General features: G+C 36.2%; 21 protein-coding genes across 22 annotated transcripts in view; 11 read left to right on the top strand and 10 right to left on the bottom strand.

Moving 5' to 3' along the window:
* ano5a (anoctamin 5a) overlaps positions 1–29,090 on the bottom strand; it is a 59,907-nt gene extending 30,817 nt beyond the window's left edge. The window contains exons 1-7 of the mRNA XM_056451397.1: positions 28,869–29,090; positions 20,679–20,740; positions 15,240–15,362; positions 12,368–12,409; positions 3,141–3,248; positions 749–817; positions 169–453 (exon numbers count right to left, since the gene is read on the bottom strand). Of these exons, the coding sequence (XP_056307372.1) occupies positions 169–453; positions 749–817; positions 3,141–3,248; positions 12,368–12,409; positions 15,240–15,362; positions 20,679–20,740; positions 28,869–28,941 (762 nt within the window). The 5' untranslated portion in view covers positions 28,942–29,090. The remainder of the gene's footprint in view (positions 1–168; positions 454–748; positions 818–3,140; positions 3,249–12,367; positions 12,410–15,239; positions 15,363–20,678; positions 20,741–28,868) is intronic.
* A 7,125-nt stretch (positions 29,091–36,215) lies between these two features.
* Positions 36,216–63,406, top strand: LOC130219788 (anoctamin-9). The gene is made up of 24 exons (XM_056452263.1): positions 36,216–36,431; positions 39,420–39,494; positions 40,053–40,175; positions 41,493–41,635; positions 42,614–42,663; positions 43,784–43,851; positions 46,237–46,316; positions 46,846–46,980; positions 47,786–47,879; positions 48,242–48,302; positions 48,380–48,462; positions 52,830–52,934; positions 54,839–55,006; positions 55,847–55,883; positions 55,979–56,090; positions 56,681–56,738; positions 56,835–56,932; positions 57,670–57,866; positions 59,165–59,317; positions 60,281–60,428; positions 60,509–60,631; positions 61,048–61,141; positions 61,233–61,345; positions 62,899–63,406. Exons 1-24 carry the CDS (start codon positions 36,402–36,404, stop codon positions 62,999–63,001), a joined length of 2,451 nt encoding a protein of 816 aa, XP_056308238.1. The 5' UTR covers positions 36,216–36,401; the 3' UTR covers positions 63,002–63,406.
* A 581-nt stretch (positions 63,407–63,987) lies between these two features.
* On the bottom strand, positions 63,988–64,387 carry ano9a (anoctamin 9a). Its single transcript, XM_056451847.1, has one exon. It carries the CDS (start codon positions 64,384–64,386, stop codon positions 64,012–64,014), a length of 375 nt encoding a protein of 124 aa, XP_056307822.1. The 5' UTR covers position 64,387; the 3' UTR covers positions 63,988–64,011.
* Positions 64,388–65,248: 861 nt separating this feature from the next.
* On the bottom strand, positions 65,249–94,300 carry LOC130219134 (uncharacterized). The gene is made up of 3 exons (XM_056451417.1): positions 93,998–94,300; positions 89,890–90,269; positions 65,249–65,621 (listed from the first exon to the last, which is right to left on the bottom strand). Exons 1-3 carry the CDS (start codon positions 94,288–94,290, stop codon positions 65,308–65,310), a joined length of 987 nt encoding a protein of 328 aa, XP_056307392.1. The 5' UTR covers positions 94,291–94,300; the 3' UTR covers positions 65,249–65,307.
* On the top strand, positions 66,676–67,630 carry zgc:153405 (uncharacterized protein LOC751661 homolog). The gene is given in 3 exon segments (XM_056451401.1): positions 66,676–66,728; positions 66,763–66,834; positions 66,870–67,630. Coding segments are annotated over 3 exon segments (729 nt in total). The 3' UTR covers positions 67,474–67,630.
* LOC130219120 (histone H2A-like) lies at positions 69,395–69,920 on the top strand. Its single transcript, XM_056451405.1, has one exon. It carries the CDS (start codon positions 69,427–69,429, stop codon positions 69,865–69,867), a length of 441 nt encoding a protein of 146 aa, XP_056307380.1. The 5' UTR covers positions 69,395–69,426; the 3' UTR covers positions 69,868–69,920.
* On the top strand, positions 70,248–71,501 carry zgc:113984 (uncharacterized protein LOC573997 homolog). The gene has a single exon (XM_056451402.1). It carries the CDS (start codon positions 70,503–70,505, stop codon positions 71,136–71,138), a length of 636 nt encoding a protein of 211 aa, XP_056307377.1. The 5' UTR covers positions 70,248–70,502; the 3' UTR covers positions 71,139–71,501.
* Positions 74,533–75,098, top strand: LOC130219126 (histone H2B 1/2-like). The gene has a single exon (XM_056451412.1). It carries the CDS (start codon positions 74,596–74,598, stop codon positions 74,968–74,970), a length of 375 nt encoding a protein of 124 aa, XP_056307387.1. The 5' UTR covers positions 74,533–74,595; the 3' UTR covers positions 74,971–75,098.
* LOC130219121 (histone H2A-like) lies at positions 76,867–77,410 on the top strand. Its single transcript, XM_056451406.1, has one exon. It carries the CDS (start codon positions 76,879–76,881, stop codon positions 77,263–77,265), a length of 387 nt encoding a protein of 128 aa, XP_056307381.1. The 5' UTR covers positions 76,867–76,878; the 3' UTR covers positions 77,266–77,410.
* LOC130219428 (neurofilament heavy polypeptide-like) lies at positions 78,098–85,022 on the top strand. Its single transcript, XM_056451836.1, is given in 7 exon segments — positions 78,098–78,412; positions 79,638–80,237; positions 81,139–81,419; positions 82,747–83,089; positions 84,054–84,056; positions 84,679–84,797; positions 84,800–85,022. Coding segments are annotated over 7 exon segments (1,857 nt in total). The 5' UTR covers positions 78,098–78,104; the 3' UTR covers positions 85,003–85,022.
* On the top strand, positions 79,609–80,422 carry LOC130219117 (histone H1-like). Its single transcript, XM_056451403.1, has one exon. The coding sequence runs from the start codon at positions 79,642–79,644 to the stop codon at positions 80,239–80,241; it is 600 nt and encodes a 199-aa protein (XP_056307378.1). The 5' UTR covers positions 79,609–79,641; the 3' UTR covers positions 80,242–80,422.
* Positions 81,027–81,441, top strand: LOC130219122 (histone H2A-like). The gene has a single exon (XM_056451407.1). It carries the CDS (start codon positions 81,041–81,043, stop codon positions 81,425–81,427), a length of 387 nt encoding a protein of 128 aa, XP_056307382.1. The 5' UTR covers positions 81,027–81,040; the 3' UTR covers positions 81,428–81,441.
* On the top strand, positions 85,846–86,272 carry LOC130219133 (histone H2B 1/2-like). Its single transcript, XM_056451416.1, has one exon. It carries the CDS (start codon positions 85,867–85,869, stop codon positions 86,239–86,241), a length of 375 nt encoding a protein of 124 aa, XP_056307391.1. The 5' UTR covers positions 85,846–85,866; the 3' UTR covers positions 86,242–86,272.
* Positions 91,031–91,519, bottom strand: LOC130219124 (histone H2A-like). The gene has a single exon (XM_056451410.1). The coding sequence runs from the start codon at positions 91,437–91,439 to the stop codon at positions 91,053–91,055; it is 387 nt and encodes a 128-aa protein (XP_056307385.1). The 5' UTR covers positions 91,440–91,519; the 3' UTR covers positions 91,031–91,052.
* On the bottom strand, positions 92,320–92,781 carry LOC130219129 (histone H2B 1/2-like). The gene has a single exon (XM_056451415.1). It carries the CDS (start codon positions 92,742–92,744, stop codon positions 92,370–92,372), a length of 375 nt encoding a protein of 124 aa, XP_056307390.1. The 5' UTR covers positions 92,745–92,781; the 3' UTR covers positions 92,320–92,369.
* Positions 94,301–98,683: 4,383 nt separating the features above from the next.
* Positions 98,684–99,188, bottom strand: LOC130219123 (histone H2A-like). The gene has a single exon (XM_056451409.1). The coding sequence runs from the start codon at positions 99,178–99,180 to the stop codon at positions 98,794–98,796; it is 387 nt and encodes a 128-aa protein (XP_056307384.1). The 5' UTR covers positions 99,181–99,188; the 3' UTR covers positions 98,684–98,793.
* A 731-nt stretch (positions 99,189–99,919) lies between these two features.
* On the bottom strand, positions 99,920–100,598 carry LOC130219118 (histone H1-like). Its single transcript, XM_056451404.1, has one exon. It carries the CDS (start codon positions 100,561–100,563, stop codon positions 99,964–99,966), a length of 600 nt encoding a protein of 199 aa, XP_056307379.1. The 5' UTR covers positions 100,564–100,598; the 3' UTR covers positions 99,920–99,963.
* A 1,781-nt stretch (positions 100,599–102,379) lies between these two features.
* LOC130219128 (histone H2B 1/2) lies at positions 102,380–102,788 on the bottom strand. Its single transcript, XM_056451414.1, has one exon. It carries the CDS (start codon positions 102,776–102,778, stop codon positions 102,404–102,406), a length of 375 nt encoding a protein of 124 aa, XP_056307389.1. The 5' UTR covers positions 102,779–102,788; the 3' UTR covers positions 102,380–102,403.
* A 3,756-nt stretch (positions 102,789–106,544) lies between these two features.
* On the bottom strand, positions 106,545–106,962 carry LOC130219125 (histone H2A-like). The gene has a single exon (XM_056451411.1). The coding sequence runs from the start codon at positions 106,953–106,955 to the stop codon at positions 106,569–106,571; it is 387 nt and encodes a 128-aa protein (XP_056307386.1). The 5' UTR covers positions 106,956–106,962; the 3' UTR covers positions 106,545–106,568.
* A 1,368-nt stretch (positions 106,963–108,330) lies between these two features.
* On the bottom strand, positions 108,331–108,765 carry LOC130219127 (histone H2B 1/2). Its single transcript, XM_056451413.1, has one exon. The coding sequence runs from the start codon at positions 108,755–108,757 to the stop codon at positions 108,383–108,385; it is 375 nt and encodes a 124-aa protein (XP_056307388.1). The 5' UTR covers positions 108,758–108,765; the 3' UTR covers positions 108,331–108,382.
* A 2,067-nt stretch (positions 108,766–110,832) lies between these two features.
* The window catches only part of ankrd27 (ankyrin repeat domain 27 (VPS9 domain)), a 37,170-nt gene continuing 4,707 nt past the window's right edge, over positions 110,833–143,295 (top strand). The window contains exons 1-25 of one of the 2 annotated variants that reach the window (XM_056451399.1): positions 110,833–110,959; positions 118,264–118,386; positions 120,253–120,363; positions 120,451–120,607; positions 121,803–121,957; positions 122,477–122,536; positions 122,613–122,666; positions 123,006–123,071; positions 123,673–123,749; positions 124,330–124,457; positions 126,771–126,852; positions 126,933–127,065; positions 129,849–129,929; positions 130,464–130,588; positions 131,182–131,264; positions 132,595–132,710; positions 133,720–133,812; positions 135,535–135,732; positions 137,463–137,522; positions 138,613–138,732; positions 140,451–140,495; positions 140,610–140,729; positions 140,970–141,167; positions 141,778–141,897; positions 143,205–143,295. The exon at positions 143,205–143,295 is cut by the window's right edge and continues 83 nt beyond it. In XM_056451399.1, coding sequence (XP_056307374.1) covers positions 118,285–118,386; positions 120,253–120,363; positions 120,451–120,607; positions 121,803–121,957; positions 122,477–122,536; positions 122,613–122,666; positions 123,006–123,071; positions 123,673–123,749; positions 124,330–124,457; positions 126,771–126,852; positions 126,933–127,065; positions 129,849–129,929; positions 130,464–130,588; positions 131,182–131,264; positions 132,595–132,710; positions 133,720–133,812; positions 135,535–135,732; positions 137,463–137,522; positions 138,613–138,732; positions 140,451–140,495; positions 140,610–140,729; positions 140,970–141,167; positions 141,778–141,897; positions 143,205–143,295 — 2,575 coding nt within the window. In that variant the 5' untranslated portion in view covers positions 110,833–110,959; positions 118,264–118,284. The remainder of the gene's footprint in view (positions 110,960–118,263; positions 118,387–120,252; positions 120,364–120,450; positions 120,608–121,802; positions 121,958–122,476; positions 122,537–122,612; positions 122,667–123,005; positions 123,072–123,672; positions 123,750–124,329; positions 124,458–126,770; positions 126,853–126,932; positions 127,066–129,848; positions 129,930–130,463; positions 130,589–131,181; positions 131,265–132,594; positions 132,711–133,719; positions 133,813–135,534; positions 135,733–137,462; positions 137,523–138,612; positions 138,733–140,450; positions 140,496–140,609; positions 140,730–140,969; positions 141,168–141,777; positions 141,898–143,204) is intronic. The other variant, XM_056451400.1, reaches the window with a different exon arrangement.

Here is a 143,295-nt window from a genome sequence, read left to right as displayed (position 1 = left end):
GAAAATAAATGAGTTATTAGAGATGAGTTATTAAAACTATTATGATTATAAATGTGTTGAGAAAATCTGCTCTCTATTAAACAGAAATTGGGGAAAAATATACAGGGGGTGAATAATTCAGGAGGGCTAATATTTCTTCAACAGAGTCTTAAAATAATCGTTTCTTACAATCCTGTTGCGCGTGGATGCAGGAAAGAAGGTTTCCTTATCATCAATGAGGAAGAAGTCGATCTTGCTCTTGTCGAACGTGGAGGTGAAGTAGTCGGGCTCTGGATTCATCACATGGTCGGGCAGGCGGAAGGGCGTGAAGAGCCAGCCCATGGGCACCTCTTTATTTTCTGGAATATCGTTGGCTTTGAAAGGCACTTTGATTTTCAGGACGTCGGCATATGTCGCCAGCACCTCCCATGGAACGTGGATCTTCAAGAAGTACGTCTTTCCATCTTCAGACTCCTGAAGAGACATGTAAGGAGAAGCATGCTAACAACATGCTGGGAACATGCAAATTCGTGACATAAACCTTTTACTAGTGTTTACTAGTGTCTCACCACTAAATAATAATTAAAACCATTAAATTAAACTAAATTCTTGAATACAAAGCATCTTCTTTTTTAGTGGTAGCCCATTTCGGATGCAGTAAACTGTAAATATTTATCTACAGCTTGTGAATTAATGTATTTATGTCAGTAGGAACCAATGAAAGGGATTTTTCCGGCATACAGTATGTGATTTCACACATTTAACTCACAGATTTGTCCTCGGTCTCCACCTCCAGTCCGGCTTTCTGTAAGTTAGCCTCAAACACCTTCCTTCGGTCCTGCAAGAAAGATTAACAACAAGTCTAAAAGTCACTGATTTGTGCTTTACAAAAGGGTTTTGTTGATAAGATTGAGCTCCTGCCCAGCCCTGGTAAAGCACATACTCTGTGAATAACAGGAACGTGGAAGTACTCCCACCTCTGACACACAAACACTCCGGTGTGAGACTTCACGAAGTTTGCATAACACACAGGGTTGTCAGGGGTGACTGTGAACATCTTGGGGCCACTGCTGAAAGTGTTTATGATTATTTGTAGGCCCTGATATAGTTCAGAAACTGGTGTAACGCATGATTTCAAACATAAAGTGGTTCATTTGCTTGCTAAAAGTAAACCTGGTTCACTCAGGCTGGTAAACAGCTTTACGACCGATTCACAAGGGGCGTCAGCATCAATGCTTTCCATTCACTTTGAATGGGTGATGTCAAGCGTTGCTGAACTGAACTGTGGATCCGTCGGCGATGCTTCAGTGGCGTTGCTCACTGCAGGAGTTGTGGATTTCTCAACTTTTCACGTGCCAATAGAAGTGTCAATCAGATCGCTTTATGCGAATACGAACCCAGGCTCATTCTGAAAATGTACCCCTGTATATATTTCTGGAGAGCGCCAAATACGTCCCAGGAGCTACGCTTTTTGCAGTTTCTGTTTACGCGAATCCACCAGAGGGCACTGTGTACACTTTTTCAGATGTCAGATTTCTCTTGCGACTGCCATTCGTGCCTGCTGTTCTCATGTAAATCCACCAGAAGCTGCAGTGGACTGACTTACTGACCGATTCTTCAACCCACCCCCTTCCCTAAACCCAACCTGCAGTGTTTTGAAAAGCAGTCCAGAAAAAGAAAAGCCCACTGATTTTTACCACATTTTTTAGATTTTACCACATTCTCACCCTGTTATTTACTTGTTTATTTTATTTTTTAGCTTTTGATTTTGTCCGACCTGCTTTCTAGAACCGTTCTTCGCCAGACTCCAACCCCGTCGTCGCGGTCAGCTCTTCTCTGCGTCTCAAGTCTGCCGACATTTGTAGCAAGCCACTGGACAAACTGATGACAGCAGGTAAGCCGTCCATACAGACGAAAGCTGTCAGCTGCTAACGCGAAAAGGTCATACCGCCCTGTATCGTTCATTTTAAAGACGAAATGCAGCCTCTAGCTACATAATTCGCGATCTTCAGAATTGTATAGGGCTACGTTTTCAGAACGAGCTTATGTTGGCAAATACCCCAGCTCAGACAGTAGCCAGTTGCGGTCTTATTTAATTAGTTGACACTGCTATGACGATTGCATCAACACCAACTTCAGACACGCCCTCAGTCAATCGTTGATGCTGAAGCCCCGTGTGAATCGTACGTTAGGAATCTTATTGGTCAGTTGTGATGTAATTGGTGGGTATGGCTCAAAGGCTCCACCCTCTTTGATGTGGAGAACTTCTGTTTTTTTCTTCTGTTCTTCCACACATACATAGACCCAACCCAGGCTCATACTGAGAACGTAGTCCCGGGGACGTTTCTGGAGACCGCGAAATACGTCCCGGGAGGTACGTATTTTTGCAGTTTTTGTTTTCGCGAATCCGCGAGTGGCCGCTGTGCGCGCTTTTTCCCGCGCCGTTCTTGCGTAAACCCGCTGGAGGCCGCTGTCGAATGACCTTCCTGTCTGCCTGGATGACAGAATGATTGACCTTGCGACCGGCCAATTGGCTGACCCACCCTCCTCCGTCCCTAAACCCAACCAACGACGATTCATAAAAGCCGTCCAGAAAAAGAAAAGCCCTCGTCTGATTTTTACCATGTTTTCGGATTTTGACCACATTCTCACCCTGTGACGAACTTGTTCGCTTCATTTTTTGGATTTTGTTTTCTTACCTGATTTCTGGAACCGCTCTTCCCCGGACTCGAACCCGGTCGTCGTCGTCGTCGTGGTCAGCCCCTCTCTGCGCCTCGAGGCCGCCAGAGTACACAAAGAGCTAACCGGACAAAGTGGTTGCAGCGGGAAAGCCCTCCACATGGAGGCGAGCGGCCGGCTGACCGAAGGGAACGGCGTCACACCGCTCCGCAGCATTCGCTTAAAAAAATGAAATGCAGCCGTACGTACCCCCGGCTACATATTTCGCGGTCTCCAGAAACGTCCCCGGAACTACATTCTCAGAATGAGCCTGGGTTGCATAGACCACATGGAAAGGAGTGAGCCGTTGTTTTGTAGAGTGGCACTTCACTTTACATGTTGAGTGTTTGTTTAGGTAAATAATTTGTTTTCCTAAAATTGCCTCTTAGCTCACACAATTAAGCCTAATAATATCATATGAATACACAGCAGAGGTGACAAACCTGTTTCTTTTCTCCATCCTTGTCGTCGATGTAAGACAGGACGAAATCTATCCTCCGTACACCATCCCTGAAGTACACGGAGTCCTTACTCTGCTGCTGCTTATCCACCTGCACACACACAAATACATCACTTTTAACAACATCAAGCTTTAATACAAAGTACAGAAGCTTTACGTTGTTGTTTTTTATGTACTATTGGATCACATATTAAAACTGATCCTTATCCAACAATTAAATGACCCTTTAAATATAACCAATGTAAGATCTTGCTAATATTTAATGAGGGTTTCCAGTATTAGGTGCGTTATTTAACATGACAGTTGCACAGCAGCCTCAACTCTTCAAACCAATTCATAACAGCGAAATTCCCAATAAAAACACAAGCATCCTCAAGACACAAAGGCTTCACGTACACACAGAATATTTCAAAACAAGCTGCATGCTAAAGAAAATCCAGACTCGAGTTTGGGTCACATTTGAAATTAGGTGAGGAAGAAATCCAGTCACTTAATGCAGAATTTCGTGGTCAGAGTTTTAGCATGTCAACAAACAGAAAGATGCAACCCAGGCTCATTATTGATACGTACCCCTGTAAACATTTCTGGAGATCGTGAAATACATCCCAGGAGCTACGTTTTTTTGGAGTTTTTGTTTTCGTGAATCCACCAGAGACCGCTCTGTACGCTTTTTCAGATCTCAATTTTTTTCTCACAAGTGCCTGCTGTTCTTGCGAAAATCCACCAGAGGCCACTGCTGACTGACTGACCGACCGATAATCCCAATCACCCCCTTCCCTAAACCTAACCGACAGTGTTCAGATCTTACCACATTCTCACCCTGTTATTTTAGTTGTTTATTTTATTTTTTTGCCTAACACAGATTTCTTTACAATTCAAAACATCTATGGATATCTGTTCTGCTGGAGATACCGTTGTCCTAAAAACAACAAAAAAGTAAATAAAAATCGTACATGCCTTAGGAACGGTATAGCAGAAAATTTCGACGGTATTAAAACCTTGACTTTTCCAAACCGCGGTACACCTTGAATACGGTCATCGTCCCATGCCTAGTTTAGACTTCATATCACTGATGAGAAGATGGCGGATGTCTACTGTATAATGACTGAAATCACCAGATGACCTTAAACAATCACTAATTGCACTACAGAATGTTACGTTTTCACACACATGCACAAATTTTATACATCAACCTTTCACAGCGTAATACTCATTGTTTACTACTCTCGAGTGCTCTTAAAAGAGTTACTTGTACTCATACTTTGAGTAATATTTGCAACAGATCTTTTTACTCTACTTGCGCTACAGTTTTGTGTAAGTAATGGTACTTTTACCAGAGTACGATTTTTCAGTACTCTATGTGAAGTTTATATATAACCTAATTTTGAGAGGATCACATGCTTATGAATTTTCTCAGCTCGCCCACATCAGCTCACGATTGATTATCCAATCAGATGACTCCTAGCTCACTATAAATAACCAGAGTTTTCTTATCTTAATATCTTTGTCTTAAAGAATCCCCCCCTCTCCTTTCCAGATGAGCGCCATGGTGGCCCAGTGATTAGCACTGTTGCCTCACAGCAAGAATATCTCTGGTTAAAGTCCCTATCCGGTTATTATTTCTGTGCAGAGTTTGCTCGTTCTCCCCATGCTCGCGTGGGTTTTCCGGTTTCCTCCCACAGTCCAAAAACACACAATCTAAGTAAATTGAACATACCAAACTGATATCATAGCCAAGCTTTTAGTGAGTACACCTCTCCTCAGCCATCCATATCTGTCATAAGTCAGAAATAAGCCGGGGGGAGTTCATCGAGATCTACCTGAGCTCAAACTCCCCTCTCGCCCTGCAAGCAGGAGGGAGCCCCGAGCTCGAGGATTTCATAAGCTCAGGGCACTCTCCCGGGGCAGCATGCCTAACAAGCTTTATAATCATCAGCTAAGTGTGAACTCTTGAAACACCCCTGATCATTTATAAGTTGATACATATAGAACCTATAAGTTCTCTTAGACTTTACACACCTGAAGCTTGCCTATAGCACTTATTCACTGTTGCTCTTATAGTAAATTGTGTTCACCTCCTGTACATTCAAGTACATTTTTTGAATTAAGCTCATTTTTACTTCAGTGCGTACTTTTGAAACACCCTGTGTTCACGTTGCATGGCAGCACTGACCACACCAACCCTGGATTGGACAAACTCCAACCTAAGACTGAAACAACTGCAGGCTGTGCTCTGGGCCAGGAAAACAGAGCTGCTCCAGGCCTGTCATCCTGCAGCTGTTCTCTAACACAACTAAAAATAACTTACATGCACAAACAAATGCAGCCACAAAGTCAGCCGAGGGCGTAAAACACCTCTACATTCTCTCACGGCCACTTGCAGGGATGTGACCAAAACCCAGCAACATTTCCCTGAGGTTAACACTGCCCATTTCCCTACGCCGTTCGCTAACAAAACAAAGCCTCCATCAATCTGCAGCACGAACTCAACATCCATTAGTAAATGCGATCACCGATGACCATCCAATGGTCAGTTCCCTAGAGACTCTCGTCCTGCTGACGGAGAATGGAGAGGAAGAAAAAAATGGAGAAAAGAGTAACGTGTTACCTCCAGTCCATTTATCAAGTGCTGCATCATTCCTGGGAGTCTCCAGAGGCGGAGAACACCTCTGCTTCCGCAGCCCAGCGAATACGCAGGCAAACATACACACAGGCACACACTCTCTAAAGCAGCCCTCCTTTAAAACACACACACACACACACACTCAGTCAATAATACAGCGGAAAGAGAGAGAGCAGGGGCTCATAGAGATGACATCATCATGCCAGCAGGGCGGACACCATCCTTCTAATGTAATCCCAATGTCAAACGAGATCCTTCAGATTACTGAGTAGGTCCCATGGTGTGTTAAAGTGTCCTAATATTGTGCTGGAGTCTCCTATACTATATTTAAATGTCAGAAAACGTTGTGATTCGATCAGAATTTGCATTTAATGTTTGAATCATTTTGCATTGATTTCGATATGATTCGTTTGAATCAGTTCAGAGCTTCAGGTCTGGAAACCCCATTCCCTTCCTTAAGCCAGCTCTGCTCTGATTGGTCAGCTGGCTAAGACTGTTTTGATTGGTCTTTCTGTATGTTTTTTCTTTTTGGAACCAAATGCCCAATGTGTTCGAATGTAGTGGGAGGCGGGATTATGCAAATTAACTACTTTGAGTTGACGTAGATCAGTAGATTCAAATTCGAAAATATAACGACTTGTTATATTGATTCAGAGATGCCTCTTTTGACTCTTTTGAGAGACGTCATTATTTATCGTTAATTTTTTTTGGCAGACTGTTTACATTGAATGAAAGCTACGTTACAAGCTGCAAATAAGATATTTGTCTAAAACCCACACATTTCTTATGTATTCGACAGCAATTTAACTCAATATGCTTGTGACTAGGGCTGAATAATATATCATTTCAAGATCAACGTCAACAATAGTTCAACAACGCCATTTGCACTGCGCTCTTGCACTACTTTCTGTATTAGTTTGGCGGGTTGATCTATTAGAAAGCGCAATATAAAAAATTGTGATCCGCAATTGTAATGTATGCATTCTGGAAACAATTCTTGTATTGATTATGGTAATGTTGCATTATGTACGCTCACCGGCCACTTTATTAGGTACACCTTACTAGTACCGAGTTGGACCCATTTTGCCTTCAGAACTGCCTTAAGATTCAACAAGGTACTGGAAATATTCCTCAGAGATTGAAATCTATGATGTGAATCTCCCGTTCCACCACATCCCAAAGGTGCTCTATTGGATTGAGACCTGGTGACTGTGGAAGCATGCTTGGTTGCACCTCTGAAAGGATCTAGTGGACTCAGACACGGCGCAGAATGAATATATACCCTGTTTTTTTGCCTTCCTAAAGCACATAAACACAGCTACTCTCTCAATAAAATCCATGTTAGCCATTTAGCAATGAAGCAAGAGTCACCAGGCAGACAGAATCCCCACTCATGATGCGAATCCGCATCTACTGTGAAGTGTATTTGATGCGCAAATTACGCCAGTAAACTCAAAGTGTTCTTGCGTCTGTTTACATGCAGATATCACGATTTATTCGCGCATTCTGCATCTGATGTGAACACAGCATTAGACTAACAAGAAAATATTAAGTTCTGGATTTACCTACAGGACGTTTTTAAAGTAGTGACCTCAAATACATTGAAATATGGATGGCTGCTATGTAGTTGTTAGGGTGATTTGGATAGCTGCTATGTTATCACTAGGCCAGTGGGAAGTTGTCAGGCTATTAAAACTGAAAACATTTCATTCATCTTTGTCCAGTTATTTGCAATGGCAGAAAACAATGTCCTGTGAGCAATAAATATTTGCACATCATTGCTCTCTCTCTCTGCTGTCATTTGCATGTCAAATATAAAACCCATTTAAAGATCGTGACATTTTCAAGAGGACTAACCTCGGCATCACGATAGCATGTAAATAATAAGGCTTGTGTATGATATTCCCTTTTTCACATCTGTCTTGTATTTTTCCCATCTGCTTCATATTTTTGTGGAAATCTGATTTTAAAAAGATACTGCTAAAAATGTGTTTACTTTTATTCATAAAGATCACATTAAATTGTTCATTAAAGTAATGTATAACGTAAAAACTATTGTTTAAGTGAAGTTTCATCAACTAATTTGGAGAGGAGCACGTGATATGATTGAGCACGTCTGGCCGCTCATCTGTAATCAGTAATAATCCAATCAGAGTGATCCTAGTTTACTATAAATGGATCGTTTTCTTCCTACTGTTCTATCTTCGTTTGGAAGAATCCCCCCTTCCACCCCATCTCCTCCTTTTCCTCCCTTTTCTAAAGGGGGAGCTCTCGTGACCTACCTGATCTCGGATCTCCTGATATGCTTATCGACCGGGCGGGAGCCCTGGGCTCAAATATCTCCGAGCTCAGGGTTCTCTCCCGGGACCGCATGCCAAACCTGCTTTATACGCCGAGCATATCTAAGTGGGAACTCTTGAAATGCTTTTAATTTAGACTTTTGTTCGTCAAAATAAATCCTAAAAAAGTCAAATCACAAAACTATGAGACAAGAAAACTAAATTCAACACTGTTAATGGTAAGAATCATGAGGATTTTGTGATAATAATAATCTAATAAATAATATATGGAGAAATAAGTTTGTAAAATGACAGAAAATCTAGTGGTAGGTTTTTGTAGCGTAAAATACAACACCAACTCCAGACAATATATCATGTTTAACTATTAAACATTTTCATAAAAGTCACTTTTTCTAGTTGTTGGAGGAAAGATCAAGCTTCAAAAGCATAAATAGGGAACAATAAAAACCCGAATCACAAAATACAGCTAATAAACTGATATTTTCAGCTCATAAAATCTTTGGGATGATATTGTGGTTATAAAATGTATGTAATTCACATATTTTCATATATAACCAATAGCTACTGCTAAATAATGGCTGTTTTCAAACAGGTTTCCGCCTTTAACACATCAGATGGAACTGTTTTATTGCTGTTTATTTATGTAATTTTCCACTTTTTCATACATAATTCTGTGCGAAATATAATCTTATCATAATAATTAAGTACTCAAACTGTTTTATTTGCTATTTATTTATGCGATTTTCTACTTTTTCGTGCATAATTTTGAGTGAAATGTAATCTTATAATCATTAGAGTCTTATAAACTTTTATTTGCTATTTATTTACGCAATTTTCAACTTATTCGTACATAATTATGTCAATCATTCATTCATTAATTTTCTTTTCGGCTTAGTCCCTTTATTAATCTGGGGTTGCCACAGCGGAATGAACCGCCAACTTATCCAGGACATGTTTCAGGCAGCGGATGCCCTTCCAGCCACAACCCATCACTGGGAAACATCCATACACACTCATTCACACTACGGACAATTTAGCCTACCCAATTCACCTGTACCGCATGTCTTTGGACTGCGGGGGAAACCGGAGCACCCGGAGAAAACCCACGCGAACGCAGGGAGAACAGGCAAACTCCACACAGAAACGCCAACTGACTCAGCCGAGGCTCAAACCAGTGACCTTCTTGCTGTGAGGCGACAGCACTACCAACTGCGTCACACATAATTCACTATTTATTTATGCGATTTTCTACTTTTATGTACATAATTCTGTGTGAAATGCAATCTTATAATCATTAAAGTCTTATTAACTGTTTTATTCGCTATTTATTTATGTGGTTTTCTATATTTCCTTGTTTTTATATTTGAATATATATTTGGGTGAACTGTTCCTTTAAGAGTGCTTCAGCCAGATCCATTTCCAAGCAAACCTCGCCTGGCACACAGAAATAATCTGAGCAAACACAGGTCTAAATGAGCATCCTACAGTCTCTTTACTGTAAGCAGGAGCGCGTTTGTCCTGGCAGTGTTTTCTCTACTCTCTCATCTCCTGTAATTACAAGCTGGAGGTCGCACGTATGAACGCATTATATATAATAATAACCATACGCTCCTGCGCTGACATATAGAGTAAGTACATATGCGGTGGAGTAAATCAGGGTGGGATGAAGTGAGCTGCAAAGACACTAAAAACAGCATCTGAGACATGTAATTACGTAACATGACACAATTAGAGAGTCCTGCACTATAAAAAACACAGCTAATGAACATGACCATGCTTTTATGTTTAAAGACATGCTATCATATAGGAAGAGAACTGCAGGCACTTTAACCAACAACGTATATACACTGTTTGGAATCAGTAAGATTTTTTTCATGCTTTAAAATAAGTTTATTCTGCTCACAGAGGCATTTTCTCATCAAAAATACAGCAAATGTTTATTTTTTTATGCAAATTTCTACTTTTTTGCATCAAATTTCGACTTTTTTTGTGCACAATTATGTGCGAAATGTAATTATGGTAATTATTAAATACTTAAACTGGTTTATTCACTATTTATTTATGCAAATTTCTACTTTTTTTGCATCAAATATCATCTATTTTGTACATAATTATGTGCGAAATGTAATTATGGTAATTATTAAATACTTAAACTGGTTTATTCACTATTTATTTATGCAAATTTCTAGTTTTTTTGCATCAAATATCATCTATTTTGTACATAATTATGTGCGAAATGTAATTATGGTAATTATTAAATACTTAAACTGGTTTATTCACTATTTATTTATGTAAATTTTGACTTTTTTGCATCAAATATCATCTATTTTGTACATAATTATGTGCGAAATGTAATTATGGTAATTATTAAATACTTAAACTGGTTTATTCACTATTTATTTATGCAAATTTCTACGTTTTTTGCATCAAATATCATCTATTTTGTACATAATTATGTGCGAAATGTAATTATGGTAATTATTAAATACTTAAACTGCTTTATTCACTATTTATTTATGCAAATTTCTACTTTTTTGCATCAAAAATCATCTATTTTGTACATAATTATGTGCGAAATGTAATTATGGTAATTATTAAATACTTAAACTGGTTTATTCACTATTTATTTATGCAAATTTCTACTTTTTTTGCATCAAATATCATCTATTTTGTACATAATTATGTGCGAAATGTAATTATGGTAATTATTAAATACTTAAACTGGTTTATTCACTATTTATTTATGCAAATTTCTAGTTTTTTTGCATCAAATATCATCTATTTTGTACATAATTATGTGCGAAATGTAATTATGGTAATTATTAAATACTTAAACTGGTTTATTCACTATTTATTTATGTAAATTTTGACTTTTTTGCATCAAATATCATCTATTTTGTACATAATTATGTGCGAAATGTAATTATGGTAATTATTAAATACTTAAACTGGTTTATTCACTATTTATTTATGCAAATTTCTACGTTTTTTGCATCAAATATCATCTATTTTGTACATAATTATGTGCGAAATGTAATTATGGTAATTATTAAATACTTAAACTGCTTTATTCACTATTTATTTATGCAAATTTCTACTTTTTTGCATCAAAAATCATCTATTTTGTACATAATTATGTGCGAAATGTAATTATGGTAATTATTAAATACTTAAACTGCTTTATTCACTATTTATTTATGCAAATTTCTACTTTTTTGCATCAAATATCATCTATTTTGTACATATTTAAGTGCGAAATGTAATTATGGTAATTATTAAATACTTACTTATATACTTAAATACTTAATTATTGAACATAATTATGTGTGAAATGTAATTCTCACAACCATCAAATTCTTAAACAGCTTTATTCACTATTTATTTTTGCAGATTTCTACTTTTTTTGTACATAATTAAGCGTGAAATTGACCCTTTTAAACAGGCTTCCATCTCTTTAATACTTTATGGATTTTTCGCAGAATTATTTATGTAATTTTCCACTTTGTTGTAGCTAATTATGTATAAAATGTGTGTATTATAATTGTTTTAAGTTAATAGCTTTAAACAAAAACAGCTCATTGTTCAGGAATTCGCATACATGGAAAAAAATAACAGTTTTTTTTCCACTTTTTCATTTATGACACTAAATATATGCTAATTAGTGTAATTATAACCATTACTGTACTTTTTAATGGTCTTTACAGTTGTGAATTGCATTGTGGGACTACTTTTGATGACTTTTATTGACATTTTAGTATTTTGTAATAACATATTGTATAAGGAATAACTCAAATTAAGTTTTGGTACCGTAATTCATAAGATCAACCTAATATATAAGTTCAAACTATTTTTATACCTATAATTATAATCAGATCAAGGTCTTATAATGCAATTCAAGAGCATAAATAAATGGTGGGGAAAACATGAATCACAATAAATGAAAAGTTTATACTCATAGATTAGCATGAAAACAGCAGATCATTCAGATATTACGCAATGATAGTTACGTGATGTATAATAATTAAAGTTAGTGATTTAAACACACCTCTAATCCCACCAGTGTTAGCAAAACTAACAGTAAACACACTTAGCAAACACTTCTGTCCTTTCACAGTCCAACACAAGCTCCCAACCTTAGTATTATACACACCCACAAGTCACGTTGCCCAATGTGTTTCCATGCATTTCATGTTGTTCAATCCAACGCACTCGTCTAACAAGATCATATTCAAGATGCTCAAGGCAAGCACGGAGTTCACAAACTCAGCCCTTTTTACCGTGTCGTACCCTGGAGCGATACTTCAGAAATAAAGCTCTCTTTCTCCAGATCTGTGGATGAATTCAGTGGTGTTGTGAGGTTAATGAAGGAAACAATGGACAAGCACACGTCTGTTCACAAGACACAATACATAAACACAATAAAAGTCCATCTGTTGCATAATTAAGCTGGATTACCTTTGTGATATACGATCTGATAAAACATGCTATCAGCAATATTACTTCAGATAATCTGTGCATTAAGTTACAAAGGAACAGATATATTTGCATGATGTCTTTGGTTTTACAAGTCAGTAAACACACGGACGAGTAAACGCCCAGTGCTGTGAGCGCCTAAAAAACCCAGCACATGCAAACAATGAAAAGCACAGTGTTAATCACTGCAAACTGAGGAAAATATTTTATTAAATAATTAAAATAAATCATATTAAAAAATTGACCTTACGTTTTCCACATGATCAACTAGAAGTCAAGTTATTATTAACTGTTGCTCTTACAACAGGGATCGACAACAAGACTTTTGTCAGGTTGTGTATACAGATTAGCTATGATTAGTTTACATAAAAAGGTGAGTAAACTTGACGTGAAATTATTAATCGCTTTTTATAATGTGATAAAAATAACTCCTTCATTAATGCATTACATTAATTAGATGTCAATGTTTATATTCACTGAACATGCACACTTCATTACATTGAACATGCAACTATCACAATCTAATTTTGCACTTTTGCACTATTTTTCCCATTTTTAATGCATTTCTTCCAAATTGTTCCTATTTTTAATGCATTTCTTCCAAATTGTTCCCATTTTTAATGCATTTCTTCCAAATTGTTCCTATTTTTAATGCATTTCTTCCAAATTGTTCCTATTTTTAATGCATTTCTTCCAAATTGTTCCTATTTTTAATGCATTTCTTCTCAAATTGTTCCCATTTTAATGCATTTCTTCCAAATTGTTCCTATTTTTAATGCATTTCTTCCAAATTGTTCCTATTTTTAATGCATTTCTTCCAAATTGTTCCAATTTTTAATGCATTTCTTCCAAATTGTTCCTATTTTTAATGCATTTCTTCCAAATTGTTCCTATTTTTAATGCATTTCTTCCAAATTGTTCCTATTTTTAATGCATTTCTTCTCAAATTGTTCCAATTTTTAATGCATTTCTTCCAAATTGTTCCTATTTTTAATGCATTTCTTCCAAATTGTTCCTATTTTTAATGCATTTCTTCCAAATTGTTCCTATTTTTAATGCATTTCTTCTCAAATTGTTCCCATTTTAATGCATTTCTTCCAAATTGTTCCTATTTTTAATGCATTTCTTCCAAATTGTTCCTATTTTTAATGCATTTCTTCCAAATTGTTCCTATTTTTAATGCATTTCTTCCAAATTGTTCCTATTTTTAATGCATTTCTTCCAAATTGTTCCTATTTTTAATGCATTTCTTCCAAATTGTTCCAATTTTTAATGCATTTCTTCCAAATTGTTCCCATTTTTAATGCATTTCTTCCAAATTGTTCCTATTTTTAACGCATTTCTTCCAAATTGTTCCCATTTTTAATGCATTTCTTCCAAATTGTTCCAATTTTTAACGCATTTCTTCCAAATTGTTCCTATTTTTAATGCATTTCTTCCAAATTGTTCCCATTTTTAATGCATTTCTTCCAAATTGTTCCCATTTTTAATGCATTTCTTCCAAATTGTTCCCATTTTTAATGCATTTCTTCCAAACTGTTCCTATTTTTAATGCATTTCTTCCAAATTGTTCCAATTTTTAACGCATTTCTTCCAAATTGTTCCCATTTTTAACGCATTTCTTCCAAATTGTTCCCATTTTTAATGCATTTCTTCCAAATTGTTCCCATTTTTAATGCATTTCTTCCAAATTGTTCCAATTTTTAATGCATTTCTTCCAAATTGTTCCTATTTTTAACGCATTTCTTGCAAATTGTTCCTATTTTTAATGCATTTCTTCCAAATTGTTCCCATTTTTAATGCATTTCTTCCAAATTGTTCCCATTTTTAATGCATTTCTTCCAAATTGTTCCTATTTTTAATGCATTTCTTCCAAATTGTTCCCATTTTTAATGCATTTCTTCCAAATTGTTCCTATTTTTAACGCATTTCTTCCAAATTGTTCCCATTTTTAATGCATTTCTTCCAAATTGTTCCTATTTTTAACGCATTTCTTCCAAATTGTTCCCATTTTTAATGCATTTCTTCCAAATTGTTCCCATTTTTAATGCATTTCTTCCAAATTGTTCCCATTTTTAACGCATTTCTTCCAAATTGTTCCTATTTTTAACGCATTTCTTCCAAATTGTTCCCATTTTTAACGCATTTCTTCCAAATTGTTCCCATTTTTAACGCATTTCTTCCAAATTGTTCCTATTTTTAACGCATTTCTTCCAAATTGTTCCTATTTTTAACGCATTTCTTCCAAATTGTTCCCATTTTAATGCATTTCTTCCAAATTTAACTGTAATGAAATAGTTTTTTGACAGAAGTGTTATTATAGTATTGTGGTTTTATTTGTGTTTTATTTTCCCATTTTCATGGGAAATGTAAAAATAACATTTACTTTGTCATTTATATTATTTTTGGTGTTTTTCATGTGCATTTCAGTACATTAAGTTAAACAGTAGATATTATTTTACTTTATTTTATTTCACATTAATCGTTTTTAAAAGAATAGAAATATATTAATTAGCTATAAAAATCCTACTTTTTAAAAAAATGCATTTTTATTAATATTTATAACAACCTATTGCAATCCATAAAAAAAAAGATTAACAATTTGAAACAAAAATGTGTTTTCATGCTTCGGTTCCTTTAAGACACATTCCAAACTCACAGAGAGCACAAACACACTCCTTCTTACCCCTTCAAAGCTGCTGATGTGCACAGTGTTTTCTCTCTCACACTCCTCACACACAACCACCGAAGAGCGACTCGAGCACGCAGACACTGTGCTTGTGCACTCAGACACAACACTCAACCTGGACTACACGGACAGAAGAGAGATGCCTGCGATCATTGAGGAGCAGAGCGCTAATATTTATTTGTATTTAAAAGCAAAGTATGCAATTTTCACCACTAGAGGGCGCATATTCACAACAAACAAAGGTGCAGTTTGATGATGTAGTGAGTGAGTGTGGAATCATGGGAGTTGTAGTCTTGCATCTTTGCACTGACTTCATATGTAAATCACTCGTGCTTCACGTCTGGTGTGAACTCACCAAAATAAAACCAACGCATTTTCACGGCAATTCCTAACTTTTTGATTTAATGACTAATATGAACTTGTATGATCTCATTCGTACATTTTAGTACCATTTGCTCATCCCCTAATGAGGGGTAAAGTTAGGGGTGGGGTTTTGGGACATTTTATTTATAAAATCGTACATTTTTATACAAACGTAATCGTATGAATTCCTTCGAATTAGCCACTTTTCATTTTCACCAGTAGATAGCGCTTATTCACAATCATGGGAGTTTTAGTCTTCATTACGCAGTATGTCGACTATTACATCTTTGCCTTGACCTAACATGTAAATCATTCGCACTTCATCTGCGTCAGGTGTGAATGCACTATAATAAAACCAAAGAAATCTCACGGCAATTGATAGTTTTTTTTATTTAGCGGCTAATATTCATGTGTACGACCTCATTCGTATATTTTAGTACGATTTGCTCATCCCACAATGAGAGGCAAGGTAAGGGGTGGGGTTTTGGGACACACCTCCTTTTTTAAAATATTAAACTTTTATACAAATGTAATACACTTTTCTGAAAATTCACATCATTTAAAGGCACAGTATGTCATTTTCACACTAGAGGGCGCATATTCACAACAAACAAAGGCACGGTTTGATGACGATGACACTGTGGAATCATGGGAGTTGTAGTCTTGCAACTTTGCATTGACTTAACATGTAAATCCCCCGCGCTTAATCCGCATCTGCGTCAATGCATCATAATAAAACCAACACAATCTCATGGGAATTCATAGCTTTTTGATTTAATGACTAATATTAATTTGTATGATCTCAGTTTTACATTTTAGCATGATATACTCATCCTACAATGAGAGGTAGGGTTAGGGGTGGGGTTCTGGGACACGCCTCATTTTTAAATCATACATTTTCATACAAATTAGCCACTTTTCTTACAATACGTATAATTTAAAGGCACAGTATGTCATTTTGACCACTAGAGGGCACGTATTCACAACAAACGAAGGCAAATATTAATGACGATGAGAATGTGGAATCATGGGAGTTGTAGTCTTAATTACGCAGGATGTCTATGGCATTTTTGCATTGACTTAACATGTAAATCCCTCACACTTTATCCACGTTTGTTAAGGCACCATAATAAAACCAACGCAGTTCTATGACAATTTGTAAATTTCGATTTAGTAGTTAATATAAATTTGTATGATCTCATTGTTATATTTTAGTACGATTTGCTCATCCCTCAAATGAGAGGTAGGATTAGGGGTGGGGTTTTGAGACACGCCTCATTTTTAATATTGAACATTTTTATACGAATGTAATCGTATGTATTCCTTCAAATTAGCCAGTTTTCTAACAATACGTATCATTTAAAGACAGAAAATGTAATTTTTACCACTAGAGGGCACATATTCACAACAAACAAAGGCGCAGTTTGATGATGGTGTGACTGAGCGTGGAATCATGGGAGTTGTAGTCTTCATTACGTAGGATGTCCATTGCATCTTTGCATTGACTTAACATGTAAATCCCTTGCGCTTCATCCAAGTCTGGTGTTAAGGCACCATAATAAAACGCAATCTTATGGCAATTTATAACTTTTTGAGTTAGTAGCTAATATTAATTTGAATGATCTCATTCCTACATTTTGGTAAGCTTTGCTCATCCCACAATGAGAGGTAGGGTTAGGGGGTGGGCTTTTGGGACAGACCTACTTGCAAAAATGGTACATTTTCATACGAATAATATCATCGATATATATAATATCAATATATAATAACTTCGAAGTTATGTAAAATCTTTCCTTGTGAGATCGGGATGAATATAAACATGCAACATTTTTAAAGCGTCTTTGCTGTTTCCCTGTTTTCTATAAAACCAAACAGAAAATTGATGATGTGTGATGACAATAGCATGAACACACAGCAGACTTTTCTATTTAACAACATAAAATCTCACTAGTTAAAATGGCTTATTACTGTGGATTTCTTCCAGACAATCTTCCAAACATTTGAGGTAATGTAAGTACATTAGTCTGCAAAATATTAAACACTGTTCTGGTGGTTTCTGGATGTTTTAATAAAACAATCGTACATATTGTGCCTTTAAAAAACTGAAAGGCGTCAAAGACCATTAAACCATTAAACAAACAAAAGGCTATGGAAAGTGTAGAGAAGGGCGGTGGAAAGATAACAGCCAATGTGACCTTCAGTCTTTCTTGATGATTATTTTATCAGTGCAGAGATTTGAGGGAGAACTGGGGTGTGTGATATTTATAGTAGACGATAATATTGACATTACTTAGCTAAAAAATGAAGAAAAAACGCATTTTGAGATTTCGGACGCATTGTTTGAGTGATGAGAGCTATTAAAGATGTTAGAATGAGCTTATAATTCAGGTTATGAAAGCAAAAAAATATCCCAAATGGGTTTGTGTCTTTATATATTTATAAGGCGTTATAGTTTAGTAACATCACAAACAGTTGTTTTTACAAATATCATATATGGTACAAATAATATCTGATCCTGATATTAAACTAGTTCAGATGCCAATGAAAATAATTAAGGTCAGAGCAAAACATTTGTGCATCTCAGAGCAACACTTCAGTGTTTTATTCCTGAATTAATCTATTTTTAAACAAATCATCTAAGCCAAGATTCAATGATCCATTCATAAATACTGTTAGTTGCTTTGTTTCTGAAATGAATCTGCCATTTTAAATGAATCATTTGTTTGAATGAATCATTTGTTCAAACGATTCAATAAATCACTTATTAAAACACTTATTTTACACCTACAGAGAGTTGCTGAAGAACTACTGAGAGATTTCAGCAGCTGTCTGGTCTTTCACTGCCTTTCTACACTTCCTTTCTTCATGTGTTTAATACTTGTCCCTGCATCATTTCATTTTAATAGGCATAACTTCGTTCCTAAAATTGCCACCTGTTGGCAATTTTAATCCCATATTTGCTCAGGTTTAAATTAAACCAAATATTTCTCAATTATCATTATCATAAATATATTTAATTAGTTAATTAATTAATTAATATCCAATTTTGTTTGTCAATACCGCACATCCCTATGGAGAATTGTTATTACTTATGAACATTTATTGTTGCTCTCTAATGTTGTGTAAACTTGTATGATTATATATTTTCTGTACAACACAAATAGAGATATTGTGGAGAATGTTCATGCTGCTCTTTTCCATTCAATGAAACTGAACAGAAACTGGGGGTCTCTTAAGGCCTAAAGAATTACTAAAAAAAAAGCACCATAACAGTATGACAACTGTACTCTGTTTGACTCCTATTCCAAATCTTCAATATTTTACTATGGCACACATCTGTATCATAACTTTAAATATTGCTATAATACATAATCTTGCCAATTATTGCCAACATAAAGATAAATACAAGGCTTTTTCCAGTGATTCTTTTATTATGTATTATAGAAGTATCGGATCGGGTTTCAGTATCGGTAGATACTTAAAATGGAATGACTCGAACTTGAGGCCAAAACAACGTGATTGGGGCATCCCTACAATACACCACAGTTTACTGTAGTAAAAACTAAAGTATACTACCATGTTTATTAGTTTATCAGTTAACTATAGTCAATATTACAGTAATGTGCTGTAGCATTCATTAACATGGTGTTGTAAATAATATAATATACATGCAAAGTATAATACACTTTACTATAGTGTTTATAACTACACTATAGTATTTACTATAAATAACTATAGTATTTTTTCATGTGACAATCTTCCCATTTGTCATTAACTCATAAACTAAGTTGTAATGGTCACTTATTAGATATATTAATATCACAACGGTCAAATCTGACGCAGTATACAGCGGAGAAAATAAGTATTGAACACCTACAGAGGGTTGCTGAAGAGCTACTATGAGATTTCAGCTGCTGTCTGGGCATTCCATGCCTTTCCACACCTCCCTTTCTTCATGTGTTCAATACTTTTCCCGGCGTCATTTCATTATACTATGCTTTACTTCATTTGTAAACTAATTAGATTTGTTTTCATATATGGATTTCTTTGGGTGTTACCAACATCCAGGAGAAATTTCAAGTCAACGGCACCTTTAGAAAGATGTTTTCTGAGAAAAATGGTTCAATACTTGTTTTTCCCACTGTATACCATGCCGAGACTGAATATTAAATACATACTTTTAAGATACTGTTAATTTTTGAGTCCTAGTCCTCATTCACATTCAGGATGAGCATACTGCAGAACTTCATCCGAGATCAAAACAAGCAAATTATGACAGAGTTTTCATTTTGATTGAATTATTCCATCAAAAACCCTGCATGCTAGTTTCTCCAAAGGCTGTTTTGCTCGCAAAATGAGCTGTAAACCAAAACAAAAGATACTTGAGAGACTCTGGAGAGCATATTTTTCATATGCAAACTAGTGTACATGGATGTGTGTGGCGAAAGGAGCGCAGATTTGAATGAATGTGTCATGATGGAGGAACACCTGTCCGCTGATGTGAGTTATTAAAGTACACGAGGAAGATCTCATGAACATAAACATCTCCTATTAATGCAACGTCCCGTGACAAAACACCATTTGTTAAACGCAGATGTTTGAATACCACTCTATTGATTGTCTATTTATCTATTTGTCTCAACAAAAAAAGCTGTATAATTACTTTAAATGGATTCCAATTTCAAATAATGAATGCTCTGAAATATAATTAGATTTTAAACAATGCTAGCGTGCTGTTGTGATCGGTTTCCAGGGTCGCATTGTTTGTTAGTTGCTGTTTGGTTACTAGAGTGCTTCTTTACCGACTCAAATCTCAAGTCTCTAACCTAAATCTGTTGCATTGAATGAGACAATTACACAATAAAGGAAAAAAGGGATTTCCCTGCTGCAATGTATGTGTTTCGGATGCTTCTTAACAAGCTTAAGCACCCACTGAATATAAGACTATCCTGGTATTTGTTGCTAAATAGAAATGAAAGCAAAACTAACCAGCGTAAATCAGCCAGCATGGAAATTCAATGACTACACTAACCCTAATAGCAAATGATTCAGTGTAGAAACTTAAGTTTTTACCTCAGCATTTCCAAGTTGAAACGTCTCCTTATCTGAATTGGAATGGAAGCCATTGTTGTCTTCTGAAATGAATAAAAAACAACATTAAAAACATTTAAATTATTAACATTATCTTCAACATCTGAAGATGTTAAAATGACTTTAGAAAAAATGTCTTCCTCCAAAAATGAAATCAGTGTCATTTTCTTTGAGATAACATGAACTCTTTGTTATTTTGTTACACTTTTAAGGTGCAAAAATTGGTGAAGGTCATAGAAGAAAAGGTTTTTTTTAGAAATCAGAACATTAACAGTGTAATACATTAGAATATGTCCTGTTTAATTTCTTCTGTGAGCAATTATAACTAATGATTTACAGTTAATAGAGGGATATTAAGGTATATATAGAACAAGAATCATTTAATAGCATATCAAAAAGATGACAAATTTAGGAATCACAGGCCAGCCCTGAATACTGATGAATTGTTTTTAATTCTTTTAAATAATATAATAGTCTGAGGACAGTTTGAAACATTATATATATATATATATATATATATATATATATATATATATATATATATATATATATATATATATATATATACATATATATATATATATACATATACATATATATATATATATATATATATATATATATATATATATATATATATATATATATATATATATATATATATATATATATATACAGTATATACAGTTGAAGTCAGAATTATTAGCCCCCCTGTTTACCCAATTTCTGTTTAGCTGAGAGCAGATTTTTTTCAGCACATTTCTAATCATAATAGTTTTAATAACTCATCTCTAATAACTGATTTATTTTCTCTTTGCCATGATGACAGTAAATAATATTAGACTAGATATTCTTCAAGACACTTCTATACAGCTTAAAGTGACATTTAAAGGCTTAACTAGGTTAATTAGGTTAACTAGGCAGGTTAGGGTAATTAGGCAAGTTATTGCATAATAATGGTTCGTTCCGTAGACTATCGAAAAAAATTATAATTTGACCATAAATAATAATTTTGACCGTAAAATTGTTTTTAAAAAACTGAAAACTGCTTTTATTCTAGCCGAAATGAAACAAATCAGACTTTCTCCAGAAGAAAAAATATTATCAGAAATACTGTGAAAATTTCCTTGCTCTGTTAAACATCATTTGAAAAATATTTAAAAAGAAAAACAAAATCAAAGGTGGGCTAATAATTCTGCCTTCAACGATATATATATATATAAAATATATAAACCAACCCACACACCGTGGATGTGGATGAGATGTTAAGCCGAGGTCCTGACACTCTGTGGTCATTAATAATCCCATGACACTTCTGGTAAAGAGTATGTGTGTAACCCCGGTGTCCTGGACAAACTCCCTCCATCTATCCTTACTGATCATGGCCTCCCAATCATCTCCATCCACTGAATTGGCTCTATTGCTGTCTCTCCACTCCCCCAATAGCTAGTGCGTGGTAAGCGCACTGGCGCCGTCATCCTATGGCTGCCGTCGCATCATCCAAGTGGATGCTGCACATGGGTGATGGTGTGGAGAGACCCACTTCATGATTGAGCTTTGAGTGTATGGCCGTACACGATAAAATGCGCTATATAAACACGCACATTACATTATATTACATTACACACACACGCATATATGTACAAATATATATATATTATATATATATTGTACCTTGCGTAATGTATTTAGTGTAATCATATGTAACTACAACAGTTAGTAGCAAGTAAGAAACTAGGGCTGCAAAATAAATTAAAATAATTATCGTTAGTGAGATAATAGTAAATGCTAGGATTGCGCGATATTGGAAAAATCTGATATTGCGATATTTGGTTTTGTTGTGATATATATTGCGATATGAATAAAATTTCACCAGATGACTTGAATATCTCTATTTGTAAGGATTTCATTCATTTAGATCGAGTGGGATGATGAAGTCTTCTATGCGGCAGATCAAATTTAATACATTTAAAAGCATATAAACACGACAGAGCAAAAATAAAAGTTAAATAAACTGTTCAAGCAGTATTTAAACACAGAAATTAAACAATCAAATGTATAGCAACACGTTCATTAATGCATAGATAATTAAAAAATAACTAATGTTTAATAATATCTTTATCTTTTAATCTTTAATAAATACTATATTCCTCCAATATAAATATTGCGGATACACACATTGCAATAACGATGCTTAAACGATATATAATTCAGCACATGCAATATCTGTATCCCTGATAGGTGGGATGAATGAATGGGTATTTGTGTGTGTGCATAGATTGTTTATCCAAATCTAACCAATCAGATAGGGTCATACTATCTTTATGCCCGCCTCCCTAGTAGTTGCTGTTCTGCTATTGGCTGGAGTGGCCCAAATGTGAACCTAGAGTTGATAATAAACACTAATGGCGAAAAAAAAGAAAAGAAATGTAAATAATTATCTGAATATCTGCCCACATTTAGAGTCTAAATGTTTGCTGCATTATTTGTTAGTTATTTAACCTGAATTAGATTTAATTAAATCTGAAATATTTAATTGACTTGTTTATTTGAGTATTATCATTACATGTGTACTGTTTGTGTACTGTTGGTGTGCCTTCGGAAACAGGGTTGGGAAACACCGCTCTAGGGAAATCATATATCACAAGAAATATGCTCAACGCAACACTCAACATCGCATATTTTTTTCCAACATTGTGCAAATCTATAAGAAAAAACATTGTATTTTGTGCGACTTCTGTTGTGTTGAATAATCTGTGTTACATCTTGTAGTAAACATGGCTTTCGATCACAATTGCTGACCGCATACTGACACACACTGCAAAAACAGCTAAATACGGTTGAAATCCTAGAAGGTTTCTCATCAGAACTGGCTAAATTTACTTCAGGCCAGGCTCATGTTTAAGTTGGGTTCTCCATAAACCACGGTTAACTCCCTACCAGAGGAGAAGCACGGTAATAGCATGCTTGACTTTCTAAATCCAGACATCTAAGTGGATATTTGAGCAACCTTTAAGAATCTTTTATGAAGAATCTTCTCACAGTTTCATTTGCAATAAAACCCCAAAATATGCACCATACATTATTTAGAATTTATATTTTTATTTGACGTACAAGACTAGCACACAGCGTCTTCAAATATTATCACATGTATGAAAAAGTAAGGCTTAAATATAAGCATCATAATAGATCTATTAGACTTCATATAATCTGATATAGAGAGAAAATAACACTCAAGTTATACTCCGTGAAAAAAATAAGCAAAACATACACTATTTTGTGCACTTGCAGATATTTATTGACCAAAAACAGTATATAACTCTGATATCTTGTAACAGGGAACGATTTAAATGTATATCGGTTAGTTCAGGAATACAATATATGAGACATTAATTCTAAAATCTAGTTAACATGATACCGTACATAATAATCAAATTAATTAAGTCATTTCAGTCTAGTAATGCCGAGTTCAGACTGATGATTTTAGCACCGATTTTAACTCACCAACAGGTTTTCAGAAATCACTGACAAATGCCTGAAATCACAGGCAAATCGGTGCTCAAGTAACAATCACACAGTGTGAACTATCAAAGATGCAATCTGAGAGAATCGCAGATGAGTCGCCAATGCTTGTGAGATATTTGGTGTGCTAAATATCTGGAGCTGTCGCAGATTCAAAATCATGCCATGTTAAATGAGTTTCGACTGAAAAAAAACATCAGCGATCAGCTGCAGCCAATGAGAGAGCAGCATCCACTAGTATGGGTACCTACAGGTCAGCAGGAAGTTAGGGGAGAAGTCAATTCTCATTTTTAGTTTATTTAAACCCAACAAATGGAGGAAAAACTAGTGTAAATTTGGCAGGAGCACTCGTGTCTGACCCGTGAGCGAAATCACAACCGGGTCAAGAAGGAAAAGAGTTGAGGATAAATGGCTAATTCCCTTCAAACCCAGGTGAGCAAAGATGTCCATTTTCTACCCAATTAAAGGCTTCTTTCTCATTATGTAGTTATTAACACAAGACATACTACGTGTTTTTGGTTGTGAGACGTAGTTCAGATGGCGGATTCTTCCTATTTTAATGTCATGCAGTGTGAAACCTCCTGTCGCTGATCCATCTTCCAGTGTAAACACAGCAGCGACAAAATACACCTGGAGGAAACCCACGCCAACAAGAGGAGAACATGCAAACTCCACAAAAAACACTAACTGACCCAGCCGGGACGCATTGACCCTCTTGCTGTAAGGCGAAAGTGCTAACCAATGAGCACTTTATTCAATATTTTGAAATATGTGTTACATATATGACATATTTGTGAAGTCCAAACATGAAATTGTATATCATATGTAATTTGCATATACAACACTACCATGTATCAGATATATATCACTATAGGAATCATTTACACTTTAGTAATACCTGTATATAATTTAATTACAAAAGACATGAGGGAAAATGAAGGATGGCTTTTTTCATGTGGGTGGACTAATCTATTCACAGGAAGGCAGCTGATCACTGAACCCATAAACTCATGTAATAATAGTGTGCGTTATCATTTTCACATGAACTGTCTCTGCTGTTTTTAAAGATAACATTTTATAACTGTTCATAACTGTGCTGCTATGTTTCCATCTACAATTGTGAATAAGTGTGCAGAATAAAAAGAAAGAGAGGTGACCCTTTTTACAAGATCTAAAATAAGTATTTGATGTGGTTTTGGTGGAGTTTTGGTGAGCTTGTGCTCTTTTTAAAAGAGGGCGGAGCTACAAATGCCTGTGTGTCAGCATAGTGGCAGATTCAAAAACAAAACTGATGTCCTATGCTAATGAGAGATGGTCACTAGTGGGCGGGGGTTTCCCCCTTTGATGACATCATACAAAGGGAGATTGTCAATCAAAGTGTTTCTGCAGACACAGTTTCTGTTTTTATTATAAAAAATTATAATAATTGATAAATTTTTACAATTAAAGGCATTTCACATTCACACACTGTTGCCACACACCTCTCATAACAAGGATTTTTGCGTTAAATTTACTCAGCCTCAAGTGAGTTAACATGAGTTTCTTTTTTTCCTGTTGAACAAAAAAGAAGATATTTTGAAGAATGTTGGGAACTGGTAGCTATAACATCCATAGTAGGAAAAAAATACTAGTCAATGGTATCCGGTTTCCAACATACTTGAAAATATTGACTTTTGAGGTCAGCAGAAAGTCAAATTTAGTATAACTATTTGAGATAATTTATATAATTATTATATTCACAATCAATTACGCATAAGATGTTTATTTATTTATTTTTTAAATAAATATAAATGTACAGATATACAGCTGCAATTTAAAAACTTTATTTTTAAAACAAGAGATAGAGTAGGTCTGGGCTGATAAATGATATTATATCCAATCGAGATAAAATCTGTGTCAATGATAAGCTCTGGACTTTTATACTCTAAAGTGATCGAAGAGCCAATCACACAGCAGAAATGTGCAACAAATTAAATCTTAAAGTGTGTTGATATTACAGATGCACTGAATTTTCAGCACTGAAAGTTTATTGACCGAAAATATGTTATGCCATTTAATGGACCCTCTAATTTTTGTAGCATCAGTTATTGTGGGTTACCCTTTTAAAGCTGGAAGCATTAACAACTTATATTGAAAACTATATTGTTATCACTTAATATGGAAAATAGTTATCGAGATAGCATTTTTGCCCAGCCCTAAGATAGAGCTTTAAAAATAAATACATTTAAGCTTTGATTTTTGAATGCCGATTCACATTATCAACAATAATTATCAACTTTACCTTGCTCTTGCTATAAATTCTTCGTATTTTTAAAAACCTTTTTCTCTTCACCTGTGAATTGCGCTGAATAACTCAACCATAGTATTTTTATGCTTCGAGACATGTGATTGGCTGTTTGCTACTGATGTCCTACCTTCATTTGCATGCATGAACTCAAGATCAAAGCCAGAGTTAACAGTGAAAGTTGATGATCAATGTCATGGTATGCCAACAAAGCAACTTTGTTTGGTTTTGTCAACTCAAAACTAATCCTGTAATCCTGAGTTTGTTTAGCCACAGTCGTGGAACAGGCCAGTGGTCTCTCTGAACCCTGTTCTGATTGGCCTGATGGACCATATTAAATGCCTCCCCCTTCATCTTAACCCAGACATGCTCAATAATGTTTAAGTCTGGTGACTGGGCTGGCCAATCCTGGAGCACCTTGACCTTTTTTGCTTTCAGGAACTTTCACGTGGAGGCTGAAGTATGAGGAGCGCTATCCTGCTGAAGGATTTGCCCTCTCCTTTGGTTTGTAACGTAATGGGCAGCACGAATGTCTTGATAGCTATCTTTATGCTTTGAGGCATGTGATTGGCTGTTTGCTACTGATGTCCCGCCTTCATTTGCATACATGAACTGAGGATCAAAGCCAGAGTTGACAGAGAAACTTGATGATCAATGTCATGGTATGCCAACAAATCCACTTTGTTTGGTTTTGACAACTCAAAACTAAGCCTGTAATCCTGAGTTTGTTTAGCCACAGTCGTGGAACAGACCAGCGATCTCTTTAAAGCCTGTACTGATTGACCACTTTATTGATAATACTCAAAATAAAACACTCATGAGTAACCATATGTGAATTTTAGCACTTGAAATAAAACTTCAAAGTCTTACCTACAATGTTTGAGTCAATGAACACCTAAACTAGCCTAATGCAAATAGTAACAGGGTACTTTAAAAGCTACACATTTATCATCACCACTGTAATGAAACTGTGCCAACTTTAAATACAGCAGAGTGTAAACCTGGAAGTGATGCGCGAGCACAGGAAACTGTGAGCACATGCCACATATACTGTGGTTAGTAACGCGCACGCAAAACAAAAAAATAGATACACAAACTACAATAACAAAATGGCATTAGCAATAGTTACAAAGTTGAAGGTAAAGGCTTTTACGATTTAACTGGCAGTGAATTAGTCTGGTTTCTAGAGTGTTAACTAAAGACAAAGTTGAACGCATAGATGTGTTTATAGAGCCCGTTATCAGCTTATCTGGGAACTCCTCGAATGCTGCGGACAAGTGAAGACAAAGTCAGCAACATTCAGACAGGTCTGACACGTGCAGACATATGCGTTGGGTCTTTGCATTAGTAGTACGAGAAGTATTTACTATCAGTTATTGTATGATTTTAACCCACAGAGCTCTGTTTAATGTAATTTGCATATGAAGGAGTGTTTTTAATCATACTGAGGACTATCTATCAGTGATGTAGTTACAAGTGTAATGAGTTAAAGCAGAAAACGCTCTGTTGACGACAACTGACTGACTATGACAAGGAGAATGGAAAGTATGTGACCATTTTAAGGGGACAGCTCACCTAAAAATGAACATTTCCTCACACTAATGTGGATCTAAACTTCTATGATTTATCTATTCTTCTGTTAAACACAAAACTATATATTCTGTCATTCGCTGACATCCATAGAAAGAACAACCAAATACAATTGAGCCCTTTAAGGTAAAACTTGATCAAGTGTTCAACACAAAATTAATAAAAACTCATAAAACTTAAACATATTTGTCATTATACATTAGCGTCCACCTATTTTATCTGTATTAACTCATATATTTGAAATAAACACTTCTAAAATCATACTTAAAATGATTTGACGTATAATAATACACCTATTTCCAGTTGTTAGTCTATTTTTGTAATTGTGAAATATACATTTGTTTGAATTATACACCATTTCCCCCAGGTCTAGCTTACTGTTGTTAGTTAAAAGCTAGCTTATGTCAATGTTTATTATCAACTTTTCCGTTGCTACAATACTGTAGATACAATTAGCTACAGAATTAAACGCCAATGAGAGACTTTTCCAAACGAACCAACACACATTACAAGCTAGTAATGAATACAGCTACGTTAAAATTGGCATTAACAGTGAACTAGCTAAATAACAAGACGTTATCGCGCATAATTAGGACGGAACGGATATGCGCATTTGTAAAATCCCCTCCTCATGACATTAACTCTTCAAAGACACTTTTGAAATAAGTCAAATAAATAATGAAAACATATCCAACTGCAATATAAAGCACAAAACTGAGCATTCGTGGGTGTTTACCTTGTGTGGAAATGTGTAAAGGCGTGTTTGGGACACTCACCGCCGCTGGACCAAGCAGTTCGGCTCATTTCTATAAGCGTCTCATCACTCGACTTTTGCGATCCGCGATTCATTTTCTGTCCTGAAGTGAACTAATTTGTTGTAGTTGTATGAAAAGTGAAAGATCTTTCCGGAGCCCACGCCCCGTGATCTGATCTCCAGTGCCCGAGGACTGACCGCTTACTTCACGCTCTGCGGATCAGATTTGCCCACTCGGGTTGGTCTTGGGTCTCCGTTGCTGCTTTACGATCCCTACTATGGCAAAAAGCTCTGTGTTTAATATTCATGAGGAACCGCTTCGCTATTGGACTGTTGTGATGTGACGTCAACGCGGTCTAATGAATATACAAAACAACTCTTTTGAATTGGAAAACTGCAAAGCTACGCGAGTGTAACTGTTTAATATTCATGAGCTCGTCCTTCCTCGTACTTGGGTTCGTAAATTCGCTGTGTACTCTTGCTTTAAAGGCGAGGGATATGAAATGACCGCAATTTTGTCGGCAAAACTACAAAGAGATGCCCATTATAATTATTAAACATCGGTTGGCAATGTTGTTTAATTAGCTTTAATATAATTTATATTCATTCATTCATTCATTCATTCATTCATTCATTCATTTTCCTAAATCCCTTATTTATTACACTTATTGCCACAGCGGAATGAACTCCCAACTTATCAAGCATATGTTTTATGCAGCAGATGCCCTTCCAGCCGCAACCCACTACTGGAAAACACCCATTTACACTCACATTTACACTCACTCATACAATATACAGCCAGTTTAGTTAATTAATTCCCCTATAGCGCATGTGTTTGGACTGTGGGGGAAACCGGAGCACGCAGAGGAGACCCCCGCCAACATGGGGAGAACATGCAAACTCCACACAGAAATGCCGACTGGCTCGAGGGTCGAGGCTTGAACCTGCGACCTTCTTGCTGTGAGGCATTGTGCTGACCTCTGCCCTATTTATGTTTATATTTACATTTATATACATTTAATTGATATATTAGACATAATTTAATAAAATTAGCATACATATTTGTATATAATTTACATAAATTAATATATTAAACAATTTCTATATATTTCAAAATAAATATATATAAGTTTTTTGATGTCTAGTACAGCTACGTAGCAATGCTAGCATAAATTATCTGAAAAAATTAAGTTGTTCTTGTTAAAAATACATAATCACGTCTACTTCCAGTTTAATACCGCAGTTCATACCGCAAATCTACTGGTTCATGTTGTAATTGAAGAAAAATTCATTGGCATCTTGCAAATATGGCAATATATTCGTGTTTTAATTCCCGGTGTTGGGTTGCAGCTGGAAGGGCATCAGCTGCGTAAAACAAATGCTGGATAAGTTGGCGGTTCATTCCGCTGTGGCGACCCCTGATGAATAAAGGGACTAAGCTGAAATGAATATTCATATATTGAATATAAAACAGTCGCTGTATCATTTTACTAAAGTCATCTAAAATTTAAATATATGTACACTATCAGGGGCAGCACAGTGGCGCAGTGGGTATCGCTCTCGTCTCACAGCAAGAAGGTTGCTGGTTCGAGTCTCGGGTGGGTCAGTTGGCATTTCTGTGTGTAGATTGCATGTTCTCTCCATGTTGGCATGGGTTTCCTCCGGGTGCTCCGGTTTCCGCTATAGGGGAATTGGGTAAGCTAAATTGTCCATAGTGTATGTGTGTGAATGAGTGTGTATGGGTTTACTGGATAAGTAGGCGGTTCATTCCGAATCCTGATTAAATAGGGACTAAGCTGAAAAAAGTAAATAAATGAATGAATGAATGAATGTACACAATCATTCAGACGTTTTTTCTCTTATGAGCAAACATGACAAGGTTTCAAAGACAAATTAATCATATAACTAAACCCTTAAATCAGGAAAGCAATATCCATAAAATCACTGGATAATGTCAATGTTAATTTTGAATTCTCTTTTTATTTATTTTGTGAGTTCACGTTGAATGTTATCTGATTTTTCTCATGGTTATTGACACCTTGATAACATACAGCAGTAAAATCCATGTTTATAGCTGATAAGACTCTAATTCACATTGATTTTAACTCCTGATCTGTCTCTTTATGTGAAGCACAAACATGAAATTATATAAGGAATTTATTGTGGAATAAATCTGGGTAACATCTCAAATTATGTGAAGATTATAAACTGCAAAGATCCCGCAGTTCCTAATGCTCATTTGCTATCATCAGCAATGTGGGAGTTGCTGAAGATGAACAGTGATAAACATCTTTCCCGTCCTGCACCTTGAAGGACACAAACATGGAATGTGCTCAAAGTCATTTAAAGATCACTGCTAAAGAGTAGTAGTCAACAACAATACTTGTTACACAGTATTTTAAATAAAAGTGTTATTGAAGGCTGAATTAACCAGATTTACAATCAAATTTTCAAATTTAACATATAACTATATTATCTATATATTTACATATATACCTCACGCCTCTTTTTAAAAATGTTCATTAATAATATGTATATATATATATATATATATATATATATATATATATATATATATATATATATATATATATATATATATATATATATATATATATATATATATATATATAATAAAAAATAGGCAAAAGTCTGTCATAAATAAATATAGTCTGTCATAAGTACTGTCAATAGGGAAATTTATTTGAAATACAATTTGGTTCCTGTTTCATTTCTGTATTATGAAATAAACATACTATTTATTTTGAATAATTTATGTTGGCACATCATTATTTAAATAAAATATAAAATAAAATAAAAAAATAATTTTAAAAAATAATAAAATAATAAATAAAATAAAATAAAATAAAATAAAATAAAATAAAATAAAATAAAATAAAATAAAATAAAATAAAATAAAATAAAATAAAATAAAATAAAATAAAATAAAAATTAAATAAAATTAAATAAAATTAAATAGAATTAAATTATCACAATATTTTGTTAATTTATTTATATAGTTATATATATATATATATATATATATATATATATATATATATATATATATATATATATATATATATATATATATATATATATATATATATATATATATATATATATATATATATATATATATATATGTATATATATGACAGCAGAAATTGTGCAGTGCTCATCAACAAAGCTGTCGGCAGATTTTGGAAACACATGGCATGTGTTTAAGACAGAGAGATGATGATGAAATGCAAACTGACTCTCTTCATTTGACAGTCAAATCATTAAAGTGACAGTAAAACTCATATTTACTCACTATTTACTGTCCATCAACTATCAAGTGGTTCCAAACTTTATGAGTTTCTTTCTTTTGTTAAACACAAAGGAACGTATCCAGAAAAATGCTTTAAAAAGCAACCATTGACTTCAATAGTATATATATATATATTTACTATGGATATCAATGACTGCTTTCCTCCCAACATTCTTCAGAATATCTTCTTTTGTGGAGAAAGAAAGAAAGAAAGAATGATGAAGATGATGAATAAATGAATGAATGAAAGAAAGGATGAATGAATGAAGCAAGGAAGGAAGGAAGGAAGTAAGGGAGGAAGGAAGGAAGGAATGAAGGGGTGGAAGGAAGGAAGCAAGGGAGGAAGGAAGGAAGCAAGCAAGGAAGGAAGGAAGGAAGCAAGCAAGGAAGGAAGGAAGGAAGCAAGGAAGGAAGGAAGGAAGCAAGGAAGGAAGGAAGCAAGCAAGGAAGGAAGGAAGGAAGGAAGGATGGATGGATGGATGAGGAAAGAAAAAAAATTAAATGAATGGAAGGAAGGAATAAAGAAAGAAAGAAATAAAGAAAGAATGATGAAGATGATGAATAAATTAATGAAAGAAAGGATGAATGAATGACTGAATGAATGAATGAATGGAAGGAATGAAGGAAGGATGGATGGATGGATGGATGGATGAAAGAAAGAAAGAAAGAAAGAAAGAAAGAAAGAAAGAAAGAAAGAAAGAAAGAAAGAAAGAAAGAAAGAAAGAAAGAATGAATGAATGAATAAAGGATGGATGGATGGATGGAAAAAAAGAAAGAAAGAAAGAAAGAATGAATGAATGGACAGACGGATGGATGGATGGATGGACGGATGGAAGAAAGAAAGAATGAATGAATGAATGAATGAATGAATGGAAGAAAGAAATAAAGAGTACAACAAGACCTTTCAACCTTAAAGAGAGAGAAAGAGAAGAAAAAACTCTTTAAAGACGCAGTGCGCTGGTTTGAGGAGTGAAACTAGAGGAGCCTGAGCAGCCAAATATAGACTCGTCCTCTCTCCTTTTCTCCAGCAACACACATGTATAGTTGAGTCAGGGTGTGGCGGTGGGACAGAAACACAGCCGCTTATTTCCAAAAGCCAAATGCCACATGGGAAGGTGGTAGAATCCATCTTTCTGGACCACAGTAATAACAGGACAAGAGCGGGTGGTGCTTAATATGCTTCATGAGATTACAGAGGACATGTGTCTTTGAGCTCACACACAGAGACGGCTGTAACTTACAGCTGAGAGAGGGGGAATGCAGAAGCGGAAAAGATCAGAGCGTCTTTCTAGAAATGGGAAAGAAAGTGGAAATGGGATTGGGAAGTTGTGAGGTGGGTTTTTATCCTCCTTTCGTACTTCTTAAGAGAATTTTTGTGCATCAGATGCAAAAAAGTTACATTTTCAGTAAAAATCTTTCACTTGAATACAATATAGGTGCTGTGTTTATATTGTGTCAGTGTAAAACCAAAATTGGTTTGTGCACTGTGGAGAAAATGAGAATGAGAAAGAATAAAAGGAAGAATAAAACAGAAAAAAGGAGACAAACAAAAAGTAAATCAATAAATATTATAAAAACAGATTGAACAAATAATTAAATAAAATTTATATAAAACAAAATGGAAAAACTAATTTATAGACAAACAAATAATAGATTGACATATAAGAAAGAACAAAATATAAATAAAGAAAGAAAGAATGAATGAATAAAGAAAGAAAAAGAAAAAATAATAAAGTATAATAAAGAAAATAAAATAATAAAGAATTAATAAAAGGCAGGATGGATGAATGGATGAATGGATGGATGGATGGATGGAAGAAAGAAAGAAAGAAAGAAAGAAAGAAAGAAAGAAAGAAAGAAAGAAAGAAAGAAAGAAAGAAAGAAAGAAAGAAAGAAAGAAAGAAAGAAAGAAAGAAAGAAAGAAAGAAAGAAAGAAAGAAAGAAAGAAGCAATGAGAATGAATGAATGAATGAATGAATGAAAACAGACAAAGGTATGAATAAATGAGATTAGATTAGATTAGATTAGATTATATTAGATTAGAATAGAATAGACAAACAGAAAGGAAGGAAGTAAGGAAGGAAGGAAGTAAGGAAGGAAGTAAGGAAGGAAGGAAGGAAGGAAGGAAGGAAGGAAGGAAGGAAGGAAGGAAGGAAGGAAGGAAGGAAGGATTGATGTATTGATGGATGGATGGATAAATAGAAGAACGAAAGAATTAAATAAATAAAGAAAAAAGGAAGGAAAGAAAGAAAGAAAGAAAGAAAGAAAGAAAGAAAGAAAGAAAGAAAGAAAGAAAGAAAGAAAGAAAGAAAGAAAGAAAGAAAGAAAGAAAGAAAAATGAACGAACGACTAATCAAGAAGGTAAATAAATGTACAGTCATAAAAAAGCTGATTAAACAAAACAAACAAGACAAAAACTACAGATAAAGAAAGAAAAAAGAAAGAATGAATAAAAACAACGAGTGACAAAACAATGAATGAGTTGATGTGGGTTATATCTATAGAGGCAGACAGAAAACAACAACAACAAATGTTTCTTTTTGATTATATCTCCCACGTTTTTTTCCTATGTGGATGTCTGTGGCTGCATTTTCCTTTGTATTTTACATAAACAAGAATCTAATGTAAGTTTGGAGCCACCTGTGTGAAGGATGAGGAAATGTTCAGTTTTGGGTGTAGTAACTCTTTTAGCTGCAGCGGCTGTTTACAGTAATAAAAACAGCGCTCGTGCTGCCATCTAGTGGCCATACAATGGAATTCAGTTTAACCCATGTTTATGCTAGTGTGGGTATTTTTTCTGTCAAAGGAAATTCACAAGCCACCAAGCCACACACTATTATCTACATACAACTTTCTCAGTTAACTTTTTTGAACTGTTATTGACAATAAACTAGGCAATATGATAATATACATTTAACTAAAAATAAATAAAAGAAAGGAAAGGACACAAACAAATAATAAAGAAAGAAATATGATACAAAACTATACATACACATAAAAAGTGAGCAATTCACTAAAAGAAGGAAAGGAGACAAACAAATAAACAAACAGTAAATAAATAAATATGATAAAAATTACTGAATGGATAACTAAAGGAAAATGGCATACACACAAAAATGGAAAAGTGAACAATCAAACAAACTACACAAAACAAACTACACAAACAAACAAACAAACAAACAAACAAATAAATAAATAAATTTGACATACAGACAAGAATAAACATGACCAATTCACTAAAAGGAGACAACCAACCAAACAAACAAACAAACAAACAAACAAACAAACAAACAAATAAATAAATAAATGAATAAATAAATTAATTTGACATACAGAAAAGAATAAACATGACCAATTCACTCAAAGGAGACAAAAAAAAAAAAAACAAGCAAACAAACAAACAAACAAACAAACAAACAAACCGTAAATAAATAAATATGAATAAAATTACTGAATGGATAACTAAATGAAAATGGCATACACACAAAAATGGAAAAGTAAACAATCAAACAAACTACACAAACAAACAAACAAACAAATAAATAAATTAAATAAATGAATGAATAAATAAATAAATAAATAAATAATAAATTTGACATACAGACAAGAATAAACATCACCAATTCACTAAAAGGAGACAAAAAAACAAACAAACAAACAAACAAATAAATTAAATGAATAAATAAATAAACAAATAAATAAATAAATAAATAAATAAATTTGACATACAGACAAGAATAAACATGACCAATTCACTAAAAGGAGACAACCAACCAACCAACCAACCAACCAACCAAACAAACAAACAAACAAACAAACAAACAAACAAACAAACAAACAAACAAACAAACAAACAAACAAACAAACAAATAAAAACAAACAAACAAACAAACAAACAAACAAACAGTAAATAAATAACTATGAATAAAAAGACTGAATGAATAACTGATTAAAAATGACACACACAAAAATGGGAAAAGTAAACAAACTAAATGTGCCGGTGACGTCACGAGTCGAGTCGCTCGTCGCCGTCGCTACTAACCAGACAGCATTCCTGAGCGTCATTGTCAAGAGAAGCCAACAACACGCGTCAGGTTCCTTCCAGAAGCGCGGAAGTTTGCGGGACTTTCGGACGGTTTTCGGGTTACTCATTGGTTCGTAATGGCCAGTGATTAAAGCTTTCTCACAGCCGACTGGTGTCAAAACAGCACCGCTGTCACATCTGGACTGAAGCTACTCACGATGAACCGAAAAATGGGTCACCGGAGGCAGGTGAGGTGAACTTTAACCGCTATACCGGTCACTTGTTGGTTTGTGTAGTGATGCTAACCGACAGCTATTTCTCTAATAGCCGGGAAATACTGACAACTGAGAGCCAAACAGACAATTTTAGCAAATACATACAATAAGCACGCAGAATAAACCAGCACTAATACTGTACTTTATACTGTACCTGCCTCATGACGCGTTCGTGTATTTGTTGTTCCGTGAATCTTGATAACATTCATTCAGAAGATGTTGATTTGATTTGCTTTGCTTTGTCAAAAGGTTTTGCTAATGTTTCCATTACGTTCTAAAAACGTTACATCTGACTCGTTCTCTATAATGCTATAATTGTTCTGTATAATGCTTTTAATATAATTTATTGTTATTCTTTTTATCAAGCACTTACATTTTTATTTTAACTTCACTCCCCTTTTAAAGTATTCTTCTAAAATAGGGGTGCCCAAACCTTTTCTTATGAAGGGCTAAAAACTTGATTAAGGCTAGTGGGCTGAAGGTAAATATATATATATAGTTGCCAGGCATGGGCTGGTGTAAGATTCTGACGGTATGATAACCTTGAATAAAACAACTACGGTTTCATGGTGTTGTGATTACTGCTCTAAAATATATTCTTTTAAAATGTCTTGGTAAAAAAGCATCAACTTTCCCCCCCCTGAACACAAAATATTTTATTTTGAGAAACATTTATTGATATTTTATCATGTCAGGCTAAATAATGAAAGTGAATCCTTGACTTCTGCTGTCTTCATTAGTTTCAAAAGCACTGATTTCTTTACTATTTAAAACAGCATCTTTGGATATCTTTTCTGCTGAAAGATACTGTCATCCTAAAAAAATGAACAAAACAAAAAAACGTAAATAAAAAATCATACATATACCATAGGAACGCTATAGCAGAAAATGTTAGCGGTTTTAAAACCTTGACCTTTCCAAACTGCGGTATACCTTGAAAACGCTTATCGTCCTATAGTTTCCATGGGTAATTTAATTCATTTAATAATATTTAAAAATGACTAGAAATCATTGCTTTATATTAACTAATACAGTATTTATTTACATGTTATAAAAACAAAAATTCTAATTTATAACAGAATATAGTTTTCGCTTGCCGATGTCTTCTGCATAGTCCTCAATCCATCAGTATTTACAATTGAAAAAACTCTGATTCATTTACAGCATTTAATTGAAACATTTAAAGTCAGTTTGCTTATTGTGCAGCTCAGCAATTAAAACAAACAAATTTCCTCAAATTAAAAATGATAATCTATGTGTTAAAGACGCTCGGCCCAACCCTCTTCATCATCCTCCTCTCAGATGGAATGGTGGGCCAAATCAAAGCTTCCAATGGGCCAACTTTGGCCCGCGGGCTCTAGTTTGGGCATCTCTGTTCTAAGCATAAGTATAATAAACTACACTTCAGTAACCAAATAGCTGAGGTAAATGACAATTTTTGAAGGAAAGTGGTTCAGTATATGACAATCAAACAAAAGACAACAATAGCAGCTTTAGCAAGGGAAGTAAGAACTACAGTAGGCTACTGTAAAGCAATTGCGATTGACACTGAAATAAAAAAAAATACTAATAATTTAAAACAATGGATTATATCTATTAAAATAGCATGTCTTTAAATTATTGTTGCATAAACACAAATCGCCAACCTGATTTCACCAAGCAGGACATGCTCCTGGATTAACATCTGTGTTGATCCTGGAGCAACATTCCAATCAGCCAATCAGAATGAAGGGATATGCTTACTGTTTATGTTAAGTTTAGGCTTATGATTCGTCTTATGCACTTCTACAACTGTGCACTTCTACTTCAACTGTGTAACTGTGTATATATAATTAACTAAATCATGCTCTACACAAACTAACATTACAGAAAAATTGGACCCCCTCCCCCCAATCGGCAATGTATAATTCGCAACTTGCCGATAACAAATGAACAGAGCTTCTAGTTCTGTTGTTGGACTCAACAATGTGCAAGAAATTCGACAGACCAAGGTCTACCTAACACATTTCAGGAAGGATATAATCAATGTTTTAGGCTTATCAAAGAAATTTGCATCACAGTGTTACTGAAGACAACCTTGACAGAATGTTTAGAGAACATCCCCTGGCATAAGTAAAACATTGTGCAACGCTGAGTTATATATTTAGTTTGATAAAAGCTGTAAGGGAAGTAACTGAAATATGAAACTGTCTACAGTGTCATGGCTCAGTTGTCTGTGAGAAACTGTCACTTGATTCAAGTTAAACCGTGGAGAAGAGGTATCTGTAAACATGGTATCTGCGAAACAACCTGCGTTTGAGTCATGGCAAGAAACACAAACCCTTCTATTGTCTTCTCTTACCTATCAAAACATGTGCTATTGTTGAAATACTTCTGCTTCTGCTGGGTGGAACGTTTACGCTGTTGTGAGATCTATTTAAAGGTGGCTTTAAAGAAAAAATAACTAATTATCTAGAATCAGATTGCATCAAAGTATGTGAAATGCCTTCTAAACATGGGCATTAAAAATGCAGAAACAACGTAACCCTCATGACTTGATAACTCTTGAGTCAGCACAATGGTATTTCTGGTATTCCCAGATGCACTCTCAGAATTAAATGAAGCATTGCTTGTTGCACAATGAACCACAAATCGGTCAGTAGTGTGAAAGTAGAACTCTGTGGTAAATCAGAACTTCCAAAACTTTCCCAAATGGTTGCATTTTTTATTTTTGTGCATATGCAAGCATGCTATTATGCTGGTTATTATAGCACAAACACAAGGTCACAACTTTCTAACTCTTCAGAAGTGGCTCTGAAGTATGTGGTTTGACAAAAATAAATAAATAAGTAAATAAATAGCTTGAACTAATGTGAACTTGACCCAAAAACTACAAATGTATTTGTTATTTACTCCCCTTAAGTGGTTTCAATACATTACTGGTATTAACTGTTCTGAACTGTTTTTATTGTGTTGTTTTAGGGGAGCATTGACCTTTTAGAAACCATCGGAATTGTAAATGAGAATGGCATTGAAAACCTATCTATGGTTCCAGTGGTAAGACCTTTCACATCTAACAATGAGAACGAAATTATGTCAGTGCAACTAATAGATCGATTGTACATCAAATGTGGGTTTCAAAGCGAGACTCTGGTAGAAATATAAAGTCTAAGTCAAAATTAAAGCCTCCTCAAATATTTCGCAAATGATGTTTAACAGAGCAAAGAATTTGTCACAGTATTTCCTATAATATTTGTTCTTCTGGAAAAAGTCTTATTTGTTTTATTTCAGCTAAAATAAAAGCAGTTTTTAATTTTTTAAACACCATTTTAAGGGCAATATTATAAGCCCCCTTGAGCAATGTTTTTTTTCTCTCGATTGTCTACAGAACAAACCATCATTATATACAACGACTTGCCTAATTACCCTAACTTGCCTAATTAATTAAGCCTTTAAATTGCACTTTAGTCTTTTTGACTCAGCTAATGTTTAAATTGTTTACAAACCCAAATGAAATTGGTCCATGTATGAATTCACTGTATATACATGAGGAAAGATTTAGTTTTAGTAATAATAATACTAATTCATATTATTGTTCTTTCTTTTGGATGTCAGCACCCTTCTTTGACCTACGATTATGTTCTTGTGGCAAAAACCTCAGATGACGAGAACAGTCACAGCACAATAAAACGTAATGCTTTCATTCAAGCTTTGAAACAGAGGCAATTGTCTGTAAAGGTAAGGCACATTTTTTTATTGGTATGTTCTGAGTAGCTTTAAGGCGTTTCATATAAACTTGACTTAAAGAGGTTGTGAACTAAGAATTCACAGTTCCCTTAACCTTTTGACATTTAACAGATCAGGGTACAGTAATACATCCTGTAAGTTTTAGAGCTCAAAATTGTGTGTCAGCCTGTCAAAACCACAGGTTCTGGAATGTTCTAAGATACAGCGGGGAAAATACAGATTCAACAAGTCACCATTTTTCTCAGAAAACATATTTCTAAAGGTGCCGTTGACTTGGAATGGATGTTAATAACAACCAAAGAAATCCAATAATGCAAAGAAAACAAATCTAATTAGTTTAGAAATTAAGTTATGCATAATAAAATGAAAGGACACAGGGAAAAGGTATTGAACACATGAAGAAAGGTGTAGAAAGACAGTGAAAGCCCAGACAGCAGCTGAAATCTCTTAGTAGCTCTAAAGCAACCCTCTGCCCTTTGTCATTGGAAATTAAGATCAACTGCTTCGGTCCAACATCTACATTAGCAAATGCTTTCAGAGAAAGAAAATCAAGCTGTAAGAATGGCCCAGCCAATCACCTGACTCAAATCCAACTGAAAACACAAAATAAAGCTCAGATTTGTTAGATGAGACCGACAGAACCATCAAGATTTTGACTCTTTGTTGATTTTTTTTGTTTTGTTTTATTTTTATGTTTGTATTGTTTGGGTTTTTACCAAAATCTGCTTTAATTTCATGTCAACAGCTTCTTTAGAAATATTATATCCAGGAAAAAACATGACATGTTAAGTACTTATTTTCCCCACTGTGTGATGTAATGGTGTGGATAAGCCCTGCCCACACAAAATCAACATCCACCTGTACTTCACTGCTCATTTAGTCCTGTTAATATGCAAACCTGTCAGCCAATCAAAACAGTGGGCATTTACTTCTGAGTCTACAATTGGCCACGCCCATTTAAACAGTGTTCTGATAGGGGTCAAACAGAAAATAGCAACTTCTAAATCATGATGTCTCTTGATGTGGAAATCTTGATAACATTATAATTTAACCTCAGAGAACAGTACAAAAGGGGTAGTTTGGATTCCCCTTTAAGGGAATATTCCCCTTTTTATTATATGAAAGTGTAACTAATAGTTGCTTCCTATAAAATTGAGTTGTGATAGTCAGATGATAGTGATATTTTATCATTAAGAAATATTTAATGGCTGTACTGTATTGTTTGAAGAACGCAACTAGCATTGAATCCCCCGACTAATGTGTGGTTTATTGTTCATAGTTGGTGAGTTATGTTTTTTCTTTTTGCAGAAATATACAAACAGTGATGAAAAGATGTTTTATTGCATCAGAGCAGCAGATTCAATTTTTGAGACGTACCGGTATCTCTTAAAAGTGTCTGACGCCTGTAACTGGAGCTGTGAACAGAAGGGTACTGTACCACAATCGACCAGGTAACACATTCACAGCAATACACACAAACAAAAAATAAATAATCATTACATTTAGTACAAAAATAAACAATCGTTACGTTCCTATTTAAATGCATCACAAAACTCCCAAACAAATGAGGAGACTTCTAAATTAATTCCAATTAATAACTTACTAATCTAATCCTAGTACAAAATACCTGTCACGATCACCAGCGATCTAACATTTACACACTCCTTGCTGAGTCTTGTTTCCGTTTAGAGCATCACGTAAGCGTTATCCTTGCCTTACCTTCCCATGTTTTTGACCTTTGCTTTGTTTTACTCTTTACTTCATTTTGCTGCCTGACCTGACTATTTGCCTGCTTTTGTTTACGCTCTTGGATCTCCTGTGTGCTGCTGTTTGCCTGTTTTGACTGTTGCCTGCCTGACTATTCCTTGTAATAAACTGCACGTGGATCCTCAACTCCGTTGTACCCTAATTCATTAAAGTACCATTATAATAACATTAAATATTCTGTGCGAAATAGAAAACAGTAAAAAGGGGTAAAACAAATAACATTTTATAATGTAAAATATATTGTAGAAAAACAACTATTTAACAGAATTTATGTAAATTAGTAATTTCTTTGTTTCTTTTCATTGATTATTATTAATAATCTAGTATGATAATCTGAATTTCCTTTCACTTGAGTCTGTGTGATAGTTCAAGCATAATATATTTTTATTAGAATAATCCCGTCATTTATTTTGCCTTTAATCTTTGCACATGCTTTTCTCCTGAAGTTAATATGCAAAATTGTGTATATTACCTATGAGTTACGTATGTATGTAGAAGGATATATCTTGTATTTACTGTTCCAGTTCCAGATATTATGTTAGAGTTTAATATAGATACATTTTTTAATAATGTAACACATCATAATTGGGTCATAAGAAAGGAGGGCACAGATAAAAAAACAAGCTTTGTAACAGTCTGTGATGATTGTGACTCTGTTTCAGGATACGTGTGGTTGATTTTATAGTTCATCACACAAGCATTGACACACAAGGTGGGTGACTTTAATCTTTAAGTTAAATTATATTACATCAGTGTATTTGTAGTATTGATTTAAATATGTAGAATCCAATGGGTGAGTTAAAACTTCATCATTAAAACTATATCTAAATTATTTTTAGAACGACATCTTCTCATCCGTAATCAGCAATAATCCAATCAGATCTATTCAAGCCTATTATAAATGGACTGATTTTACCCTACTGCCTCATCTTCGTTTTGGAAGAATCCCCCCTTCCACCCCATCTCCTCCTTTTCCTCTTTCTAAGGGAAGCTCTCGAGAACTACCTGATCTCAGACCCGCTTTAATGCTTATTGACCAGGCGGGAGCCCTGGGCTCAATTATCTCTGATGCCAGGGATCTCTCCTGGGACAGCATGCCAAACCTGCTATTAACCTAAGTGTGAACGCTTGAAACTCTTTTAGTTGTTTAGATTTAAGCCATGTATATGATGTAAAGTAAATGTATACTCAAGAAAAGTTATGTTACAAAATCTTTTAAATACCTGTGTTTGATTTCTGACTGTTTCGTATGCATCTATGTGAACTTTTTAGTAGGTATAGTGATATAATTATTCAGCAAAATATGTTTGTATAATGGGGTGGCACAGCGGCTCACTGGTTAGCACTGTTGCCTCACAGCAAGAAGGTCGCTGGTTCGAGTTTTTCCTGGGTCAGTTGGCATTTCTGTTTGGAGTTTGCATGTTCTCCAAGTGTTGGTGTGGGTTTCCTCCGGGTGCTCCGGTTTCCCCCACAGTCCAAACACATGCGCTATAGGGGAAACGAATAGACTGAATTGGCCGTATTGTATGAATATGTGTGTGAATGTGAGAGTGTGTGGGTGTTTCCCAGTAATGGGTTGCAGCTGGAAGGGCATAGCTGCGTAAAACATATGCTGGAATATTTGTCGGTTCATTCCACTGTGGTGACCCATGAAACTCTTGAAATTTATGTACAGTATTTAATGCAAGTAGATTATAAGTATCTGCAATTAAATGACCTTAAAATGTACAGTAATCCCTTACTTTTCTTTTTCAGCAGATAAGTAATTTAAATATGGTAACTAGTATCACCCAACACTGCATAATGTCTCTCTCGCTTTACCTCTCTCTCAGGTGTTCCAGAATATCTCCCTGATCTGATAAAAAAAGATGTTTTTGAGACGTACTTCTGCTTACACGAGGTGAGATTTTATCAGATTTCCTCGTCCTCACAGCATTTTGCTCACCTGTCATGCGGAGTTCACATGGCAGGTTAACTTAATGCTAATTTCTTGATAAGGAAGTATATCAAAGTGTGACAATTCTGTGCATATCGAAATTGATCACATTTATCCTGCTTAAAAATCCAGTATAAACCAATATGAATTACACATGAACTAAAATAATCGGCTACATAGTGATATACAGTGCATCCGAAAAGTATTGATAGGTCTTCTCTTTTTCAACATGTGTTTATGTTACAGCCTTATTCCAAAATAGATTAAATTTATGAATTTCCTCAACATTCTACACATAATCCCCCATAATGACAATGTGAGAAAAGAGTTTTTGAAATTGTTGCAAATTTATTACAAATCAACAAGCTGTAAAGTCACATGTACATCAGTATTCACAGCCTTTGGCCTAAAGCTCTAAATTGAGCTCAGTTACATTCTGTTTCCTCTGATCAATCTTGAGATGTTTCAGCAGCTTCACTGGAGTTCACCTGTGGTCAATTCAGCTGATTGGACATGATTTGAAAAGGCATACACCTGTCTAAGGTCCCAGGGTTGACAGTGCATGTCAAAGCACAAACCAAGCATGAAGACAAAGGAACTGTCTGTAGACCTTTGAGACTGGATTGTCTCGAGGCACAAGGCTGGGGAAGGTTACAGAAACATTTCTGCTGCTCTGAAAGTTCCAATGAGCACAGCGGCCTCCATCATCCACAAGTGGAAGATGTTTGAACCACCAGAACTTTTCCTAGAGCTGGCCGGCCATCTAAGCTGAGTGATCAGGGGAGAAGGGCCTTAGTCAGGGAGGTGATCAATAACCCAATGGTCTCTCTGTCTGAGCTCCAGCGTTCTTCTGTGGAGAGAGGAGAACCTTACAGAAGGACAACCATCTGTGCAGCAATCCACCAATCAGACCTGTGTGGTAGAGTGGCCAGACTGAAGCCACTCCCCGCCTGGAATTTGCCAAAAGGCATCTGAAGAACTCTCAGACCATCAGAAACGAAACTCTCTGCTCTGATGAGACTAAAATTTAACTCTTTGGAGTGAATGCCAGGCGTTACGTTTGGAGAAAAGCAGGCAGCGCTCATCACCAGGCTAATACCATCCCTACAGTGAAGCATGGTGGTGGCAGCATCATGCTGTGGGGATGTGTTTCAGCAGCAGGAACTGGAAGACTAGTCAGGATAGAGGGAAAGATGAATGCAGCGATGTACAGAGACATCCTGAATGAAAACCTGCTTCAGAGTGCTCTTGACCTCAGACTGGGGCGACGCTTCATCTTCCAGCAGGGCAATGACCCAAAGCACACCGCCAAATATCAATGGAGTGGCTTCACAACAACTCAGTGAAAGTCATTGAGTGGCCCAGCCAGAGCCCAGACCTAAATCCTATTGAACATCTCTGTAGAGATCTGAAAATGGCTGTACACCGTCGCTTCCCATCCAACCTGATGGAGCTTGAGAGGTACTGCAAAGAGGAATGGGCAAAAATTCCCAAAGACAGGTGTGCCAAGCTTGAGGCATCATATTCAAAAAGACTAGAGGCTGTAATCGCTGCCAAAGGTGCATCAACATAGCATTGAGCAAAGGCTGTGAATTCTGATGTACATGTGACTTTACAGCTTTTTTTTATTTTTAATAAATTTGCAACAATTTCATTTTGGGGGATTGTGTGTAGAATGTTGAGGAAATACATGAATTTAATCCATTTTTGAATAAGGCTGTAACATAAACAAATGTTTATGAATATTTTTCAGATGCACTGTATACAAGGTTCAACCTTTATATCCCATAGTCAGGGTTGATTGTGTTCATGTAGTGTAGAATATTGATATATACAGACACACAACTTGTATTGTCATGTGACTAATATGTTTTAGTTATGATTATTCTATCAACATTGTCTGAAGCTTTGAATAAAGTAAAAAAGGTGAAATATTTCCTATATTTCAAAAGATCTGTATTCTGTACATAAGTCAGTTAAAACAAGGTTGTCAAAACAAAAGCATATACATATTCAATGCAGAAGTGAGCTGTTTTCCTGCAATTGTTTTGGGACTTCTGATTCATTTGCCTATGGCAGAGAGTGAATCTGCACCTCATTCAGTTTGTCTGATGTTTTTCTTTACAGGTTTTAAGAAGAAGGCCAATAGTTTCACTAAACTAAATTCACACCATCAGTATTTTTTTTCTCTGTCTGAAATGATGCAGTTTGATTTAACACTGCTCATGCTGCATGCTTGTTTTAATTATGATTAAAATACAGTGATTGCCATTGATTTAAATGAAAAGAGCTTAGGGATTTAGTAGTCAATTCACCTTTAGTAAGTCTTTCGTCTCTTTTAAATTCTAGAAAAGGGAGCAGAAAGAACTGAAGAAGAGCTGGGCTCGATGGTCTGCAACTTTTCGAGGGCAACCCATAACTAACGTCAGGTTCTCTTTCTTATTATTTTTTAGTTAAACCTGTCTCCATTTTATTATACACTGTAAAAATATACATAAATAAGCAGTTTTCTGTATTTTGTGGCTCATGCTTTTATTTTTCCTCATTTATTTATGTCTTTGAATTGCATTATGAGACCTTGATCTTTCTTCTGACAACTTTTAACCTTGAAAAGTGTGGAAAAAGTCACTTTTATTGACATTTTAATAGTTTGCGGTGCTATATTGTCTCGGTTGGTGTTGTATATTACGCTATAAAAACCTTGTAATAAACAGCCAGTACATTTTCTGTTATTTTATATATTTATCAATTTCTTATACACTATTATATACTATTTAAAATTACTAAAATGTCGCTAAAAGTCACTTTGTTAAACTGCAGAGTTGAATTTTCCGCATCAAAAGTCGACAGAGCACTTAAAAACTTAAGAACTGTAAATAAACTCAAAGCACAAAATATAGAAAGTGTTAATTAACTAAAAGACAGTTTCTTTGTGATTCATTTATTGTCTGTTATCAGAAACTACCTTGGCGAGAAGGTGGCTCTTTATTTTCTGTGGTTGGGTTGGTACACATTTCTCCTGATTCCTGCTTCTGTAATCGGGATCATCGTGTTCCTGTATGGCCTGGCCTTCTACAGCACAAGTCCTCTCATGTGAGTAGCCTCATAATCAGAAATGTCAGGCAGCACGTTGACACGGACAACAATATTCAGTTTGAAACCATCTGAATTGACCACGTGAATAGATTTTTGATTACCATAAGTCATATCAAATTAAATAATATAAATTAAAGGTGCCATATTTGAGCTGATACAATATTTTATAGTTTTCTGATCCCTAAATAGAATGTATGTAGCTTAGGTAAGTCTGGCATTTCTTCACGTGTCCTTTTACAACACAGAGAAGTGCCCAGGGAATCAAATGGTCTGTTTTTACCTTATTTGGAAGGGTCATGAATATTAATGAGCTCCTGAAGCTCATGTCAGGCATGTTGTACTCTAAAATATACACATAAAACATCATACCTCAGTTTTGAAAATAGAGAATGTCAAGTTAGCTTGAAGCCAGCAAGCTGTGAAAGAAACTTGCAATGAAATATAGGCTGAATTATGATTCTGTCCAACATAATAGACCGACGGAGATGTATTTAGAGTTGTATTCTGTGGATTTAACAAGTATGAAAATAAAGAGTGTAATTAATATTAACACAGATTGTCGTTGTATCATCACACCATACAAATGAAATTAAAACTTCATCATAAGAGCAGAAAAAGACACATAAACAAGCGTTAACTACATTGTAATTAATGCTTGAAATGCAAATTTCACAATGTAAACTTACAAAAGATAGCTAATCGGTATATGGCTACTCTTTTTGTTTTCAACTGTGTAAGTAATATAAAAATCCTGAAACAAAATCAGCTGATGTGTGTGTGTGTGTGTTGTGTGTGCATGCAGACAGGAGGTGTGCAATTCCAACATAACCATGTGCCCTTTGTGCAATAATAAATGCAAAGTCTGGAATCTTTCTGACACCTGCATGTACGCAAAGGTAACGCACTTTTATATTTCAGTCAAACCCTTTCCATTCCACATGTCACTGGAGGCTCTTTACTGACATCAAGGCTTCAAAACAAACTAACATGTAAACACAAACACACAAGAATGTTTGTCTTACGTCATTTTGAACATTCTGGAACAAGTGGGGACATTTGAGAAATGCTGAAAGTCTTACTAAAACGTAAAAGAGCAAAACATATCAAGAACGTTCTGCACAGATCACTCTGAGCAGCTGTCATATTCATTTTAGCCGCATAATATTTGTTTATAACCTTTAGGGAGGCTTGCCAGAACATTTGTTGTTTGCTTGGGTTTAAATAGGATAATACTGAAATTATTTTGTGCTGGTCACAGGTGAGCCTCCTGTTTGACAATGCAGGAACAGTGGCATTCGCTATGTTCATGGCCGTGTGGGGTAAGTTCTGCATCAATAACTTGCTTTAATTTGGATTGAGTTAATGTTATGACGAATATCATTGTCTTCATCTTCAGCCACGGTGTTTCTGGAGTTCTGGAAACGCCACAGATCATCTTTCGTTTGTGCCTGGAAGGTGTATGACTGGTGTGAGGAAGAGGTACGACCAGATATTTTCAATTCATCTTCATTTCTAGAGCGCTTTCACAATGTAGATTGTGTCAAAGCAGCTTCACATAGAAGATTGAAACCGTGTCAGTCCAGTTTTCAGAGTTGAAGTTCAGTTCAGTTCAGTGTGGTTTAATTTTCACTGCTGAAAGTCCAAACATTGAAGAGCAAATCCATCCATGCGCAGTCGGTTGCTCTAACAAGGAGACTTCTGTCGCTAGAGCCTCTTTAGAGGTCAGATGAGTGAGGTTTACCTGCATAGCACTTCACTTGCTGGTCTCTGTTGAACTCACCACCCTAAACCTCACGCCCATCCCGGACGAGCCCCCACATGTAACCCAGCGATCCTACTTCAGCCAACCCTGTTTGAGCTGGGATCGAACCGGCGATTCTGTGTATGGGAGATGGTTGCTCTTGAAATACATTGTAAGATAACCTTAAAATAATGTGCTGTCATCATGGCAAAAACTAAATAAATTATTATTAGAAATTAGTTAATAAAACTATTATGTTTAATATTTAGTTGCAAAGCATTTGATAAAGTGTTAACATAAAATTATTTTGTCTTCAAATGTATATCTCTACATAATTAAAATCATAGTTGAGGAAGGAATTGTTTGTATTTTTCAAAGTTTCTAATCAAAACTTTATTTATTTGGTGAAAAAGCACATTAAAAACGGCAACATGTAGATTCAAAACATTAAAAAAGCTCAATTTTAGCTTCAATTTTATTTAATATGTCTGCCAATTCTTAGACAGATTATATCTGACAATTAAGATCTTACTCCCTCACAGTTTGGACGTTGTTCATTGCAATTATGAGTTTATATTTTACAGTTTATAGTTTAGAATTGTGAGAAAAAGGTAAAATTTGTGAGACAAAAAACGTGTAAAACTGCTCAATATGTTCTCCAAAGGTGGCTCAGTGGATTCAGAGACTTAAACAGGTTTATATAATGGAACAAATGTCTTCAAATGAAGACTGATATTTTTCTGAAGAGGTGGAAAAGTATTATGACATATTTAGAAGTTGCTTAACCTACTGTCACCGTAATTTGATGTAACTACAATGCAACACAATGTAACTTGATGTACAAGTGTATCCCCCGTAAAGTTATTATGATGGCAATACCTTTTATTTATTTATTTATTCTTTATTTTTTTACTATTTAAATGTTTAATTTATTATTATTATTTAATTTTTTTATTATAATTTTTATTATTGTTTTTTATTTATTTATTTTATGTATCACCTCATGTGTAAGGGGTTAAATTGTTGGGGAAGGGGATGTTCTGTAAAAAAAAATATATTGAAAAAATCTTAAATAAAAAGTAAAAAAAAAAAACTGCTTAATATAAACTAAATAAAGTAAGAACTTTGTGAGACTAAAACTCCGAGATACAAAAACACATTTGTGGGATGGCACGGTGGCGCAATGGTTAGCACTGTCATCTCACAGCAAGAATGTAGCTGGTTCGTGTCCTCCAGTTGGCATTTCTGTGTGGAGTTTGCATGTTCTCCCAGTGTTGGCGTGGGTTTCCTCCGGGTGCTCCTGTTTCAGTCCAAACACATGCACTATAGAAGAATTGATTAACTAAATTGGCCATAGTGTGTGTGTGTGTGTGTGTGTGTGTGTGTGTGTGTGTGTGTGAATGCGAGGGGTGTTTCCCAGTACTGCTTGCAGCTGGAAGGGCATCCGCGGTGTAAAACATATGCTGGAATAGTTGGTGGTTCATTCTGCTGTGCTGACCTCTGATGATCGAGCGACTATGCTGAAGGAAAATGAATGAATTAATGAACGTCTCATTTTTGCTTGTGACTGATTCACACACATCTTAGTTTACCACAATAAGCTATTACAGCTCCTCTAATGACGGCTTTAAATGCAGCTGTGAATTCTCTGCATACCCAAACCAAATGTGAGAATGAGAACCATTGATATTAACATTCCTATAAACCCCATTGTAATCTGAAGCGGAACATCAGACTTACACAAGATGTTAAATGAAGAAGCAGCACTTTTTTATTGTCGGAAGTGCCAGTTTGTTCGCTGGATTGCAAAGTTTATAGATCAATTGAATATAGCGCGTTGATTGTTTGATTGTAGCGCATTCGTATAGCTTTCATGACTAAGATGAGCTGTAAGCATAAAAACGAGCCAGATCTAGATTATAGATTCTCGGTTTCATGTTACCCAACCAAGGCAAAGTGAAAGTATATTGAAATGTATGTATGTATATATGTTTGTATGAATGCATTTATTTATTTATTTATTTATTTATTTATTTATTTATTTATTTATTTATTTATTTATTTATTTATCTGTATTTGTTTGTATTTATTTATTATATTTATATATTTATTTATTATTTATTTATTTATTTATTGTTTTTATGTATTTATGTATTTATTTATTTATTATTTTTATTCATTATTTTATTTATTTATTTATTTATTTGTATTTATTTATTAATTATATTTATATATTTATTATTATTTATTTATTTATTGTTTTTATTTATTTATTTATTATTTTAATTCATTATTTTAATCCATTTTTTAAAATAATTTTTATTCATTATTTTAATTAATTTATTTATTTATTTTATTTTTTTTATAATTTTTATTCATTATTTTAATTATTTATTTTTTATTTTTTATTTCTTAATTCATTAATTATTTTTTGATTATTGCAATTGTCTTAACATGTCGCAGATACATTTGCCAACATGCTTGAACAAAGTAACCAAAGAGAAATGTTTTGATGAATATTTCTGATTATTGATGCTTAATAACCAGAGAGACACACTATTAAAAATAAAGAAGAGTATTTCTCCATTTATAAATAAGCCAGGGGCATGGAAAATAGGCCAGTGAAATTTATTTCAGTGTACTATTATTATTATTATTATTATTATTATTATTATTATTATTATTATTATTATTATTATTATTTAATCGTTTCGATCAAATCTTCTATTATTTCTATATCTTTAAAATATGACAGGAAGGGTTGCCAGATAGTGTACCATTTTTAAGTATAAATGCAAATGATAAATCTATTTTTTTCTATTTAAATAGATAAGTTATTAAACAAAAGGCAAGTTCATTTGACTGTGAACATGACAAGAAAACGTGCAGGGTCGAGGCTAAATAATGCAAGTAGGGGACACGGTCCAGTATCTAATTAATAAAATAAATGTGGAAATTTGTCTGAAAATTGTAGCCTAAATAAAGAGTTTAATACTGGACAAAGACTGAAAGTATGAAAAAGGATGTCAACTGGAGTTAATGTTTGCCTTTGTCTAATATTCTCAATATTCTGCAATAACTTGAATTGTTTCCCAGTACTATGTTGAGGCTGGAAGGGCATCCACTACGCAAAACATATGCTGGAATAGTCATTCCGCTGTGGTGACCCCTTATAAATAAGGGACTAAGCCGGAGGAAAATGAATCAATAACTTGAATTGTATAACGAAAAAATGACAAGGCATGTGGATATTTTGTATTTCATAAATGCATGTGGAAAGACACTGCCACCTAATGGTCAATCCCTATAACTTGACCAGCCCTACTTTTAAATTATATGTGGTTTCTTTGACTTCTCTTATAAATTACATTACATAGCCCAGTGTTTCCCAACCCTGTTCCTGAAGGCACACCAACAGTCCACATTTTCAACCTCTCCCTAATCAAACACACCTGAATCATCTTATCATAACATCAGAAGAGACTCCAGAACCTGAAGTTAATGGGTCAGATAACGGAGACATCCAAAATATGTACTGTTGGTGTGCCTCCAGGAACAGGGTTGGGAAACACTGACATAGCCAATTAAATAGCTGACTAATAATATTGAAGAACTGTAAAAATAAATGCTTTGGGGTTTAGTATAATCTAGGGCTGCACAGTATTGGGATTCATTCACTTTCCTTCGGCTTAGTCTCTTTATTCAACAGGGGTCGCCACAGCGGAATGAACCGCCAACTTATCCAGCATATGTTTTACACAGCGGATGCCCTTCCAGCTGCAACCCAGTACTGGGAAACATCCATACACACCCATTCACACACTAACACTACGACCAATTTAGTTCATCAGTTCTCCAATAGCGCATGCATTTAGACTGTGGGGGAAAACGGAGCACCCGAAGCAAACCCACGCCAAGACGGAGAGAACATGCAAACTCCACATAGAAATGATAAACTTTCAACCTAACCTTTCCCATCATGTGTTCTTAAATGTAATGTCATTTTTACATATTGTATTATTTGCAGCAGCTTTCTTGTGCAGGTCACTCTGCAGCTTTTTTGAAGAGATGAATTATAACGTGCAGTTGTGTTTGTGTCGTGCAGGAGGAGTTGATCATGGAGATTGTAAACAATGCAGCTTGTCAACCAAAGATGCACAGACACTCCTATCTGCGCTCCACTATAGTTCTGGCCTTAGTGACACTTATGGTAAGAAACCAATATTGACTTTACCAGCGATCATTTACTTCATATAGCCTATAAAATCCTTAGCCCTCCAGTGAAATTTCAATTATTTAAAATATATTTATAATATGTATAATAATAAGTTTCTATTTAACAGAATAAGGATTTATTTCCTCTGACAGCATTCTATTTTCATGGAAAAAGTATATATATACATTAGTATATATTAGTATATGTGCGGGGGCTCCTGAAAGAATAAAGTTACCTTATAACCAAGCACACCATTGTTTTTCTTGTAAAATTCCCAATAAGTTTGATGTGTCACATGACCCTCTTCCTATTGAAAAAAGCTAAAGTTGGATCCAAGATGGCCGACTTCAAAGTGGCCACATGGTCACCACCCATCTTGAAAAGTTTGCCCCCTCACATATACTAATGTAATTAATTCTATACTAATTTTTCCAACTTGAGCGATTTATTTGCGCCACCTCATTCACACGTATCACAGCGCAGTATGTCTATTCGTGTCTTTGCATTGACTTACCATGTAAATCACTCACGCTTAATGCTTCATCCACGTCTGGTGTAACGCAGCATTAGTGTCCCACCAGTGACGATATACAGCCATATCGCACTGCTAGGAGTGTATATACTCATGTATATATATAAAAAAAGTCAAAAAAGTCTCAAAAACTCTTTTTAAGAGGAACTATTTTCTTCCGCCATTCATTAACATCTGCTCAGCAGAAACCATTGCTACTTCACATATATCTCTTCAAAGCTATACTTGAATGATTCTCTAGCGTAATGTCTTAAATGAAGACAAAACAGCTGATTTTGCCCACATTTTCAGATTATAAGGCTGAACAGCATAAAAAGACATCAGTCTACAGAGATTTCCCAGTATTTCTTTGCTGCAATCAGGAGATCACAATAATAAATCCTGAAAAAGCAAATACTAGCAGATTACTATGGTATAAATACAGCTGTACAACACACAAAAGAGAGAGATCGACTTAGAATGTCACTTACCTGATTTATGACGATTTGTTCAGCTGTAGTTTCAATTATGCTGAGTTTTTCCTCCTCTAAGGACTTATTATGCGGTCTCTGTCGCCATCTTGTGGCGGAACATCAAGCGTCTTTACTCTGCTCAGTATGACAGGCTAATGGCTGGCAACTCGCTGAATCTCAGAAATTATAAATATTTAAAATAGGCACTCTCCTTATAAATAAACTACAAAGTAGCTATCTAAACAACTACACTCTCACCTAAAAAAAAGCCTCAGAAGTGCATTATGTTGTCCAACAGCTGCAATATCTGTCAAACCGTAGTCCTCTGCCTGCCACTCATGTGGGCGGAGTAATACACAAGTGTGAGGAGGCTGCATGAGTGCTGATATTGCTTTAATATCTCATGGCTATCAGCCAATCAGATTCGAGAACCAGACAGAACTGTTGTATGAATAGTATTATCTCCTTAAGATTAGGATAATCTTCTCCTCAATAGTCTACAGGACATACTTTTGTTCTCCATAACTTGTGTAGTTAACCTAACTTGACATGCTAACCTAATTAACCTAGTTAAGCCTTTAAATTGCATGTTTAGATGAAGGCTACAGTAGTATTTTGCTAAATAACTAGTCAAATATTTATGGATAAGTTGGCGGTTCATTCCGCTGTGGCGACCCCGGATTAATAAAGTGACTAAGCCGAAAAGAAAATGAATGAATGAACTAGTAAAATATGATGTACTGTCATCAAGGCAAGGACAAAATTAATCAATTATTAGAAATTAGTTATTAAAACTATTGTGTGTAAATGTGACTTGTTAAAAACACTTCTATCTTGGAAAGTAGTTGAAATTTAATGTATTTTAATGTATGCATAGCTAATGGCTTTGTTGGTGTGTGTGTGTGTATTTTCAGTTGCTGATCATCATCGGTTTGACTCATGCCCTGGTCGTGTTTCGAGTCATTGCTACTGTCCTGCTGGCTGAAAAAAGCCAATGGCAGCTCATTGGTGACAATTCCCAGACAGTGGCCCTGATGCTCGGGGCTGTGCTTCACTACATCACCATCACCGTCATGACTCGGGTAAAAGCTCCAGGAACATCACACCTTATTTTTAAACACCCCAAGAAATGACTTAACAAGACACAGTTGTGCTTTCTGTTTTCGTGACAGGATGTTTGAAAGGTACCATAACACCGGTAATCTTTTACCGTTATTTGCTAATTAATTATTAACCATTATTAACCATTATTTGCTAATTAATAATCAGCGTCAACTAAAATGGACACTTTTAAAGGGGATTTAAATATCTCTCCAGTGTAAATGTAATTATTTCCCAATTAATGTTTACCAGAGCTGCTGAGGTCAATATTATTCATGACATGCCTAATTAACCTAGTTAAGGCTTGAAATTGCACTTAGTATCCTGCAAAAAGCTAATAATATTGTCTTCAACAGTATGGGTCCTTTTTTTTGCCAATTTCTTCACAGTATTTTCACAAACAAATGCGCTATAAGGGACTTGATGGCCATAAATTGGCCGTAGTGTATTATATTATTAAGTAAATTTGAGTGTGTGTGTGAATGTAAGAGTGAATGGGGGCTTCCTAGTACTGGGTTGCAACTGCAAGGGCATTCGCTCTGTAAAACATATGCTGGAATAGTTGGTGGTTCATTCCGCTGTGGCCACCTCTGATAAATCAAGGACTAAGCTGATAGAAAATGAGGGAATGAATGAATGAGTGATCCAAAAGTACAAGTACATGCCATGGCGAAAAAAAACCCCATGGGACAGGATGGCGAAACTAAAATAATAGACATAAACACAACCAAAAACACAGGATACGGTTGGTTGCAATGCATTAAACTGTTGCTTTCGTCAAATCATTGCAGTAGATGTAACCTTGTAATTATTTAACGCAGGTGAATTGTATGGTAGCCATGAAGCTGAGTGAAATAGGTCAGTGGCTTTTATTATCAGACATTTTTAATGGAAAATATGTTAATTTCTGATAAATAACACTGCTGAAGACTGTATTGTTATTTTGTTTGCAGAGAACAAGCACTCACATGCTGCCGTCGAAAGGAGCTTCACAGTGAAAATGTTCATATTTCAGTTCTTTACCATGTTCTCCTCTCTCATATACACAGCATTCTTTTTGGGAAGGTAGCCAATTTAATTTAATTTAATATTTAATTTTAATTTAATTTAATTTAATTTAATTTAATTTAATTTAATTTAATTTAATTTAATTTAATTTAATTTAATTTAATTTAATTTAATTTAATTTAATTTTTAATTTTAATTTTATTTAATTCTAAAATGTATTTTATTTTATTTTATTTTATTTTATTTTATTTTATTTTATTTTATTTTATTTTATTTATTTTATTTTATTTTATTTTATTTTATTTTATTATATTACATTATATTATATTATATTATATTATATTTATTTTATATTATTTTATTTTATTTTATTTTATTTTATTATTTTTATTATATTATATTATATTACATTATATTATATTATATTATATTATATTTATTTTATTTTATTTTATTTTATTTTATTTTATTTTATTTTATTTTATTATTTTTATTTTATTATATTATATTTATTTTATTTTATTTTATTTTGTTATTTTTATTATATTATATTATATTATATTATATTATATTATATTATATTATATTATATTATATTATATTATATTATATTATATTATATTATATTATATTATATTATATTATAGGATTAATGGTCACCCTGGAGGATATGTGAAGATATCTGGCATTTGGAGACTAGAAGAAGTGAGAGCGTTATATTTTTCCTACAGTGTGCTATAAATAAATCCTCCATTTCAGCTATACTCATGTTTATTCGATATCGCATCCTTTTCATTTCAGTGTCACCCAAGCGGATGTCTGACAGACTTGTTCATTCAGATGTCTATTATCATGGTACTCAAACAAACCTTCAACAATATCTTTGAATATTCTGGTCCGTAAGTAGAACTTTCTCATTTCCTTTGTGTAGTCGGCGTTTTTCATTAATTATTACTGGGTTTTGGGATAGATCCATATTTTATGAAATACTCAAACATTGACAAAATAGTTTAATTAAAACTGGCATCTACTTATCTGCGATTCTGCTGTTCTTGATTGTTGGTGTCATCTTGTGACTGAATAATAATAATAATAAGTAGGTTAGTGTAGGCTGCATCCAGCCATTTGTCTAAAATATAATTACAACTCTTAATAACAAAAGTAATGTTTAATAAAGGTGGCATAGTGACTCAGTGGTTAGCATTGTTGCCTCACAGTAAGAAGATCACTGGTTCGAGTCACATCTGGGCCAGTCGGCATTTCAGTATGGAGTTTGCATGTTCTCCCCGTGTTGGTGTGTGTTTCCTCCGGGTGCTCCGGCAGCTCCCACAGTCCAAACACATGCACTATAGGGGAATTGAATGAACTGAATTGGCTATAGTGTATGAGTGTGTGTGTTAATGTGTGTATATGGGTGTTTCCCAGTACTGGGTTGTGGCTGGTAGGGCATCCACTGTGTAAAACATATGCCGGAATATTTGGCGGTTCATTCCACTGTGGTGACCCCTGATAAACAAGAGGAATGAATGAATGAATGTTTAATAATGCCCGACTGATCTTAATGTGCTACAAACAGTAGAGTTAAGAAGCCAGAATCATGAACAGATAGCTAACTCTGTGTCCTCTCTCTCTTCAGCTGGTTTAGACGGTGGTTAAACAGAAAGAAGAACCAAAAGCTGATGAGACGATGTTTGAAGTGCTATAAGAAAGAGTGCATGAACGCCATGGAGGCATCTGAACTTTGTGACAACTGCAAACTCGAGGACCTGCACAGAAACTACAGCCTGATTCAAACCGACCGCTTCAGCCTCTTTAATGAGTTCTTGGAAATGGGTAAGGATCTTGAAAACCTTCTCAGATGCTGCAATAGACAGTTTGCTGAAGAAATGACTATTACTATTTGTTATGGATGATTGAAAATAGGTGGCAGGGTGGCTCAGTGGGTAGCGCTGCTGACTCACAGCAAGAAGGTCGCTAGTTCGAGTCCCAACTAGGCCAGTTGGCATTTCTATGTGGAATTTGCATGTTCTCCCCGTGTTGGTGTGGGTTTCCTCTGGGTGCTCTGGTTTCCCTCACAGAGAGGAATTGATGAACTAAATTGGCCGTATTATATGTGTATGTGTAAATGCCAGAGTGTATGGGTGTTTCCCAGTTCTGGGTTGCGGCTGGAAGGTCATCCGCTGCGTAAAACATATGTCGGAATAGTTGGCGGTTCATTGCTGTGGCGACCCCTGATGAATAAGGGACTACGCCAAAGGAAAATGAATGAATGATTATGAATAGTGAAGGCGATATTGGGTGGTCCTTGAGGTATGGGATAAACCTCACAGTGTCAGAAACCATTGGTTTAAGGGTTTGGTCTCTCTAAACCAGGGGTGTCCAAACTCGGTCCTGGAGGGCCGGTGTCCTGCAGATTTTAGCTCCAACTTGCCTCAACACACCTGCACGGATGTTTCTAGAAAGTTTAGTAAGTGCTTGATTAGCTAGCCCAGGTGTGTCTGATTGGGGTTGGAACTAAACTTTCAGGACACCGGCCCTCCAGGACCGAGCTTGGACATGCCTGCTCTAAACCTTTCAGAGAGTATACGCTTCTCTGATTGGTCAGGTGGCCCAGTCTTTTGTGATTGGTCAAAACCAAATGCTCATTACCATATCTGAATTTCAGCTCTTCCTCAACAATTGTAAACAGAGCGATGTGAACAGTAACGATTAATAACACACATAAAATAACACACCATTAGGGGAAGTGCAAAACGTGTCATCTCATTACATATACTGCTACTATAAATTGAAATTTAAGTCAAAGTATTAATAGGAGACGTGAAATAATTAATTTCCTTAATTAAACTAGAGGCAATTCAATCATAGCTGAATGTTAAAACAGCTACCATACCACTATTGATCAATATGTGGCTCTCTTTAGATTCTCGGAAGCTCTAGAAATTTAAAATGTAAGATAGGAAATACGTTGGGACCGTTGTTTTTGTTTACATCAATTTGTGCAACAAGAATAAAATGACTGACAAGTTGATCTGGGTTGATTTTAGACTCGCTGCTTTCTGCAGAAAAAACTTAGATCCTTGACATTTTGCACAGATGTCTGATCTTTTTGGTCTTTTTGGCCTCCGCAGTGATCCAGTTCAGTTTCACCACTATCTTCGTAGCTGCATTTCCTTTGGCCCCGTTGCTGGCTCTTCTGAACAACATCATTGAGATCCGTCTGGATGCCATTAAGATGGTCAGCCTCGAACGCAGGCTAGTGCCAACAAAGGCCAATGACATTGGTGAGGGAATAAGGGATGATTATGGGGTTATTAATTACGGTATATTTTTATTGAAACTGTTTTTTTACTCTACTATTGTGTAGTTTTAACCAAAGCACATTTCAGACTTTGTATTATGATTAAAAACGAATGAATGTGTAGAAAATTGGCATCCGATGACCCCTTTAAAGAACTCACTGTGTATAAAAGCAAATAATCCAAAGTCTTGTTTTGAACGGCACATTTCTGTCCATATTATCCTTTAAAGAAACACGTCACCATTTTTCTCAGAAAACATATTTCTAAAGGTGCTGTTGACTGTTCAGTGGATGTTGGTAACAACCAAAGAAATCCAATAATGCAAAGCAAACAAAACTATTTGGTTTACAAATGAAGTTCTGTGTAATAAAAGGAAATGGCAAAGGGAAGAAGTATTGAACACATGAAGAAAGGGAGGTGAAGTTCGGCAGTGAACGCCCAGACAGCAGCTGAAATCTCTCAGTAGTTCTTCAGCAACCCTTTCCCCTTCCTCAGTGTAAATGAACATCAGCTGCTTTTGTCCAACATCTACATTAGCAGGAGGATGAAGATGAAACCAGGGTGGACATTTTAGGAAGACACTGATCCAAAACACAGCCATGGAAGCTCTCAGATGCTTTCAGAGAAAGAAAATCAAGCTGTAGAATGGCCCAGCCAATCACCTGATCCGAATCCAAATGAAAATACAAAATAAAGCTCAGATTTGATAGATGAGATCCACAGAACCATTAAGATTTTTACATTGTATTATTCATTTAATTTTATTTTTGTTTGGGTTCTTACTAAAATGTCAACAGCTCCTTCAGAAATGTTATTCTCAGGAAAAAAACATTTCCCCCACTGTATATAGTCAGTGATACAGCATCACAAATGTATTTACAAGTATAGAGGGTGGAAAAATGGCCTGGGAAGCTGTATAATATGACCTGTTTTCCTTTATTTCAGGTGTTTGGACGGATGTGCTGGAGGCCATTAGTGTGCTTGCGGTCATTGCTAATGGACTGGTCATTGGTATATCCTCTGATTTCATCCCCCGTCTGGTTTACCAGTACTACTACGGGCCTTGTGCCAGTGGCAATCCTGCTGGTGTGGAGTGAGTTCGATATTTCACATCTGCGCAATTACATGCTTGCAGAACCACACGAGAGTCAAACACGTTTGTTTATTTCTCAGTTGTATGGTTGGATACATCAACAACACTCTGTCCGTCGCTAATGTGAGTGACCAGAGAGTCAGCGAAGACTTCAAACCGAATCAGCTGATCTCCGACAGTGGCGAAATTGTGACACATTGCAGGTAATATTATTGTTAATCAATCAGACATCTTCAGAGCTGCAATGTAACTCATTTGGAAGATAGAGACTCTTGGAAAACTGATGCTATTACCTTTCAGAGCTTTCATATATTTTAGACTGGTCACACTTTATTTAGATGGTCCATTTGTTGAATTTAAGCTACATTGCATCTACATGCCAACTAATTCTCATTAGGTTATACGTAGACTGTTAGGGTTGGGGTTAGGGTTAGTGTAATGTACTTGCAAAGTTTCTTATAGTCAGTTAAATGTCTGTTTAGTAGCAGTATCAACAGATATTAAGCAGACAGTCTACTAATTCTCAAATGGACCATCAAAATGAAATGTTACCTTCAGATGGTTGTGGTCAGAATGACTCTTTCCTGTGTATTACGTGTGTCTCCTGTTTTCCGTTCAGGTATCGAGACTACAGAAGTAGTGAAGACTTCAGTTTAACCAATCAGTTTTGGGTCATTCTGGCATCGCGGCTAGTCTTCATCATTTTATTTGAGGTAAACTGAGGCAGGAATGAAAACACGATTCACAAAATACGGCAGCTAAACCATATACTCACCCACTGTCTTGATCTGTTTCTTTAATCAGCATGTAGTGGTGATGTTTAAATGTGTAACAAGCTGGTTTGTCCCAAACTCACCCCTGGATGTGACAAATGAAAGACTTTATGACAAACTCAAGAGACTGAAGGAAGAATTGAGGTCAGTAACAAAATCACATATGAGCTGCTCGTGCAAATACAAGATTCATGAAGTCTGAAAGGTAACAGTCCCAAATCTGAAGAGATAGTCTTAAAATAAGAATCCACCACTTTTTAAAATCCCTCATTCAAACACAAAAGATGCATCTAAAAATATTTTAAGATGTAACTTGAACCTGACGTCATAATCATGACTAGTCATCTCCCAAAGATGCAGTATAAGATCAACCCCCAGTGGTTGAACTTGGTATTGCAGTTCAAATTCAAAACACGTTTTCACCTGGCCCCTTCTCTGATGGTTCCACGCAACTACAGGTTGCCAGATTGACAATACCAACAGTAGCGAGCGTGCCTGGCTATTGAGCCTACGCCATAACTTTAAATTTAGCTAAATTTATGCTAGTCTGGAACTCTTACCACTTCACTGAGGGTGCTTTCACACCTAGACTTTTGTTTTGGAACCTGCCCCAGATAGAGCGGTTCGTTTGGCATATGTGAATCCAGCAATCGCGCTCGGATCCGCGTGAAAACAGTCACTCCGAGATTCGCCTGAATGAGGAGGTCTTGGCTTGATTGAAACGAACATCAGAGCAGATCGATTGTAGCGAGAAAGCAAAACGATCCGAACCAGGCTATATCACAGTGTATTATGGTTGTGTAATAGGCATATATACGGCTATATGAAGAGAGAATTTTAAGTAGGGCGGGATGTCATTCCTACCGGTAAATATGCGTTTCATGCCAAATACGAAAGTGAACGCATGTTAACTAATAACGAGAGCTGTTTATCCGTTATTTCTCTTTATAATGTAAAGCCTATAATGCATAAGCCAACTGCTATGAGAAAGTCTTACCTCTGATTAATATTTGGCTACTCGCACGTGACTTGTTTTAGCTCTTTTGGTCCGTTTAGAAACTTTGATGTGTGAAAGCGAAAAATAAGCATTGTAACATTTTTATTCCCTGTTTCGGAAACAAAAGAATCGATCCACAGGTGTGAAAGCACCCTGAATCTCTTCAAGCCTCAATTCTACGACGTGGGGTTTAAACCTCAGTTTGCTTAACTGTTTCTTTGCTGAAGCTGTTCCAATACATAAAAAATGACCACTAGGTGTCACTATAGAGAGGGGTTTCGAAACGTTTCGAAGCTTTCACACATTTGCTTCCACTGTTTCAGTGTTTCATGAAGAATCGCTTTTCCCACCACTAGTTTTCGGCCAATCACAACATACTGGATAGCTGGCCAACCAGAGTACAATGCACGTTTCAAAACTAAAAAAGGCGGAGCAGAGACAAGCTAAAATAATGTACATTATATGGAAAACAGTGAGTTTTTAAACTTAAATCATGTATTAGACTCGAAAAGACTGAAAGACTTGTGCTTTACACATTATTTTTAGCAACGTCATATCACCCTCTTCAATAAGGCTGTGTTTACAGTCCAATAGTCTTATTACTACTGAGAACAATCTTAGAGTTTTCTGTAGTTTATTGCACTGATGATGTTCACATGACTCTGTATTGAATTAGATGCATCTCTTTCTGTCTTTGTAGGGATCAGAGAACACAACAGGACACTTTTTCCAAATTAAATGAGAACGGCAATTCAAGGAAACCATCGAAACGAAATAAATCGAAAAAGCAAAACAGCATGTGAGCCAACAGTTTTAAAGCCTAATCTCTTTACTCTGGATTTATTTGTGGATAATTTGTTTGTACATTATTATCTACTAAGAGTTTATGATGTGAAAAATTGCAGATTAGAGTATTTGACTCGATAAAAGTAAATATATAACATCATTTAATATTGTGTCAAGGTTTGGGGTTGCTCCAGAAACAACATAATGACCCCTGAGTTTTAATGTTTATATATGGAAATTTGAAGTGTTTTTTGTTGCACAAGTGGTATGTATTTTAAAAATATGTTCAGTATGAGAATGGAGTTGTTACATTTTATAAGATGCATGTGTGGAAGAAACATTCATATTTGTCATGAATACAAGATGAAGTTTTGGAACATTATTTTTGAATAAACTCGGAAACTTGAATATTGTAAATCATTTCCACAAACTTAATTAATCATTGCATTATCTTTGTATGGCTTTAACTTTCAAATATGATACGTTTTCCTCATTTCAACTGTTGATTAAATTAAAACTATACACGTGTTTTTGTGTTTACACAGTGTAATGTAAGCCTACTAACATTGAAATTAAATCTCACCACACAAAATGTTAACAATGTGCCAAAGCAAAGATAGTATCGATGCTTTAGGTATTTAAATCATGCAAAGAATCAGTTTAGATGCTATGAGGGCGCGATAAAAATATAGTGTCAATTTTGAGTGTTTATTTAGACGTTTCTCTTGTGGGACTTCAATATTAAATAGCTAAATTCTGCCTTTACTGATATATAAAAAAGAAAAAAAATATATGATACCAAAATATTACTATATTACAAAGTTGAAAAGGTCCTGCGACTGCCTGTGCCTTAAGTTTTCCAGACCTGCATATTTCCTTTTAGACTTTAGTTTCCAGTAGAAAGGTTACTTATAAGTGTCTAACTAATTTAAAAAAATAATAATAAATAATAATTAGAAACTCTTATTTTGAAAACATGGGTGGCTCTTAAAAGAGCCTTTGGGGTAGCTGAAGGGAATTCAGCGCTTTACTTGGAGCTGGTGTACTTGGTGACGGCCTTTGTGCCCTCAGACACGGCGTGTTTGGCCAGCTCTCCGGGCAGCAGCAGACGCACGGCGGTCTGGATCTCTCTGGAAGTGATGGTGGAGCGCTTGTTGTAGTGAGCGAGACGAGACGCCTCACCGGCGATGCGCTCGAAGATGTCGTTGACGAACGAGTTCATGATGCCCATCGCCTTGGAGGAGATCCCGGTGTCAGGGTGGACCTGCTTCAGCACTTTGTACACGTAGATAGCATAGCTCTCCTTCCTGGTCCTCTTGCGCTTCTTTCCTCCTTTTCCGGCGGTCTTGGTGACCGCTTTCTTGGAGCCCTTCTTGGGCGCAGCTTTTGCTGGTTCAGGCATGTTGAAGATTTCAGAGTGTGAAACCGAATGGCGCTGTTTGAACGTACGGGGTATTTATCGAAAGCTCGTGCGAAGCCAGAGGACTGAATTGTCATTCTATTGGGTGCTTTCGCTCAATGAAGAAGAGCTCATTGGTCACCAAGTGGGCCGTTAGATAAACTTCTCGCCAATCGCAGGCTCGTAAATTTGAATATTTTTCGCCCATCCCCCAGAGATCTCCCGCACTGTTTCATTGTCCAACTTTCCCGCCGTACTCCAAAAGCTTGATTCGTCATATTATACCTCTCGGTTAATTATGGTTTCTACACAATGTTAAAAATAGTTTCTCAAATTTACAGTCGAATGACCAAAATGTAGAATATCTGAAAGCAATGTTTAAAATTCACTAACACACAAAACAGTACGGTTGACAAGCAATGTTTCATTTACATTAAAGATTATTTAATCTGAGTTGTACTTTATTTCATATCTATCGATAGTGAACGAACGTAATTTGCTGAGCTGCTTTAATTGAAATGTAGTTTGCATAAGCTGTACTTTGTCAAGTTGCATTTATCTATTAGCTAAATCGTTTAATCACATAAATAGTTCATTGAGGGTGAAATATTGGGCTGGAGTGCTTCCATAAACTAACAAATAACCCTATAACAGCTATAAAGCTCATAATCTACATTATGCTAATATAGTTTCAATGTGTCATACTCTGGGCACGCAGTGGTACAAAAACGAGGAAGTGAATTATTCACATTTGATTATGTCAGGGATAAGTATGATAGGGAAAATAGATACTTTACACAACTTCTCTTAATATAAGACAAGGCATTAATGAATATAACACAGCGAACAAGAAAATGTGCTCTTTATGAAAGTGTGGGTGGCTCTTAAAAGAGCCGTTGGGTTTTCAGGGTGGAGCGCAGACGTTTAACCGCCGAATCCGTACAGAGTGCGTCCCTGTCTCTTCAGCGCGTACACAACATCCATGGCGGTCACGGTCTTTCTCTTGGCGTGCTCGGTGTAAGTGACAGCATCACGGATGACGTTCTCCAGAAACACCTTTAACACTCCGCGAGTCTCCTCGTAGATCAGGCCAGAGATACGCTTCACACCGCCACGGCGAGCGAGACGACGGATAGCGGGTTTGGTGATTCCCTGGATGTTATCACGGAGAACTTTACGGTGACGCTTAGCGCCTCCTTTTCCGAGTCCTTTGCCGCCTTTGCCTCTTCCTGACATGGTTTCGTCAAATTCAATTTAACAAGTGAATGCCAGATACTGCGAGTGACAGTTTACAATCGTTTACAGGACCTAGTTGAAACACTGGTAGGAGGTGTAACGCAACGAGTACAAGACGCGCCGAGGGGGCGGAGTTTGGAATTCGACCGGACGTTTGTGATTGTTTATTAACCTTGTCATACTCTGACCAATAGGCGGTGAGCACGCGCTGTTAAATACCGATGCCTTTTAAAATAAACATAATTTTAAGATAAATAAAGTTCTTTTTCAAAGAATGAACTAATTCCATTTGCACGATGTATATAAACACACAATGAATTTGTCTTTATGACAGAATCTTACACAAATGTTAAAGAAATGTGAGCTGTTTGTTCCAATTAGTGGAATCTTTATTGTGTGCCTTCAAAGCACGTATGGAGAGCATCATAACCTGTGTCTAAAATGCAATGTTTTTTTTTATTTACAAAACTCTGCAGACACTCAAACACAAAGCGGGAGCCAGGCCTTAACATATACAAATGTGTAGCCAGTGATGCTATTATTGTTTGGTACATTATAAAGTATTTGAATTTGTTTAAATGATAAACACAAAGTGTTCCTGGAGCTTCGTATGATTACAGTTAAATCACAGATTTTACATTTGTAGGTGAACGGACACATTAATGCAGGATCTGACAAACCTATTTGCATAAACTGAATGTTCTGAAATGTTCGGTGACTGATATTCTGTGACACTGGGTGTGAATGAGATTCATAAGTTCCAATACGTTTTATATTAAGGCTTTTCTAATAATTAGTTCGTGTTCTCCACTGTTTAAAAAAACATTCTTAACAAAATGATTGATTGAGGGAAAACGTTGTTAAAATTAGAAAATGATTATCCTTAAATCCACAAAACATGTTTTTGTTGTTACATGTACTCAGCGGTTACATTTTCTTATGTAGACCAAGGCATTCACTTTTTAATTGATGGTTTCTGAATTTTTTAAAACTCAAATTTTAAGTTCATAGAAAGCTTGTAGCCTCCTCATAATACGCTTTTTTTAAATCTGCAAGATGTTCTGCTTAACTTGATTTGGTCAATGTTTAAATGGAGAAAGCTACGTTTAGCTCATATGTTTAGCTGGATGCCTTGTGAATCAGTGTATTGAGTCTACACGGTCCTCATGTGGTATTTAAGTTCACAGCCGCTCAGCAGCGCCGCTTATTGATTTCGCAGATTGTTGACGGCAGTGACCGTTCGCTCAGAGAAACATGGCTGAAACCGCTCCTGCTGCCCCTCCGGCTAAAGCTCCTAGAAAGAAAGCGGCGTCTAAGCCCAAGAAAGCGGGTCCAAATGTCCGCGATCTCATCGTCAAGACTGTGACCGCTTCCAAGGAGAGACAAGGCGTGTCTCTCGCAGCCCTGAAGAAAGCTCTCTCTGCCGGCGGCTACGATGTGGAGAAGAACAATTCCCGCGTCAAAACCGCCGTCAAGGCCCTGGTGACTAACGGCACTCTGGTCCAGACTAAAGGAACAGGCGCCTCCGGTTCATTCAAGCTGAACAAGAAGCAAGCCGAGCCCAAGAAGAAGCCAGCGGCCAAGAAAACTGCAGTGAAAGCCAAGAAACCCGCCGCTAAGAAGTCGCCCAAGAAGGTGAAGAAACCGACCGCCGTGAAGAAGGCGACAAAGAGCCCCAAGAAAGCCAAGAAGCCCGCAGCTGCTAAGAAAGCAACTAAAAGCCCCAAGAAGGCGAAGAAACCAGCGGCTGCCAAGAAAGCAACCAAGAGCCCCAAAAAGGCGAAAGTTGCAAAGCCCAAAACGGTGAAGCCGAAGGCGGCCAAGCCTAAGAAGGCCGCTGCCAAGAAGAAGTAAATCTTATTCTGTTCCCCAATTCAACAAAAAGGCTCTTTTAAGAGCCACCCACTAACTACAAAAGAACAACATTTTTACAACACTCTTGGTATTTTCAGGCGCGACCAGGCATTTTTTTCCTCAATATTGGAACAAAAATGGGCATAAAATATCTATACCGAGCGATATATAAACTATTACTAAGATCCGTTAGTTAAGTGCGTTCTTGAGTTAACGTTTAATGTTTGTAATACGAACATTTAAATAACGTTGGATAAAGTAGAAAATGCAAACAGCCAGTTTGTATGTCTTGTAGAATTAAATTAATATTATCATTCAAATTATAAGCATATCCCTCTGTGGAAAAACAGGAAAAAAGATTGGTGATTGTAGCGGAGAAAAAATACATTTGGGACAAGTAGCCTTCAAAATTATAGTGGCATGAAAAGCCAGCATACTGTTATCTCACTTAAACTTCTTCTGAGACGAATTTTAAAGTGTATCTCCTCCTAGGCCTTTCAAGCTACATACTTCAAACTTTCGTCAAACCTTCAAACTGGTCTGACTCGGGTTGCTATATCTTTTCTAACTGATCCAACTTTGGGTTTTCCAAAAAATGACCCAGAAAATTCTCAAAAGCCCCATTGACTTAACATTGGGTCAGACTTTGTGAGCTCAGAACTCTGCATCAGACTGTTCTACAGACTTCTAACTGGACTCATTTAACTCAGACTAGCCAACAGCCAACCACTGATGACCTTTAAACTTACTAGCCACTCCCTAGCAACCACTTATGGCACCCTGGCCTAGCAACTGTCCATATACTTACATTGTAAAAGACTTCTGTTGACTTATCATTGAGTCAGCCTTTGTGAGCTCAGAACTCTGCATCAGACTGTCCTACAGATGAGAGTCTGGCCTCATTTAACTCAGTCTAGCCAGCAGCCAATCACTGATGACCTTTAGACTTATTAGACACTCCCTAGCAACCAATTTCAGCACCCTGGCAACTGTTCCATACACTATGATTAGCTGTTCTAACACATACTAGTAGTTTTAACATGCTACTGACATGCTAATCTTGCTAAAAACATGCTAATGACATGCTAATTCATGCGAACAACATGCCAATTCATGTTATAAACAAGCATGTTAACAACATGCTAATTTATGCTAGAATCATGCTAATTTGCTAATTCATGCTAGAATCATGCTAATATCATGTTAATTTAAGCTAGAATCATGCTAACAACATGCTAATTCGTGGCAGAATCATGCTAACAATATGCTAATTCATGCTAATGCATGTTGGAATCATGCTAATTCATGCTAGAATCATGCTAATATCATGTTTATTCATGCTATAATCATGCTAGTTATATGCTAATTCATGCTAATATTATGCTAATTCATGCTAAAATCATGCTAGTAACACGCTAATTCGTGCTAGAATCATGCTATTATCATGCTAATTCAAGCTAAAATCTTGCTAGTAACATGCTAATTCAGGCTTGTTTTAGTCTTTACAGTGGTTACATTGTTAACTGCAGAGATCTTAAACATTCTTTTAGCCAATTTGAAACTTTTTCAAACTAAATAAACTACTTCTAATAGACTTTTTCAAGCCACCATAAAGTTTGTACTTAAACTTTATCATCTAGTTGTGCATGACATTTAATTTTACTGGCACGTTTCTAAAGTGCATCAAAACTTACAAATAGGGGTGTTACATGTTACATCTGAGTAAATAAAACTTTATGAAAATCCAAAATATCTAAACTTACTCACAGATTTGACTGCATGTTTTGTCTTTGGCCTTAAAACTTAAGAAATTAAATTAAGAGGCTCAAAATAAGACTCTGGCAGGGAGGGGGACGGGTTTGGGTTTTGGAGGGAAGTGCAGTGATTGGTTTGAACACTTCACAGACTCTGACCAATCGACTGCGAGCACTCTCTCTTAAATACTGACTGCCTATGACAGATGAGCACATTTCTCTCCTGAATAGTAACGTGAAGCAAATATTCAACATGAGCGGAAGAGGCAAAACCGGCGGCAAGGCCAGAGCTAAGGCAAAGACTCGCTCATCCAGGGCTGGTCTTCAGTTTCCCGTTGGCCGTGTTCACAGGCTGCTCCGTAAGGGTAACTATGCTCAGCGTGTCGGTGCCGGTGCTCCGGTTTACTTGGCCGCTGTGCTCGAGTATCTGACCGCTGAGATCTTGGAGTTGGCCGGAAACGCCGCTCGGGACAACAAGAAGACCCGTATCATCCCCCGTCACCTGCAGCTGGCGGTGCGCAACGACGAGGAGCTGAACAAGCTTCTGGGTGGAGTGACCATCGCTCAGGGTGGTGTACTGCCCAACATCCAGGCTGTTCTGCTGCCCAAGAAGACTGAGAAGGCCACCAAAGGCAAATAAGTCAGTTTGATAAACAAATAAAAATCCCCAAAGGCTCTTTTCAGAGCCACCCACTTTCTCTTTGAAAGAGCTACAGAGTTTCCAGATATGTAGTACCTGCAACCTGTTTTCATAATCCGCCACTTTTTCTTATAAGTAGCCATGCTAGTAGTCTTGAATCAAACTTACCGTAGTTTGACTATCAGTAACGATAATTTTAAAACTGCATTACTGATTATTAAAGTAGTTTATTTGAAGGTTTCTTGTGTAAGAAGTTGTTCAGCACACACGAGAATAACCTTATTTTCATTCATTTATTTTCTTTTAGGTTTAGTCCCTTTATCAATCAGGGATCGCCACAGGGAAATGAACCGCCAACTTATCCAGCACGTTTTTACGCAGCGGATGCCTTTCCAGCTGCAACCCATCACTGGGAAACACCTTATTTTGTTTTATTATATAGACGACTATGCAAAGACGAAGAATTCCCTAGTGCTTGTTTGATTTGACAGCCTATCAAGATCATGAATTGTTTCACAGATCATGATTTCATTCACCAAATAAAATGTTTTTACGTTTTATTTAACCTATAATTTCATAAACTTTGATTTCTAACAGATCCGACTTTTACACGAGGCCGAGTTCAAAGTACGTGTATGTGCAATACAATAGACAAAAGCGCGTGCTGCTACTGTGTAAATCCTGTTCGGGAACGTGCAGCTATTGGTCAGACCTCGCCAAGAAGTTGTCGCAGTAGGCAATCAAATGACTTTGCTGACGCACCGCCCACAGAGAACACTGCAGAGCAGAGTATAAATAGCAGCTGCCAGAGGAAGTGGGTTATTACTTTTGTCCAGAAAGCAAAGACTATTTCTGCAAAAATGGCAAGAACCAAGCAGACCGCTCGTAAATCTACCGGAGGCAAAGCCCCAAGGAAGCAGCTCGCCACCAAGGCTGCCCGCAAGAGTGCTCCCGCCACTGGCGGCGTCAAGAAGCCTCATCGTTACAGGCCCGGTACCGTGGCTCTCCGAGAGATCCGCCGCTACCAGAAGTCCACTGAGCTGCTGATCCGCAAACTGCCCTTCCAGCGTCTGGTCCGAGAAATCGCTCAAGACTTCAAGACGGATCTGCGCTTCCAGAGCTCCGCTGTCATGGCTCTTCAGGAGTCTAGCGAGGCTTATCTGGTCGGTCTGTTCGAGGACACCAACCTGTGCGCCATCCACGCCAAGAGGGTCACCATCATGCCCAAGGACATCCAGCTGGCCCGCCGCATCCGCGGAGAGCGCGCTTAATTTCACTGTTATCTTAATTTAAACCCAAAGGCTCTTTTAAGAGCCACTCCACTATATATAAAAGTAAAATTTTCTAAAGCTTTAAGTGTACAGCCAGATTGGTCTTGATGTAATCATTGTGTTCTTTGTACACTCGCAGGATGATCAATATATAATATTAACGAAGTACCAGTTAACACCATTGCCAGACAAGTGTGAAAACTATTCTATGTACAAACAAAAATTTGGTGTCACCCTACCTTGAAGCACTGGTGGTGTTTTTGCAAATGTACACTTCACTAAATATAAGTGCTGTTCATAACAATAGCAATTTAATAAGATTGATTCATTCTGCAAAAAAATAAAACCTGACGTTGACATTAACCTTTATGCACTGTTGGGGATCCTTTCATACTCTTGGGTGATTTTGAGTCTTAATTTGGCCACAAATTTTCCTGACTTTCAACTAGCAGAATGAATTTTGGTGACAAATGATATTTTGACACGTGATTTGGGGGGAAAAAGCTCAACAATACACTCTGGGCAAATTTACTGCCTTTTGTTATGTTCAGGATGAAAACATACACTAAATTAAACAGCAGTAAAACTGCATCAGATATTTATTTCCATATTTATTTCTTTTAAATCTGTTAATAAACCTCAGCCCTGATCAAAAATACTAAGTTGCTTTGAAGCTACAGTATTTTAACTCTTCAAATGCCAAATTCATAAGTGAAAATGACGATTTTCAATATAGAAAGTAATTGTGGACTGTTTTTTTTTTTTTCTTTTTTACTTTTTATCAGTCTTGGACATGTGAAACAGCATTACCTTTGATGCATTAACCAAAACTTATACATATCAGATTATTTACAGAATGACTGAAAAACAAATCAGGCATATATAGTGTGTAAAATTCAGTCAAATTTCTAACACTTTGAACTGTTACTTGTAAGTTTTTTGTCTCCTTTCAGTATGGGAGACGTAACAAATAACTTTGAAAGCCAATCAGCAGAAAAGGCTATCGATATTTGCTTATAAAAGGGTTCACACTCCAAACCGGTACACTATACTAACCTTTAATAAAATATTATTGTTCCTTTCTTACTTTCCTTCAACTTAGTTACTGATTTATTCAGGGGTTACCACAGTGTAATGAACCACCAGTTAAAATCAAATTACTATTTTATTTGGCACACAAACAGTCATACACAGCAGTGAAATGCTTATACTATCACTTGTGACCTTAACAAACAAAAATAATATCAATAAGAATCTAAATATTTGAATATAATAAGTAAAAACATAAAAGTTTAGGTATATAATTAGAACTTCTAGCGATAGAAATTAAAACAAATATAGAATATTTAAATTATTACTCTGGCCTATGTTTTATTGGGTGGATGCACTTTCAGACGCACACAATGTTCAGTTAACCAAATTTATTTTTGATTTTATTTTGGCCTCCTGAGAAAAACCCCAATAATAATTAATTAAATTTACAGAATTAAAAATTTACTAAAATACTAAGAATGAAATCTGTAATTTTCCATGTTTGAAATATGGATATAAAGGCTATTTTTAAACATGTGCATTTTATTTTTCACCTTCAATATTTTTTAACAACCCTATAGTGTTGCATAATATGAAATGTTCTGTCTCCAATCTTCTGTTGTAGAATTTTAGACAAGATGCCAAAGTTGCAAAATGTCAGAGAAAAATCAACAACTTTGCTCTAGAATTGTTCAAAAACACCCACTTGGGGTGCAATATAAAGTCCAATAAAACCTGCTGTACACACTGAAACGTGATGTGTAGATCTGTTTTATTTATTTATTTATTTATTTATTTATTTATTTATTTATTTATTTATTTATTTGCTGTATTTGAAATAATGAATGTAAACTGTTCGGTTATCCTTCAAGTGTCGGTTGGGTTTAGGGGTGGGGTCTGATACGTGTAGCACGTGACATATTACCATCATGTAGCTCCGCCTTTTAATGTTTCAACTAGGTCCTGTAAGCTGCTGTAAAAGTCACCTGCACGTCTTCTTAACTACTTATTGCATCAAGCTCACAAGCAAACATGTCTGGAAGAGGCAAAGGTGGTAAAGGACTCGGAAAAGGAGGCGCTAAGCGTCACCGTAAAGTTCTGCGTGATAACATCCAGGGAATCACCAAACCCGCTATCCGTCGAAATCAAGCCCCAAACCGTTTCAAGGACCCAAATCTGCCAAAGATTGAAGTTTACACTTCATTGTGGGTTAAGTTTAATTTAAAAAGCTGCCAATATTAACTATAATGGGAATACGATGATGTTTGGCTTCTAATCAATATAAAAACGCCTGTAATGTAAATCAAGCTGCTTCTGTTATCATAGCGGGGTTTTTTTTATTTGAATTTAAAGCATTTTAGTTTGAGAGCGTTCTGCCGACTCTGCTCCATGTATAAACCACAGTAGTTAACTTAGATCTTCACGGTAAAATAAAGCATTTTTGGCGGGTTGTTGTGATATTTTATATATATATATATATATATATATATATATATATATATATATATATATATGTGTATATATATATGTGTATATATATATATGTGTATATATATATGTGTATATATATGTGTATATATGTGTGTGTTTTTATTTGTGTCAGCGAGGAATGTCAGACAAAGAAGCAGTGAGCGAAGTCAAGAGCCACCCACACTTTCATAGAGAGCACATTTCAAATTTTTAAGTAACTTGACTATATAAAGAGCACATTTTAATTATTATTCCTTTTTGTTAGTTAGTTTTTATTTAATTAGTTTGGTTAAAATGAACCATGAACTTAGTATCAACAAGATTTATTAAAATCAATTAAAATTGATTGTTGGAAAGATTGTTGGACATTGATTGTTGGACAGCACCCCAGTATAGGGCTGTGGCACAAATTCACCAGATTACAAATTATTACAGCCATGTTTGGTTTCAAATTAAAATGAACTTTAGCAAATAACTTTTTGTTTACTATCGAAGGATATGAAAAAACATTGTAAATTATTTGCTAAAGTTGTCACAGCTGTGCTCTATTAAGGGAGTAAATTTCAAACAGCACGTCTGATATAGTCTTACATCTCTGGTCATTCTACACACTATATATTTGAGATCATTCTTTTACTATTAAGATGGCGTAGAAACCATAATATTTAACCTAGAGCTGTGTGATAAATTAAGCTTTTTGTATTATGGCGGGAAAGTCAGACAAAGAACCGATGCAGTAGATCACTGGGGGTTGGGCAGAAAACATTTAAATTTAGAAGCATATGATTGGCGAGAAGTTCATCTTGCCACCCATTTCTGACCAATGAGATCTAAATCGTTGAGCGAAAGCACCCAATAGAAACACAATACAGTCCTCTTGCTTGGCAAGAGTTTTCAATAAATTCCCGGCACAGCAAACATACGTTACTCAGTCTCACACTCTGAAATCTTCAACATGCCTGAACCAGCAAAAGCTGCTCCCAAGAAGGGCTCCAAGAAAGCGGTCACCAAGACCGCCGGTAAAAGCGGTAAGAAACGCAGAAGGACCAGGAAGGAGAGCTATGCTATCTACGTGTACAAAGTGCTGAAGCAGGTCCACCCTGACACCGGGATCTCCTCCAAGGCGATGGGCATCATGAACTCGTTCGTCAACGACATCTTCGAGCGCATCGCCGGTGAGGCGTCTCGTCTCGCTCACTACAACAAGCGCTCCACCATCACTTCCAGAGAGATCCAGACCGCCGTGCGTCTGCTGCTGCCCGGTGAGCTGGCTAAACACGCCGTGTCTGAGGGCACAAAGGCCGTCACCAAGTACACCAGCTCCAAGTAAAAGGTTAAACCAATTTGCTAAACCCAAAGGCTCTTTTAAGAGCCACCCATTCTGTCAGTTAAAGAGTTCTGATTGGCTATGTCTGTCTTGTATAGCTGTCTAATTTTATTAAATACTTTTGTATATATCTAGACTGTGTGTAGAGAGACTATTGTAGCCGAATGTTGATGGAACCAGTTTGATAAAGCAGTTGAACACAAGAAACTACCTCAAGTTTCCACAACAGATTGTCTATTGTGTCCCTGGTTTTGCTTTTTACAGGTCAGAGATCAGCTCTTATTAATAACTTTGGGTCAGCATAACCCCCAGTAACCATGTCGCAATCCATATCTGGAGTTGGATACAATTCATTGACGCACACGTTTAGATTTATCTTTTTGCTGTAACCAATGAGAACTGTTTACCTGGATCCCACCTATTCTGGACTAGTGTAAAGAGTATAATTGTACTGTAAGTCAGAGCGGCCTAGGAACTCATTGCGAGTGTTGAAGCTGGCTTCTGCTGATAAAATGGCGAACTATCTTCAGTAAACTTTTATTTAAATCTCTGACCCCGACTCTTCTTCATCTGACTGACTGCTCATTCTTTGGGTTAAACTGTATACCATCCTTACAGACGGTTTTGAGGTACAAATTGTGTATAAAAATATTCTACTTTAAAATAAAGATATTTTTTAAATGGGTTATTATGAAAGCAAAAAAGAAAAACCATTAAACAAGGCCAATAACCATAATTTATTAACATGTTATTCTCCATTATTTATGTACTTAAAATGTATTTGCCCATGCTTGAACATATGTCAAACTATACACAAAGCTATAGATATTGTGAAAGATTTCTTTAGTTTGGATGAATCTAGAGACCTTTATGATTATATTGTTGTTATATATTTGTAAACAAAAAGTATTTTTATTAACATGAAACTTGCCTTTATTAGGGACAGCCTCCATTTTGCATCCTGGAATTAAAGGTAGTAATTTGAAGGCCTCATATCACAGCAAGTAAATCAATTCCTTTTTTCTCTCCTGAAATCTTTTATTTAGTTGTTTGCTTGCATGTCATTGAGAAATTAAACATTGATATAATACTTATAAAAGGAAAATGGCAACTATGAACGTCTGCAACTATAGTTGCTGGTGGGCGTTGATGGGTGAAGTCTCAAACTTCTACATGAACGTTTTCATTGTAATCTTTTAAATTTGGCGTGAATAACAAGCCCTGTTTATTGCCAGATATGAGCCAACACATCCAGATAAATTTTACCTTTAAGCCTTTATACATGTGTTCAACTATGACTAAATGTTTTAGTATAATGTTGAGAATTGTATTTACAATACTAGTTTATACCAGGGTACGTTTGATTTCTCTTTCTTTACTGTTGAACACATGATTTATTAGAAAATGTAAATGTTCTCAGTCGTCTGGTTTTGTGGCAAGTTGTGAACAATTTCTCATTTTTTCTATCTATCTATCTATCTATCTATCTATCTATCTATCTATCTATCTATCTATCTATCTATCTATCTATCTATCTATCTATCTATCTGTCTGTCTGTCTGTCTGTCTGTCTGTCTGTCTGTCTAACATGTATATTCTGTTTCATATGAATCTACTCTTATTAAATCTCATAACATAAGTTGTTAGTTTTCCTGAATTTGCACAAGTTTATTGTGAATTCCTGACATCCTAAACACATTTTCTGAATGTTTTGCCAAGGATTCTTTCAACGTGATTCGAACTTCGAATAAAGAGAACGAGGGGAGTAGCTTGGATTTTAGAGGGAAGTGCAGTGATTGGTTTAAAACTGTCACAGACTCTGGCCAATAGACGGCGATCACACTCCTTTAAATATGAGCTGTTCTACTGCGAATTTATTTCTACTCGTGTCGAGGAAACGATAACAACAAGATGAGCGGAAGAGGCAAAACCGGCGGAAAGGCCAGAGCAAAGGCTAAGTCTCGTTCTTCCAGGGCTGGTCTTCAGTTTCCCGTTGGCCGTGTTCACAGGCTGCTTCGCAAGGGTAACTATGCTCAGCGTGTCGGTGCCGGTGCTCCAGTGTACTTGGCCGCTGTGCTCGAGTATCTGACCGCTGAGATCTTGGAGTTGGCTGGAAACGCCGCTCGGGACAATAAGAAGACCCGTATCATCCCCCGTCACCTGCAGCTGGCGGTGCGCAACGACGAGGAGCTGAACAAGCTTCTGGGTGGAGTGACCATCGCTCAGGGCGGTGTGCTGCCCAACATCCAGGCTGTTCTGCTGCCCAAGAAGACCGAGAAGGCCACCAAAGGCAAATAAACTGCTGCAGTTTGAGAATTACAGAACATAAAGGCTCTTTTCAGAGCCACCCACTTGGTCTTTAAAAGATTGTGCTTCTAGTAATATATTAAACCACATAATACTAAAAATATATATAAATTCTCACTAAAGAATTCCCTTTTATACTGCCTTCCCCTAGCATAAATGTGTGCTTGTCTTAGCCAAATATATAGTTAAATAATATGGGTTAATTTTGTTAGAGTCGGTCTTATTTTGGATATTATTATAAAGCATCCTACAGAAAATGTTATAAACCGTTGCTTTATTAGTTGTAGGGTCAATCAATAGTTGAAAACAAAATTATAAGCCCTCCTGTGAAATCTTTTTTTTTTTTTGTCAACCCATTTTAAATTTTAGTTTTAATAATAACTATTTTTTTTGTCACAATGACAGTGGGAAGCTAGCTATTTTGCAGGATAGTATTCTGTTTAAAGACTTAATGTTAATTAGGCAATTAATTGGAGAACAGTGGCTGTTCTGTAGCCATTAGAAAAAAATATCGACGAGACTAACAATACAGGAATTATTAGTTTAAAAAAAAGAAAAATATAACATTTACTGTGAAAATATCTTTGCTCTGTTAAACAGCACTTACAAAAAATTTCAAATAAAAAAATTAAGACTACATTTTGTTTTCAATTATGTTTTCTTTATAATCAAGCATGTCATCCAGATTGGTGACGTCACAGTCGGGTTCAGGGGCGGGTCGGAAAATGGTAGCTCCACCTTCTAGTGTTTCAACTAGGTCCTGTAAGCGATTGTAAAAGGTCACTTGCAAGTTTAAAAGTTTACTCGTTTAACTTAGCTTAAATACAAGCATGTCTGGAAGAGGCAAAGGCGGTAAAGGACTCGGAAAAGGAGGCGCCAAGCGTCACCGTAAAGTTCTCCGTGATAACATCCAGGGAATCACCAAACCCGCTATCCGTCGTCTCGCTCGGCGTGGCGGTGTGAAGCGTATCTCTGGCCTGATCTACGAGGAGACTCGCGGAGTGTTAAAGGTGTTTCTGGAGAACGTCATCCGTGATGCTGTCACTTACACCGAGCACGCCAAGAGAAAGACCGTGACCGCCATGGATGTAGTGTACGCGCTGAAGAGACAGGGACGCACTCTGTACGGCTTCGGCGGGTAAACATCTGCGCTCCTCTCTGAAAACCCAACGGCTCTTTTAAGAGCCACCCACACTTTCATAGAGAGCACGTTTCTAAAGTAATTTTGCAGTACAAGACCGATAATACAAGTAAAGCTTGAACTTCTTGACCTGTTAAGGCTTAAAGTATTCCTATTATAAATTAGTTTATTTGTCAATGATAAATGACAGAACATTTCCAAAGAAGTGTAATGAACACATTTCTGACCAATGAAAAACTTCAATTCATTTATCCATCAAAAACACCCAATCCGGGAAGACCCATTAAGCCCCTATATATTTTCATAAACTCCGTTAACGTTCTTGTACAAATCTTCATTATAATTTATTACAGATTCAAGTTCCAGAGATGGAAAATTATGTAAATATCTAATTAGTTATTAGTAATGTCTTAATGGTAATATGTATTCGCGTATAAAATGATAAACAATATGTTGAAAACATTATCAACTTGCATCGATTACAATTGTACTAATTATTATATTTATTAGTCCATTCGAAATAAACCTGTAAATAAATTTGTTTATAAACATACTTTATCAAATAACTCATCATTTGCTAACTGTTAATTCAACATTAATATTTTAGAGGGCCTGTTTAATTGCATGTCTTTCAAATCTTAACCCTGTTTATGAGTGTTGTACAGGGGCATTTTCAAATAATTTGTTCGTGAGTGTTTAGGTAAAATTTGATATGCGTTATGAGAGTGTCACCATTCATAAAAAGAATACTAAAATGCATGCTGATGCACCATTTGCCACATTTTAATGCAAACATCTTCACAAATCAAAGCAAAATTACAGATAAATCGCGAACAAAAGTAGAGTTTCACCTACAAATGTCATTTGAAGAATAAACCTATAGAAATCTGTTGTATGAATTTAAACAAGAATAAGCAAATAATAAGCTTTAATAACAAGAGACATGCACGAGTATAAGCAAAGTAATCAATGGAGGAACAATGTCGAGTTAAATTTAATTTAATTGTCAAAACCCTTTCATAACGAAAAGCAGTACAATCCCATTTTTAATAAGCAAAAGCTAAGCTTGATCTGGACAAAATTTAGGCGCCAAAATGCTGTGTGGATCAGTGTGTTGAGTCTACACGGTCCTCATGTGGTAGTTAAGTTCACAGCCGCTCAGCAGCGCCGCCACTTCATAGATCTCACACTGTCGTCGAGGTTTGACTATATTCGCCCAGAGAAACATGGCTGAAACCGCTCCTGCTGCCCCACCGGCCAAAGCTCCTAAGAAGAAAGCGGCATCCAAACCCAAGAAAGCGGGTCCAAATGTCCGCGATCTCATCGTTAAGACTGTGACCGCTTCCAAGGAGAGACAAGGCGTGTCCCTCGCAGCCCTGAAGAAGGCTCTCTCTGCCGGCGGCTACGATGTGGAGAAGAACAATTCCCGCGTCAAAACCGCCGTCAAGGCCCTGGTGACTAACGGCACTCTGGTCCAGACTAAAGGAACAGGCGCCTCCGGTTCATTCAAGTTGAACAAGAAGCAAGCCGAGCCCAAGAAGAAGCCAGCGGCCAAGAAAACTGCAGTGAAAGCCAAGAAACCCGCCGCTAAGAAGTCGCCCAAGAAGGTGAAGAAACCGACCGCCGTGAAGAAGGCGACAAAGAGCCCCAAGAAAGCCAAGAAGCCCGCAGCTGCCAAGAAAGCAACTAAAAGCCCCAAGAAGGCGAAGAAACCAGCGGCTGCCAAGAAAGCAACCAAGAGCCCCAAAAAGGCGAAAGTTGCAAAGCCCAAAACGGTGAAGCCGAAGGCGGCCAAGCCTAAGAAGGCCGCTGCCAAGAAGAAGTAAATCTTATTCTGTTCCATAATTCAACAAAACGGCTCTTTTAAGAGCCACCTACTTACTACAAAAGAACAACACTTCCACATTGATCTAAAGTGTGTCTTGGTATTTACAGGAGCGGCCATGCTTGTTTTCCCAACATTTGAACAAAAATTAGCAGAATATATATATGGAGATATGGAGTAAAGTACAGTGTTATAATATTTCTATAATGTATTTTTTAATAATATGTATACGCTACATCGCAATTTTTTATGACAAAACCTAAGTTTTACTGTGGGTATTTTGTGTGTTTTTTACAAATGTTTTTTGCAAACTGCTAGCGAATAAACAGCTTAATAGAATAAAATGAATATAATTAGTTAAAATAAAAGGTTGAAAACTGGGGAATATAATAAAGAATGGTGTGTGTGCTGCTTAAATAGAGATTTATAGCTAATGTAATTAAAATCTACAGGCAGCTTGTTTAAGAACAAGAAAAGAATTAATTGTATTTTGGATGTTTACATCAGGAAAAAAAAACACTTAATAATAAATACAAACAAGTTTAAATGCCCAAAAAGGTGTGTGAAAAACGGCTGTTGACCGCATATTTGATATTTGGTTCCACTTATGATTAATGTTATTTGAACGGGCTCAAAGGAAAACACTTGCAGACAGGGGAGGGATTTGGAAATTGGAGGGAAGTGCAGTGATTGGTTTGAAAGCTTCTGACCAATAGCAGGCGGGCACGCGCTCTTAAATACTGTCTGCCTTGGTCTATTAACCTTACTCCTCTTTGGAAGAGAAAAGTAGAATTTACAAGATGAGCGGAAGAGGCAAAACCGGCGGAAAGGCCAGAGCAAAGGCTAAGACTCGCTCATCCAGGGCTGGTCTTCAGTTTCCTGTTGGCCGTGTTCACAGGCTGCTCCGCAAGGGTAACTATGCTCAGCGTGTCGGTGCCGGTGCTCCAGTGTACTTGGCCGCTGTGCTCGAGTATCTGACCGCTGAGATCTTGGAGTTGGCTGGAAACGCCGCTCGGGACAACAAGAAGACCCGTATCATCCCCCGTCACCTGCAGCTGGCGGTGCGCAACGACGAGGAGCTGAACAAGCTTCTGGGTGGAGTGACCATCGCTCAGGGCGGTGTGCTGCCCAACATCCAGGCTGTTCTGCTCCCCAAGAAGACCGAGAAAGCCACCAAAGGCAAATAAACGGCAACGTTTGATGACCAACACAAAGGCTCTTTTCAGAGCCACCTATTTTCTCTTTGAAAGAGTAATTATTTTAAGTAATTAAGCACATTAACATGGGAATAGAAACACGTGATAGTTTGTGTGTGAATTATTCAGAGTCAACAATTTTTCTTAATCTTGTGTATTGTTGACATTTATCTATTTGTTAGTATGTGTATTTACATTTCTACACGACAACTAATGATCAACAGTAAAATTACACTATCTCAACCGGGAAAATCAAAAATGCGTGATTGTATTATCACAGCTTTGCAATCAAACATGGTATAATGGAAGTCAATGGGGCTAAACCAGTTACTTACAAGAGAGCGTAGTCCATTTCCTCAAAGTGTATTGAGTTTAAAAAAATAGCCTGAGAGATCCACCCTCACTGACCAAAGTCCAGTATTTGTCCCATTATACATGAGCTCATTTTGACACTGTTATGCCATCAAAAATGATCAAAATAACCCATTGAAAAACTGTAAGACCAAGCGGAATCAGATACAAGTGGTCAACTTTATTATTGTTATGGAAAAAACTTTTAATAAACGTTTTATAACCTTTATTCAAAATATTGGAACTTACTCTTGAAAGAAAAAGTGATCAATAATAATACTTATTAGGTTATTCTTGTTATTCATGAATTTACATGTACTTTTTTTCCAAGAGAAGCTAAAATTGCAAAGTTCAACATTATTATTATGTTTATTTTTTATTATTCAGATGGCAACATTCTGACTGAGGAAAGTTGAATGTGCCGGCCATTTTGTTATTTGCCTAATAAATGACAAAACATAATTAATAATTTAAAAACTTTAACAGATTGCTATTTTCCCTCTAGTGATATATCATAAAGTAGCCTAAAATAAGTAGACTCTAGATTTAGTAGATTTATTCTAAATCTTTAGAAAATGTTTTGGTACATCAAAAAGTGTGACCATCCGACAAGCTAATCCAGCAAAAAAAACTATTTCATAATTAAGTTTAAAAAGTGTGTAGAATAACTGCAAAAGGTCAATATTTTGAAAAAAAAAATTTCATGTCTGATTTCTGATCAGTCTTTTACACGAGGGGCGAGTTCATTGTGGAATTCGAGAGAGAAAAACGCGGGCTTCCGTTGTTCTGATTCAAAATCAGGGAACGTGCAGCCATTGGTGAAATCTTATTGAGAAGTTCTCTCGTCATAGCCAATCAAATGACTGTGCTAACGCTCCGCCCACCGAAAGCAATGCTGAACAGAGTATAAATAACAGCTGCGCGAACACTGATATCACTACTTTTGCAAAGCAAGCAAGAGGTCTTTGAAGAAATGGCAAGAACCAAGCAGACCGCCCGTAAGTCTACCGGAGGCAAAGCCCCGAGGAAGCAGCTCGCCACTAAAGCTGCTCGTAAGAGCGCTCCCGCCACCGGCGGCGTCAAGAAGCCTCATCGCTACAGGCCCGGTACCGTGGCTCTGCGAGAGATCCGCCGCTACCAGAAATCCACTGAGCTGCTGATCCGCAAACTGCCCTTCCAGCGTCTGGTCCGAGAAATCGCTCAAGACTTCAAGACGGATCTGCGCTTCCAGAGCTCCGCTGTCATGGCTCTTCAGGAGTCCAGCGAGGCTTATCTGGTCGGTCTGTTCGAGGACACAAACCTGTGCGCCATCCACGCCAAGAGGGTCACCATCATGCCCAAAGACATCCAGCTGGCCCGCCGTATCCGCGGAGAACGCGCTTAATTTCACTGTTAATCAATTTTATACCCAAAGGCTCTTTTAAGAGCCACCTCAGTGCATCAAAAAAGTGCATATTTTTGTATTTAAGTCTTAAACCCAGTATATTCCAAAGTGTAGCCATGACCTAACATGAACAAGAAACGACTTCATATACCCTATGATAATATAAGTTTGCACTTAGTATTGCTAGACAAGTCTTTAATACAAAACAAAAACTTATATAGCAGCAAGAAGCACCCATATAGCACTAGTTTTACAGAAATGGCATATATGATTGGATAAAGTTGCTTTCCCAAATGAGAAATAGTGTAAGATTCTGGAAACAAGTCAGAGTAAAATTCATATTAATCCCAGATTCAGTAAAGTGTTTATCCTAATCAATCTACTCAACTCCTTCAGAAGGAAGATAAACCTCTCCCATACAGACAAATCAAACAAGCAGAATATAATTCATATAAATCAGTAACATTCCTAACGTCTTTGTAGCTAATTATTTGTAAGTTGTTTGTCTCTTTTCAAGATGGAAGACATGATAAATAATTCTGAAAGCCAATAAGCAGAACAGGCACATTTCAAACACTATACAAATATATAATCTAATGTTAATGTTGCTCAGCTTAGTCCCTGATTTTATCATGATTAAATTTTTTTTAATGTATTTAAAAATTAATGTTAATGATAATTAATATTAATAAGAGTCTAAATTCTGGATTATAAAATGAGACCGTTTAGATATAGAAATAGAAGTTTCTATAGAAGTTATAACTAAAGAAAATAAAAACAAGTATAAAATTATTGAAATTATTATTGTCAACATTTGTCTACATACTATCTACATTAAACATTAATGTCTACATTTCGGCTGCATGATGGCGCAGTGAGTAGCGCGTTCGCCTCACAGCAAGAAGGTTGCTGGTTCGAGCTGTCAGTTGGCGTTTCTGTGTGGAGTTTGCATGTTCTCTCCGTGTTGGCGTGGGTTTCCTCCACAAGTGAATTGGGTAAGCTAAATTGTCCGTAGTTTATTAGTGTGAATGTAAGAGTGTATGGGTGTTTCCCAGTGATGTGTTGGAGCTAGAAGGGCATCTGTAAAACATGCTGGATAAGTTGATGGTTCATTCCACTGTGGTCACCCCAGGTTAATAAAGGGACTAAGCTGAAAAGAAACTGAATGAATGAATGTCTGCATTTGCATACGTAGAACAGTTTCTATGTTTGAAATATGGAAATTAAAGCCACAGTTTTTATAAATTTTTAAAAATATGTTTAAAAAAAGGTTGCTGATGTTTATTTGAACACTCTAATTTCTACATAATTGGGTGTAATTCTGTCTCCAGTGTGTTATTGCAGAATTTCAGGCAAGATCTTCAAGTGAATTAGGGGCGGGGCGGATAATTGTTGCACGTGACGTAATTTAAAATCGTGGAGCTCCGCCTTCCAGTGTTACAGCTAGGTCCTGTAAGCGATTATAAAACCTCACTCGTAGTTTCAATTGTTCACTTGTTAAATCAAGCTTAAAAGCGAACATGTCTGGAAGAGGTAAAGGCGGTAAAGGACTCGGTAAAGGAGGCGCTAAGCGTCATCGTAAAGTTCTCCGTGATAACATCCAGGGAATCACCAAACCCGCTATCCGTCTCTCGCTCGCCGTGGCGGTGTGAAGCGTATTTCTGGTTTGATCTACGAGGAGACTCGCGGAGTGTTGAAGGTGTTTCTGGAGAACGTCATCCGTGATGCTGTTACTTACACTGAGCACGCCAAGAGAAAGACCGTGACCGCCATGGATGTTGTGTACGCGCTGAAGAGACAGGGACGTACTCTGTACGGCTTCGGCGGGTAAACGTCTGCGCTCCTCTCTGAAAACCCAACGGCTCTTTTAAGAGCCACCCACACTTTCATAAAGAGCACGTTTTCTTGTTCGCCATGTGCGGAGTTTTGCAACTATTTAATAAGTAATAAAATACTGTAGTAGCATACCGGTTGTGTAAGTACACCAGTTCAGAGAAAATTTGAAACTATTTACGATCTTTTGTATAATTGCACAAACAACTAAGAATATAAATCAGCTAATACAATTTACAAAGCTGTTCTTCAGATACTTTAAGTTCATATAAATAAACAAGTACAAATTATTCTGATTACCGTCCCAGAAAGACAGTATAGGTCCGGTTTCGATTAACTCGTTGGCAAATAAGTTTGTTATCGGTACTGGATAATGCATATTCTCAGTGTTGACAATCCATTTTGTGGGTTAATTACTGCTTTTACCATAGCTATTCTGCTCTTTATGTTAGTAAATTCGTGAATTTGATAAACGCTTTTGCCTGAGATAGTTCTACATCTCTGGTCATTCTACAGGTTGTATGCTACATTTGATATCATTCAATTACCATTTTTAAGATAATCATCTAATAATCATAATAATAATCATTTAAGAAAACAGTCGTTTACATACGGCGGGAAAGTCAGACAAAGAAGCAGTGTGGGAAATGACTGGGGGCTGGACGGAAAATATTCAAATTTAGAAGCCTGCGATTGGCGGGAAGTTTATCTAGCCGCCCAATTCTGACCAATGAAATCTTCATTCGTTGAGCGAACTCACCCAATTGAAAGACAATACAGTCCTCCGCTTGGCACGAGCTTTCAATAAATACCCAGTACAGCGAACAAGCTTTATTCGGTTTCACTCTCTGAAATCTTCAACATGCCTGAACCAGCAAAGGCTGCTCCCAAGAAGGGCTCCAAGAAAGCGGTCACCAAGACCGCCGGTAAAAGCGGTAAGAAACGCAGAAGGACCAGGAAGGAGAGCTATGCTATCTACGTGTACAAAGTGCTGAAGCAGGTCCATCCTGACACCGGGATCTCCTCTAAGGCGATGGGCATCATGAATTCGTTCGTCAACGACATCTTCGAGCGCATCGCCGGTGAGGCGTCTCGTCTCGCTCACTACAACAAGCGCTCCACCATCACTTCCAGAGAGATCCAGACCGCCGTGCGTCTGCTGTTGCCTGGTGAGCTGGCTAAACACGCCGTGTCTGAGGGCACAAAGGCTGTCACCAAGTACACCAGCTCAAAGTAAAGCGCTGAAGTTTCTTCAGCTACCCCAAAGGCTCTTTTAAGAGCCACCCATTCTATCTAATAAAGGGCTTTTCATAGTTCGTTAAACTTCACCATGTCTCTGAATTTATAAACTAGAGTAAAGTGTTTAACTTTAAATGAACTTTTTTTATTTTTATTAGTGGTGTAGTTGTCAACTAATTTAGGCATTAAGTAAATTATATAATGGAGTAAACCATAAATCAATCTATATTTCAAATAAGCATATTCCTCCACCAGGAATTCTAAATCTAGAAACGAAGGGACATAAACTGATTGCAAATCTATTTGTTTCAAGTAACGCAGAATAGCTTGTATATTGCAGCACAGATTCACAGAGAGGGTATCAAGAAGAATTCATAATAAATGTAGTTTTTGAAACACTAAAGTACTGTAAAAATCTTTTGCGAATCCTTTACAGTAATATAAACAAAGGTTCCAATGCAGTGGTTCTCCACAACTATAAGTTATATTATATTACATCAAAGTTTCTGTAGTGAAACTTAAAATATACAAATGTACAGTTTATCAGTTCCCTATAGTTGATACTACAGCATGTCATTAAAAGTTGTAAATACTGTAATACATACAGTATAATACATTTTAAAATGTGAAGGAGAAAGATTTACTATATTACTCTCACACTGAGAAGAATTCTCAGTATTAACACTATTTGGACCATATTTGTAGATTTTGTTATTGCATGTAAAGAACTTTTTTTCTTCATATGTTCTTAAAATGTCACTTAAGCTAAATCTATAATATAGTGTGATATTTCTGTATAATTCTATATACATTTTTTAAAATGTAATTAGTATTCAGTTATTATCAGTCCCTTAAACTCCCTCAATTTTATTTAGTTAAAAGGTGAATTTCAATGACTTATTGAACAGAAAAACAGGCCATGGGTTGAGCTTTTAGCTTGAATATCATTTTGCAGGACTTTAATAGTTACTATAAGAACAACAATGGATAATTTACCTCAGATTTTCTAAATCTCACCTCCGTCACATGGCTCATTATGCATGCCTTACATGTATGTATGTGTGAATCACTGCATTGATGTTATTACGGTAACTAATGTTGTTGTGGCTAATGTCTAGTCACATGTCAAGTTACAATCTTTTGTAAAGCTATTTAAAACTGCTTACATTCTGCTTTTGAGACTTATCTTTGTGATTGGAAGCAATATGGAGGTGGGTGCCATTTTGTAGTGATGGTGAAATGAAGCTTTTTGAACCAGTGAAGCGCTCGACTCGCTTGTATCGGAAAAATATTCGTTACTCGAAGCTTTCTAAATCAGTGCTCGATGAGGACCTCTTCTGGTTAGAGTGTGGGAAAGCACTGTGATCCAATACTGTCAAATGTTCACAACTGACCGACTCATTCATGTAGTAATACAACAACAGTAATATAAACAAATTACTGTAGTTTTTACACATAAGGTTTGTTACATTACACGACCGATGACTGTAGTTAAATCCAAGGTATTCAAAAGTATTTACATTTATCATATTACAACTAGTCCCGTTCCAATAGGGGATCGAACCAGAAATTCCTGCATGGATGCTTTCGGGTTGCACTCACCAGCTGGCCTCTGTTAAACAGTATACTACGATATGCAGTGGTTTTCTTTAAAGATAGTTGTAAAACAAATACGCTAATACACTTTAGTGTGCTTCAAAACCTTTTTACTATGAATTACTATTGTATTTTAGTTTAATTACTGGTGTGTGGAACCGGTGCAGTGCTTTGAAACATTAGAAATGTATGTAATCGACGCCTAATCTCTCTCTATACCCTTTACTACATGGGGTGTTTAAACCTTTGAATCAAAATTCGAAGCAGTCACGTGGGTATTGGCGAAAATGAAACTTAGGACGTCACTGATCACGTGATGATGGCAAAACGCACATCGTCACATCACTACCATTTCAATTATAAACTCTTTTCTCTTGTTTTTGTTTAGGGAGTTACTGTACATTCATGTTGTTCATTTAATTTTACTTTGTCAGTTTAGACAGTTTTACACCCTAACTGAAGTGCACATATCTTTATTTAGGCCTTTCCCCCTCCTAAAACCCTTTTTGCTTCACAGTTTTGTTTTATCACTGTACATTTTTGTTATTAATATGTTTAAATGAGATTGAAGTGATTGTCGTGAAGGCAGGGGACTAATACACACACCCCAATCAAATCACTCCTAGACACATACTCTCAGGGAAGCATACCCACTATGGTTCAGTCCAAAGTAGTGCATCTTGTCAACACTGACATGCGTCTATTTTTGTCTGCGCCTTTTTGCCATTGTTCTGCTCCCTCAGTTTTTTTTCATTGTTCTGGTCACCTGAGCGTTTATGTGGTGGCATAAATTTAACACAATGCTCTCTGGGAAGAAGAGTTAGAAATATCAGTCTTTGGAGTCTTGTCGCTCCAGGACACAGTCTTGGCTCTCTTTGCAGTTCGCCTTCATTCTCACATCTGTAAAACAATTAGAACAGCATCAGCATGCTGACAACTCAACACAACATGCACAACTAGTTTCTAACAGCAATATATTATGCTAAAACTATTTATAAATGAATGTCATTGAGCACTTACTCCCTCAGTTTTTCCACAGCACTGAACACTGGACGATACCTGTAAGCTTCCCCTGTTTGAGGTGCAAATGAAGGCCCCGTGTTGCTAGAAAGGCAAAAGAAAAACCTTTTGAGCTCAGATCAACAAAGGTGGAAAAGTAGAGCATCCATTAAGACAATTAATAGCCATTCAGACGAGGGCTTGATTTGTCTACAGATTGCCATTAATTGCGGTGTAAATGTGCAATAAGAAATACTTTACTGCTACTCATAGATTAATTGAGACTTATGTCTTATTGAGGGGTGTTAATATAGTTTTTTTACACAAACATTAATTATAGTTGTATTCTAGTACACTGTACTCTTTGGAGCATCGATAACTTTTGTATAAGAAGTTTTACTGTTTACAAATATTATGAATAGTGGTGTTTAAAGCATGTGTTTGTTTGTTGCAATAACTATTGGTTTTATATAATACAAATAAAAAGGACCGAACAATGCGAAACATATAAAGGTGTTATAGCGGCTCCTGAAAATTCTTCTGATTAAAAGCTTCAAAGTTTTAACCAAAAATACCTCTCCATCACCTGTAGGTGTCTCTATTATCCTATTTAAAGTACAATAAATTCCCAGTAGCATTTATAACATATGAAATTATTTTAAACCCAAATATCCTGCCACAAAAACAAAACACTTAAAAACAAAATTTACGTTGACAGGGGTGTAGAAAATGCTTCTTAAAGCCATTTATTAAGTATTTTTTATTATCTAAACTATTTGGAAGGTTGACATTGCATTATTTGCACACCCTCAGTGGGTACTGCAGCGTCAAGTCTGACGAAACTCTTTTGTTAGAAAAAAAAAAAAAGAAAAATAAACCTTGTGAAAAGACTAAAACCTTAAACTAATAGAAATTACACTTCTCTGATACACTGAGGTGGCTCTGAAAAGAGCCTTTGGGTTTAAATTAAGATAACAGTGAAATTAAGCGCGTTCTCCGCGGATACGGCGGGCCAGCTGGATGTCCTTGGGCATGATGGTGACCCTCTTGGCGTGGATGGCGCACAGGTTGGTGTCCTCGAACAGACCGACCAGATAAGCCTCGCTGGACTCCTGAAGAGCCATGACAGCGGAGCTCTGGAAGCGCAGATCCGTCTTGAAGTCTTGAGCGATTTCTCGGACCAGACGCTGGAAGGGCAGTTTGCGGATCAGCAGCTCAGTGGACTTCTGGTATCTGCGGATCTCTCGCAGAGCCACAGTACCTGGTCTGTAGCGATGAGGCTTCTTGACACCACCGGTGGCGGGAGCGCTCTTACGAGCAGCTTTAGTGGCGAGCTGCTTCCTCGGGGCTTTGCCTCCGGTAGATTTACGGGCGGTCTGCTTGGTTCTTGCCATTTTCACAAATAAGCTGCTGTAACACAGAAAAGCGTGGCTATTTAAACTGTGCTGCTGTTACGTTCACTGGGCGGGGCGTCATTAGAGTAATTTGATTGGCTGTTCTGTAGCAGCGTGATCTGAGGTGGCCGCTACCAAAACAGACCCGCATTATATCCTGAGCATGGCCAGGTTTGTTTTCTAACCCAAAAAAATAAAATAAAAATCAGAAGCTCCAGATTTTGATTGACAGCCATACAGCCTGATTATAGTTTATTTCATCAGTAAGATAAGCTGTATTTGTGAGGCCGGTCGCTACTTCTTGGTGAAACGTTAAACATAAGAACATTACTGTAAAATGATGAAGTTTTCTTGATGTAAAACTTAAAAACCAGCAGCCTGATTGTTTTTTTTCTACTCTACAACTACAAACTAGATTACAAATCTGTTAGTGTTTCTAGCATAAAACAGTTTGGCAAATGAAAAGGTTTTCACCGCTACAATAAATATAATATCGGTCCCCTTTTAACTATGACATTGTATTGGGGTAAACTAGTGAGGGAAGCTTATTTGGCGCTACAGAGGTTTCATATTCAGCATCAGTTCAATTTGGGGATGCAGGGGGGCTGATTAATCAAATGCAACCATCAAGACCTTTTCATAAACACCGGGAACATGCAGCAAATATGTTTGATAGTTGCTATGTTTGATATATGACAGATAATTGCTACATAGTTTGATATGTTGCTATAATAAGCAAAATCAGATCGCTCTCTCAAAGATAAAGTGGGTGGCTCTGAAAAGAGCCTTTGGGTTTTAAAGTAAATCAAACTGCAGCAGTTTATTTGCCTTTGGTGGCCTTCTCGGTCTTCTTGGGGAGCAGAACAGCCTGGATGTTGGGCAGCACACCGCCCTGAGCGATGGTCACTCCACCCAGAAGCTTGTTCAGCTCCTCGTCGTTGCGCACCGCCAGCTGCAGGTGACGGGGGATGATACGGGTCTTCTTGTTGTCCCGAGCGGCGTTTCCAGCCAACTCCAAGATCTCAGCGGTCAGATACTCGAGCACAGCGGCCAAGTACACCGGAGCACCGGCACCGACACGCTGAGCATAGTTACCCTTACGGAGCAGTCTGTGAACACGGCCAACAGGAAACTGAAGACCAGCCCTGGAAGAACGAGACTTAGCCTTTGCTCTGGCCTTGCCGCCGGTTTTACCTCTTCCGCTCATCTTATCGTTGATATCACGTCCTCGTCTCAAAAGGAGATAGATGCGTGTTAGCGGAGCAGCTCTTTTTTAAAGGAGAGTGCTCGCCGTCTATTGGCCAGAGCCTGTGACCGTTTTAAACCAATCACTGCACTTCCCTCCAAATTCCATGTCATCTCATTGTTCTCTTTGTGTGAAGTTTGAATCATATTGACAGAATCTTTGTCAAAACATTCTGAAAATGTGTTTAGGATATCAGGAATTCACAATTAGCTGGTTCAAATTTAGCAAAAAAACTAAATTTGCTTTATTAAGAGTAGTGAAATATAATAGAATAGACATCTATAGAAAATACGCACCTCAACAAAACCAGCTGAAAAATCGTAATTTCGAATAAATCACGAGTTTTATAGTACAGAGCAAATCATTAGTTTGATATAAACTTGCATTTTAAATGCAATAAATAAAACATTTATTGGAACATTTAGTCATGGTTGGACACCTGAATAGGTTAAAGGTCAAAACTAACTATTAGAATGGCTACAGTATAAGTTCCAGATCATATTTTGTCGAATTAAATTAACTACCTATGCCTAATATTAAAATTGATCATACCATCTCAAATTTCTATCATATGCCTTAAACATGTAAACAGTAGAACACCATTTGTGCACAAACTTTAGCACACAATTAGTTAGTGAAATGTGTTGTATAGAAATCAATTTTTTGTATACTTGCATATTTTTAGTTTGCACTTATGTTTACATCCTGCTAACGCTAATGTTGCACAAGATGGTCACAAAACAGAATCCTGTTTTAATTATATACAACTTCCACTAGCCACCTTACAGATTAACGTTATAAACTACATATCAATGCAAAGAAAACTCTTTAGTAGATCGAATGGGTGGCTCTTAAAAGAGCCTTTGGGGTAGCTAAAGAAACTTCAGCGCTTTACTTGGAGCTGGTGTACTTGGTGACAGCCTTTGTGCCCTCAGACACGGCGTGTTTGGCCAGCTCTCCGGGCAGCAGCAGACGCACGGCGGTCTGGATCTCTCTGGAAGTGATGGTGGAGCGCTTGTTGTAGTGAGCGAGACGAGACGCCTCACCGGCGATGCGCTCGAAGATGTCGTTGACGAACGAATTCATGATGCCCATCGCCTTGGAGGAGATCCCGGTATCAGGATGGACCTGCTTCAGCACTTTGTACACGTAGATAGCATAGCTCTCCTTCCTGGTCCTTCTGCGTTTCTTACCGCTTTTACCGGCGGTCTTGGTGACCGCTTTCTTGGAGCCCTTCTTGGGAGCAGTCTTTGCTGGTTCAGGCATGTTGAAGATTTCAGAGTGTGAAACCGAATAAAGTTTGTCTGCTGTACTGCGTATTTATTGAAAGCTCGTCCCAAGCGGATGACTCTATTATCTTTCAATTGGGTGAGTTCGCTCAACAAATGAAGATCTCATTGGTCAGAATTGGGCGGCTAGATAAACATCCCGCCAATCGCAGGCTTGTAAATTTGAATCTTTAACTCCCAGCCTTCTCCTTCACTGCATGACTTCCCCGTTGTAATACAAAAAGCTTTTTTTTTGCGAACAGCTCGAGATGAATTATCGTTTTTATTATCGTCTTAAAATGGTAATGGAATTATTACAAATGTAGAATGACCAGAGATGAAGAACTATCTCAAAGGAATGTTAGAAATGCACTAACATACAGAGCAGAAAAGCAAAGAACAGAATAAAACTGACGCAATTCATTTACATTAGGGATATTTCATTTATAGCCTTAAAAGTATATTTAATTCGTTAGCATTGGGGGTTTTCATTATTGAATATATGATTATGAGTTATTTACTGAGTCCATTTTAATTGAATCCTAACATTTACTGTATTTTGGAGTGTCATCTGGCTGTAATATTTCATAATCTGATGATCTTGTACTTGTTCATTTATATATTATTTAAATCGTTTAAAGCACTTGTGACGCTCTAAATGATTTGTCACATGTGTATGTGTATATATAATTTTTTATTATATATAATAATTATTGTATACAATAAATCTTATTGTACATTTAGTGATGCATTTATTTGAATTAGTTTGAGTGGAGAATATGAGTGGGACGGATTGTTGTTTGGGGTTGCCAGGGTAGCCATAAAACGCTGAACTGTCATTACTTGAGTGACTCGACTATGAAGAGCAACAAAGCTATGACAGTCTCATATTTCCATCTTTCACAAATTTAAACTGCAGCACCACCAACTCAACACCACCCTTTAGTACATCTTAATAATTACTTAATCTGTATTTGAAATTATAGAAAAATACTAGAAGTCACTCAGAACCCGTTTAGTCTGCTCTGAAGTGCAGTGCAATGCCCGCCGTACTATAGTAAAACAAGGTCAAATTTGGAACAAATCAAGCCTTTCGAGAACCTTTAAAGATAATGAACCCTTAATTTAGTTTTATATCAGCAAAACTCCGGAAACGTTCGAAATGTGCTCTTTATGAAAGTGTGGGTGGCTCTTAGAAGAGCCGTTGGGTTTTCAGAGAGGAGCGCAGACGTTTAACCGCCGAAGCCGTACAGAGTGCGTCCCTGTCTCTTCAGCGCGTACACAACATCCATGGCGGTCACGGTCTTTCTCTTGGCGTGCTCGGTGTAAGTAACAGCATCACGGATGACGTTCTCCAGAAACACCTTCAACACTCCGCGAGTCTCCTCGTAGATCAGACCGGAGATACGCTTTACACCGCCACGGCGAGCGAGACGACGGATAGCGGGTTTGGTGATTCCCTGGATGTTATCACGCAGAACCTTACGGTGACGCTTAGCGCCTCCTTTTCCGAGTCCTTTACCGCCTTTACCTCTTCCAGACATGTTTGATTTCGAGATTGACTCAACAAGTAAATTCTAAGGTCTGCGAATGACACTTTACAATCACTTACAGGACCTAGTTGAAGCACTAAAAGGCGGAGCTACGCGGTTTCAATACACGTCACGTTGCTACCCTTTTCCGACCCCGCCCCTAAACTCAACCTTCACTTGACAAATGACAGAATCTGTACAGCAGCAGTTTATATTGACCATTTCCAATACAGCAATAAAAACACAATTAGAAATCACGCTTCAGTATTTACACCAGGGATTATTGGATTGCACTTTAAGTGAGTGGAAGATCAGTTTATAGAAAGGGCTATGGTCTTTTTGAATCATACTACAGTACAGTGCAGTATGCATGATGTTATATATATAGTTGTTGTTTTTTTACAATTCTTTGTTATCTTGTCTGAAATTCTGCAACTTTGGCATATTGTCCTTAACTCTACAACAGAAGAAAACACAATGGTGTTCAAATAAATATCAGGGCTTTAATGCACGTGAATAAAATGCAAATGTTTTCAAACTTTTATTTACATATTTCAAACATGGAAACACTGCATTGCAGTCTAATTATTACAGTAAGAAATTCTATGAATTATTGTTATTATTATTTTTTTCAGAAGGCAAGTGTAGCCAAAAATGTGTCCGGCAGGGCACCTATCGCATTAAACACATGCCCAGAGTAATAATTTAAATATTTGTTCTTATTTTCTATAGTTATAATTTATATATCTACAAATTTCTCTTATTATATTCCATAATTTAGATTATAAGTATTTTAGTTTAAGGACACCGGCAGATCTATAAGCAGTGACTGTTTATTTGACAAATACATTTTAATTTTATTATAAATGGTGATTTGTTACACAGTGGTAACCCCTTATAAAATAGTGCACCCCTTTGAAATATGAACCCTTTTATAATAAACTCTTTATGCAAATCTTTCCTGCTGATTGGCTTTCAGAATTATTTGTCATGTCTCCCATCCTGAAAAGAGAAAAACTCATAAATAATTAGTTTCAAAGGTGTTAGGAATTTTACTGATTTGTATAAAATATATTTTCCTTGTTTGATTTTTAATCATCCTGTTTATCTCAACATGTAAATAGATTAGTCCTCCCTTTTTTACTCTGAAGGAGTTGAACAGATCATTTGTTTGGTGAATATTTTACTGAATCTGGCATAAATCATATACAGAGTGTAGGGTACATGTGACCATTATGCTTATTTCACAAGTCTTGCTCTGACACTTGATCACGACACGAGAGTCCATCTAATTCAATGTATCTTCGTTTTATTTTCACATCAGATATCCACACGTGCCAAAATCCACTCACATACAACTTGTTTGTTCCAGCCTAATGAACAATGACTCCAATATTTCACTTCTACGGTCAAAAGCTTGTGCTCTCCAACTTCTGCACATCGCACTAAAAACTCTCGTGTGTCACACAAACAGTGGGAACTATATGAAGCATACTACACATGCGCAGTAGAAAGTAACTCAAAGTATGACATGCAAATAGCAAGAACAGTATATAAAAACAGTATATATATATATATATATATATATATATATATATATATATATATATTTATATATAAAAATTACCTAGAACAATAAACTATTAAATATGGCTCCTACACAGAGCTTATATATGTATTTACATATGATGTTGATATGTGAAATAAAAACATAGAGGCACAGTAAAATCAGATATAATTTAATAAGCATATAAACAGCTCTTTATTGGAGATTTATTGATTCACAGACATTTGATGTGACTTGAACAGCTGTCTTTATGTGCAGGCTTCTGTGTTAAAGAATAATTATTTGAAGTTATTCATAAGAAAGACTTTCTCTGTATTAAGTTAGCTGGCAGCAGATTATTTATTGTACCATTTTGATAAGATGTCAGCGAGAACAAAATTCAACCTTGAGTTCAATGTATATTGTTGTGTGTGTGTGTGTGTGTGTGTGTGTGTGTTCTTCATTGACAAGAAAAGCTGAATTTCACCTCTCCTGACCACAGAAATAGCCTGATCTCTGACATTTTCATTCAGATAAACACTGGAGATTTTGTCCAGATTTAGTTCAGTTGTATGCAGACGTGTAGATTTTCTAGGTTGATCTATATTTTAACTAGTCAGGTAAAAACACCTTCACGTATGATGCAGTTAGTGTCGCATGTTAGTGTGCAATTGCTGTGAAGATTGTACGTGGAGTGGCCTACAAACTCTGTGTATAAATTATATAAATAGATCCAACTGTGAGAAACATACTGTACCATAGCATTTGCAGATTACTGAAGGTTGAATTCAGTACATGGGGTTACTCTGTTGGTTACTACTAATAGAAAATAATTTTACTCTCACCATTTCTCTCTTTAAATGTATCCAATCCTGTAAAAATGGTAGGTTATGGGGGTTTCTTGCTGATAGCTGAACTTCCATCAAGCATCTTCTGAGTTTAACTGTACTTACAGGTCATTTTAAATCGTCAGTGATCGCTCTAGAGATGATCATTAGTGGGATCTTGCTCTGGATATTCCGTGTTCTGTTTTAAGTTTTTGTTACCTATTTAACGCATTTAAGATAAAGAAAAATGTAATTTGCTTTAACTTCTTTTAAGGTTCCTCTAATATAGTCAGTATAATAATCGAACTACAATTTTGGCAAGGTTTATTTCAACTAATGTATGTCAATTATATTCAAACATTTAAAAAGCCCCCTACTCTTAACTAGTTTTTTTATTCCACTTTTCACACAATATTTACTACTGCTAAGCAGTGGTGAAAAGTTAATAAATTTTGCCTTTAATATAAGTGAAGTCTTTTGTAATCTGGCAACACTATCTGTAAATCTGTACTTTATCACGGTCCTGTATAGTAAATTACAACCTGATAGCAAAATAACCTAAAAATATAATAAACCTGGTCATTCATACATCTAAAGCATGAAATTGTTAGAAATTACTCTTTTCTGATGCACTGAGGTGGCTCTGAAAAGAGCCTTTGGGTTTAAATTAGGTTAACAGTGAAATTAAGCGCGTTCTCCGCGGATACGGCGGGCCAGCTGGATGTCCTTGGGCATGATGGTGACCCTCTTGGCGTGGATGGCGCACAGGTTGGTGTCCTCGAACAGACCGACCAGATAAGCCTCGCTAGACTCCTGAAGAGCCATGACAGCGGAGCTCTGGAAGCGCAGATCCGTCTTGAAGTCTTGAGCGATTTCTCGGACCAGACGCTGGAAGGGCAGTTTGCGGATCAGCAGCTCAGTGGACTTCTGGTAGCGGCGGATCTCTCGGAGAGCCACGGTTCCGGGCCTGTAACGGTGAGGTTTCTTGACGCCGCCGGTAGCGGGAGCGCTCTTGCGGGCAGCTTTAGTGGCGAGCTGCTTCCTTGGGGCTTTGCCTCCAGTGGATTTACGGGCGGTCTGCTTGGTTCTTGCCATTATCTCTAACTCCTATCGCTTTCTTTGCGAATATAGTAAATGTTGCTGATTCTGTAGCTGCTATATATACACTGTTCTGCTTTATTCTCTGTGGGCGGAGCGTTAGCAAAGTCGTTTGATTGGCTACAGAGAGAGCACTTCTCAACAAGATCTCACCAATGGCTGTACGTTTCTGGATTTTGAATCAGAAATGGCGGCAGCCCGCGTCTTTCCCTCTCCTATTTCACAATGAACTCAACCTTCGTGTAAAAGGCTGATCTATCAGAAACCAGAGTACATCAAAGTACACATTTTTACTGAAATGTAATATTTAGGGGCTTAAATCATAAGTTGTGTAAGACATCTGTAAGCCAATATGGTGTTTATTTGCAGACCTTCAAGTAAACAGGAAATGTTTGTCTCTTCCCAGTGCTGAATGTTAATATAAACTGCTCTGTAGAGGTTAAAATCAGAACCATCAGGGTATTTTAATTATAATGTAATCTGAAATGTAGTATAAACATCACTGTTTTAACCCTTGTGTGCTGTTGGGGAGGTTTTCATCCACGCTGGTGTGAAATGGAGTCTTGATTTGGTCAACAGATTTTGTGACAACAGATTTCAACATATTTTAATATGCTTTGGAAATTTTCAAATCAAACTGGCTGTTATGGCCTCATTTGCTTTCATTATAACAATTTGTTAATGCAAATCCATGACAAGACATAATCATGCATTCTTGGTTGCTGATGGTTTTCCCTGGGGAGAAGTAACATGTTATTTTCACTAATGATTATCAGTTTCAGTGCAAAAAAAAAAATTCTTCTAAAAAGAAAATTAGTGGTGTAATATACAGCAACTAATTTAAGACAACCGATTCAAATGTAAAAGGGTTGAGGAAAACGGTAGATTTAAAAAAAAAACGCTTATGACTTTCTGGACAATTGGCGTATTTATCTTTACATGTTATAAATGCGTCATTACTGCAACTACTCTTTCAATGAGAAAAGTTGGTGGCTCTGAAAAGAGCCGTTGGGTTTAATAGCCTAGTTAATGAGCTGTAACTGTTTATTTGCCTTTGGCGGCTTTCTCGGTCTTCTTGGGGAGCAGAACAGCCTGAATGTTGGGCAGCACACCGCCCTGAGCGATGGTCACTCCACCCAGAAGCTTGTTCAACTCCTCGTCGTTGCGCACCGCCAGCTGCAGGTGACGGGGGATGATACGGGTCTTCTTGTTGTCCCGAGCGGCGTTTCCAGCCAACTCCAAGATCTCAGCGGTCAGATACTCGAGCACAGCGGCCAAGTACACTGGAGCACCGGCACCGACACGCTGAGCATAGTTACCCTTGCGGAGCAGCCTGTGAACACGGCCAACAGGAAACTGAAGACCAGCCCTGGATGAGCGAGTCTTCGCCTTTGCTCTAGCCTTGCCGCCGGTTTTACCTCTTCCGCTCATGTTGAATATTTTCTTCAATCTTTCTTTTCAAGAGAGAAATATGCTCAACTGTTCTAGGCTGTCAGTATTTAAGAGAGCGTGCTCGCAGTCTATTGGTCAGAGTCTGTGAAGTGTTCAAACCAATCACTGCCCTTCCCTCCAAGTCCCAAACCCCTCCCCTCCTCTGCAGTTATCTTCGTGTGAGCTTGTTACAAGTATAATTGATCTATTCAGATGACGAGTTGAAGCACAGATCAAACATGCAGTCAACACTTTTTTTGGGTATTTTGACTTTTCCTAGTGTTTTTATTTCTCTGAAGTAAACGTCCAAAATGCATTTCCTTGCACTTAATCAAACTGCCTGTAGGTTTGAATTACAATGCATTAATAGTCTTCGTTTTAGCAGCATAAACACCAATCTTAATTATTTGCCATTTCTCTTTTCATTGTTTTAACTAATTGTATTAATTTTATTCAATTAAGTTTAATAACTATATTTTCAGCATTTCCAGAAGTATAAAGCTTTAAATATATATATATATATATATATATATATATATATATATCCAACACTCAGTTTAACTAAAGTTTTGTCATAATAATTATTAAGTAAGGTAGACAACCAATTTGACTTAATACACTTATATATATATAAATATATCATAAATATATGCTGGTCAAATGTTGGGGGAAAAGCACGACCGCTCTTAAAAATACTGGCGTGTTGTGGAAGTGTTGTTCTTTTGTAGTTAGTGGGTGGCTCTTAAAAGAGCCTTTTTGTTGAATTGGGGAACAGAATAAGATTTACTTCTTCTTGGCAGCGGCCTTCTTAGGCTTGGCCGCCTTCGGCTTCACCGTTTTGGGCTTTGCAACTTTCGCCTTTTTGGGGCTCTTGGTTGCTTTCTTGGCAGCCGCTGGTTTCTTCGCCTTCTTTGGGCTTTTTGTTGCTTTCTTAGCAGCTGCGGGCTTCTTGGCCTTCTTGGGGCTCTTTGTCGCCTTCTTCACGGCGGTCGGTTTCTTCACCTTCTTGGGCGACTTCTTAGCGGCGGGTTTCTTGGCTTTCACTGCAGTTTTCTTGGCCGCTGGCTTCTTCTTGGGCTCGGCTTGCTTCTTGTTCAGCTTGAATGAACCGGAGGCGCCTGTTCCTTTAGTCTGGACCAGAGTGCCGTTGAGCACCAGGGCCTTGACGGCGGTTTTGACGCGGGAATTGTTCTTCTCCACATCGTAGCCGCCGGCAGAGAGAGCTTTCTTCAGAGCTGCGAGGGACACGCCTTGTCTCTCCTTGGAAGCGGTCACAGTCTTGACTATGAGGTCTCGGACATTTGGGCCCGCTTTCTTGGGTTTGGATGCCGCTTTCTTCTTAGGAGCTTTTGCCGGTGGGGCAGCAGGAGCGGTTTCAGCCATGTTTCTCTGAGCGAATATAGTCAAACCTCGACGACAGTGTGAGATCTATGAAGTGGCGGCGCTGCTGAGCGGCTGTGAACTTAACCACCACATGAGGACCGTGTAGACTCAACATACTGATCATCCGGGTGTCTCTGCTAATATGTGCTTAAACCTTTTTACAGTGGATAGTTTAAACACTCACCCAATCTAGTTTAGCAGAAGATTTTCGCAGCATAAAATGTATGAGGGGCTAGGGTTTTCGTTTGAAATTGAGAATAAACATTCTGCAACCATCGATGCTTTCTCAGTTTAAACTTTTCTGTAGTCTATCGTTTAACGTTGACCCAATCAAGTTTAGCAGAAGATTTTTGCAGAAAAAAAAAGTATGAGGGCTCGGGTTTTCCTTTGGAATTTAACAAAATAGAAATGAATATGAGCCTACAACCATCGAATCAAATTCTTAACGAATTATAACTGCAAAAAATAGATATGGTTTTAGGCCAATTTGTAATCTCTTTAGTCTCCTACTCTTATGAAATAAAAGTAAAGAAAAGTAAAGAAGAAGATAAAGAAAAGTATAAAAGAAAGAAAATCACATGATTGATGAAAATACATACAAGTGCATAAACTAAATATAAAAAAAAAACAAATCAATTCATGTGTTTTATTTTGTCTGTGTAGCGCCCTCACCGCCAGGAAACGCGGAGCTGCTGCTGCTGCACGTCAGAGTCTGTGTATTGTCTTTTTAATGAATGCACTTAACAGTATACTTTCACAACATTGTAAAACATAACATATGTAAACATCTTCACAGATATTATATATTACATATACTACTTATCACAAATTTTGTACATACATATTTCATGCACATTACTGTTACACATTACTATAAAATCATTATATAATTCTTCATAAACTATTCACAATGTAATCATCATATAACACACACACATAGCCATATAACCGACAAACACATATTTTTCTTATATATATATATATACACACACACACACACACACACACACTGTAACCAACAATGAGACAAAATATTACTTTATGACTTTGCAATTACTTTATAACAATATTCCTTTTGTTAGTTGTAATGTTGATACATATATTATACGATGATCACTGTTGCTGTTAGAATTACGTTGCAGTGCGTATGGCACACATACAGTGAATACAAACTCATATATATTACTATCAAGTTAATTTAATAGATGACACGTTGCTTTCAAATCTCTAACGTATATTCATTCAAACATTTTGATAATTTCAACATTTCACACCTGATGAGGGACAATAATGTTATTAAAAACACAGGAAACACAGCCCCTGCCCCTCATTAGATATACAGTCCACATGCAGAAGTAGCCAATGGGAAAGATGTAAATCGTTGCATCGCATTCCATTAATTTACGATATTTATTTTCTCTTTTCTTTTTCATAAAACGAAAGTGTAGACTTAGACAAATAAACTTTTATTTTCAAATAAGTTGTAACCACTTTATCTGCAGATTAAGGGTTTAGATATACAGCTGTTTAACTATTCTTTTCGCTTTCAATATAACGCGCATAGTTTTAGGATTATTTCGCTCATTTGTAGGTGGGTTTGTATCACTGTATGGCAAAACACATGTATGGCTCTAAAATGGAAAACGTCTTCGTTTCTAAACTTCAACTACTTATAGCACGTTTTTGGTGTTTTAGCAGCTGAAAAGCTCAACTAAATACTCAAACAACAGCGCTTTAAATTGGAATCTGAACAGAAACGATAATATCAGAACACTCTTTAAATGAAAGCTTTGGTGGCTCTTAAAAGAGCCTTTGGGGTTGCTGAAGAGAATTCAGCGCTTTACTTGGAGCTGGTGTACTTGGTGACAGCCTTTGTGCCCTCAGACACGGCGTGTTTAGCCAGCTCACCGGGCAGCAGCAGACGCACAGCGGTCTGGATCTCTCTGGAAGTGATGGTGGAGCGCTTGTTGTAGTGAGCGAGACGAGACGCCTCACCGGCGATGCGCTCGAAGATGTCGTTGACGAACGAGTTCATGATGCCCATCGCCTTGGAAGAGATCCCGGTGTCAGGGTGGACCTGCTTCAGCACTTTGTACACGTAGATAGCATAGCTCTCCTTCCTGGTCCTCTTGCGCTTCTTTCCTCCTTTTCCGGCAGTCTTGGTGACCGCTTTTTTGGAACCCTTCTTGGGAGCAGCCTTTGCTGGTTCAGGCATGGTAATGATTTCAGAGTGTGAAACCGAATGCACTATATCCGATGTACTGGGTATTTATTAAAGATCTTCCCAAAGCCAGATGACTGCATTGTCTTTCTATTGGTTCAATCAATGACTGAAGAGGAAATCATTGGTCAGAAATGAACAGCTAGACAACTTCTTCGCCAATCGCAGGCTTCTAAATTTAAATAATTTCCGCCCAACCCCCAGTGACCTCCTGCACTCTTTCTTTGTCTGACTTTCCCGCCTAGCTTTAACCGTTTGTTAAAAGTTGAATTTGGACATTATTTTGTGGATGTGTGTAAATGTTTCACATATATCTACACATATCCAAAAAACATGTACAAATTCAACTAATTTCAATGCCGTGTTGTGTTAGGGGAGGGGTAATGAACTGCTTTAAATTGTAAATCTAAAAACCCAATACACACACACGCATAAATTGTTGGATTATAGAATAGATATAGAATGCATTTAGATCTCATAATGCAGTTTCGGATTATTATTTATTCAGTAACACTTCACAATTATTGGAGACTGATAGAACAGTTAATACACTTATTGTAGTGTCTCAACTCATATTTGCTCTCCTGCTAGTTATACACACTGCTGGGGAAAATGTAATATAATACAATTTAAAGTACTTAAAAGAACCAAACAAAAAATAGCATTTTTTAAAGGAAAGGATTGTGAAATTATGTGCTGTTATTTTTATGCTTTATTGTTTTTTTAAAGAGTAAAATAGGATTAAAATAGCAATATATTACTTCTTATCCAACCCTAGATATACAAAGCTTTTTGTTTTCGTTTATGTATGTTTTATTCATATATATATATATATATATATATATATATGCCTTATTTATCCTTATTTGTATTTATTTCTTTATCCTGCTTTTAATCTATTTAACAGGTACAGAATGGTGACTGCATCTGACTTCGGTGATTGCCAGTTAATAAGCTAAAAACAACCTAACCATAACAACTGTGAAACTTCGCAATTTTACATATAATTTTGAAAAATTACATTTTGATAAATGTAAGCTAAAATTTAAAGCGTAAAATGAGTGTGTATGGGTATTTCCCAGTACTGGGTTGTTGCTAGGAGGGCATCCGCTGAGTAAAACATATGTTGGATAAGTTGGCGGTTCATTCCGCTGTGGTGACCTCTGAAATAGAAACTAAGCTATAGGAAAAATAATGGATGTAGTTTTTTTTACACAAATATTAATCATAGTTGTATTAGTACACTGTAGTAAGTATATTTTTGGGAGGAAATTCAGTGTATTTTCTGAATGGTTTTGATATAAGATGATTAAGTAAGGAGAGGCCATAATAATAAGTAATGCAAATCAGTCATTGAATTACAGTGAGACTGAGAATGCTGCTCCCAAAAGCCCCTCACCTACTTCTGTTTTCACTTTTTCCTTTCACGACGCCTTTATGCACAGACCTGCCTAATTGTAATCAGTGTACAAATGTTTTATTCTCTCTAACTTTGTGCCTTTCCTGATTATTGGATCGTGGCCATTTGAACAATGTTAGCAAATGTCAATAACTATTGGTTTTATAGAATACAATCAATGGACAATACAAAGTATAAAGGTTTGTGGTTATTGGAAAAAGATTGATAATTGATTCTTAAAAGACATCAAATCGATCACAAATATTTCATTTTGTTGCTAGGTTAAACATGCAGATTGCTTTTTATGTGTACATGATTTAAGGTTTTCAGTGGGTACAACAGCAACAAATCACAGAAAAATATCTTTTTTTTTTTGACAAATGACTAATTTTATGACATGTTTTGCTAAAACAGTGGTTAAAAGTTATTAATAAATTTAGCCTTTAATACAAGTGAAGGTTTTTGTAATCTGGCAACACTACCTGTAAACCTGTACTTTAATCACAGTCCTGTATAGTAAAATCATTACAACCTGATAGCTAAAAAATCTAAGATTATAATAAACCTGGCCATACGTCTAAAGCCTGAAATGATTAGAAATTACACTTCTCGGATGCACTGAGGTGGCTCTGAAAAGAGCCTTTGGGTTTAAAATCAGGCCAACAGTGAAATTAAGCGCGTTCTCCGCGGATGCGGCGGGCCAGCTGGATGTCCTTGGGCATGATGGTGACCCTCTTGGCGTGGATGGCGCACAGGTTGGTGTCCTCGAACAGACCGACCAGATAAGCCTCGCTGGACTCCTGAAGAGCCATGACAGCGGAGCTCTGGAAGCGCAGATCCGTCTTGAAGTCTTGAGCGATTTCTCGGACCAGACGCTGGAAGGGCAGTTTGCGGATCAGCAGCTCAGTGGACTTCTGGTAGCGGCGGATCTCTCGCAGAGCCACGGTACCGGGCCTGTAGCGATGAGGCTTCTTAACCCCGCCGGTGGCGGGAGCGCTCTTACGGGCAGCTTTAGTGGCGAGCTGCTTCCTCGGGGCTTTGCCTCCGGTGGACTTACGGGCGGTCTGCTTGGTTCTTGCCATTTTCTCAAATAAGCTGCTGTAACACAGAAAAGCGTGGCTATTTAAACTGTGCTGCTGCGTTACGTTCACTGGGCGGGGCGTCATTAGAGTAATCTGATTGGCTGTTCTGTAGCAGCGTGAACTGTGGTGGCCGCCACACCGGTGAGCCGCAGCCCTACTGGCGGCCCGCGAGATAGTTTAAAATGAACTCTCAATATTATACAGTAATTTTTGGATTTCATTATTAATATGCTAAATTAAAATGATCGAAGTGATGATTTTTTTCCTGTTTTCTGGTTACTTCAAACTCGGCGCAGAAACAGCCTCATGAACGCGTCTGCAACCACGTGTACTCTGTTCATTCAGAAACTATGCGTAAAATGAAAGTGAAGGTCTCTCTTTGTGTATTTTTGTGTGAACTATTTAATATATTCGCATACTTGTCGAAATGAATGTCCTGTGAGTATTTTATAATGGAACCGCGCCCATACAGGAGGATCTAACGAGACTCAATGGTGTTTCTGCCATAGACTGTCAAATAAACTTGCATATGAGCTTCAGACGCGTTCTGGCAGAGCTGTTCACTGTTTTTGTCAGTGATCTCCCAATAATGTCCAGATGCAAACTCAACCCCATCAGATCGACGCGTGTCATTATATTTTACATTTGTCTGTATATTTTTAAATAGTATATATTCAGTCGGTCCAGTTTAAAACAGAAGCTGATCTTTTGGAATCTCCCTGTTGACCTGTGGTTCTCTGTTAATAAACTGGTTTAAATGAGCATTTCATACAAACTTTTCAGAGAAAATGTCAGACAGGTGGGCCTTCAAAAATTGATCCTTGAAATTGGTTGAGAACCCCTGCCCTGTTATATACCGAGCATGGTCAGGTTTGTTTTCTAACAAATAAACAAAATCACCTTCTCCAGATTTTAATTGACAGCCATAAAGCCTGATTGTTTGTTTTCATCTGTAGTTGTGTATATGTGAGACGGGTCGCTAATTCTGACGAAATTCTACCGTCAAAAGTATTAAGTAGAGGTTTTCATAAACGGACAGCCTGATCAATTAGTGGGTCTAGCATGAAGCAGTTATGAAGCAGAAGACCATCCCAAATGTTTTGGGATGGTGAAAAGAACCATTAAGTCCAAATACACTAGTTTCATTGGAGAAATATGGTCAAAGAAGGTTTAAATTGCGTTAACACGATTTTCCCATTAAATATTACTTATCTAACACAAGGTTCAGATAGCTCTCTTCCAAAGAAAGTGGGTGGCTCTAAAAAGAGCCTTTGGGTTTTAGAGCAAGTCAGACAGGAGCGGTTTATTTGCCTTTGGTGGCCTTCTCGGTTTTCTTGGGGAGCAGAACAGCCTGGATGTTGGGCAGCACACCGCCCTGAGCGATGGTCACTCCACCCAGAAGCTTGTTCAGCTCCTCGTCGTTGCGCACCGCCAGCTGCAGGTGACGGGGGATGATACGGGTCTTCTTGTTGTCCCGAGCGGCGTTTCCGGCCAACTCCAAGATCTCAGCGGTCAGATACTCGAGCACAGCGGCCAAGTACACGGGAGCACCGGCACCGACACGCTGAGCATAGTTACCTTTACGGAGCAGCCTGTGAACACGGCCAACGGGAAACTGAAGACCAGCTCTGGATGAGCGAGACTTAGCCTTTGCTCTAGCCTTGCCGCCGGTTTTGCCTCTTCCGCTCATCTTGTTGATATCGTTTCCTCGACACGAGTAAAAATGATTCAACTGCAATAGAGCAGCTCATATTTAAAGAAGTATGCTCGCCGTCTATTGGCCAGAGTCTGTGACAGTTTTAAACCAATCACTGCACTTCCCTCCAAATTCCAAGCCACTCTCCTCGTTTTCTTTGTTCAAAGTTTGAATCATGTTAACAGACAGGAGTTTAACAGTAAAGAGCAAATCATTACAAGGAAATTTCTCAGCATTTATTGGAACTTTATGGTTGGACACCTGAATAAAGGTTTAAAGGTCGAATTTAACTTCATTCTAATGTCCACCAGGGATGGGCAAGAAAACATTGAACAGTATTTTAAAATAAAATGCCAAATACCAGTTTTACGTGTATCAAAATAAACTACAAAATACATCAGCCACAAATATATCAAAATAAAATACTGTATTTGGAAAATACTACAAAATACTTTGTTCGCAAACCTTCGATCAATAGTCATCTTTGACCAATCCCTTCTCCATTAAACTGACTTTCTCTTTCATTTTAGTATCAACTTTGTACACATTTCACACAGAAAGTCCCGTCTCTGAAGATGATCACTGTAAACACCATGTAATGCAGATAATGAGTTGGAAAATAGCACTATATCACTTCATTGTGTTTCCATCCATGCATGCATGGCCAGTGAAACTGCATTTTTAAATTTAACTGCAATTTAAAAGGGTGATATACCAAAAGGTCATTTTAGTTTAAATAAATGTAGATTTTTTTGCAAATGTAATCAACATACTGTAAAATATGATTTCTGAAAACTACAAAAATCTTTGGTTTAATTTCTATAGATCACGTGTTTTGCCATTGTACTCTTTAATTCATATTGGACATAAAACATGAAATCTCTAAAATGGAGTTATCAGTTTACCAGTTTCTGTTCTGATCTCAAGCCTACATAAATAACTAAGAAACCATCAGTTAGAGGCTGCAGTTGTCATGTAGACTACTTTACTAAGTATTTTACAGTATTTCAAAAAATACAAGACACTAAAGTAGTTTGATCCTAAATAAAAACCCATTTTCATAAACACCGTCAAATACAAATTACGGTTTCCTATTTGAAATGCTAATATCGTGAATACTGCCCATCCATGAGGTCCATAATTCATGTTTCGGTTAATATTTTTTTAGAAGTTTATCATGAAAAGTCGGTTTTTGTTGTTGTTTTTAACAATTAGTATGGTTTTTATTCTGGCGTAATTGTTATAACTTAAGATCCTGTTCACAAAACAAAATCCTCATTTAAGTAAGCTCAGCTGCTAATCTTATAACTATAACCGTAGTTACCATTGATAAACTAATACGAAGCACAGAAACCTCTTTTAAAGATAAAATGGGTGGCTCTTAAAAGAGCCTTTGGGGTAGCTGAAGGAAATTCAGCGCTTTACTTGGAGCTGGTGTACTTGGTGACAGCCTTTGTGCCCTCAGACACGGCGTGTTTGGCCAGTTCACCGGGCAGCAGCAGACGCACGGCGGTCTGGATCTCTCTGGAAGTGATGGTGGAGCGCTTGTTGTAGTGAGCGAGACGAGACGCCTCACCGGCGATGCGCTCGAAGATGTCGTTGACGAACGAGTTCATGATGCCCATCGCCTTGGAGGAGATCCCGGTGTCAGGGTGGACCTGCTTGAGCACTTTGTACACGTAGATAGCATAGCTCTCCTTCCTGGTCCTCTTGCGCTTCTTTCCTCCCTTACCGGCGGTCTTGGTGACCGCTTTCTTAGAGCCCTTCTTGGGCGCAGCCTTTGCTGGTTCAGGCATGTTGAAGATTTCAGAGTGTGAAACCGTATGCAAGTTTTTACGCTGTACATAGTATTTATTAAAGCTCTTCCCAAAGCCAGATGCCTGTAATGTCTTTCTATTGGTTGGCTCAATGACTGAAGAGAAGATCATTGGTCAGAAATGGACAGCAAGACAACTTCCCTGCCAATCGCAAGATTCTAAATTTGAATAATTTCCGCCCAACCCCCAGTGACCTCCTGCATTGTTTCTTTGTGTGACTTTCCCGCCTGGTTTTTTCTGATTGCTGAATAGTTGAGCTTGGACCTTTTTGTGGATTTGTGAAGATGTCATATATATATATATATATATATATATATATATATATATATATATATATATATATATATATATATATATATATATGAAGAGTTTAGATGCAAAAACCTCTAAATGCCAATTGAAATTTTTCTCAGCCTCCTATGTTCAAGTATTTCCCTTTGAAGCCAATGAAAATAACTTATTAGTCACTATAAAAGGAAAATTTCTGAGCCTACACACAAGAGGCGGAGAAAAATGCTAATTTTAGAAGATATTATCAAATTATTTTGATTATTTGGGATAATGCATTTAGATGTCATAATGCAGTTTCACATTGTTTATTGTTATTTGTTCAGTAACACTTCACAATTATTGGAGACTGAGAGAATAGTTAATAAACCTACTGGAATACACTGTAGTTACTCAAAACTCATATCTGTTCTCCGGCTAGTTATACACTCTGCTGGGGAAAGATCTAACAGCTTAAAAAAACAACTTAAAAAAACAACAGCTAAATTTGTTACTTGGTTATTTTAAGGAAAGCAATGTGAAATTATCTGCTGTTATTTTTGTGCTTTATTGTTATTTAAAGAGTAAGACAGGATTAAAATTGTAATATATTACTTTTTACCCAGCCCTGGAAAATTTCAAAGTTTTTTGTTTTAGTTTTTTTATTATTTTTAATTAAATAAAATCATAAAGTGAAAATATTAATCAATAATTTCATTGTTTCTGGAAAAAAAGAGTTAATAAAGTTTTTGTAACACTCTACTCAAACAAATTCCGTTTAGACATCACTGCTCTCTTGTTGGTTACACTACAGCACTTACTATGAAACAATAGTTATTTTTGGATGCTAATTATAGAAATACCCAACAACATCGTTGTAATACACTGCTTTCACCAATTTCAACAAATCACTGCTCTCATGCTGGTTATAACAACTGTTAACTAGGGGGATTTCTTTTCCAAATAAAAGATTTACTTTCTAAATGTTATTTTCATTTGTTTATTTCCTATTTCCTCCGGGTGCTCCGGTTTCCCCCACAGTCCAATCACATGCGCTAAAGGGGAATTGATGAACTAAATTGGCTATAGTATGTGAATGAGTGTGTATGGATGTTTCCCAGTACTGTGTTGCAGCTGGAAGTGTATCTGGTGTGTAAAACATATGCCGGATTAGTTGGCGGTTCATTCTGCTGTGGTGATCCTTGATGAATAAAGAGACTAAGCTGAAGGAAAATTCATAAATTATTATTATTATTAATCTTATTATTATTATTATTATTATTATTATTATTATTATTGAGGATGACGATGATTCAAAACCAAAATTATATTCATTTATAGGTAAAGAATCATGTAAATTACAAAAAGAAAGTCATTTTATTTACAGATTAACAAGACATGAATGCAAATGTTATTAAAGACAGACATGCCAATGTTTTAATTACTCTAGAATACATCTAACGTTAATTAAGAATAAAGTTAGAAGAATATATATATAACTAATCTCAACCTATTTTGTTTACAAGGTTTTGGAGTTTTACACCAGAGAGCGCTGTTTGTCCGGGTGTTTTATTTTGCCATGAATTAAAAATTAATAATCTGCATGATTTAATGTCATTGTTATATTAGTATTATAAAAAAGCCAAATCAAATGACTTTAATTGTGTGTAATAATTAAAAAAGGTTTAGTTAACCCTGAGGGAAACGCTTCCAAATGTCACGTGATGTAAACTAACAAACGCCTGATGATTGGCCAAGGCGATATCGAGTACAGCTCTGATTGGTCCGTGTCAGTTTGGAGTGATCATCTGTTCGCGATCGTGACGGTGGTTGTCTGAAATGTTTTACATTCGCTGCCAAACTCCAATAAATGTTCTGTTTGCCACTTTATCCACCTGTACATAATCATATGAGGTAAGATGAACAGTCTTTCATATTTCAAGCAAGTGTTATAATCATATATCAGTGTATTTACTCTCGAATTCGAACTGTTAGCAATAGCAACTCTGAGCCACTGATATGAAACCACAGAATACATTGTTTTATCTTGTCATTATTTATTAAATGTATTAATGTAATGTGTATTTATACACGGCTAATCAGTTATAAACAACGGTCAACCATTTAACCCCTGCAGTTTTCATTATTATTATGTTTTTAGTATGGCTAACTAGTTAGCTTCGGTTGCTATTTCTTCCATCTGTCATTAAATACAGAATTTTTTGGATTGTTTTATTTCGCGTATTATTAAATAACATACCATGTGTGATATGAATATAGACCTGATGGATATTTCAGAGTCTATCATATGCATCTCATGTGAGTATGTACGCATGCAGATAATGTGTTTAAATATATGACGATACCTTTATTTTGCATATTTAATACGAAATGTTAACATGAGATGTTGTTTAGCAACAACGACTTTGCTTGTGGTGAATAGGTTTGTAAAATATGAGCATTGCTCTGCTTGTATTTGTCATATTGATTTTTGTGCTGAGGCATGTGATCATGTCATACAGGAAAACATATCTCTTATCAAGTATTCTTTGCTGCTTTATTACTACGCAGCTTTATTTAATTGCACGTGCAAAATAAAAAAGTAACTAGAGCTCCACGAAATTGCAATTTTTTTTTCTGTAATATACACTCATCGGCCACTTTATTAGGTACGCCTTACTAGCACCTGTTTGGACCCGCTTTTGTCCTCAGAACTGCCTTAATCCTTCATAGATTCAACAAGGTACTGGAAATATTTTGCAGAGATTTTGCTTCATATTGACATGATGATCATGTAGTTACTGCAGATTTGACAGCTGCACATCCATGATGTGTATCTCCCATTCCACCACATCTCAAAGGTGCTCTATTGGATTGAGCTCTGGTGACTGTGGAGGCCACTTGAGTGCAGTGAACTCCTTGTCATGTTTAAGACACCAGTCTGAGATGATTGGCGCTTTATGACATGGTGCGTTATCCTGCTGGAAGTAGCCATCAGAAGATGGAGACACTGTGCTCATAAAGGGATGGACATGGTCAGCAACAATACTCAGGTTCCCATCAGACCAGGCAACGTTTCTCCAATCTTCTATTGTCCAGTTTTGGTGAGCCTGTGTGAATTGTAGCCTCAGTTTCCTGTTCTTAGCTGACAGGAGCGGCACCCGGTGTGGTCTTCTGCTGCTGTAGCCCATCCGCCTCAAGGTTGGACGTGTTGTGTGTTCAGAGATGCTCTTCTGCAGACCTTGCTTGTAACAAGTGCTTATTTGAGTTACTGTTGCCTTTCTATCAGCTGGACCTCTGGACCTCTGGCATCAACAAGGCATTTGCGCCCACAGAACTGCCGCTTACTGGATATTTCCTCTTGTCGGACCATTCTCTGTAAACCCTAGAGATTGTTGTGCGTGAAAATCCCAGTAGATCAGCAGTTTCTGAAATACATAAAACATTTGGAACAGTGTTTTAATGTTTTTTTTTAGTCCTACAGTGTTCAGGTGCAGTAATTGAGTAATAAATAAATAATAATAATAATTATTATACGCTTTTAAAATCCTCACAGGCCTCACATGCAGATAATACATTATAGTCCAGACTCAACATTGCAAATCCTGTGATGTAAGCCTGACAGGTGGACTTGCACATATTTCATAGCATACATTTTTTTGTTGATATGGTTGTCATCAGCTTAAATTTGAACACATATTGATGGAGAACAGGAAAGGTCCAAAGATAGAGCCCTGGGGGTCTCTGCAAGACATTGAGGTGAGGTTTTCTCACAATTTGGCCTGAGATTAGCACATGGTGTCCCAGGGATGGGTTGCAGCTGGAAGGGCATCTGCTGTGTAAAACATGTGCTGGATTAGTTGGCGGTTCATTCCACTGTGGTGACCCCGGATTGATAAAGGGACTAAGCCGAAAAGAAAATGAATGAATGAATTAGCACATATTACTTTACTTTCAAGCAGTGTTTACTTAGTAGTTCCTTATTTAGCATTTGCTTGGTATTTACATGGTATTTTACGTTAAGTTGACACTTATAATCTGCATATTCCCAGCAAATAATGTAAATAATCAGTTATATGTAAATATTTCTGTCAAACTGAAGTCTGTTTTTAAAAAACACGAGTTAATCAGTTAATCACCCTTCCTGCATTTTAGCAATCTGCATGCTATAAGGCTTTCTTCCAGATTTTAAAAATAATAATGCAATTAACGTTAAAAATGACTGCTGTAAAAGAAGCCAGATGCTTTAATAAATATTCAGAGTTTAAATTCAAACCTTCTTGAGCCATTTTATGAAGCATAAGCTTTGTTTTTAGTGCACAAATGGTAAATAAATAGCTTGAGTCATTTGTGGCCTGGCATTTGGACATCAAGCAAAACTGAATTGTGAATGGATTTAATATGGAAAGGCGTGTCCTGTTGCCATTGGATGTCTCCGGTCTGTTGAATGTCAAACGTAAAAGTGAAATCTCTGTACGGCTCAGATTAGCACGGTTCCCCCTCAGCCCAGTTTGTTATGGCCCGGAGGAACAGATCACATGGCAGATTTCACATTCTTGAGGCTTTCGGCAGACAGTCTTCCCATGATGCCCAGATTGAGGGCTGGAATATGATCAGGCATTTGGCCTTGACCCCTCAGAGCCGCCATGTGATGCTTTAATCTTTGCCTGGACGCCCTGAGCCTCTTCATCCTCATGGCGTTCCTCTTCGTCATTCGTCATTTGATGGATTTAAAGATGAAATTGTACATGGTGTCGAAAACTCTTCTTAACCTTCATAAATATGTGAGTAAAACTTGAGCTGAATCTGTTCTTGATAGTTCTAGATCATCAACCCTCATAGCTGGAGCTGCTGTAATGATGTGGAGTGTTCAGAGCTTTAATGTTAAACATGGGCTGGATTACTCTTATACTATAAATGCTGTTTAATGCTAATTAAGTGCTGACTGATGGGAAATGTGTGAAAATAGTAATGCAGTGCAAAAAAAAAAAACTTCATCATAATATTTCATTTGCAGTCTCCAATTGTTCTATTAATATTGATAAACAATTGGTTTCATTTTGAATATAGAAATGATCACTGTGTATATACACAAGATGTCGAAAATACTATAATACTATATGTATGTATATGTGTATATATATATATATATATATATATATATATATATATATATATATATATATATATATATATATATATATATATATATATATTTCTAAATGTTCATTGATTATGAGGCATATGTTATTAAAATATCCTGCTTTTAAATGATTTAGTATTATTTTTATTATTCCAAATATACATTAATTCTTATTTTTCTAACAAGGTTTCTCCTTGATTTAGTTTTTAAATTAAATTTCATAAAGATTTTATATTTTCTCCTTTCTTTCTTTCTTTCTTTCTTTCTTTCTTTCTTTCTTTCTTTCTTTCTTTCTTTCTTTCTTTCTTTCTTTCTTTCTTTCTTTCTTTCTTTCTTTCTTTCTTTCTTTCTTTCCTTTATTTCTTTCTAGGCGCTATCATACACCCAGCTCAAGATGGTGCAAGACGTGTTTGGCGCGATTTGTTGCTATTTTCAGACCAGCGCAACAGTGATTTTCATATTTTGTGTTATGTTCTTTAAATAGCAAATCCATTTGCACAACTTTGTGCACTCATGGGTCTGCTGGTCTATAAAGGAGGCGTGTTAAGGCGCATTGTTGGTGCGTTGCTATTTTGAGGAACTGAAATAGACCGTGCCATTGACCAAAAGCTGCTGTAAAGTCCAGCAGAGCGCGTTAGTTATGCGCATATGCAGGTCCAAATGCTTACACATTGCTGAATACACACATGATGTACAACAACACAGAAATATCTTTACAGATGAAAACAATTAAAGGATTAAAATGATACAAAATATTATTTTCTACATCAATATAAAATCTACATAAATATAAAAACTTCGTTATTAACGTTATTATTCGTATATTTATTCCTTTGCTGGAAATTAGAACTGAATTTAGAAATAGTTTTGAAACAGATCTTTGCACTTAACAAGCTAAATTAAATATGTGGGCTAATGGATGTGTTCAGTGGAGGGAGTTTCCACCATTTCCTTACTCCACCAAAGTAAAGGAGTAAAGAGTAAAAGTAAAGTAAAGAGGCTGAATGGAGGAGGCTCGTTCTTTATCCTCGCACTGCAGATGCTCTGTTTAACTGTTTTCTTGCTAGTGAAGCGTTCAGTTTTTACATTTACAAAGGCGCCATGTAAATAACAAAAGCGTCATGGCGCGACGCAACTGACTCTTAAAGAGAATAGGAGATGAGACTCTGATTGGTTTAATGCACGTTATGCTCAAAACACACCCAGAACTCATTAAGAGGATAAGCTCAACCCTGTTAGACCATGCGCTGGGCGCAGAGCGTATTTATCTGTCCTTAAAATAGCAAAAGTGGATTCGAACCTTTAATGATTAATGATAATGAGCCATGCACTTTAGACTTTGTGCCTAGATCGTTAAAATAGAGCTCTCTTTTTTTTATTTTCCTTTCTTTCTGTCTTTTTTATTTTCCTTTCTTTCTGTCTTTTTAAAATTATTTTCTTTTCTTTCTGGGTTTTTCTTCTTCCTGCACAGTTAACTGAGCTTTTTACTTTTCATTTTGCTGTGAATATAGCTTTAATTCAGACATGGTCGTTACACAAATAAATCATATTTGTATGCAATGCATCCCCTTATTAGTTTCTAAGATTCATCAAATTAGGCCTGTGCAGTCTTTCTGTCAGATTGTCATATTTTTAGGAAGTGAGCAGAATGAAACTGTCTTTATTTCCCACTCCGAGCAGAATGGGGAATTCCTGCAGCAAGACACTCGACCACATCAGTTCAGTAATACATCAGCGAGCGGAAATTTCAAGATGAAATCAAGAAGACTTCTCAAGCTAATGTCATGTTTATGGTCAGACAGAGGAAAGTTTGTTATTGGCCTCCTCTGTTTCTGTGGTTACGATGGTGTTTACTGGAGTGTGTTGAAGTTAATTTCATTTTCAGGATGATTCAGCTGCTTTGACACAGAGAGGAAGGTTTTTTTATCTGTCTGCTTGTTTGTCGAACAATTTAGTGGATCTTAGAGTGGATATACTGTAAGTGGATCTTATAGGATCTTATTAAAGCATTGTTTTGCAATTACACGTGATTAATAGCTGATTGTGTAAAAGTTCTCACCCCCCAACACAAGTCTCTCATTTGTGACCGCTCAGAAAAGTGAACTCGTTATGCAGGCAAAATAACCAAATTGACAACGGTCCAAAACTTAGTAGCCCAAGTTTGTATGTTAGGGGACAATATTAAATAAAAATGTACAAATCAATAGAAGCAAAAATATATAATTCTTTGTTGAAATTTAGTAGTTTGTAATATTTTTCCATGAAATTAATGTATTATCTTTCTATTTCTAAACATGTGCATTGACTCAAATATTATTTTAACAAATATATCTGTTTAATAAATTGGGTTTATTCAAATGCACCAAAATGCATTACCTAGATTTAAATGGATGCAAATATTAATTATATATAAATATATCTCAGGGATGCTCCGATCAGGATTTTTGTGGTGATCGGCCGATACTAAGTTCTGATTCTGATGCTTCAAGCTTTTTTTTTTCTACTATATAATACTTAAGTGGAGATCTCTCCTTCCTTAAGAGAATAAATGACGAACGCTGCATATAATCCCTTAAACATGTCTCTTTTAACCATTTAGGTGTGAACATGTCATTTAAAAATGACTCGAATTTACTGCAATTTGGAAGCGGTGCAAGTAATGAAAGAAGAGATCAACATGCCTCAATCAAGAAAGTTTGGAGTGCATATGTGATGCCTAAGAAGTTAAAATGCACACCTATAAATCCATAACTTGCTTACTAAAAGGACACAGGCCTCTTCACCTTATTCTCCATGGATGAGTGGGCGGAACCATTGGAATCTTTTTGGCTCGAGACTTCCGGTCTCATTCACTTCCATTCATTTTTAGAGGTTAAAAACAGCTCGTTCTGCTGCTTGATGTTGCAAACTGATGTTTTTTTTATTATATTATTCTACTTTGTCTGTTTAGTCATGAAAACATTTGTAGAGTAACTAGTTTGACCGTTTTCTGACGTTTATTATTCCAAGTCATTTTTCCTATAGGCAGCTGAGTCGGAAGTTCAAAAACAATCGCAAAAACGAGCGCACTTCCGCTTCGAAGAATAAGGTCAATAAACTACTGTTCATTGGTATACATAAATTACAAGAAGTTATATTATCAAATATTCATGTCAAAAAATATATAATTTTAAAGTTGTTTTAAAGTTTTTTTTATTTGTATTTTTTTTTATTCATCTAATATTTCCAGCCAGTTTTTAGTGAACTTGGAATATGTTTAAAACCCAGAATTCTTAGTTCTTTAATGTGAAAAGGCCTAAATACATGCAGTAGCTGCTGCATGTGTAACCCAGGTGTGCACTTGCGTCTTCCTCTGCTTGTAAATGTAAACAAACCCCTGTGATCGGTTCATGAGATCGGCCAGATCAGTGAGTACCAATCGAGTCAATAAATGGGCTCATCGATCCCTGGTCAATCGATAGTCATCCATATGAATACAGTTTTACCAGATGATTTAAGTGGAAGGAATTCATTATTTTAGATTGATTGGGATTATTTTGTAAGCCAGAGCATCTGATTGGTTAGAAGATTTGATGAGAAACAGAAGTGAGGTGATGTCAAAAATCAATGTAGGTGGAAAACTGCAAAATTTAAATGTTTATATCTTCTAAATGCTAATTTTTGTCAGTGTTTTGGAGCACACTAGATTATAGATATCCTCAAGACTGACATACTGATACCAACATCTAAAAAAAAACCTTTATTTTAATTACACCAGACCGAAATCATCACACAATCTAATATCAAATGCATACTCTGAGACATTTGTAATGCTTCTGACATCATTTAAATCTGTCCTATCACAATATTAGGACACTTTACAATACAACCTGCTTTTTAATGTTTAATAAACCTCTTCATAATGAATTAAAAGCAGCTTTGCAGAGTTCAAAATACAATCAGGGGAGAAAAAAACCCCAAGGTAATCTGTGTGAGATGGATTTCTAATGCTTATCCAGTTTAGCTCAACTCCCCCACGTCTTGACATTTCTAAAATTCCTTTACGTTCACTGCTTTGTGTCTTTCTCTCTGTAAGGAGCTGGAGTTTGGGACACATATGGCTGTGTATGATGAGAATATCCTGAAAAACCCCTTTTACCAGGCTCTGGAGAAACACAGACCGGACCTGTGCAGCCGGGTGGCAGAGCTCCATGGCATTGTGAGTTGCTTTTTATCAATTATACTTTCTCAGCACTTAACCGAGCAGAAGTGTATAATCTCTGCATGTTGATCTCTGAAAGGAATGATGAAGGGATTGAATTGTGGAGCAGAATTAGTCATGTATTCATTCATGTGACTCTGGTCAGTTGGCATGCGGTCAGGAGGAGATTCTGTGTGCATCAAGTGATTCTTTTATGTCGGAGATGTGAGAAGTTCAGTTTAACCGAGCGACTGAGTTTTGTTGTCCTGGGGAAACCAGAGCAAGTAGGTCTTATTAAAAATGGAGGTTTCGCTTTGTTGGGTCAAAAATGAGGAAATGGGTATTTTGAAAGTCTTCATTTTAGTCTGACATTTACAGGGTTGTTTTGTCTGGTGTTTACTTTTGTTGTGTTGTTAAAACATTGCAACATGACAACATGAAGGTGTTGTTGTTGTTAGTAATAATACTAGTTTTGGTATTATGATTTAATAACAATATTATTAATAATAATAATAATTTGTTGTTGTTGTTGTTTTAATTGTTGTTTATCCTAATAATACTAGTATTAGTATTATGGTTAATAATAATGACATTAATATTATGCTTATATAATAATAATAATAATAATATTTTGTTGTTGTTGTTGTTGTTTTAATTGTTGTTGATATCCTAATAATACTAGTATTATGATTAATAATAATGATATTAATATTATGTTTATATAATAATAATAATAATATTTTGTTGTTGTTGTTTTAATTGTTGTTGATATCCTAATAATACTAGTATTAGTATTATGGTTAATAATAATGACATTAATATTAAGTTTATATAATAATAATAATAATAATAATAATAATAATTTGTTGGTGTTTTTATTAATATTGTTTATATTACTAATATCACTTCTACTATTATTATTATTATTATTATTATTATTATTATTATTATTATTAATTTAGTTGATAATACTACTAATAATATTAGTAATAATAATAATTTTTTGTTGTTGTTGTTGTTTTAATTGTTGTTTATCCTAATAATACTAGTATTAGTATTATGATTAATAATAATGATATTAATATTATGTTTATATAATAATAATAATATTAATAATAATTTGTTGTTGTTTTTATCATTATTGTTTATACTACTAATATTACTTCTATTATTATAATTATTAATTTTGTTGATAATACTACAAATAATATTAGTATTAATTATAATAATATTTTGTTGTTGTTTTAATTGTTGTTGATATAAATCCTAATAATAATATTATGATTAATAATAATGATATAAATATTATGTGTATTTAATAATAATAATAATAATAATAATAATTTGTTGTTGTTTTTATTATTATTGTTTATACTACTAATATTACTTCTGCTATTATTATTATTAAATTTGTTGATAATACTACAAATAATATTAGTAATAATAATATTTTGTTGTTGTTGTTGTAATTGTTGTTGATATAAATCCTAATAATACTAGTATTAGTATTAATATTAATAATAATGATATTAATATTGTGTTTATATAATAATAATAATGATAATAATAATAATAATAATACTTTGTTGTTGTTTTTATTATTATTGTTTATACTACTAATATTACTTCTACTATTATTATTATTATTATTATTAATTTTGTTGATAATACTACTAATAAGTAATATTAATTATAATATTTTTATAATGTTTATATAATAATAATAAGAAGAAGAAGAAGAAGAATTTGTTGTTGTTGTTATTATTTTCACTCTGAAGTGCCAAGGGTGATATATCCTATTTGGAACGCACTGTAAACATCATCTTCATTGTATATCCTAGCGACTCAGATACTGAAGTTATTCTTTGCGTGTTGTTTCTTTAGATCCTGGTACCATGTTGTGGAAGCTTACCAACGGGCTCTTTTACAGCAGCTCACTTTGACGGATACGTGCTTCATCCTTCTGAGCAGGGTTACCAGACCTTAGATGGAAAGGTGTGTAACAAAAATCCCATCATTCAGAGATTAATTTCAAGATGTTGACTTTAACCATGCGGCTGTTTTGTGTGATGAATCCTCCAGGAAGTGTCTATAAACAATAACCGGGTCCACCTGAGTGCAGGGTTGCCCAATCCCATCTCTGTCACCATCCTGTTTGAGGAGACCTTCTACAATGAGAAAGAGCAGGCCTACAGTATACTGTGCATTGCACGGCCCTTCGAATCTGACCACAGTCCTGGTAATTTGTTTGTCACACATCCATGTTAAAAGTTCTACAAACGTATTCCCAATGGTCACATTTTTTTCACATAATAATCCTTTATGCATAGTATTGATCATATTGGGATTACTTATTGAAATTACTACATTTGGCTGGTACATTTTGCCATACGTTTCATCCTACCTAGTACAATCCAACATACCTAATTCAGGATAACTAAATTAAGCGTTTTACAGGCAAATAATTGGTCGGGCAGCACACATTTATACTAATTAGTCAGTTTCAGCCGAAGGCAATGTCCAAACCTAATGAAACTTTACAGACATGAACAACAGGACATTCTGGGGACATGCACCAAATGTTGTAAAATTCTGCCACTAGGGGGCGCTACAGCTGGAAAATCTACTTAAGCCATAACAGTATGTTGTGTATAGTTGTTATTTGGTATGCAAAATCTTTACTAGATGTCCTAAGAATTGAATTCAAATGACTTTGATTCATTAATTACTCAAGATACCAACATACCTGAGGTCTCATTCATAAAAAAAGTATGTAAAATATATATTAAAAATGAATGAATGAATGTAAATAAAATTCTATGAGGACAAAAGCTGAAGAATGAAAAACAAAGACTGGGATTTATTAAAACTTTGCATATAGAAATTTGCACAAAATGCACTTCACACACCCACATTCAACCATATTAATGCAAATTGCATCATGAATGTCAATCAATGCATATTAAAATGTCACTAAAATGCTTGATCTCCAACATGTCTGAGTTTGTGAATAGTTGATGAAACTATCAAATCTTTTTTTTGTAATTACCAACATTTGCATAAGAAGGTAATTTTTTTTTGTGCATGTAATAGTTATAAATGAAGTTCTTGATGTGGATCAAGCAAAACACATACCAAAGAAAGTATACAGTACAATAATGTAAATCAGTGTTTCTCAACCACAATCCTGGAGGACCACCAACACTACGAGTTGTGGATGTCTCCTTTGTCTGTCACACCCATTACAGGTCTTTCAGTCTCTGCTAATGATCTGAATCAGGTGTGTTTTGTTAAGGAGAGATTGAAAATATGCAAAGCTGGTGGTCCTCCAGGAACGTGGTTGAGAAACACTGATTTAAATGGATTGTTTGCCGGAAATGATGAAAATGGTCTGTGTTCACAGTTCAGAATTGATTCATTTTTTTCTCCCACAGAGGAGTTGAGTGCTGTTCCAGCTCCGTACTGTCTGAAAAATATCGAGGATGTCAGGGAGTTTTTGGGCCGCCATGCTGAAAAACTGGACAAGTTTGTTTCCGCCTTCTGTCTCTCTTTTAAAGAACAGGAGAGGAAAAGCCTACGCCATCACATAGTGAGTGTTAGATTTTGCTGTATTTAGCTTAACTATTCTTCGGTGGCTCGTCAATGTATTAGATGACTCTAATACATAAAATAAATAAGCTGACCAAAGTTCTTACGGGGAGAAGACTTTATTGAAGACCATGAATAGTACAGCTCCTCAGCATCGGACTTCGAGTAACTTAAGCCAAAGTACAGTCTGTAATGGCTCGTTTCCCCTGACTGGTACAGTACAGTACTGTACGGGTCACCTTTATCAGGCTTGTGTTTCCACTACAAAGGGTACCCTTTTGGTGGGCATGGTGTATGACAGAAAGTTTCAGTCGACGTCATTCTTGCTCTACAATATTTTGGCCGTTCAAACTTTGCTCCAGCTTTTCTTATAATTTAATAAATGTATTTCAGCAAATATGTTGCAGCTCTCCCTGGTTTTCCCATTAAAGTATCACTAATCATATATTTATATATATATTCCACAATCTTTCTTAGACCTCAAAGTTTATAATATGGTTTGCTGATTATTTTCCTGCAGGACTCTGTGAATACGCTTTACACCAGATGTCTTCAGTGTCTGCTGAGAGACTCTCGGCTGGTAAGATGTTTTAAGAGCTCAGTCTCTTTAATATCGTTCTCCCTGAACACTGAACGATGAAATATCTCGATTTCAGAAGCTTCTGGCGAGACAGGAGATTCAGATGACTCTACTCAAAGAAGCAGTGGAGGTCAGTTGAAAACCATTTGTTTTGTCTTTGATTGAATCTGTCCGTTCATCTATTGCAAAACTGAACTGCATATGAGCAGAAAATTCTTAGACATTTTAGCAGACATTAAAAAGCCTAGCCTCTAGATAGTAGCACATAAGCAATTACCAAACAACACCTTAATAACCTTCTAGAACACCCTAGCAAATGTTTAACAACACAGAACACCTTAGCAATCACATGTAACACCCTAGCAACTGCCTGAACACCCTAGCAACTGGTTTTAATCATTAAAAATGTAAATACCAATTTGTCTTGATAAATTTTTCTGTCTGTTGTTTCGTGTCTCTCCATTTTCAGATGTACATCCATCATGGCATCCATGATCTACTCTTTAGTTATGTGGGCACTCTTGAAGCTAGTCGGGTACTGAATTACTATTAATTCATTGAATTTGCACATTAATGGTTGTTTCAGTGTGTGTGTGTGTGCGTGCATGTGTGTGTGCGCGCGCGCGTGTGTGTGTGTAAGGATGAAATATTATGTATATCATATAATAATGTATAATATGTATTGACATTTTGTTAGTTTATGTATTTAGAGCACTATGTTGAGCAGAAAATTTTATACAAATATATTTATTTATAAAAATTATAAAAAATAAAACTATTTAGTTGATTGATTGATTGATTTTTGGCATATAAATTTGTTTTTATTTGTATGCTTGCATGGTGTCATGGTTTGGTTCCCAGGATTAAATTCCGAATTAATTATTTTTATTATTATTGATATCGTGTATATATTATTAGCACTATAAATAGCAATTTAAGATGTGTTTGTTTGTTTATTAATAAATAAATAATGTGTATATATATATATAAATAATAATATGTGTAACGTATACGGTATGGTTAATCTTGCTTGTAGTAATGGTAGCTTTTCCAATTGTAAAAATATTATGTTTTTGTCAATTTCTTTGTCTGATATACCTGATTTTGAACATGATTTTGATATTGGTCTTTGTCAGGATGCAGCGTTCAACAAAACAACTCGGTCCTTGCAGGATCTGCAGCAGAAAGAGCTGGGAGTGAAGTCCGAGTTCAGGTTAATTAATCTGTGTTTGCAAAGGCAGATAACTCTTATTATTGTTTATTATTGTTATTATATTTTACACAATAAGTCCTTCATGCATATTTTTTGATAATATGAATTTTTATTGGGATTACTACATTTTGCCATACATTTCATCCTTAAGTCATATAACATTCATTTTTACTAATTAGTCAGTTTCGGCCGAAGGCAATGTCCAAACTTAATGAAACTTGACAGATATGAACAACAGCACATTCCGAGGAAACGCACCAATTTTTGCTAAATTCTGCCAGTAGGGGGCGCTACAGCTGAAATCTTCTTTTAACCATAACTGTATGCTGTATGAATTTGATATTTGGTATGCATGATATTTACTAGACGTCCTAAGAGTTTAACAATTTAATTATTCCATGTTTGCGAAGCTAGATCACTCTCACTATTGTTTATTATTTTTGACTGAATATAAACAGCTGAAAAATATAAAACATATCTTGTGCTAGCGTTTAAAGAAAAGGTTAACATATAAAACAAAAAAATGTATGACCAAAAAATAAATGAATATTTATTAATAATACGTCTGTTTTCTGTGCAGTATTAATATTCCTCGGGCAAAGCGTGAGCTGATTCAGCTGAACGTCTGCACGTCTCCACAGCAGAAACTCCTCTGCATCCGGAAAGTCATTTTAACCATCATGCAGTCGACCAGACGCAGAGATACAGGTCTTTTATTCTTTTTTTATTTGTTTGTTTGTTTGTTTTTAATGATCAGGTTAACAGAATCTAGTTGTATTGTTTACTTTTTATACATTTAATACTTAATTTAGCATTTGTTTAGTTATTTAAACATATATATTGCATTTAACATATTGAATATTTTTTTTATTCTTCAGTAATTTTTTTTTTTTTTTTTTTATGATTTGGATAACAGTTTGGTTTTATTTACAATTTTTTTTTACATTAAAAACGTTTATATAACGTTTAACATAATCATTAATAAAACTTTGTTTTGATTGTTCTGTATTTTTTTTATTTTTAATGACCAGGGTAACAGTCTGGTTGTATTATATACCTTTTTATATTTACTTTATTTATTTACACATTTATATTACATTTAACAAATTGCCGTTTTTGAGTGTTCAGTGTGTATATATAATTTTTATTAGTTTTTAATGATCAGGATAACACAGTCTGGTTGTATTATTTACTTTTTTCATTTTATATTTATTTATTTACACATACTTACATTAGGTTTTCACATATTCACTTATTTAATCATTTGCTTATTTACTTATTTCAATTTCCAGTAATATAATTACATTAACAGTCTAATTTGTGGACCCACAGTTTTAAAAACCCTCTATATTATCAATCTTTAAATAGATTATCTTAATGAAAGCATTGTTTTGAACTGAAATTTGCAAATAGTACTATATAAATGTTTGTCTAAATGTCATGTTACGGTCAGATCTGCTCCTGCGTGGCTCTTTAACCAAATTTACCAGCTTTTGTTGGTTTCCTACAGTTCGTGCTCTGTTGCAGCTGGGATTCTGGCAGAAAAACAACACGTCCAGTGTGTGTAAAGCAGAGGAATGTTTTGCTAATGCCCGCTTGTCAAACAGCTTGTGTAGCAATTTACCCAAATTTACCATAACAGGAGGCTGAAGGCTGACGGAAAAAGCAGATTCTGTGCTTTTAATAAATGTGTTCGCTGCTTGTTTGCTTCAGTTCTCTTCTGTGTGGTCATGCATAAAATCGCATTTTGGTTCAGTGATGATTTAAAGTGGAGCTGTTATGCCCCTTTTTACAAGCCGTAAAATACCTCTCTGATGTCTCTAGTGTGTGTATGTGTAATTTCAGCACAAAATACCACACAAATAATGTTCTCTAACTCTCTGAAACTGACCCTTTTAGGCTTTGATCCTAATTGTGCCATTTTGGTGACTATCACTTTAAATGCAAATGAGATTGTGCTCTTTTTCAAAAGAGGGCGGAGCTACAGATGCCTGTGTCAGCATATTGGCAGATTCAAAACAGGACTAACATATGCAAATGAGGGAGAGATGCTCACTAGTGGGTGGGGCTTTCCCCCTCTGATGACACGTACGAAGCGAGAATGTCAATCAAAGTGTTTTTGAAGGCTGTTTTCATCAAGTGTAATTAATAAAAAATAAAGTTAATTCATTTTTACCATTAAAATCTGATTATATTCACAGACTGTTATAACTAAACTGTTTGAACCCCTTATAAAAGTGATTTTTGTATAATAGGTGCCCTTATTTATTTATTTATATATATAACTGATTACATGTAATCTGCATTACATAATAAGATTACAAAAATTCAGTGTTTGCATTTGTAATTAGGTTATTTTTAAAAGCTACAAGTTTTTTTCAGGAGGTGATTTAAAAGTTGCTCAAAAGTGGTAAATCGTTTGTAATTATAGATTATCTCTAATTATTTCTCTCTTTTTACAAAATAAAAGAGTATCAATTTGTTCATATATTATTTCACAGTTTAAAATTTCCCTTTAAATATTCGAGAACCCTTTAAGTATTGATAATACATCAATTGACTTGCAAACTATGCTTTGAAAAACAAGAAATAACTAAGTAACCAATAAATCAGGTCAAAAGGAACCTATAAGTAATTCTAGATTTCAGAACGTGTGTCTCTCTTGAGTCGTAAGACCACAACTCCCATAATTCCACACTCAGTCACGCCCTCATCAAAATACCCCTTTGTTTGTGATGAATACATTCCCTCTAGTGGCCAAAAGTACACACTATGCTTTTAATAAGCTCTTTCAATGGTGCTAATGACCTTTGTTGTCTTTCTGTCAGCCTTCAATCTCCTGCTATGGTAAATCTGGGTAGGATAATAAAGACCACAACTCCCATGATTCCACACTCAGTAAAACCTTCATCATAATACGCCATTGTTTATTGTAAATACATGCCCTCTAGTGGCCAAAAGTACACACTGTGCCTTTATTAAGCTCTTTCAACGGTTGTGATGATCTCTGTTGTCTTCCAGCGGTGAGCATCGAGTCCATGTGTGCCGATGATCTCCTGTTGGTCATTCTGTATCTGCTCATCAAAACAGAAATTCCCAACTGGTGAGTGGAGGGCTGTATTTCACACGTCAGCGTTTATTAATTCCTCGTGCAGACTCTTGACGCTCTGCTGTTTTCTTCAGGATGGCCAATCTGAGTTATATAAAGCACTTCCGCTTTCGAAGCTCTAGCAAGGATGAGTTGAGTTACTGTCTGACGTCTTTCGAGGCTGCAGTCGAGTATATCAGCCTGGGAAACCTCAAACACAACACAGCGGTGAGGCAACTCGACATTTTGTTTAGCACTTGTTTGATGTTTGAGCACTCTTTATTTAGGGGTGCACAATATATGGGTGGCCATTTTGGTAACGGCTGCTAAGTGCTATTTTTTTATGTTATCTGTCCAATAACAAAAATTGGCTGGTAAATTATGTGTTATTGATTTTATTGGAACCACTTCACAGGCTTGACTGAGATTCAGATTTTTGATTTTGATTTCTGATTACTGGGATTTTGATTTCTGATTACTGGGATTTTGATTTTTGATTGCTGGGGTTTTGATTTCTGATTACTGGGATTTAGATTTCTGATTGCTGGGATTTTGATTTTTGATTGCTGGGGTTTTGATTTCTGATTACTGGGATTTAGATTTCTGATTACTGGGATTTTGATTTTTGATTGCTGGGATTTTGATTACTGGGATTTTGATCTCTGATTACTGGGATTTAGATGTTTGATTACTGGGCTTTTGATTTTTGATTACTGGGATTTTGATATTTGATTACTGGGATTTTGATATTTGATTACTGGGATTTTGATATTTGATTACTGGGATTTTGATGTTTGATTACTGGGATTTTGATATTTGATTACTGGGATTTTGATGTCTGATTACTGGGATTTTGATTTTTGATCACTGGGCTTTTGATTTTTGATTACTGGGATTTTGATATTTGATTACTGGGATTTTGATGTCTGATTACTGGGATTTTGATTTTTGATCACTGGGCTTTTGATTTTTGATTACTGGGATTTTGATATTTGATTACTGGGATTTTGATATTTGATTACTGGGATTTTGATATTTGATTACTGGGATTTTGATGTTTGATTACTGGGATTTTGATGTTTGATTACTGGGATTTTGATGTCTGATTACTGGGATTTAGATTTTTGATTATTGGGATTTTGATATTTGATTACTGGGATTTTGATGTCTGATTACTGGGATTTTGATGTTTGATTACTGGGATTTTGATGTCTGATTACTGGGATTTAGATTTTTGATTATTGGGATTTTGATATTTGATTACTGGGATTTTGATGTCTGATTACTGGGATTTTGATGTCTGATTACAGGGATTTAGATTTTTGATTATTGGGATTTTGATATTTGATTACTGGGATTTTGATATTTGATTACTGGGATTTTGATGTCTGATTTTGGGATTTTGATGTCTGATTACTGGGATTTTGATATTTGATTACTGGGATTTTGATTTTTGATTTTGGGATTTTGATGTCTGATTACTGGGATTTTGATTTTTGATCACTGGGATTTTGATTTTTGATTACTGGGATTTTGATATTTGATTACTGGGATTTTGATATTTGATTACTGGGATTTTGATTTTGATATTCGATTACTGGGATTTTGATATTTGATTACTGGGATTTTGATATTTGATTACTGGGATTTTGATGTCTGATTACAGGGATTTAGATTTTTGATTATTGGGATTTTGATATTTGATTACTGGGATTTTGATATTTGATTACTGGGATTTTGATGTCTGATTTTGGGATTTTGATGTCTGATTACTGGGATTTTGATATTTGATTACTGGGATTTTGATTTTTGATTTTGGGATTTTGATGTCTGATTACTGGGATTTTGATTTTTGATCACTGGGATTTTGATTTTTGATTACTGGGATTTTGATATTTGATTACTGGGATTTTGATATTTGATTACTGGGATTTTGATTTTGATATTCGATTACTGGGATTTTGATATTTGATTACTGGGATTTTGATATTTGATTACTGGGATTTTGATTTTTGATTTTGGGATTTTGATGTCTGATTACTAGGATTTTGATTTTTGATCACTGGGATTTTGATTTTTGATTACTGGGATTTTGATATTTGATTACTGGGATTTTGATATTTGATTACTGGGATTTTGAAATTTGATTACTGGGATTTTGATGTCTGATTACTGGGATTTTGATATTTGATTACTGGGATTTTGATATTTGATTACTGGGATTTTGATGTCTGATTACTGGGATTTTGATATTTAATTACTGGGATTTTGATATTTGATTACTGGGATTTTGATATTTGATTACTGGGATTTTGATATTTGATTACTGGGATTTTGATATTTGATTACTGGGATTTTGAAATTTGATTACTGGGATTTTGATGTCTGATTACTGGGATTTTGATATTTGATTACTGGGATTTTGATATTTGATTACTGGGATTTTGATATCTGATTACTGGGATTTTGATATTTGATTACTGGGATTTTGATATTTGATTACTGGGATTTTGAAATTTGATTACTGGGATTTTGATGTCTGATTACTGGGATTTTGATATTTGATTACTGGGATTTTGATGTCTGATTACTGGGATTTTGATATTTGATTACTGGGATTTTGATTTTTGATTTTGATGTCTGATTACTGGGATTTAGATTTTCGATTACTGGGATTTTGATTTTCGATTACTGAGATTTTGATTTTTGATTTGATTTTGATTATTTGTAAATTATTATTTTTTTGAAGGGAACTGGTGTTTTCTTTACTGGTATTTAGAGTTTTGCACAAAATGTTATTTCTATAAAAGAAAGTTGTCCATGGTTTTAAAATAAACTCAGTTGTTCACTGTATGTGTTTGCCTTTTAATTTTGCAATCAAATCAAATCTGAAAAATTAATATTTAAAAATTTTCAGCCAATTAACTCCCATCAGCCTCCAAATCTAAAGAATTATCACTTATCAGTTAAAAACTCGGTTACTTGTTGTAAGTTTGTGCTTTGGTCCGCAGGGGTCAGGAAACAGACTGTCCTTCAGGCAGAAGGTGGACCTGCTGTCCCAGAATGCAACACCCATTGACCGGCTGTTTGAGGTGAGCACGGCTGTGTATTATTATTATTATTTTGTTTTAATTTTCACTTACTTTCTTCTTTTGGATAACAACAAAGCACATTAACTTAGATTAGTAATACAAACCGCATTTCATATTAGTGTTTGGTGAAATTAAATGTGTTTTAAGAGACATTAGCAGTGATAGTGTGTGTTGGAATTTGTGCAATTGTGCATATTTGTTTGTGTATTTTAGTGTGTGCATATTTTTGTGTTTTTTCATTGTGTGTGTGTGTGTATACTGTATAAATAAAATAAACTATATTTTATAAAATAAACTGTATTTTATTGTGTGATGGTGTGCACATGTCTTTGTGTGTTTTATGTGTGTTTGCATATATATTTTTATGTATTGTTTTGCGTGCATTTGTGTGTATGTTATTGTGTTTATGTGTGTGTGCATGGTTGCATGTGTTTTTGTGTTTTGTATTTGATTGTGAGCGTGCGTGTATGCTTTATTTAATTATGTATGTGCTTGTGTGTGTTTTTGTGTTCTATTGTGTGTGTTAACGTGCAGCACATTGTGAGTGGAAACGAACTGGAGGTTCAGCGTTTGCTGAGTGAAAGCGAGAGTGAGGAGGACGGCAGGAAGTTGTGTCATCCTCTGTGTTCCTGTGACGCCTGTGACCTGCACATCTCTGGGTCAGCACACAACACACACACATCATTCACGGCACACATGCACAGAGGCTTTAAGGTGATCTGGAAAATGTCGAAAAACCCCTTAAAGAGATGGAAAAAAATAGTCCTGTTAGTTTATTCACCCACAGGTCATCCAAGATAAGAGTGACTTTCTTTCTCCAGTAGAAGGAAGATTTTGAGCTAAATTCATGGTCATTGGTGATTCTAATAATTGCAGTGAATGGTGACAGGTTTTTTTTGATTAAAAATAAATGCATACAAATCAATAGCCATGGATCCTGATGACACACTGAGGTGTTGTAAAGCAAAAACGAGTGTGTTATTTTACGCTTGATTATTCAGTTTATGTCTACATGCTGACAGACTCCCAGAAAATGGCTGGTAATTTAATTTGTATCTTTGCTCTACTCTATCAGTGCTTGTGATTGGTTCATTTTATTTTTGACAATTAATGTCAATTTCCTGAATATTAAAAAAAAATAGACCTACTCATTTCCTCTAGACAAAACTAATCTCGATATCACAGTATATGTATCGCAGAAAAACTAAAAATGGCATTGTCAGTGTTTTTTCTTGACATTTTCTTGAACCAGGAGGCTGAATGACCCGTCAATAGTCACTCCATTCTCCCGGGACGACAGAGGATACACTCCTTTACATGTTGCTGCTATTTGTGGTGAGCATTGCACTTATTTCGGTTTGCTTTTTTTGTGTTTTGTTTATGTTTTTTGTATTGTGTGTTTTAGATTGTGTTTTGGTTTGGTTGTTTGGACTGGTGTTTGTTTGTTTTTTTTTGTTTTTTTTGTCTATTTTGTTTGGCTTGGTTGTTTGTTTGGTTTGGACTTGTTTGTTGCTTTATTTTGTTTAATGTTTTATAGTTTGGTCTGGGTTTGTTTGTGCTTTTTTTTTTTGTTTGTTTTGCCTGGTTGTTTTTCTTAATTTTATATTTGTTGTTTTTTTCTTTGGCTTTTATGTTTTATTTATGCTTGCTTTTGTTTTGACATTTAATTTGTCTGTTTTGATTTGCTTCGTATTCCTTTTAGATGTTTTGTTTACTTTTTCTCTTTATTTTTTGTTTTTTGTTTGTTTTTTTATTCTTGCTTTTTTCTAAATTAAATTAATTCAAATTTTTAGTTTTATGGCTTATTCGCACAAGATGCGGATGAAGCGTCAATCATTGACATGATTTTACATGTTAAGTCAATGCAAAGATGCGAATAGACATCCTGCGGAACGTTTCACATCGAATGAGGCGAGTTGGACAATCTGAACTCTAGTGGACATTCGCGCCGCATTAACCAATCGTGAACTTGCTCTTGTAGGGGAGTGATTATGACATAGTGCTTGTTGTTGGTGTTCCGAGGGGAAATCGTCCTGGCGACAACGGACAACAGCTCATCAAACTGGGCTCAGCTCAGTCTGAAGTACCGCTGAAAGCCTCCATCGTCCAGATATAGTTTCTAGAAGAGTTGATGAACTCAGAGAGCTGGGTGCACCTCTGAAAGTATCTAATGGACTCCGACACAGCGCCGATCGAATCTATGCTTTTTCAGCCTTCCTAAAGTACATAAGCACAGCTGTTTTCTCAATAAAATCCATGTTAGCCATTTAGCAACGAAGCTAGAGTCACCGGGCAGAAAGAAGTCCCATGACGCGAATCACCGTCTATTGTGCAGTAAAATTCACGAGCGAATGAAGCAAATTTTACACACGAATGAAGAGAGTAAACTCAAAACGTTCACGCGTCTATTTAGGCGCGAACAGAGCGTGCTGCGTTTGGTGTGAACAGCATTAGTCTCTGCTTATTTAGCTTGTTGTTAGTTTGTTATATGTATGGTTGTTGTTTTTTTTTGTCATTTGTTTTGGTTTCTTGTGTAATTTGTTTTGCTTCTATTCTGATAGATCTACCATTTTATAAGAGATCAGGTGTTTCTGCATGAATAGGATTCACACATATAGTATCTGAGAGATTGGTAATAATAATCTTGTGCTCTGTTTATTATCAGGTCAGTCTCAGATGATTGATTTGCTGGTGTCGAAGGGAGCAGTGGTAAACGCCACCGATTACCATGCGCTCACACCGCTGCACCTCTCCTGCCAGAAGGGCTACCAGGGCGTCACGGTCAGAACTTGATCAATTATTATCAACTAAGTGCTTAATTTTTATTATTATTACATGGCTGTCTAGAATACTCGATTCTGATTTGGTCAGTCACAACATTCCAAGATATGTTATTCTCAGATAACAACCACTAAATAGCACAGACTCATCCTAGAACTTTCAATCGCCTATGATGCTCCATGAATACATTCACATGCATGTACTTTCTATGTATCTGCTTGTCTGTCACGCTGCATTTTCTTAACATTTATTTTTGCATTGTTTAGCACCATCTTGTGTCTGAATAATGCACAGACTACTATATGCTCCATTCAGCCAGTTTAGTTTCTGTCAGCTTTGTGTTTTTGAATGTTTGGCGCCATCTTGTGTCTGAATAATGCGCAGGTTAGTGTATACTCCATTCAGCAAGTTTGTTATCTGTTAGAATTGCGTTTTTGACTGTTTTGGAAAAATCTAGTGTCTGAATAATGCACAGGTTAGTGTATACTCCATCAGTTGTTTTAGTTTCTGTTAGCTTTGTGTTTATTTAGAGAATTAATAAACTATTATGGCTCAATATACAATATATATATATATATATATTGTATAATTCCCAAAATCGGCTCAGTATAGTTCAGTTCCATTACTTTGTACATTATAAAATCTCAAATATGACAATTAACAATCAACTCCTGAAATTGCATTCTCAAAACATTTTAAGACTAAAAGCAGCTTACAACTTGCATATTTAGTAGAACATCTTAAAAATAATGGCTATCTCAGTGTTGTACTGCTTTGGGAGTTCACAAAGTAGTTCAGCACTAAAAAGAAAACAAGTTAAAAAGCATCCTTTTTTCTTGTGTTTTTATCTGCAAATAGTATATGAGGATTTTTGCTTTTATGTATTTGTATTACTATCATTATTTTGCACTTTGGCCAACTCTAACGTGCTCTATAAATAAAGTTAAAGCTGAAAACTAGCTCCAAACCCCTATTAGCAGTTTAATTGATGTTGTGTTTGCTCTTACAGCTTCTCCTGCTGCATTATAAGGCCAACACAGATGCTCAGGACAACAATGGAAACACTCCTCTACATCTGGCCTGCATGTACGGACATGAAGACGTAAGGCATAGTAGTACTGATATACTTTCAAATGTAATGCATCGTATTTTTTAATTATGCATGAAACATAAGATGGCATTTCCGTAACTGCATTGGTGAACTGCACTTTTGCTGCTTGTACAAAAACATACTGTTTAAAATGCAGTGTAATTCTTGATTTTAACCTAATTATTTAATAATATAAGTATGTTACATTGCTATTAATACCTGGGTAGTGGTTGTGTAATTGTGCTAATGGCAGTCCTGAGATCAGTCTCTTTTTACTTGCCTAATGCGCATTACATATAAAAAAATATTAACTATACCAGTTCAATCTACTTTAATAATGCTTAAAGGACATTTCTTCACCTTTTACTTTCCCTCAAGTGGCTACAAACCTTTAAGTTTATTGATTTTCATAATCGAAAAAGAAAATAGTATGGAAGTCAATTGCAACCGGTCACCAACATTCTTTAAAATATCTTCTGTTGAGTTCAACAGATGAAAAAAAAAAACTGAAGCTGACAGTGATGACAGAATTTACAGTTTTGGCTGAACTGTCCCTTTAATTTACAATATAATTAAGATTAAACTGATTTCAAAGTTAATTTTGTTATTTTGCTCCATTTGTGTAAGATTAACATTGATTTTGTGTGCTTTTATGTTATATTTATGCATGTGTACCATTGTGTTTTTGTATTTTATTGTGAGTGTGTGTGTGTGCTTTTGTTGGTATGTGTAAGAAATAACACCATTAATATCTATGTCATAATTATATTAAAGTCAGCATGAAATCAAAATATATAATGTTTATTTTGCTAGCGCACATTGTTAGCCTTAATATGAACAGTTAATTAAGTTATTCCACTTAAAAACGGTTTGTTTTGCTCATTTTTAATCGAAGTCTGCACATCTGCTTCCACTCTGAAACAGCAGTCCTCTCTAGTGACTCTGATTGGACGAAATATGCTTAGCCACGCCCAGGTTGTCACTTTCGTCTGCGGCACCGACATCCCCCGCCTTTTAACTTTCGTTCGCGACACCCACCCCCTCCCCCTGCTCTTCACTTTCGTCCATGACACCCCCACCCCCCTTCTCTTCACTTTCGTCCGGAGTTCACTTTCATTTTAGTTCACTTTTTGCCCCTGGCCACGCCCCTCCATCCGCTAATTGCTGGTAAAGAAAGATGAGGCTTGGGGCTTACAAATTAAACCCCGCCTCCTACTTAATATTCATTTTCTCATGGAAATGCATCATCAACATACTGAAATAAAAGTTTTATAAGTCCACATGAACCTGAACTTGCGACCTTTTTTTTTTATTATTTGAGATAACAGTGGGCGTGGCTTGTTTTTTCCTACTGTGTGCTGATTGGATGTCATAAAGTAGGCATTTCATGATGGGGGAAAGGGTTTGGGGAGAGTTCTTACCACCTGTCAGGCTCCACCATTTCTGTTTGTTGTCAAAACTGACAGCTGAAGGGGCGTGGTTAAGTATGTTAGCCACGCCCAATACCTCAGACAGACCTAATCTTAGAATTTAACTGGAAACAAACAGGAGGTGCATTTTCAAATTTCAATTAAAGATTACAAGGGCAGGTAATATTCTTTTCTTGATAACATGCACAGATGAATTGTTCACCACAAAACTAGCAATGTGAGCTAACAAAATTAACATCGTTTTGATTTCATGCATACTTTTAGCTTTATTTATTGAGTGTGTGTTTTGCTGTTGTGGTGTCAGTGTGTGAAGGCGCTGGTGTACTTCGATCTGCACTGCTGTCGGCTGAACGTTCAGAACGATAAAGGAGACTCGCCGCTGCACATCGCCGCCCGCTGGGGGTACGAAGGCATCATGGAGGTGCTGCTGGAGAACGGAGCGTCCACACTCATCCACAATAAAGCCAAGGAGACGCCACTACACTGCGCGCTCAACTCCAAGGTTAACATCATCTGCTCTTCACACTCTGTGTTGCGTATTTATCAGTGTATCGTACCTATGAACATGCAACCAAAGCTGTTTGTGGACATTTAGATTGCTCATATAGGTTGTTTTCACATGACATCATTGATGATGCGTGACATTTAGATGGAGGGCAGGAAGTGATTCTTCTACATAGGAATTGCTATCAGAACATCAAAATGTTTGTGTTTTATGTTGATTATAAGTGTTTAAATCAACCAAAATAAGAAATGCCGAACAGCTTTTATAGACTTCCAAACGTTTTGCTTATAATGAGGAGAACGTTCAAGAAACTGGCTGAAGAAATGGAAGAAAAGGTATTTATTCAATACATCCATGTGTACAGGCTTTTTTTTTTTGAACGTGATAATTCACTTGACAGCACCAATAGCGATTATATACAGGCCTAACTATGTGTATAAATGTGTTAATATAAAAATCAGATACAAACATCACCACTCTTATACAAAATCCAGGAGAATATAAATAACGCTGCAATGAAATGTCTGTCTTGTTTTGCAATCATCCAAGACTTTACTGGCGTTTCGGCAGAATAAACAACCATAACGTGAACATCGAGATGCAAAACTAGACGGTTGTTGTGGAGCACTGTTTGTTTGTTTGTTTGTTTGTTTGTTTGTTTGTTTGTTTGTTCGTTTGTTCGTTCGTTCGTTCGTTCGTTCGTTCGTTCGTTCGTTCGTTCGTTCGTTCGTTCGTTCGTTCGTTCGTTCGTTCGTTCGTTCGTTCGTTCGTTCGTTCGTTCGTTCGTTCGTTCGTTCGTTCGTTCGTTCGTTCGTTCGTTCGTTCGTAAGTAAGTAAGTAAGTAAGTAAGTAAGTAGGGGTGTCCAAATTCCCTGGAGCAAGTTTAGCTCCAACTTCCTTCAACACACCTTCTTGGACGTTTCAAATATACGTAGAAAGAGCTTGATCAGCTTTTTATTGGGGTTGGAACTAAAATATGCAGCACACTGGCCCTCCAGGACCGAGTTTGGACACCCCTGATGTAGAAGTGTGTCCTGTCCACACTTTCGTATGCCTTCATCTGTTATTTCATGATGTCTGGAGGTATCCGCATGGGGGGAAACTTTAGCAATTTATAATAAAGATGTTTTGTGGCTCATAGTAAAGTGTATAATGTGTACAACTTGGTTAGTGAATGCTACAGAATACTGTAGCACAGTAAACTGATAAACTAATAAATAACATTAGTGTAAACTCTTGTGCATTGTGATATAGCTTAAAAAAACTGCAGCCTATTGAATAACTTGTTTATTACTACAGTATTGTCGTACTACAGCAACAATATAATTACTATGACAGTTTAATTCGAGTAATTATCTATAGTATTCTTCCAAACACTAGTATTTACTATAGTATTTTTCATGTAACGTAATTATACAGTGTCTACCGCCTCAATGACAGCCAAATATACGTTAGTTCAGTAGAAAACTCAGCCCTCTACATGATATAAGGATCATGTCCAACGTATCTGGTTATTTTCTATTTATATCTCCTTTAAAATATGATATAAATCACAAAAATGCAGACTTCTCTGTGGGTCCCATTCAGTTTTTTACTTCCTGCCCTCCTGAGTTTCGCACATCACCAGAACCACGTGATTAAAAACAACTTCTATCTAGTGTTGGATGTCCAAGGTTAGAAATGGTCAGGTGGGTTTTGCACATGATGTGTTTCTCTGTGTGTTGTAGATTCTGTCGTTGTTGGAGCGCACACACAACGACTTCAGTATAAGGGAAAGTGGATTCGAGGTGAGGTGATGCGTTTACATCTTTACACTGACTCTGGTTAGGTCGTTACAATAACATTTTATTTAGTAACATTACTTAGTATTTCTTATGTTTTTGGCTTTGTAGATGAAACTGAACTTAAATTGGACCTCTTTTCAATTATGATCCTGATTATTACATTCATACTGGTGTTGTGTGTGTAAATATAAATGCACATAAATAAATATATATATTATTTTTTTGTTTATTTACTTGCATAGAAATGTTTATTTATTCATTCATTTTTTTTAGGCTTAGTCCCTTTATCTAGCAGGGCTCACCACAGCGGAATGAACCGCCAACTATTCCAGCCTATGTTTTACGCAGCGGATGCCTTTCCAGTTGCAATCCAGAAATACGCATACACAGGGCCGGCGCATTCATAGAGGCAACCTAGATAGATAGATAGATAGATAGATAGATAGACAGACAGACAGACAGACAGACAGACAGACAGACAGACAGACAGACAGACAGACAGACAGATAGATAGATAGATAGATAGATAGATAGATAGATATAGATATAGATATATTAATATTAATATAAATTCAAATCTAATATATTGTACTTTTATATTAAAGACCCTTTATATTTTAATATAATACACATTTATAATAAAGAATACCATATATATTCCACTATATTATAATTTTATATTAAAGATACACATTGAAATTCTTTGAATTTACCATTTACAGTTATGTGTTTGGGAGTTTGCATGTTCCTCCAGTGTTGGCGTGGGTTTCCTCTGGGTGCTCCGGTTTCCCCCACAGTCCATACACATGGGCTATATAGGGGAATTGATGAACTAGATTGGCCGTAGTGTATGAGTGTGAATGTTTTACCAGACTTTGACAGAGTTAAACAGTTATCATCATTTTACTGGTCTCCTAATTTAATTTTCTATTCTTTTTTGAGCTCTCTGCAGTTTCCTCTCTTTATCCGTTAGGCCACACGTCCATGTCTCAACCGTTGAGCCCGTTCTTACTTACAAAACATCCTGAGAAACAGAGAAGTGTGTTCTTTTGTCTAGAATAACTCTATAATGGATATTTGTGTGCGTCTTCAGTCTCCGAGCCGCTCTCCTCCTCCGTCAGACGGCAGCAGCAGACGCTCCTCCATCTCCAGCTCATCTTCTCTGAGTGTTGAAGCCTCTCCGCTGGAGTCTGACCGCAGTCGGCACAGAGAGGTCAGACAGCGCCATCTGGAGGAACAGGCCAGATCAGCAGCAGTTTATAATCCTAAAATCATAATTGATGCTTAAACAGGGTTCCCACGCTTCTTGGAAGTACTTGAATTTCAGAAATGAATTCAAAGTCCTGGAAAGTAATTATAAACAATTATTTTAATGTCAATTTTAAGTGCAAGTAAAATGATAAGTACAGTAAGGACTTTCATGGTGCTACATATGCTGGGGGTGTGAATTACTAAGGAGCTTTATTTAAAATGAATGGTGCTTTAAAAAGTCTGTGAATGCGTGAGAACCCTGTATAAAAATAACAATCAAGACTAGAAAATGATTGTCAGTCATTAAGAAGTAATAAATTTGCATATAAAAAATTGACTCTATGGTGATTACAAATCTTTATGCTTTGGTTATTTTTGTTTTGTTTTGTTTTGGTTTGTGAACAGCTTTAGTTTTTTGTTTTGTGTTTGGTTGTTTGTTTGGTTTTGGTTGTTTTGTGTTTTAGTTTTGGTTTTTCATTTTTTGTGTGTTTTTTTTAGTTTTAGTTGTTTTTGTTAGGGTTTTTTGTTTTGGTAGTTATTGTTGTGTGTTTTTTGGGGTGTTTTTTGTTTGTTTTTAGTTGTTTTGGTTTTGTGTTTGTTGAGTTTTGGTTGTTTTTGTTAGGGTTTTTTGTTTTGGTAGATTTGTGTTTTTGTTGTTTGTTTTAGTTTTTTGTGTATGTGTTTTTGTTTTGTGTGTTGGGTTTTTAGTTTAGATATTTTTTGTGTGTGTTTGGTTTTTGTGTTGGTTTTGGTTTTTGTTGTTTTTCATTGGTGCTGTTTTAGTTTTGGTTGTTTTTTTATTGTTTGTTTTGGTAGTTATTTTGTGTTATTTGTTTTGTGTATGTCTGTTTGGTTTTGGTTGTTTTTGTTTGTTTAGTTTTGTGTGTTTATTGGCTTGGTTTTATATTTGTTGAGTTTTGGTTGTTTTTTTATTTGTGTTGTTTTAGTTTTGGTTGTTTTTTTTTCTTGATTTTTTTTTGTTTGTTTTGGTAGTAATTTTGTGTGTGTTTTTGTTATTTGTTTTGTGTTTGTCTGTTTGGTTTTAGTTGTTTTTGTTTGTTTGGTTTTGTGTGTTCATTGGCTTGGTTTTGTGTTTGTTGAGTTTTGGTTGTTTTTTATTTGTTTTTTTTTTATTTAGTTTTGGTTTGTTTCAGTTGTTTTTTTTGTAAGCGTTTTATTTTGGTAGTTATTTTGTGTGTTTTTGTTATTTGTTTTGTTCTTGTTTTGTGTTTTTTTGGTTGATTTTTGTGTATGTGTTTTTGTTGGGTTTTTCAGTTTTGGTGGTTTTTGTGTGGGCCAGCACGGTGGGCGGTTCATTCCGCTGCGGTGACCCCAGATTAATAAAGGGACTAAGCCAAAAAGAAAATGAATGGATGGTTATTTTGTTGTTGTTTTTATTTTGTGTTTGTGTTTTTTTTTTTTAATTCTTGTTTGGTTTTGGTTGTTTGTTTTATTTTGTATTTCTTTAGTTTTGTTTTAATAGTTTTCTGGCAACATTTCGGGTCTGTTTCTGTTTGATCGATTATTCCATTTTATCAATTAGCTCAGCTTTATCTTCCAGTTTTAATAGTAACTTTACTTTTCAAAATAGCTAACAGCATCACCTGATTATTAATTGTAAGGTTTATATGTGTAATATTTACTTCTGGATCCCTGTTGTTGTTGTTTTTGGATGAGCAGGTGGAGAAGCTGTTGAGAGCCGTGGCTGATGGAGATGTGGAGATGGTGAGTTAATACACTTGTTTTATTAGTAATAATAATAATAATAATAAATAATTGTATAAAGTCATGCATTATTATGCGTGTGTGTGTGTGTGTGTGTTTGTGTGTGTGTTTCAGGTGCGTTATCTTCTGGAGTGGCTGGATGAGGATCCAGATGAAGGGGAGTCTGCAGTGCCAGTGAAGACAGAGCTCTGCCATCCTCTGTGCCAGTGTGCCAACTGCGAACCCACACATAAGGTGGAGCATTTAACATCATCTTTAATACTGATTAAAGATCATGAACAAATAATACATCAACAAATGCACAAATACTTTTACACCTTAAAGTCAGCATGAAGCAAAAGTTGATGTACTTGCAACTAAATCTGAATATTGAGTAGGGGGCGGGGCTTTCTTTTTTGCATCATTCCCTCATAGCAAACTAAAAGTAAGAGGGGCGGGGCTAAGAATATCGTGGTTAAATCTGTGTGTGTGCAGAAAGCGGCTCATCTTCATCCGGACGGTGTGGGTGTGAACAGCAGCAGTGTTGACGGCTTCACTCCGCTGCATGTGGCGGCTCTGCATGGACACACACCTCTGATCTCTCTGTTCACACGCCACGGAGCAAACCTCAACGCTCGCAACAACCACAGCGCCACACCACTGCACCTGGCCTGCCAGAACAACCACACACAGGTCACACACTAAACATTACGCTCGGAAATGTGTATGTGTGCATCGGTGTGTGTGTTTTGTGTGTGTGTGCGTGCTTGCGTATGTGTGTGTTTGTTTTTTTGTGAGTGAATGTGTGTGTGGCGACTTTTGAGTGTGTAAGTTTGTGCATGTGTGTGTGTGTGTGTGTGCTTGTGCATCTGTGTGTTTTTTTGTTTGTGTGTGCAGGCTTGCGTGTGTGTGCATACTTATGTTGCTTGTCTGTTTTTGTGTGTGCATGTGGATCTTGTTTTTATCACGTTGTAGGGACCGAATGTCCCCTGAAGTATAACAATACCAGTATTTTGACCTTTTGACATTGTTTTTATGTGTATACCTTCCCCTAAACACAGACACACACACACACAAACATGCAAGCACGCGCACACAATTGCACAAATACCCACATACACACATAAATATACAGATGCACACATAAAAACATACACATTCACACACACAAGCATGCACACAATATAGAGTCTGTACAGTAGAATTTAGATATGAGGAGAGCCCATAAAACATGAAAACACAACAAACGTGTGTGTGTGTGTGTGTGTGTGTGTGTGTGTGTGTGTGTGTGTGTTTACTGTAGGTGGTTTGTGCTCTCCTGGAGTGTAATGCCAAACTCAATAAGAAGGATCATTATGGGAACACACCGCTCATTCAGGCCTGTCTGAAGGGGAATCTGGAGATCGCCAGCGTCCTGCTGGAGGTGATCATCTGCTGGATGTGTTTATATTCCTCTTTTTCATCTATCCATCCATCTATCTATATATATATCTATCTATCCGTCTATCTATCCGTCTATCCATCTATCTATCCATCTATCCATCTATCCATCTATCCATCTATCCATCTATCTATCTATCTATCTATCTATCTATCTATCTATCTATCTATCTATCTATCTATCTATCTATCTATCTATCTATCCGTCTATCCATCTATCCGTCTATCTATTCGTCTATCTATCCGTCTATCCGTCTATCTATCCGTCTATCTATCCGTCTATCCGTCCATCCATACATCCATCCATCCGTCTGTCTGTCTGTACGTTTATCCATCTGTATAAACTCCATCCAATCATCCATCCATCTATCTGTTTTCTAATTTATCCACCCATCCATCCATCTAGGCATTCATCCATCCCTACATCTATTTAACATTGTTCCATTCATCCATCTATCCAACCATCCATCTATCAATATATGTCATCTGCCTATCCTTTCATCTGTCTATCCATCTTTATATCATCTGTCTTTCCTTTCGTCTGTCCATCTGTCTGTCCATTTATCCATCAATCCCTGTATCCATCCATCTATATATCAGCTATTCATTCATTCATCCATCCCTCTATCTATATAACATGTATCCATTCATTCCGTCCATTTCTCCATCCATCTACAGTATCTATCATCCATCCATTTGTATATCATGTATTCATCCATTTATCCATCCACCCATATCTATCTATCTGTCTGTCTGTCTGTCTGTCTGTCTATACGTCCATCCATCCGTCTATACATTTATCCATCCATCCATCTATATAACATCTATCCTTTTTTTCATCAATCTATATATCATTCATCCATTTGTCTATCCATCCATCCATATATCATCTGTCTATCCTTTCGTCTATCTGTTTTTCCATCTATGCGTCCATCCATCTATATATTATCTATCTTTTTATTCGTCTGTTTGTTCAGTTATCCATCCATCCATCCATCCATCCATCCATCCATCTATATATCATCTATCCATACCACTTCTATATAACATCCATCCGTCCATCTTTCCTTCCATCCATCCATCCATCTATCGTCACTCCTTACATCCATCCTTATATCATCTCTCCATCCATCCATTCATCCCTCCATCGTTCTTTCTTTGTAAGCTTTTAAAGTCACAGTTAGCCTGCACTGCACATCCAGTGTGTGTGTGTTTCTCAGTCCTATTACAGTGTGTGTGTGTTAGTTTTCCGAGTCGCAGCAGTGTGACTGTGTGTTCTGTGTCTGTCAGAGCGGTGCGCTGGTAAATCTGGCCAATAACCACGGTAACACGGGTCTGCATGAGGCTGTGAGAGGAGCAAACGTGCCGCTGGTGGAGCTGC

This window comes from Danio aesculapii, chromosome 25 (assembly GCF_903798145.1).
Source record: "Danio aesculapii chromosome 25, fDanAes4.1, whole genome shotgun sequence".
Taxonomy (NCBI): Eukaryota; Metazoa; Chordata; class Actinopteri; order Cypriniformes; family Danionidae; genus Danio; species Danio aesculapii.
This window is presented reverse-complemented; position numbering and strand designations above follow the sequence as displayed.

Bases quoted from the DNA above. Each gene is read 5' to 3' on its own strand.
- LOC130219788 (XM_056452263.1), top strand. From the start codon at position 36,402: ATGAACCGAAAAATGGGTCACCGGAGGCAG. The intron at 39,495-40,052 runs GTAAGACCTTTC...TTTGGATGTCAG, and splicing joins ACCTATCTATGGTTCCAGTG to CACCCTTCTTTGACCTACGA. The intron at 60,429-60,508 runs GTGAGTTCGATA...TTTATTTCTCAG, and splicing joins GGCAATCCTGCTGGTGTGGA to TTGTATGGTTGGATACATCA.
- ano9a (XM_056451847.1), bottom strand. From the start codon at position 64,386: ATGCCTGAACCAGCAAAAGCTGCGCCCAAGAAGGGCTCCAAGAAAGCG.
- LOC130219120 (XM_056451405.1), top strand. From the start codon at position 69,427: ATGACAGATGAGCACATTTCTCTCCTGAATAGTAACGTGAAGCAAATA.
- zgc:113984 (XM_056451402.1), top strand. From the start codon at position 70,503: ATGTGCAATACAATAGACAAAAGCGCGTGCTGCTACTGTGTAAATCCT.
- LOC130219126 (XM_056451412.1), top strand. From the start codon at position 74,596: ATGCCTGAACCAGCAAAAGCTGCTCCCAAGAAGGGCTCCAAGAAAGCG.
- LOC130219121 (XM_056451406.1), top strand. From the start codon at position 76,879: ATGAGCGGAAGAGGCAAAACCGGCGGAAAGGCCAGAGCAAAGGCTAAG.
- LOC130219117 (XM_056451403.1), top strand. From the start codon at position 79,642: ATGGCTGAAACCGCTCCTGCTGCCCCACCGGCCAAAGCTCCTAAGAAG.
- LOC130219122 (XM_056451407.1), top strand. From the start codon at position 81,041: ATGAGCGGAAGAGGCAAAACCGGCGGAAAGGCCAGAGCAAAGGCTAAG.
- LOC130219133 (XM_056451416.1), top strand. From the start codon at position 85,867: ATGCCTGAACCAGCAAAGGCTGCTCCCAAGAAGGGCTCCAAGAAAGCG.
- LOC130219124 (XM_056451410.1), bottom strand. From the start codon at position 91,439: ATGAGCGGAAGAGGTAAAACCGGCGGCAAGGCCAGAGCAAAGGCTAAG.
- LOC130219129 (XM_056451415.1), bottom strand. From the start codon at position 92,744: ATGCCTGAACCAGCAAAGACTGCTCCCAAGAAGGGCTCCAAGAAAGCG.
- LOC130219134 (XM_056451417.1), bottom strand. From the start codon at position 94,290: ATGTCTGGAAGAGGTAAAGGCGGTAAAGGACTCGGAAAAGGAGGCGCT. The intron at 90,270-93,997 runs GTACGGCTTCGG...CAGTTTAAATAG, and splicing joins AAGAGACAGGGACGCACTCT to CCACGCTTTTCTGTGTTACA. The intron at 65,622-89,889 runs CCAAGAGGGTCA...AATTTGACGAAA, and splicing joins CAACCTGTGCGCCATCCACG to CCATGTCAGGAAGAGGCAAA.
- LOC130219123 (XM_056451409.1), bottom strand. From the start codon at position 99,180: ATGAGCGGAAGAGGTAAAACCGGCGGCAAGGCTAGAGCAAAGGCGAAG.
- LOC130219118 (XM_056451404.1), bottom strand. From the start codon at position 100,563: ATGGCTGAAACCGCTCCTGCTGCCCCACCGGCAAAAGCTCCTAAGAAG.
- LOC130219128 (XM_056451414.1), bottom strand. From the start codon at position 102,778: ATGCCTGAACCAGCAAAGGCTGCTCCCAAGAAGGGTTCCAAAAAAGCG.
- LOC130219125 (XM_056451411.1), bottom strand. From the start codon at position 106,955: ATGAGCGGAAGAGGCAAAACCGGCGGCAAGGCTAGAGCAAAGGCTAAG.
- LOC130219127 (XM_056451413.1), bottom strand. From the start codon at position 108,757: ATGCCTGAACCAGCAAAGGCTGCGCCCAAGAAGGGCTCTAAGAAAGCG.